The 121896-nt window shown below is 44.3% G+C and overlaps 3 protein-coding genes across 3 annotated transcripts; 1 reads left to right on the top strand and 2 right to left on the bottom strand.

The window, feature by feature from the left end:
• Window positions 1–14875: 14875 nt before the first annotated feature.
• Window positions 14876–67649, bottom strand: VTA1 (vesicle trafficking 1). Its single transcript, XM_056852757.1, has 8 exons — window positions 67525–67649; window positions 60064–60158; window positions 47740–47867; window positions 41263–41338; window positions 34998–35106; window positions 21710–21880; window positions 19267–19347; window positions 14876–15115 (listed from the first exon to the last, which is right to left on the bottom strand). Exons 1-8 carry the CDS (start codon window positions 67631–67633, stop codon window positions 14970–14972), a joined length of 915 nt encoding a protein of 304 aa, XP_056708735.1. The 5' UTR covers window positions 67634–67649; the 3' UTR covers window positions 14876–14969.
• Window positions 67650–79961: 12312 nt separating this feature from the next.
• On the bottom strand, window positions 79962–83537 carry GJE1 (gap junction protein epsilon 1). The gene is made up of 3 exons (XM_056853713.1): window positions 83435–83537; window positions 82489–82671; window positions 79962–80389 (listed from the first exon to the last, which is right to left on the bottom strand). The coding sequence occupies exons 1-3, from the start codon at window positions 83471–83473 to the stop codon at window positions 79994–79996; spliced, it is 618 nt and encodes a 205-aa protein (XP_056709691.1). The 5' UTR covers window positions 83474–83537; the 3' UTR covers window positions 79962–79993.
• A 10059-nt stretch (window positions 83538–93596) lies between these two features.
• NMBR (neuromedin B receptor) lies at window positions 93597–110926 on the top strand. Its single transcript, XM_056852565.1, has 3 exons — window positions 93597–94951; window positions 108738–109086; window positions 110525–110926. The coding sequence occupies exons 1-3, from the start codon at window positions 93597–93599 to the stop codon at window positions 110924–110926; spliced, it is 2106 nt and encodes a 701-aa protein (XP_056708543.1).
• Window positions 110927–121896: the final 10970 nt, after the last annotated feature.

The following is a 121896-nucleotide window of genomic DNA, read 5'->3' as shown; positions in this document are numbered from 1 at the left end:
CCTGACGTTTCGCCAGCAGCTGTGGCCGGCATCTTCAGAGGAGTAACACTGAAGGACAGTGTCTCTCAGTGTCAAGTGTGTAGGAAGAGTAATATATAGTCAGAAAGGGGTTGAGTTTGAGCTGAATCATTGTCCTGCAAAAAGTATCAAAGGTAATGTGCTAATCATCAAGATAATATGCTAATGAGGGTGTGGTATGTTAATATGGAACCATTGTATCCTGAAGTGAAAAATCATATTTGGGGGTTATTTAAGCAATGGGCATCCAAATACAGTTATGGGAATTGGTTGATGAATAATTCTGTGTCAGTGTCTTTTTGGATGCATTTCCCCTAAAATTAATGTTAATTCTGTAGCAGTCATCATAAAAGTAATATTGCCATACCCTTACCATAACATACACTAGCAGCGCATTACTGAGCTCTAAGGGCAAAAGCCCTTAGGCCAGGAAGGCGCTGCACCGGCGTTAGGCCCCCTGTGCCGGCGTCTGGGCTACTTACGCAGGCATTAGTGGCTTGAATGCTGCAGGAACACCCGGACACTGGTCACCGGGGGCTGCAGTGGCAGCACCACCCCAGGATGCTGATGGGGCCTTCCACAAGCATCTCACCGGTGTAAAGGTCCACACTGACCCCCTAGGAGGTATCCTAGGCATTCCTGGGGTGGGCCAAGGGGAGGAGCTGCCGTTAGACAGCTTCCTATCCCCTTTCACCCCGGGAATGCCAGCACTGAGAAGAGCGAGACTGCGCCTGCTTTTTAGCAGGCACAGCCTCACTTTTCTCAATGGGGCGAAAAGCCCCATTTAAACTTTAAAAAGCCTCTAAAAGGCTTTTTTTCCCCCAGCGCCAGGGAAACAGATTAGGAGGCGCCACTGCTGCGCCTCCTCCCCGCCATTCCCCAATGCCAAAACCTCAGGAATGCACTGTAGATCTTCTGATCAGTTGCAGAAAGCTTGATAAACAGAACTGTGATGTGCCAGCCTACATTCTGAAGAGTTCTTAGTATCATGTGGGAACGCAGTCAATGTTTACCTTGATTTCAGTAAAGCTTTTGACAGGGTCCCACATGATATTCTGATAGGTAAGCTGGAACACTGCAGACTAGACTCTAGGATAGCTAAAATGAGGAGGACACATACTGGATGGGGGATACTTCTGTCAGGGAGGGCTATAAACCTAATAGAATGAATGAATAAATAAATAAACTACACTTCTGGGTAACACTGTGTGTGAACAAGATCTACGGGTACAGGTGGTCTGTAAATAGTAAGTGTGATGCAGTGGCAAAAAAAGGCTAATGTGGTCTTGGGGTGTATCAACAGGGGCATCACAACCACATTGCGGGCTGCCATAGTCCCGCTGTACACTACACTGGTCAGTCTGCACCTAGAGTACTGTGTAAAGTTCTGGAGGCCTCACTTCTAAAAGGATGTGGACAGAATGGAGCGGGTGCAGAGGAGAGCAATGAGGATAATCAGGGGGCTGGAGACCAAGCCCTACGAGGAAAGGCTGAGGGACCTGGGGATGTTTAGTCTGGAAAAGAGGAGGTCGAGGGGGAACATGATTACTCTGTTTAAGTATTTGAAAGGCTGTCACTTAGAGGAGGACAGGGAGCTGTTCCTGTTGGCAGCAGAAGATAGGACTCGCAATAATGGGTATACATTATGGGCAGAAAAGTACCGGCTGGACATTAGTAAATATCTTTTACGTTAAGAGTAGTTCAGCAGTGGAATCAGTTACCTAGGGAGGTGGTGAGCTCCCCCTCTCTGGCAGTCTTCAAACAGAGGCTGGACAAGCACTTGTCAGGGATGCTTTAGGCTTAAATGGGGTTGGACTAGATGGTCTATATGGCCCCTTCCAGCTCTATGATTCTGTAATTCTATGAACACTTAAAACTATTGGAGTTTTGAAAATGGCACCTTCCTCATAAAATGAAGGGTGAGTGTGTGGATTGGAGGGCAGGCACTGACCGCGAAACAGAAGGAGAGGATGTTAATAACTCAAACCCTAGGCGTTTCAAAAATCTAAGTAACCTTTTGTGCAGTACTCTGGCTTTTTGGATTAGGTTCTTAAAGTGGCTCGTGCTATTTATGGGTATAATTAAACACATTATTATTAACAGACTCTGAGTAGAATGTGGTATAAGTCAACTCCACTTGCAGATTTAAAAGCTATTAATATTCTGGAGCACTCTTGGAAGCAAGGAAGTGAAGAGACACTGTCCTTCAGTGTTACTCCTCTGAAGATGCTGGCCACAGCTGCTGGCGAAACGTCAGGAAAGAAAATACCAAGACCACAGTTACACAGCCCGGATAACCTACGAGAACCAAGGAAGTGAAGATTTGCTACTTGGTCCAATGTAATAGAATTATTATATTGCATAGGCTTTCTTCTTTTTGCCATTCATCGGTTCAGTGAAAACATGAACATTTAAGAACACAATAAATATCTTGTTGGAGAAGTCCAAAGGTCCATCTGGTCCAGAATTCTAGTCCGCAGCCAAATGTATTGGAGAAGTTCACAAAAAGGGCAAGATAAAGATAAAAAAATAGTAATATAGTACCTCTGAATATTGAGGTTGTTTTTTTTAGCAATCATCAATCAATCAATATATATGGGAAGGAGAGAGGGAAGCAAGGAAAGGGGAAAGAGTATGGGGACTTTCAGGGAAGGAAAAGACTAAAGAGGGGGAAATGAGATGTTCCATGTAAATCCTTGCAGGTCCCCCGCTTGTTTCCTCCAATAGAAAACTTGTCAGAATTATGCTTCAAAATGAGGCCACCCTCATAAAAGTTTGTGTACTGCAGGAACTCTACTGGTGTACAGGAAAAATAGGACTTTTTAAATTAAACTCCTATATTAGTCTGCTGTAGCAAAACCAAGAGCTGTGAGATCTTAAAGACACGGCTTATTGAAACATAGTCTCATGACTATGTTCATGAATGGGCTCTAGCCCCGAAAAAGTGTGTTTTTCAATCCATCTGCCAGTATTTTAAGTTACCATAAGATTTCTGTTTGCTTATCCTTGTAGGGCGATAATAGCTACAGATATCAAATTTCATTGTTTCAGTTATCGCTGCGCCCCCTCCATATTTTAAATACAGAATTGTTAATGCTGGCAACAGCTAAGGATGACACACCACAGCTGGTAGCAAATCTGCATGTATGCTTCAAAATGTTATGCTTGCTTCATTGTATAGAATCCAAGACGTTTTAGGTGCACATCAGGCAACAATCACCAGCTGGGTTGCCTAAGGGCTGCCTGTCACTTCGCAGTTGGTCATCTGAAACAATACCGTACATGAGTACAAAAGTAATTCCTTAGAACTCTAAACTCCTACGAACAGTGACAAAAAGAAGGGGAAGCGTTTAGTAGGGTTAACGCCTCCCCCTTCCTTAATTTTAGAATACATGTGATTATTCCACAACAGCATTTTAGGAGAGAATGCATTTAGAAATGGCACGTTCCCAGAAACTCCCGATAGTCTCTGTCACAGTCTCAGCAGTAGGCAAACTAAAACACCTTCAGTAGACCCATGTGACTCCTTCCCTCCAAAATTCTCTCATACTTCCACCAAGAAGTCTATTTTTCTCTTGGCTGCCTCAATCCAACAAGCCTTTATAACGTTATACATTTCTTATAGGAACCAGCCAATGGACAACTACCAGAGAGTAAGATGGCTTTTGACATGCTCTATGAGACAAAGTTGGGTTGCAAGCTCTGGGTTGAAAAGTCCTTGGGTATTTGGGGGTGGGGCCTGGAGACAGTAGCAGGTAAGGACATCAGTAGGGCAGCCATTTTCTCCAGGGGAACTGATCTCCACAGACTTAAGATCAGTTGTAATTCTGGGATGTCTCCAGGTCACATCTGGGGGTTTGCAACCCTCGCATTAGAGACTTACGAAAAGAAATCTGGCAGTTTTTGAGACAAAACAATTATTTCAAACCTCAGCCTGGTTCCTTTCTCAAGTTAGCTCCTTTCCTGCCTTGTGGTAGCTAAGTTCTCTAGCAAAGATTCCTGTCAAGTTCTCTGCTGTAGTGCTCTGACACTCATATTTCAGCTTTCTCCTGGCATCCTGTTTACATAGCATACATCTGGTGAGCGTGTGTGTGTGTAAAGTGCCATAAAGTCGCACCTGACTTATGGCAACCCCTTAGGGTTGTTCAGAGGTGGTTTGCCATTGCCTGCCTGCCTCTGTCTGGGCTGAGAGAGTTCTGAGAGAACTGTGACTGGCCCAAGGACACCCAGCAGGGTTCGTGTGGAGGAGCGGGAAATTGAACCTGGTCCTCCAGATTAGAGTCCCGCAGCTCTTAACCACTACACCATGCTGGTACTCCAACGCAAATAGCTAAGTTCTCAATAAGCATCTTTCTAAAGTTTCATTTCTCTAGATCCCTTTCTTTTGGTTTTTATTTCCTAGGCTGTCCCTACAAATACTCTGCTTGAAACTGATCAAACCCAACTTTCAAGGAAACTATTGTTAAATATTAAACATGACAACAATCAAATATAAAAATGGTTAAATGGCTCCACTCTTTTTCAGTCCTGTTTCATTACGGTCTTCATAAGATCTTCGGGCTGAAAAAAACCAAGAGTGCTTCAAGTTATCAGGAATTACAGCCAGATATGGAAACAAAACAACACCCAAAAATCTTTACCCTATTTATTGTGTGTAAAGCAAGTAACTCGCATACAACTGAGAAATGAAATTTGCTCAAAATATATGCTGTTCCAATCAGTAACAAGATGGGCATTTCTGATCAGCAAAAAACAGTGTCCTTTAAATATTCTCCCAGCTGTATGGTAGCTGCCTGTTGATAAGCAGGTCCCATACAGCTGGAATCAAATTTAAATGACACAACTGCACTGTGCCAACTCCATAGGCCTCGTCCCCCCCAGGGCCAGGTCTTTTACAGCATTGTCCCAGCTGTGCAGGAGGCGGTCATGAAGCAGCTGCTACCACATGGTTGAGACAAAGACTAAAAAGCACCAGTTCACCATGATATATGTAACAGTTCTTTTGCTGATTAAGCACGAAATTTAAAACCTCAGGTTGTGATATTTTCAAGTTAACCAGGAATCACACCAGTGGAGGCAGAAGTAATAAAAGAATTATATTTATTAGAACACAACAAATAACCAGCGCAACATGTCCACAGTTGCCAGACTCCAGCTTTTCTAGTCCACCCCAAGTGCTAGTCTCTCCTTCCTAGACATGCTCCAGGAGCTGGTCTTAAAGTAATAACATTAATAATCTAGACATGGTGTAGAATCTAATGGACTGAAAAAGCACCAGACCTTGCGATGCCAGGCAATGCTTAAATTTTTAGTGCTAGAGTTCAGATAGGTTAAAAATAAGTATCGGATTGGGCTTGGCTAGTAGGAGATTAGAATCTCCAATAAATCAATTCCAGCAAAGTTAGATGTATCTGTAAGTGGTACTGCCCTGAGTCTGCATTCAACCAACTTCCCTGTTCTGCAGAATAGTTGTACAGAATTTGTGAGTATAGAAAGTTTCCATGTTCAACTAATGCAAGAGAAAATTGGGAAACCACAGTATTTTCCATTTTTGGAATATACAAGGATATCAAAATGAAAAGTTTTATATAGAACAGTATATTTATTTTGGTTAAACTGAGCCAAATCTGTACCAACTCTTCGAATGGAGGGAACAGAGGAATTTTTTTGCAAGTTATACAGTTCAAACAAACTAAACAGAAGGACAGTATCAACTAGTTCTCTTTACCACAGCAGCAGTATTTATAAAAACAAAATGATACTCTGAAAGAAAACAGTTGCATCCGAAGCAGGTAGAAGCCTACTGAAGTCTACTCAACAGGGTTTACTCTCAGGAAAGTGTTCTTAAAATTGCACTATTAGTGTCTTAATGAGGCATTAGGCAAGGCTTGGGCACAAATCCCCTGCTGCATAATTAGAAGACCCTTCCACTTAAAGTCACTAATTTATCCATTTGTAGCCTCCATTCTTCCCATAGCAGATACTCTGGAAGTTCCTTTAATGCTTTGGAGACTTTCAGGGGCATGGGATAATAGGCTCAAACCTATTATTGGATCAAGCCAGAGATGGAGCAGAGGTCATTGAGAGGACTTTTTCTGCCCCCACAGCAGCTCACTGTCGGTGTAATTTTATTCTCAATGTTCCTCATGAAGAACATAGAGGCCACAGCTGGGGAGTGCTGTGGACAAGAAAAATCAGCAAAAAACCATCTCCCTCTATCACTGGTGGCATCCTGCCATCACTAGAAGCAAACTATAGGATCAATGCCTATGTTTTGTAGAGAGTTAGAAATAATTTAAATGTAACCTAATTTTATGGATTAATTTAAATGATTTTTTAAAAGTACAGGCTGTATTTTGGAGACGTAGTAGGTAGAATTCATTCCCGTGATACCTGTCAGGCTGTTATCTCAGTTTCTATGTTGCCTCTGTTCCTTTGCTGAACCGTCCAGACCTCAAGGACAGCTCCACATACCAAAGCCTGGGAAAGTGTGCTCTGTTTAGGCTTTGGTGATGCTTTGTAATCTCCCGCTGTTTTCAAGCCTTATATTGCCAACTAGCTAGCAAGACACTCATAGCTGTCATTTTATCTTCTGTGCACTGTATTGCCTATTTGACCAGTAAAAGCCATCTGCTTGGATTCTAAATGTCTCTGTGGTGATTTCTGGTTCTTTGGGTCAAGAGCTCACATTATGACAGCTATCACCTTCATCACCCTTTTCATCAGTCAGGCTGGAGCCCAGGAGGGTTCGCCTGCCACTCGGATGGGAGCTAAGACAAAGCTCTCCGAGTGAGTTTACCGTGCCTGGAGCCCCGTGTGGCTCGCCTGCCGCTCGGATGGGAGCTACGACAGAGCTCTCCGAGTGAGCCCGGTCCCGGTGGATCTGTTCCCGGAGCAGGAGCTCTGGAAGGGTCTCCTCCTTGATACCTTCCTTTGGGGAAGCCCTAGACTACGTTCATCGGGCAGAAGTGGAACGTAGCCGCCTGACTGGACTTGTAAGGGCGTAGCGTGGAGGCCAGCGCCCGCCACGACCTCCTAGTGTCAGATTGTCTAGTGGAGGATGCTCAACTGGCCCGGTTATGCGGAGCCGGGTTAAAAGTACTGGCAAAACGGATGGTTGCGCTCCTCCACGGAATGACCTCGACCACCGCTTCAATGGCCGGGATTGCTAAGCTGTCAACCCCCGTCTTTGGCGTCAACGCAGCGACCTTAGCGGTTCAGGTCCTGCCGCAACTGGATCTTCCGGATCAAGCCGGCTCTATGTCGGCATGGGAGCAGGAAGCTCTGCCACTAGTGACCACGACCCTGACCACCAAACTTGAAACGGATCAAGTTTTAGCGGATCGTAAGGGAACCAAAGAGGACTTGCACTATGAGGAAACTCTCTGGACTGCAAACGTCCGAATCAGCCAGCCCCGTCGCTTAGGTGATGCGGGCAAGGATATGTTTTTGCTCCGACAGCACAATCGGGAACACATAGACCGGGTGGCCCACTTGCAGGGTCAAATGCACGTTTTGCTTCACGACAACGACTGCTTGCAGCAGATACAAGCCGACCCGGATGGCTCGGCCCCAGCTCCACAACCAGGGTCTCCGGATCAGGCTCAACCGCAGCAACCTGCGGCACCTCTGGGCGGAACGCCCATGTTGCCAGTAACTCTAGCAGTGCCTGTGGCACCAGGGGACCCCAGAGCTCCCGTCCTGCCACCCCCAGGAAGTCCAGGGGTCCCGTTGCTTGGATCTACACCAGCACCCGTACTACCTCCAGTTCCATGGAGACCACCCAAACTGAAGATCTCTTTTGCCGACTCGGCAGAGATACTACCTTGTCAGCGACCCAAGGTGAGGGGAGACCAAAAGCCTCCCCCCGAAGTCTCCGTTCCCTGCCCGCAGAGATCAGCACGGCCCCCTCCAGATCGCGAATCCCGATTCCAAAGGGGAGCTTGCCTCGTTTGCGGCGCGATGAACCACTTTGTTTCAGCATGTCCTCAACGCCTGGAACTCCCTCGACCGAATGCATTGCCCCGAGCTCGGGGACGACCTCAACGCAGAGGCACCGCGGCCACCCGCAGTACAGCACCGGGACGGCTCACACCCTCTGCACTTCCTACTTCTGCAGACCCCTCTGGGTCCTGGATTACAAGTGCCCCATTGGGGGACAATTCTCCATCTTCGGACAGGGATCCTCCCTGGGATACCCTAGCATTAACCCTGGACTCGCTTCCTGACCTCTCGCAAAACCGGGGAAGGTCTCAACGCGGAGGCGCCGCGGCCGTCCGCAGTATAACGCCAGGTCGGGGACGACCTCAACGCAGAGGCACCGCGGCCACCCGCAGTACAGCACCGGGTTGGCCCACACCCTCTGCACTTTCTACTTCCGCAGACCCCTCCGGGTCTGGATTACAAGTGCCCCAGTGGGGGACAATTCTTCGTCTTCGGACAGGGCTCTTTCGTGGGATACCCCAGCGTTAACCCTGGACTCGCTTCCTGACTTTTCACAAAACCGGGGAAGGTCTCAACGCGGAGGCGCTGCGACCGCCCGCAGTACGCCAGGTCGGTTCACACCCTCTGCACTTCTGTTCAGAGACTCTCCCGATCTTCCTGTTTCTACAGACCCCTCCGGGTCTCGGATTATAAGTGCCCCAGTGGGGGACAATTCTCCATCTTCGGACAGGGATCATCTCCAGGATACCCCAGTGCTAAACCTGGACTCGCCTCTTGACCTGTCTAATAACCGGTCACAGTCTGCGGTAAATGGAACGTCCCCGCAGACCCCCGCAGTTTCTCCTGTAAAACCTACGAAACCGACGAAGGTGAAAGAAGTAGAAAGTATGGTGTATGTGGACGCAGTGTTACAACACTATAAAGGGGGTCCCCAACTGCCTGTCAAGGCACTTATTGACTCCGGTTGCGCTCGCACTCTCATCAATGAAGCCACATTTGCAGCACTCAAAGTCAAGTCCGAGGCTTTACCAGCCCCCGTCCATTTTGCCCAAATGGATGGGAGCCATTTCAAAGGGGGCCCAGTTGATCATCGCACTACAGGGGTGGCGATGGGAATTGGCTCCCACTGGGAGCAAATAGACTTTACCATAGCCCCTATCCGATTTGAAGTGGTCCTGGGAATTAACTGGATTAAAGGTCATAGTCCCAGTATAGACTGGGACACGAACACGATCTCCTTTGCCAACCCCAAATGCGACCAGCACCGACAGCAAGTTGCGGTGCTGTCTCCACCCGCTTCGGCATTAATCTCCGAAGTCCCATCACCGCCATCCCTCCCTGATGTATACCAGGACTTTGCTGATGTCTTCAACATTAAAGAATGTGATGCCTTACCCCCCCACCGGGCCACTGACTGTGCAATTGAAGTGGTAAAGGACTGCACACTAACCAAGAGTAAAATTTACCCTATGAGCGCTTCCGAGCGCACTGTACTACGAGACTTTTTGGACAAAAACCTTGCCAGAGGGTTCATTCGCCCATCGAATGCCCCAAACTCAGCCCTTGCATTTTTCGTCCGAAAAAAGGAGGGCGACCTTCGCCTATGCATTGACTTCAGAAAACTCAATGCAGTTACTCAAGCCAACGCCTATCCTATACCACTAATATCAGATATTTTGGGGCAGTTGCAGGAGGGTCGTATATTCTCCAAGTTGGACTTAGTAGAAGCCTACTACCGGGTCCGCATCCGCGAAGGAGACGAGCCCCTCACTGCCTTCTCTAGCTGTTTTGGAATGTTTGAATTCCTCGTGATGCCTTTCGGGTTGAAAGGGGCCCCGGGGGTCTTCATGCAACTCATCAACGAAATCCTCCACGATTTGCTGTATCGCGGGGTGGTGGTTTATTTGGATGACATTCTTATTTATTCAAAAACCATGGATGAGCATGTAGTTCTGGTCCGAGAAGTTCTGCAGCGCCTGCGCAATCACCAACTCTTTGCAAAGTTGGCTAAATGCGAATTTCATCAGAGCAAAATAACGTTCTTAGGATACATAATCTCCCACCATGGCCTTAGCATGGACCCTACCAAGGTCCAATCCGTTCTCGATTGGACCCCTCCTACCAACCGCAAACAAGTGCAACAGTTTCTAGGTTTTGCTAATTTCTATCGCGGGTTCATCCCTAACTTCGCCCAAGTGGCGCTACCCATTACCGACCTGCTGAAAACCAAGGGTAAAGAAAACTCGGCTACTTTACCCTCCGCTAAAATACTGTGGACTGATAAATGCCAAACCGCTTTTGTAGCCCTCAAACGCCTCTTCACTTCGGAACCCGTGCTACGGCACCCAGACCCAAATCGAATGTTCATTGTGCAAGTCGATGCCTCCGACGTGGCTATGGGAGGGGCTCTTCTTCAAAAAGGACCGGATGGTCTCCTTCACCCTTGTGCTTACTTCTCGAAGAAGTTTGCGCACTCCCAATTGAACTGGCCCATTTGGGAGAAAGAGGCATCGGCCGTTCACCATGCACTTACTCTATGGCGACAATTCCTGGAGGGGTCTAAAGTCCCCTTTGAAGTTTGGACCGATCACAAAAATCTAGCTGCCCTCACGGGGTCCCACAAATTGTCCGCAAAACAGCAGCGTTGGGCAGAATTCTTTGCTCAGTTTCGTTTCGTCCTGAAGCATGTCCCTGGGAAACAAAACGTTCTCGCAGATGCTCTCTCCCGGTTACCTCAATACCCGGCGAAACTCGATCGGCCAACAAACTCTTTATTTACACCCGCACAAAGAGAAGCCCTGCCTGTACTAGCTGTACAAACTCGATCCCAGACGCTGCCGCAACGGAAGCACGCAATAACCGGAGCGCAAGCTCCTCCAGCCCTACCGGCTGCCCAGCCGCCTCCGCAACCGAAACTCATGATGGCCGGCGCTCCCGCTTCTCCAGCTCCACCGGCCACCCTGCCGCCTGCAGTCTGCACACCACCGCAAGTAAGCGCTTCCCCCTCGTCAACCCCCATGACTGCTCCTGATGCCACCATGACCAGGGGGGGGGCCCCCATCTCCGAATCCTTCTTAAAGTCCCTTCGGGAACAATGCCTTATGGAACGCTCAGATCAAACCCTGCCTCCTGGTGTAATCGAACAAGGAGGCTCTTGGTACAAAGACTCGAAATTGTATGTGCTCAAAGCGCTCCGAAAAGACGTTTTACACTTGGCTCATGGAGTAAAGACAGCTGGACACTTTGGGTTCCTGAAAACCCTTCACCTGTTGCGCAGACAATTTTGGTGGGGGGGAATGCGTTCTGACATTGACTCTTTTATTCGCAGCTGTCCTGTTTGCGCCACAGTGAAACGTTCTCAAGGCAACCCCCAGGCCTACTGCAACCACTTGAAATACCCAACAGACCCTGGGAAGTGATTGCTATGGATTTTATGACGGATCTCCCTCTCAGCGGGGGAAAAACTGTATTATGGGTTATCACTGACTTATTTTCTAAGCAAATACATTTGGTTCCATGTGCGGGGATCCCCTCCGCTCAGAAGTTGGCCCGCCTCTTCGTGTCACATGTCTTTAGACTACATTCGTTTCCGCGCAAAATAATCTGCGACCGCGGAAGTAGTTTCGTTGCTAAGTTTTGGAAAGCTTTTCTCAAATTGGTGGGGGTGGAACAGGGGTTGTCTAGTGCATACCATCCCCAAACGGATGGTCAAACCGAACGTGTCAATGCTGTACTTGAATGTTATTTGCGCTGTTATGTCAACTACCACCAAGATGACTGGGTAGAACTGTTGCCTTTTGCAGAATATGCTTACAATAATGCTGTACATCAGTCCACAGGCTTCAGCCCGTTTTATGCGGTGTATGGACAGGACTTCGGTCCTATCACCCCGATAGAAGGTTTGGAGGGGGAGGGGGATGCTGACATTGCCTCTTGGGCACACACCCTCCGTACCACATGGCCCTGGCTGGTTAGCAACCTTGACCGAGCCAAGCGCAAATACAAGGCGCAGGCCGACAAGCATCGTTCCCCCGGGGGGGACCCGCAAGTGGGTAACCTGGTATACCTTTCCACCAAGAACCTGCGTTCCACCCGTCCGTGCCATAAGCTCAATGCTAAGTACATTGGCCCATTTCCCATCATTCGCATCATAAATCCTGTCATGGTGGAACTGTCTCTCCCCAAAACCCTGAGGCGTGTGCACCCGTTTTCCATATCAGCCTTCTAAAGCCCCATGTTGCTTCCCCGCAATGGCACCCGGAGCCGCCTCCTAAACAGCCCATAATGGTGGGGGGGGGGGAAGAACATTTCGAAGTCTCTAAAATCCTGGATTCCCGCATACACCATGGAGTCTTGCAATACTTGGTCCGCTGGAAACACTTCCCCCCTGCCTATGACGAATGGGTTCGCGCACGGGATGTCTCCGCCCCCAAACTCGTCAACGCCTTTCACATTGCCTACCCAGACAGACCAGCCCCCTTGCAGAATGGGAGGGGGCCTTAAGGGGAGCAGGATGTCAGGCTGTTATCTCAGTTTCTATGTTGCCTCTGTTCCTTTGCTGAACCGTCCAGACCTCAAGGACAGCTCCACATACCAAAGCCTGGGAAAGTGTGCTCTGTTTAGGCTTTGGTGATGCTTTGTAATCTCCCGCTGTTTTCAAGCCTTATATTGCCAACTAGCTAGCAAGACACTCATAGCTGTCATTTTATCTTCTGTGCACTGTATTGCCTATTTGACCAGTAAAAGCCATCTGCTTGGATTCGAAATGTCTCTGTGGTGATTTCTGGTTCTTTGGGTCAAGAGCTCACAATACCATCCTTTTGTCATGCTGATAAAAAAGCTAAGCGGTTGTCAAAACGTTACCAGATCTCCAAGTTGGAGCTCCCTTCCTTTATCTTGAATTTCAACAAACCTTTGCACATTTGGGATTTGGGACTTGCTCTAGCAGTGATTTGAGAAAAGTTTGGTTGGCTCATACCTTTTACAATTTGTTTTGCAGCACTAAACTAACCCCCACCAAGAGTAGCTGTACACTAAGACGTAAGGGTCACCTTTGCTATGAGTTCACTAGTTATCTTTAGGCAACCACCCTCTCTCAAGTAAGCTACTCATCCAATCTACAGTCTGGGGATACCGATACTAACCTATTTCAACATTGTTGTAATGGTTATATTTACATATTGTATTAGGGTGGTTTTTTTTTTTAATTAAAAGTAATCTTTCACACTTAATAAGCCAGGAAATCTTTGGGCTCATGTGCGCCCTTCCTCCTCTGCCAAGACTGAGGGCTTTCTGGTTTAGAACTCACTTCAAATTGCTTGAAGACCCAAACCAGTTCTTTAACAGATTGCAGTGTTGCTTGTCTATAAACTAAGATTAAATGGCTGTCTAGAATCCTGGTTTGTAGATAATAAACAAACCAGTTTATTAAAGCACCTGATAGTACAACAATCTGTGGTCAATTTTAAAGTAGGAAATCATTTGTCTTGGTATGGCATACACAAGAAGTGGAGGGAGTATTTGTTCCAAGAGTGATGTTTGTTCATGGTGACTCAATGTAGCCAATAAGAAGTGCTTGCAATATTCAAGCACTATATAAAAATTAAATATATTGTCAGAACAAACATTTTGGAACTGCTGCTAAAAGCTGTAATAGCAGCATGTTTGAACAGAAGAATGTAGGATGTATTTGGAAGAGCATCTATCATTTTCTTCACCTGAAGAAAAACCTAAGTGATCTATTCAAAGGACAATTGCCCTGAAGCTGTGAAACTGTATTATTCTCAGAACCATCTAAATCAAGCACCAACCCTACAGGGGAAATGGGGGGGGGGAGGAGGGAATACAAACTTGTTTTATACTTTCAATCTGGCTCAAATAAAATGCTCAGGGATATTATGAACACTGCTCCCCACGTGCTGTTCTTTATAGTTAGCACAAGCCTTGGACAACAGATCAGGTTTTTTTCTTTACAGTATGAGAAGTTCCCCTCCTTTTATAAATAAACGAAAGCTATCACAATTTCACCAGGCATAAGATAGGGATGAATACAGCATACTTGGCAGATAACTTTTTTTTAAGTTCAACTGTTGCTTTGCAAAAAAACTTTAGTGCATTCACTTTTGATACTAAAAGATTTTTATTTACTGTTAAAGAGCATAAATGCATTTTAGCATATTTCTAATTCAACAGCACTTATAGAGGGTCCAACATGTTAATACAGTATACAACTCAGGGACTATATAGAAATTTTTCTGTGGGTGAACAGTAGATGTAAATAAAGACCTCTCAACTTCCTTCAAGTCCCATTATAGTCACGTTCTCTTCCAATATTTGCACCAATTACAAATTCTCTCAAATTCTGTTATCTGGATCTAGATTTCAGGTGCATAATCTTCCTTACTCCAAAATGAAATCAACCACATAGAAAGGTAGATCACAAAATTCTGATGAGTGCTTTGATCAGGAACGCAGTGGTTTGCTTAGAGAATCTTTAAAGCTTTCATGGTGGATATAACAGTTCCTAAAAAAGAAAACCCATCTGAAGCTTTTCTTCTGGCGTATAATTTTATTATGTGACTGTCCAATTAAAAGTGTACTTTGTTTTCAACAATTGTATGTAAGATTTACAAGAAGTTCTAGGCACAATCCAATGAAACTAGTCCTTTTTTTTCTTTCAAGTTTTGAGAATATTAAACACATTTTCATGAACAGGATAAAGGCTGGGGCATGTTGGAGCACTGGACTAGAAGTGCCTAGAACTGGCATCTAGAATTTAAGGTATTTTAGCCAGATAATTTTATTCCTCCACTCAAACATTTGAAGGGTGCGGGGCTGTAGCTCCACACTAGTCTATGGAAAGAATCTTAATACAGACACACAGATTTCTTTTTGTCGGCACAGAAATCAAACGTTTTTGTGCAACTGTGTTTCCCTGAAAGGTTGAGATAGGAGTAATGGACTGTTAGTTCTTTAGGTGCTAGTCATGAATCTGCTGGACAAAGGCATCATTCTTTGCCTGTAGTCAGTAACTTGAGAGCTTTCTGTAGATTCTGAACCGCAGTACTCACATCTTCATATTGCAAAGCACTGCCAGCATATTTGCAATATTTCTGAGCCCTGGCAAAATCTTCAGCAGTCAAACGAATTTCCCCTGTGAAAATAAAGATAGATGACTAAACTTTATGGTCACTACAAATTACATGAATTATATATTTATTCAACCATTTGAAATGGTTTGTTAATATCAATGATGAATACTAAAGTCGTCTGGTACCCTTTATGAGTAAGCCAATACTTTTGAGAGAGATTTGCCCTTTATCTGAAGCCTCTGAAGGAAAGCTTTTAAAAACTCTAGTCAGTTAAGGGTAATCATGTTACAATCTGCACAAAAACAAGAACAGTGTCTCATGCCTTAACCTTACATTTCCTTTTTTCCCTACCTTGAAATACAAGAAAGGCTATTCAAGCTCTTTCTGTATAATTTGTCTAAATACGGGAATGTCCCCTGTTATAAGATACCCTCATTCCCTGATGCAAGATATGGGCATTGCCATATTTTCTTTTCCCTGTAGGTGAAAGAGAGCCAAACACGTATTTGATACTATTAACATACCAGCATTGTAGTATAAACACTGAAATATTTTCACCTGTTTGTATTAATGTAGCGGTGTGCTCATTTGCCATAAAACTATGAAGAAAAAAACACTACAATCTTAAGCAGTTACACCCTTCTAAGCTTCAGACAGATTTTTGTCTAAGTAGTCCTTTGCTAGAAGTGTTCATTAAAATGTTTTGCTTTTGTACATACATTTTGTTGCTTTATGTATTTTAATGTATTTAGCTTCATACTTGCCTCAAGGAAGGTGGTATGATAAATAACTAGCGGTATGAAACAGGACCCTATTAGGGGGTGGCTTTACTTTTTATGGCTTCCTCTGTCCTGATACTGGCTGAGCTGATGCAATATACTCGCTATTAATAGCAAATATGTAGGCAACAGAATGTGAAACCAATCAGCTTCTATAGTTGTGTCCATATCAAAGAATCAGGTACTCTACGGATATGTGGTACATGCATGTGTGTGCATGGGGAGGGGGGTGGCAAGAATAGAGAAAGGTGTGCTCTTCTTCTTTTCTTGTAACACAAGAGGCCAAAAAGCACAAAAAGTAATGGTGGTTTATAGTTCACATACTGATTTGAACTAAACGGAGTAAGTTTAATTTTATTTGTAGCTTTCCTTACCTCAAAATGCTTGGGATAAATAAAAGCATGTAAAAACATAATATTTATCAGCATTGCATTCTTGCCATCATACAACACTGGCAGCTCCAACCAGTAAAAGACAACTGATATGAAAAGTCTCATGAAGTTTTTGTACGATATTTTAGGTAAATCTCCAGTAGAGAAACAATTCTGTGTATATTGGGACCTTTTACCAATGGCCCATTTCCACAACTTTCTTTGTGCAACAGATTCAAGTGGAGAAGAGTGCTCTGTCAATTTTAAGAGGTGATAATGGAACTCAGGGAGTATCTCAGGTGTACTTCGGCTGTAAATATAGTTAACTCAAATGTGATATGGTATTTTATACATCAGTTTTCCATTTGAAATTGCTCTTTTCTTAGAACTAGGAAAACTGCAAGACCAAGACTGTTGAATCTATAGTCTCATTTATTTTACTAGGAGTCAAGCATCTCTGTATGCATGGCATACAATGGACATTCCAATGTGACATTAACACATCTGTTTTGTGTAAAATTAAGAAATCAAATTGAAAGGGATAGTTTCACCTTTCTTAAAATAATGCAAAGTTTAAATCTGCATTATGGAGACTAACATTTGTATCTGATTATTGTATTAAATCTACATTTAACTTTTTAACTTTGGTCAATGGTGACCTCTGCTCTTTTTGGAAAAAAAAAGGGAAGAACAAATTACCTTAAAGGCCAACACAAGGACATTTTGTTTTTCATATCGTGATGCCAAAAGCAACTTGAAAAACGCTCTTTTAGAAAACAGCAAGGCATCAGTCCAGTATTCAACAGATTTGCTGGAACAAAGCCTAAATGAACCAATCTAATCTTATTTTTACAGTACCTACTCTATTGCATGTTCTGTTGACAAAAGGTCTTATTTATTATTATGAGGGCTGCTTCAGATACCATTATAGCAGCATTTCAGGAAAGGGCTCACAACATGTGCATGTGAAAGCGAGAGAAAACTTGGGCACTTATTTCAAGAAAAGCAACATTTATAAAAGTGTTAGTATATGTGGTAGTTGCTTTCAATCTGCATAATTTGAAAGAGGTAAATTCTGAAATACCAAAAATATTGACACATGGGAAAAGTTGGGCCTTATGTAGTCTGCAAGAAGCCAGACCTTTTGCACTTCCAAACATAATATTAGTATAGTAGTTATATTCATTACTGAAATCTAACAGTCTACAGTTAACTTCCACTAATGATGAATCTTTCAACTAGGCAGTGAGGAACTGAGATTGAAGCTGAAAATGCATATAGATCACAGATAAAGAAGGAAAATTGTTTACAATAAAAACTGGTAAATGAGAATGCTTGTGAAACACTGGCTGCATGCTAGCTCCTTTGTGATTACAGTCTTTAATTGAAACCCCACAATTTAATACCAAAACAATAATTTTATGGTTGCAAATACAAAGTCCATTGGTACCTTGAATATTAAAACAAATAAATAAATGCGGTGCTATGAGTTTTTAGGGTTCAGCTCTGATGCATGAGGTGTATTATGAAGCCTCCAGTGCTGGATGCACAGATGCCAACTGAGAAATCCTCAGGGAGATATTGATTTAGCAGAAAAGGCATGCATGAAAACCTGTTTCTGCATGCATGCTTTGCCAGTACTTGGATCATGATAAAAAGATCTTGTAAGAAAGCTGAACCTTTCACAATACCACAGAAACACCTATTTAGCAGCTGCTTTTCAAAACGACTTTAAAACATACAAATGGGAGAGGTCAGAAATAATTCAAATCCTCTTTTGAACCTTAAAACATTTAAGTGCCATGTCTTTGTTCAAATCTTCTAGCTTTAGGAGATACTTAACCAAGTTAATGTCTGCTGAGGAATTTCTGTGCATCTGACGCTGCAGCTCTGTGTTTTGCAGAATATTCCATGGTGCACACTTAATTCATGCCACACTCTGGTCAAGCTCATTGGGCCTTTCTGTTGACACATGTGTACTCAGAGCATGGTCTAGTATACAATACTCTCTTGTATCTGCACATTGCACAAATAAGAATGGTAGCAGATGGGACAGTTGTCTTCAGAGAAGCTTGTCCACCATTACAATCAATTTTACTAAGGACCACCATGGTTTCCTGGAACAGTCTGAACACTATCGACTTAGAATTTGTTGAATGTATACTCAAAGTGATGATACTGGCTTAGATCCTTATTCTTTCTTCTGTTTCCACTGCACGTCCACCATAGTTACATAATATATCCCGCTGGGGCTAGGTATTTTCCACTCACAGCAAACATTTGGATTCAAGCTACAACTTCACATTCTTTCTTGAATACTTAAACCACAACCTAATGGATCTAAGTGTTCTTAAGCTGAGTTTCAATGGACATGTGCAGCCAATCATGTGCTGGATCGTTGTCTTAGTGTACACTAGGTATGTGTCTTCTATGACATGATCATAAGGAACAGTCCAGGTTCACAGACAATAAAAATAGCTTATAATAAATATTTTTCAGTAATGTAAGCGAGGTATTTCTGGTGTAAACGGATATGTTAAACAATTCATATTCTCCTGGAAATGCTCTATGTATCAGGTCCCATTCAAACTGGTTTTTAACCATGGTTTGGCTGCCAAAATGCAGCTTCTTTTTGTACACATCTTAATCCATTTGGCTTCTGTGCCTTCTCTGTTTCCCCCCCCCCTATGGTTTTGATCGGATGTTTGTTTTGATGAGATATATCTGTTTGTTGACTGCCTAGTTTGTTCCCTTGTATGGCACTGTCTTTGCAAACATAAACTCTTTTTGCAGACCTCATTTCCTAGCAACAAATTAGTTGTGTGAAAGGGGCTGCTTTGCCTCTGAAGGCTAAAGTGGGATTTTTGCAGTGCATTCCTTTTAAGGACTGACTCCCCCTTTCCATCTTCCTTCATTTAAATGTTGTTTGAAACCTCAGTTCTCCCCTGCTTCAGAGAAAGTCCAAGCAGGGCGGAGAAAAATCAGGATACGGCACCAGTCAGAATGATGTCCCTACTAGGAGCTTCATGTGTTTCATTTGAGTGTCTCCAGAGGTTTACGCACCTGCAGGTTGAACATTATAAAGTGAAGGATCTACGATGGGGACATTTTGAGGAGTGGGTTGAATTGACGTGCTTGTCACACCTGTAAGTAATTAAAGAGATATATTTTGAGTGTATTTAGAGAAACATCATCATCTGCACATTAATGGCCTGGATCCACTGGAAAGAAGGGATTTCAGTCTACAGAGAATGATTTCACTGCCTCTTGCTCTCACTGCAGATGCTCCCAAAACACTGCTCCAGTGGCACAGGGCACTCCCAGGAACAGCGTGGGGCTGGGGAGTCAGAAGTGTGCTGTGGGAAGAGGGAATAAATGACTCCCCCTCACATGGACATTCTCCTGTGGATTCAAGCCATTGTCTTCCAGCCTAACAGTACAATCCTAAGTAAATCCCAGTGAGCAGATGTCAGTAGGATACTTAGTAGGGCTGTACTGTAACTTTCTCACAAGACTATAGAGAGGATAAATGAAAGAAGCATGTTGTATGGTGCAATGGACTACAGAAACAAACACTATCAAAGCTTTTTAAAATTCATACATCAACAGGAAATCACTACTTGGCTTATTCTATCGACATACTCTTGGGACTATCTGAACTGAAACTGGGGGACAAAGTCTAAGGTTTCAGAATAATTCTAGAGAACTTTAAGCCAGTAATTTATGAAGAATTCAGTATTTGCAAAGAAACTGTTTCATATGTGACTACAAGACTCCAAACAAAGTCAACAGTCCGCTGAAACTCTGTTACTTGAAACAGAAACACTTGTATAAAGACAGATCAGTACACAAAAATACCATAAGGACACTGCATAGCACAGTTGATGAAGAAAAATATAGAGTTAAAAAGAAAGAAAACACATGGGTGGCCATCTCCTGTTCTTCAAAAAAGTTAAGAATCCCACCTATGACCACTTCCCAATAATGAAGATGGCAGCAAAATTATTGGAATCCCTCTTTGTCAGAACCTGTAAATATTTTGTAGAATAACAGTAAGTGCCTAACTGTAATATACTTGTTAGGTTAACAACATAATCTTACCGTATGTTGATTCACAACTAATTCTGCTGTTCAGTTGGGCTTACTACCAAGTGTGCATATGACTGCAGTCTAGGTTAGTATGCTTATACAACACCATTGTATATTTTCTACCTCAAAATACGTTTAGTAGAAAATAGTTGGAAAGCATTTTTATTTTTGTAGAAAATCCATGTCTCTACCACCAAACCTTCCGTTTTGAATATTCAAAAGACAAGATTAGAACACACAAACTGGAACAGGCATGGCCAGTAGGATTTTTTTAAATAATCTGTTGTTCAAGGAATATTTTGTTTAAACCACTTCTTAAAGTCTGCTCAGTTTCAAAAAAGCACTTTTCCATGATGTCCTGCTTACTAGGTAGGAGGCAAGCCTCAGGCCACAAGTCTCTCAACAAGGGTTCTAGGGTTTCAGTCCAAAGTCAAAGACCAGGGTTCAGCAGCACAGTCCAAAATCATAGTTCAAACGCAGTTCAAGGTCTGGTAGCAAGGTTTCAAGAATTTAAACAAGGCATGTAACAGGCAGGTTCATCAGCAGGGTTGCAGACGAGTTGCTCTCACACTGGCTGCAGCCTTATCTGCAGCTTTATATAGGGGGGTCCCTATAGGTGTTGTTGGGTTCCATTTTAGGCTTCTCCTCACCAGCTGAGTCAGCTCCCCAACTCATGAGGAGTACCGGGGCCCAAATCCTGTGGTGACTTATCTGTTTCTCCAAGCACTTCTTTACCAGAGGGGAGGCCTCAGACTGCCAGGTACACACTCTTGTGCCTGCTCCACGTCTCAGCCCTAGCCTTTTGCCAGGAGACTGTGGCGGCCCTGGTCATGAATGGGTCCATATTGGAGGGCAGGACTTGAGGGCAGGTTGTCTTCTCCTCCGAGGACTCTTCTTCCCATGATGATTCAGGGTGGTTCATAATACATGAGGTATTAAGAGCCACTATTCAAAAGGTAAGGCAAAGTCCCTTTATGTAGTTCTTTGGCTTCTGGACATACTTTTAAAACGATGCATACACTATCTACAAGAACAGCGTCAAATGTTTAGCTTTGATGGTCCCTCCACCAATAATTTTTCTTATTCCTTTTAAAATTTGGAACTTTGGACAGGTAATTTTTCTAATAATGTTACAGATATATACCAACAGAATTCTTCGCTGAAGGATACTTACAGATGTTGTTATCTTGAAAGAGACCAATTACAAGAAGATACATGTACTGTATAATTTTAAGTTAATTTGCACTTTTAACTAGGACTATCCAACAGCAAAGTTATTGCACAACATCCATTTGTTTCAATGGTTCCAAGCAGAAAATGCCAACAGCTTTTTCTCCTCTGTAAATTATTATACATCTGATGCACCTAAGAAATGAGGCAGAGGAAGCTGACATTAAAAGGAGGGAAAACAGCATACCCGTGGTGTGAGGAACTTCTGCGGGAGTGTTAGCTGGAGCATGAGCTCCTGGTGGGATATGTATGCCAGTGTAATTGCTTGTGGGCTCATTGCTTGGCTCATAGGTAGATGATGATGCCTGAGATTCTTGGCCAGGCAGAGCAGGGGAGCCAACTTCTTCATTTTCATCATCTGTTTAAAGGGCAGAACAGAGGCAAATTTGATTAAAATGCAATGAGATTATTTGTATAATTAGCAACGTACCATCAGCAGCAACTGTAAACCAAAATCTTTCAGTCTAACCTGTTTCACAAAATCATTGTTCTCACATTGCAAAGCATTTTGGAAGGTTATTTATTCCACCACATATAACAGAACCTTTCCCCCCTTCCCATAACTAATGTAGAATTGTCAGGCTGGTATCTCGGTTTAGATGTTTCCTTTCGTTTCTCTGCTGAACCGTCCAGACTTCAAGGACCGCTACACATACCAAAGCCTGGAAACGCCACTCCTGGGAAATAGTGCTCTGTTTATGCTTTGTAATCTCCCGCCGTTTCTCTGCCTTATATTTCCAAATAACGGGCAAGACAAACCATAGCTGTCATCTTGCCTTCAATGCACTGTATTGCCTATTTGACCAGTAAAGCCATCTGCTTGGAATCTGATTGTCTCTGTGGTGATTTCTGGTTCGATGGGTCAAGAGCTTACATTATGACAGCTATCTCTACTCTTCTTCATCGATTCTTTAGTCAGGCTGGAGCCCCGGAGGGTTCGCCTGCCACTCGGATGGGAGCTAGGAGGGCGCTCTCCGAGTGAACCGTGACTACTGCTTCTTGGAACCCTGGAGTCCTCATCTGAGGATCCTACCCTTCTACGGGACATAGTAGCTGAACTCTTTAGGACTAATTCAGAGGTTTGCCGCTTGAGTGGACTGGTCCAGACACAGTGGCAATCTCTAGTGAGGGTTCTCTGGATGTTAACGTCGGAGGATACTAATGCTCGTTTAGACCTCCAGGATTTTGATCAGTTGCTGGATGATGCCCGGCTGGCAACTGAGGACTTACAAATACTAACCGATTTATTGGATAAGCTTATTGCCCGTGAGACTCTCTCATCCATGGCTCTAACGTGTCCTGTCACCTTGGGGGAAGGTACCATGGCGGGAGCCGCACCGGCAGGTTTTTCTTTGGTACCCAATGCAGCTGACTGTCAAGCTGAAGCCAAGAGGGTCGCTATCCAGACGGCCCTCCTCTTTGCGGATTGTACAAAGGATACCACGATAGCCACCTTGGCTCAACGTTTGACCTCGACGTTCGGGGCCGATGCACCCGCGGTCGCGGTCCGAGTGCAACCATTGCTAGGTGGGGATCCCGACCCCCTACTCACGCTCCTGGAAACGGAACTTTTACCGCACATTACCGCAGCTGCCGCTCTGAGACTTGAAAGCGCAAAAGCTCTTGCGGATAGGGAAGCTGCTGAAGCGGCTAAGGCGGAAGCCGAGGCTCAAGCCGCAAGGGATAAAGAACTGCAGTTGCCCCGTCGCGCACGACCCAACGCCCACGCCGCCTCACGGAACGACGCCAAGACTCCGAGGAGTCTGAGGAAGAGGACTTGTATGGGGACAGTTCTCAATGGGCCACAAGTTTTAGGACAAGCAAACCTCATCGTACAGGTGGCCCGGGTGAGGACGTTCGCCTGTTACGAGCTCAGAATCGAGAGCTATCTGGCCGCGTAGATCAACTCCAGGAGCTAATGGAACGCTTGCTTCAGGACAACAGGCAGTTACAGCAGGCCCTGACAACCCCGGCACAACCCGTTCCACAGGGGGCCGCAGTACCGGTTCAGGGAGTGCCAGCCCAGCCACCCACTAATGTGCCTGTTCAACCTCAGGTTCCCGGAGGTCCCGTTTTACCTGCACCCAGGGCACCCGGGCAACCGGGCCAACCCATGCCCGGTCCTTGGAAACAACTCAAGTTGAAAACTACTTACGATGGATCTCTCGAAACCCTGCCCTGTTTCTTGAATCAGGTGGACAGCTATATGCGAGAACAAGGACAGTTCTTCCCTACAGAGGACAGCCGGGTTCGCTATGTGGCTTCCCTTTTGACAGGTAAAGCAGCCGACTGGATGGTCCTCCAGTTCGACACCCGATCCCGCTCTATCCGTTCCCTCAACAATTTCATGACTGCCTTACGGAGGAGGTTTGAGGACCCCTTTCTGGGGGAACGAGCCAAGTGGAGCTTCTACAACTAAGACAGGGCTCTACTCCAGTTCGAGAGTTTGCCGATGAATTTCAAAGACTAGCAAGCAGAATTGTGGGCTGGCCCGAACGCACCCTAATTCACCATTTCAGGGAAGCCTTACACCCTGACATTCTGAACTGGTCGTATATGCGGGGTGATCCCGACACCCTCGAGGATTGGATTCTATTAGCCGAAGAGGTGGAAAGCCGCCGGCGCTTTATTTCCCTTGTCCGCCAAAGAAACAAGGAGAAAAGCGTCCAAAAACCCCAGCCCAAGGCACCGCCCCCCAATCCACGGAAACCCGCGCGTCCATTCCAGGATCGCGAAACCCGATTTCAAAGAGGTGCTTGCCTCACTTGTGGGGAACTGGGCCACTTTGCAGCAGTCTGCCCACATCGCCCTGAACCCTTTCGTCCCAGCATGACAGCCCGAGCTAGAAGACGACCTCAACGCAGAGGCACCGCGGCCACCCGCAGCGCAGCGCCGGGAAGACCCACACCCTCTGCACTTCACGTTGAGGACTCATCTATCCTTCCTACATCGAATGACCCCGCCGGGTCCCGGATTACAAATGCCCCATTGGGGGACAACTTTCCTTCTTCTGACGAAGAGAACCCATGGAATCCTCCAGCTTTAAACCTGGAATCCCCCCTTGATTTGTCAAAAAACGGCTCCGGTCTGTGGTGAGTGGAGCGTCTCCACAGACCTCTGCAGAATCTCCTGCTAAACCGAAAGCTCCCACTAAAGTAAAGGAAGTAGAAACCACCGTTTATGTGGACGCAGTTTTACAACACTATGAAGGTGGTCCCCAACTACCCGTTAAGGCACTCATTGACTCCGGTTGCGTTTGCACTCTCATCAATGAGGCCACATTTGCAGCACTCAAATCAAGTCCGAGGCTTTACCAGCCCCCGTCCAATTTGCCCAAATGGATGGGAGCCATTTCAAGGGGGGCCCAGTTGATCATCGCACTATAGGGGTGGCGATGGGTATTGGCTCCCACTGGGAGCAAATAGACTTTACCATAGCCCCTATCCGATTTGAAGTGGTCCTGGGAATTAACTGGATTAAAGGTCATAGTCCCAGTATAGACTGGGAGACGAACACTATCTCCTTTGCCAACCCCAAATGCGACCAGCACCGACAGCAAGTTGCGGTGCTGTCTCCACCCGCTCCGGCATTAATCTCCGATGTCCCATCACCGCCGTCCCTACCTGATGTATACCAGGACTTTGCGGATGTCTTTAACATTAAAGAATGTGATGCCTTACCCCCCCACCGGGCCACTGACTGTGCAATTGAGGTGGTGAAGGACTGCACATTAACCAAGAGTAAGATTTACCCTATGAGCTCTTCCGAGCGCACTGTACTACGAGACTTTTTGGACAAAAACCTTGCCAGAGGGTTCATTCACGTCGAATGCTCCCAACTCAGCCCCCGTGTTTTTCGTCCGAAAAAAGGAGGGCGACCTACGCCTCTGCATTGACTTCCGAAAACTCAATGCAGTTACTCAAGCCAACGCCTATCCTATACCGCTAATTTCAGATATTTTGGGACAACTACAAGAGGGACGTATATTCTCCAAATTGGACCTAGTAGAAGCCTACTACCGCGTCCGTATCCGCGAGGGGGACGAACCCCTCACTGCCTTCTCTAGCTGTTTTGGAATGTTTGAATTCCTTGTGATGCCCTTCGGGTTAAAAAGTGCCCCGGGGGTCTTCATGCAACTCATCAACGAAATCCTCCATGATTTACTGTACCGCGGGGTGGTAGTTTATTTGGATGACATTCTTATTTACTCAAAAACCATGGACGAGCACGTCACTTTGGTCCGAGAAGTTCTGCACCGCCTGCGCAATCACCAACTCTTTGCAAAGTTGGCTAAATGCGAATTTCACCAGAGCAAAATAACTTTCTTGGGATATATAATCTCCCACCATGGCCTTAGCATGGACCCGGCCAAGGTCCAATCCGTCCTCGATTGGACTCCTCCCTCCAACCGCAAGCAAGTACAACAGTTTCTGGGCTTTGCTAATTTCTACCGCGGATTTATCCCTAACTTCGCCCAAATAGCGCTGCCCATCACCGACCTTCTGAAAACCAAGAGTAAAGGAAGCTCTGCTACATTACCCTCCGCTAAGATACTGTGGACTGATCAATGCCAGACCGCCTTTGTAGCCCTCAAACGCCTTTTCACGTCGGAACCTGTGCTACGGCACCCAGACCCAAATCGAATGTTCATTGTACAAGTCGATGCCTCCGACGTAGCTATGGGAGGGGCCCTGCTCCAAAGAGGACCAGATGGTCTCCTTCACCCCTGCGCTTACTTCTCAAAGAAATTTGCACACTCCCAATTGAACTGGCCCATTTGGGAGAAAGAAGCCTCAGCCGTTCACCATGCACTTACTCTATGGCGACAATTCCTGGAAGGGTCTAAAGTCCCCTTCGAAGTTTGGACCGATCACAAGAATCTAGCCGCCCTCACAGGAACCCATAAATTATCCGCGAAACAACAGCGTTGGGCGGAATTCTTTGCTCAGTTTCGTTTTGTCCTGAAGCATGTCCCTGGAAAACAAAACGTTCTCGCAGATGCTCTCTCCCGGTTGCAATACCCGGCAAAACTCGATCGGCCAACAGACTCTTTATTTACGCCTGCGCAAAGAGAAGCCCTGCCCGTACTGGCTGTACAAACTCGATCCCAGACGCTGCCCCAGCGGAAGCACACGGTAGCCGGCGCGCAAGCTTCTCCAGCCCTACCGGCCGCCCAGCTGCCCCCACAACGGAAACACACGATAGCCGGCGCTCCAACTCCTCCAACCCAACCGGCCGCCCAGCCGCCTGCAGTCTGCACACCACCGCACGTAAGCGCTTCCCCCTCGTCAACCCCCATAACTGCTCCTACTGCCACCGTAAACAAGGGGGGGGGGTTCCCGTCTCCGAATCTTTAATTCCCTTTGGGAACAATGCCTTATGGAACGCTCTGATCAAACCCTGCCTCCTGGTGTAATCGAACAAGGAGGCTCTTGGTACAAAGACTCGAAATTATATGTGCCCAAAGCACTCCGAAAAGACGTCTTACACTTGGCTCATGGAGTAAAAACAGCTGGACACTTTGGGTTCCTAAAGACCCTTCACCTGTTGCGCAGACAATTTTGGTGGGGGGGGGAATGCGTTCTGACATTGACTCTTTTATTCGCAGCTGTCCTGTTTGCGCCACAGTCAAACGATCTCAAGGAAAGCCCCCAGGACTACTGCAACCACTTGAAATACCCAGCAAACCCTGGGAAGTGATTGCTATGGATTTTATGACGGATCTCCCTCTCAGCGGGGGAAAAACTGTGTTATGGGTTATCACTGACTTATTTTCTAAGCAAATACATTTGGTTCCATGTGCGGGGATCCCCTCCGCTCAGAAGTTGGCCCGCCTCTTCGTGTCACATGTCTTTAGACTACATTCGTTTCCGCGCAAGATAATCTGCGACCGCGGAAGTAGTTTCGTTGCTAAGTTTTGGAAAGCTTTTTTCAAATTGGTGGGGGTGGAGCAGGGGTTGTCTAGTGCATACCATCCCCAAACGGATGGTCAAACCAAACGTGTCAATGCTGTACTTGAATGCTATTTGCGCTGTTATGTCAATTACCACCAAGATGACTGGGTGGAACTGTTGCCTTTTGCAGAATATGCCTACAATAATGCTGTACATCAGTCCACAGGTTTCAGCCCGTTTTATGCGGTGTATGGACAGGACTTCGGTCCTATCACCCCAATAGAAGGATTAGAGGGGGAGGGGAATGCCGACATTGCCTCTTGGGCACACACCCTTCGTACAACATGGCCCTGGCTGGTTAGCAACCTAGACCGAGCCAAGCGCAAACACAAGGCGCAGGCCGACAAGCATCGTTCCCCCGGTAGGGACCTGCAAGTGGGTAACTTGGTATACCTTTCCACCAAGAACCTGCGCTCCACCCGTCCGTGCCATAAGCTCAATGCTAAATACATTGGCCCATTTCCCATCATCCGCCTCTTAAATCCTGTCACAGTGGAACTGTCTCTCCCCAAAACTCTGAGGCGTGTACACCCCGTTTTCCATATCAGCCTTCTAAAGCCCCATGTTGCTTCCCCACAATGGCACCCGGAGCCACCTCCTGAACAGCCCATAATGGTGGGGGGGGGGAGGAACATTTCGAAGTCTCCAAAATCCTCGATTCCCGCATACACCACGGGGCCTTGCAATACCTGATCCGCTGGAAACACTTCCCCCCTGCCTATGACGAATGGGTTCACGCACGGGATGTCTCCGCCCCCAAACTCGTCAACGCTTTTCACAATACCTACCCGGACAGACCAGCCCCCTTGCCGGATGGGAGGGGGCCTTAAGGGGAGCAGGATGTCAGGCTGTTATCTCGGTTTAGATGTTTCATTTCGTTTCTCTGCTGAACCGTCCAGACTTCAAGGACGGCTACACATACCAAAGCCTGGGAACGCCACTCCTGGGAAATAGTGCTCTGTTTATGCTTTGTAATCTCCCGCCGTTTCTCTGCCTTATATTTCCAAATAACGGGCAAGACAAACCATAGCTGTCATCTTGCCTTCAATGCACTGTATTGCCTATTTGACCAGTAAAGCCATCTGCTTGGAATCTGATTGTCTCTGTGGTGATTTCTGGTTCGATGGGTCAAGAGCTTACAAGAATAAAAATAAACATCATGGTACAGCAAACCAATATCCACCAGCTGCAGTGCATTAAAGCCTGTGCATTTTCCCTTCTAATACAGCAACATGTACTTCTATTAATGGAAAATATAACCCAAACGGAAGAGACGGTAGGCTGGCAAAGCAGCTCAAAGATTTGGGTTCCAGAGTGAAACCATGTTGTAAATGAGACCTGACCCCCAGCACCAGCATGAATTGCAGCTTACCCCTCTGTGCCAACTTACTACTATTCAGGGATTTCTTTGCTCCCCAACAGCTGCCCAGGCAATTCTTTATTGCTCTTTTAATTTACAGGTCACAGAATGAGCTGGCTATTACAGCAGTCATTTTTTGTCTAACTGGGCTTCACTTCTGTTCATGTACTATGTTATGTACTATCCAAAAATAGCCACATAATTCCTTTTTATTAGGACCAAGCAAAACAACACAGAACATTTTGCCGGCTTTCAGGTTCACCAGAACCAATGTGGCTACTTACAACCTCTCTTTATTTTCTATGTCCTGTCCTCCTACTTTTGGTACATATGCAACAGAACAGTATATGACAAACAACAGCATAATTCCAATGTAGCAGCAAACCAGTTGGCCGCTATGTGAGCAAACCGGAGGGATGGGGCCTCCCTGTGTCCCCTCTCCCTTGGTGTTCCACCAGCTAACCAGTTATCTCAACTTTCATAGCAAGTCAAAATTTGCCATCACATTTAAACTTTGCTAGATTTCTATCCCTTTCTATCTGATTGGACTTGAGGCTTCAAGCTACTTAAGGACTCAAGGATTAAAACCAACTTAAACATTACAAAACACAAGGGGGGCATGGAACTTGTGAGAGGGAATCCTATCTCCCCCCCACCCCGCCACTGCAGGGCCAGTGCAACGACTCACCTTCAAGCCTGCCATGGTGCAGACTGTCTCCCAGTGGCCGGGCCTAGAGCAGCTCTTGGCGTCTGCTGCTGTGCCACCAGTTCAAAAAGTAAGAGCGTTGTCTGCACATGAGCAGACAACCCTACTTTTTAATCAGGGGGAATTTAAACCCTCCATTTTTTGTTTTCAGATTTTTCTGCAAACCTGTGTACCCCAAATTTGCAGAAAAATCTGTTTAGCGTTGGTGTGGTCCCAATCTGCATATTTAGGTATCTGCAGGTGGGGGAGTGGGGTGTGTGTGTGTATGTATGTATGTATACACACACACACACACACACACACACAAGTTGTACTTTTTATTGCTCTATTTAAAGAAGAATTAAACAACATGGATCTCTCTCCTAATTGGTATCTGACACCCTAATTCACTCTGCCACTTTTGCCTACTCTCCACATTGTAACGATCCTCCTATAGTTTTTTGGGGGAGGGGGGCAGGGGACTTTCATAATAAAGTGACTTGCAGAGCCAATGCTGTTTTTACAGAGAGCCAGTGGTGTTAAGTGGTTTGTCTTCGGGTTTTGTCCTGCTCAGCTATGAAGCCCAGTAGCCTTGACCAATTTACTCTTCCTCTCTAACATACCTCACACAGTTATCACCAATCCTTTAAAAAAGGGTAGGATACAAACTGACTGGATGGCCCAGACTAGCCTAATCTCGTCAGATCTCAGAAGCTAAGTAGGGTCAGCCCTGGTTAGTATTTGGATGGGAGATCACGAAGGAATACCAGGGTTGCTGTGCAGAGGAAGGCACTGGCAAACCACCTCTGTTAGTCTCTTGCCTTGAAAACCCTATGGGTCACCATCAGTTGGCTGAAACCTGACAGCTCTTTCCACCACCACCACCAACTAACCAATGAACTAGGCAATAGAGGAAGATTCCAATGTACTGAGATTGTCACAATTTAAATAGGCTGCATAAATCCACCTTAGGAAATATATCGAGGCAGGTTACCTTCTCTTTCTTCATTACTGAAAGCTGCTACAGTATCAAGATATCTAACTCAACATACAATCAAACCTGTGGATACTTAAATCCGTAGACTGGAGCCATGAATGGACAAGACAGATCTTTCTACAAATCTGAAAACTGCCCAGGTTTGCAGAAAAATCTGAAATGTTATTGGGAGAGGGGAATGGTAGGTTAAAACTTTCAAATATTAGAAGCAGAGATTTAAGGTTTAATAAAACAAATGCCCTCTAAGTGGCCATTGCTAAGCAACCATAACGATATTGCCAGCCTTCAAGCCTTGAGTTCTGTCAGTAAAAGACAGGGGGAAAGGGCAGGGCCCTTGTCAGGGCTGTTTGAGGGAGGACTCATCAGGGACAGGCCAGAGAGCAACTACCCACGACCTGATACCATGAAATTTGAAAGATTCACCCAGGACTGGCTGCTTGTAATGTTCTACAACAGCCACCCCACGAAAGTCAGTGTTGAGTAGCGGTTAAATTTCAGATTAGGATCTAAGAGACACAGGTTTGAATCCCCACTTTGCCATGGAAGCTCAATGGGTAACCCTTGGCCAGTCACAACATTTTCAGCCTAACCTACATTTTAAGGTTGTTGTGAAAAAGGAGGAGAGGAGAATTGTGTAAGCTGTTTTGGGTTCCAATGGGGAGAAAGGCAGAGTATAACTGAAATAACCAATAAATATAGCTGAAGATGGAGGCAGATAAAAGCTCTGTTGGTGTGGGGAAGGAGAGAAGGAAGAAAGGAAATGTGAGAATATGGGAGCTGTGTGAGCAGGGCAATATAGGGAAAAGTGTGGTGCCCCTCCACAAGCCATTGCTAGTTCCCCACCACACAAGTGGGCACAGTTGCCAGCACTGTGCAACTAAGTCATAGTTTTCCCAGATAGAGGCTACAAGAGGGAGCGAAAAAGGGAAAGTTACAGACAGGGGGCCATTTAAAGGTACATTGGATGACTGATGCGTGGGAAGGTGAAAAGGAAGCAACATAAGGGGCAAAGCTATGGGGAGCTGCCAGGGAAGAAAAAGAGGAAGGGGAAACAATGAGATGCCCTCTGCAAGTCCTAAAAACTCCTTCACTTGTAAATCTAATTCTGGAAAGGAATATAATGAGTTTCCTTATTCCAAGCAATATCAGCTAAGATCCAAACAGCAGTTTAGACCTAACTCCTTTAAAACTGCATTCAGTTTCAAAACCCATTTGCCATGTGGCATTTGTTAGGTGGCTGCTAATTTGAGAGGGGGAAAAAAATCTAAAGACCCTTTGTGCACATTGAAAAAGCTGAGTAATTCTTTGATCCTGACCATGGTGCCTTCTCCACTTGATATGACCTTAAGGCAGCATTATTATGCAGAAATGGAGGGGAACAGTGAAAACATAGTAAATTACACAAGATGTCTTGATTTTCTTGTTGAGGGAAATAATGGCAGGAGCTAGAACTGCACTCTGTACTAAGGCCCTCTTGGGCAATATCACTGTTGATGTGAATCCTTCTGTTTGTAATTTTTAGCTGAATCATTAAATCTACCAACCTTGTCTATATGTCTATAATGAGTACCCTGTAACTCTCAAGACATTTTCTGCTACAAGAGCTGGTCTACTCTGTAATCTATTCTGAGAACTCCAAAAGGATTCATTAGATGGTTTTAATTAACTGAGACCATTAAAAAATGGGAGGAATACATGTTATCTGATACTTACATTTCCTAAGAAAGCATTTAAAAATGAATTCACTTTTATTTGCATGGCGTGGCACAGAGTGGTAAGCTGCAGTACTGCAGTCCAAGCTCTGCTCACGACCTGAGTTCAATCCCGACGGAAGTCGGTTTCAGGTAGCTGGCTCAAGGTTGACTCATCCTTCCATCCTTCTGAGGTCGGTAAAATGAGTACCTAGCTTGATAGGGGTAAAGGGAAGATGACTGGGGAAGGCACTGGCAAACCACCCTGCCTAGAAAACGTCGGGATGTGACTTCACCCCATGGGTCAGGAATGACCCGGTCCTTGCACAGGGGACCTTTACCTTTTTTAATGAAATTATGTGGCATTCATATGTACTATAAGATCTGTATTCACACTATATTAAAAGATCAAAGTTGACATGTCAAATTTCTAAGGGTTTTTTACATTACTGCAAAAAACTCCATCAAAAACTGAATTGTATACTTAAGTTTATGTTACTGTACAAATATTTCCAAGATTTATATTATGGTTTCAAGAATCACAGCAAGAACAACACTTTAAAAAATATGGAATTTTGTTCTGTTACATCAAGTTACTTTCATTCTGTTTCAATACTGTCTTTTTCCATTTGCTGGAGAAGGAAGAAAGTGAGCAAGCAGAAAGGAATGGGGGAAGTCCTCCAGTATACTTAAACAATACTGCTTTTCTTTCCCAAACGAACAAAGCTAGAATTATGAGAAGTTCTTTGGGTACTCTGGAAAAGAGATACATTTCCATATGACCTTTGGCACTGCAAGGCCCTAAAATTTGTAGGTTACGTGCTATAAATTATCCTCTATAGTTCAATGTACTATATAAAATGTAACTTTAAGATCATTTTAAAAAACTGATTTTACCAGTTTTCATCTTACAAACAAAACAAAGGTAGCATGTTAGAAAACAAATAAGTAAATAACATTCTAAATATTAATCACTTTTAAGGAGCTATAATTCTGAAACAGGCTCTAAGTTGGAAATTTTGGTATGCTAGACAGCAAACCTGATTACAGTAGTCAAATGATTTTAATAAAATAATTTAACGTTAATACAATTGAACATTAAGTGCCAAAACTCAACAGTTAACTCTCAAGACAGGAAAACCAGTGCTCCCAGCCAGGAAGATAACATAGTCATGGCAAACTTGAGGAAAAAAACAACCACCCAGAAATAAAATTGCTGTTATGATGAACAAGACAGAAAATAAAGAAATCTTTCTTCCTTCATTATTTAGTATAGGCAATGGAAAAAAATGAAGCAAATGATATTTCCATTGCTTGTACATCATATCAGGACCTTTAAATCCACTAGCCAAAACACAGCAAGACGCACGCTGGACAGAATCCTGCCTGAATTATTAATTACATCTCTAACAGTGCAATCCAATGTAGAGCTACTGCAATCTAAGCAGAACAGTTTCAATGGATTTAAATTGAGTACAGCGTTTAACACACACACACACTTCTGCATAGGACTGTATGGTAAATATGAGAGCAAGAGATTTCGGGTGATGGGCATTTATACGTGGTGGAATGCTTACAAAGGTAAATACTTTGCCCGTTACCCATGTCACACTTGGGTTGTCTAGGCCTGCCAAGAATCATCCCAGGAACCTGGAAAAAAAGATTCCCTCTGTCCTTCCACCTCATGCATTTAAAAGATGTACAGAGGGAGAGAAGAACCTCTCTAGGAATCCGTAGGTGCTCACTTTACCTTTCATTTAATTGGTGAGCACAGTATAATTTCAAGTAAAGGTCAAGATTCAAATACACGCTTATGGAAGGGCTTCTAGCTACTGCTGAGCATCAAAATGATAGGCCTGTGCCAAATAACAGCATGAAAAAATGAGGCAAGGGGACTGCTGGTTTTTTAGGACTCCCAAAGCAACCTAGGCCCAGGATATTTTGTTGTCCCAGCCCCTCCTCCCCAATATCCCTGGTTTCAGCCCTCAGATGTGCTGCAAGGGCAACATGAATCAATTATCATCCGTATAAAAGCACTATCAGCTACTCTTGAAGCAGTGGAAGTGATACGAGTTGTTGCTACTAGTACTCCTGTGTACTCAACATTTTTGTTCAAAGGTAGCTCACAGTATTGCTCTGTAATGGTTAAATCATCTTTTGTTTAAAATGATGCAAGGCCAGTTTTTCTTGGTTCATTTCTTGCTGCAAAGAGTCAATAAACTCACTACCAAGAAACATAAACATTGAACAGTGTGAATGTACAGTGGCCTCAAAAGTGAGGAAACAAACTAAAGCCATACTTCCTATCCCCGACATTGCTCTGAGACCTACGTGGAGATTTTAAAAGAAACTGGTGAACATTAATGAGTGTATTTAAGATGTTACCCCACATCTGTGAATGCACATCAATTTTTTTTTAAATCTCCATGTAGATCTTGTAAGCCCAGATCAAAAGTTATGTGTATTAGTTTCAAGTTGGGAGTGGTTCAATGTACTATATAAAGGAGCCAAACTATTTCAAAGAGTGAAGCCTGATCAAATTTGCCTAATCAATTCTTCCAACAAAAAGAGAAATGACAGACAAATGTTTCAACTGTGTACATTTTTAAAAGAACAAAACTGACAGAGAAATTAGGGATGGGGAAGAAAAAACACACAAGAATCTATATTAGCATTGAAAACTAGAAATATTAGCAACAGTGTTCTTTTTAAAGAAATGTGCAATCAATTTTTTATTCAGTTAATCCTATTTATAGGCAATATTTGAAACAACAAAATGGTTACTCACAGTACTCCTCTTCCATTCCAATAGGTCCAGATTGTGGCGTTTCCCCATTTTTTAGACAATTATGAATGTATGTCGCCTTCCACCTGGCATATTTTCTGTGTTGAACATTCTAGAAAATAAGCAATAAACTCACACGTGTTTAAACTGATTTATCAGTCTGAAGTGGAAAAAACCATCAGCCAATGCTTTTTACACATGAATTATCTTTTCCTCACAAGACTAGCATTAATATTTGTGGCACTCAGTAGTGCCACTTAGCCTGTGAAAAAGGTTTAAACATTTGTATGTGAACCACCTTGATATGTTTGGAAGTACATTATTATTACTTGAAGTTAACCATCTCAAACTTCTCAGTTCCGTTATTCTGTTACAATCTACATTTCCTGCTATGAAGAATTGCTAGCCTGACCTTTAAAAGCCAGAAAAAGACAAATGAAACCAATTTTAATTTAGATTTTAAAAACCTTCTTGAGTGTCAAATATTTCTGACCATCTTATTATTCAAATAAGTCCCTCCGTTATAGGGTGTAATACTGTTTAGAATTGCACTGCAATTTCTGTGCCTGTTATACCATTCAGTCCTGTACCTGGCTGCCATACAGTATGGGAGGAAGCTACATGAGGAAAACAAGTCCAAGCACCCTTTTCTGGCATTTTATCTGAAGGAAAAGAGGGGTTCCAGTTCATAAATTTCTCCCCCATCCAGTTAATGGGGTAGAAGGTACAAAGAGGAAATGTATGATGCCCAAAGCAACACTGCATAATGAGTTGCACATGTTAAAATGCTATTTCAAGTTATATTATTCTCAGTACATCATTAATGTGCTGGCCTACAATCTAAAAACAAATTCTGAAACAAGAAACATATGCAGTTTAACATAACAATGCCAACCAATACTAAAAATCTCTGTGTTGTAATTACTTTTCATACTTGAATTCTCTGCGGAGTAACTTAGAGAAGTTTACCTGGCTTTCTGTCATTATTTAGACTCAGAATCAAAAAAAGTCACAATCCGACAAAATGTCCCTCTGCTATGTCCCATTCCATTGCTTCCAAAGGGATTTCACTGCAACTAAGTCTTTTCGAATTGTCTTGAAATTCTATTTTTTTATCCAAGTAAAGAGTGGCACTTGACAGATCTAGGAACAGGCTACAGAACTTTATAGAAGTCTAAACCTGACAAGTAAAATCAATGGTTAGTATATTTTTAAGGACAAAACCACTATTTATATTTACCAAGAAAACATAACCCTCAAGACATGTTTTTAAAAAACCAGACTCCTCAAACTATATCTTGTGCTTCATAATGATATCTGTGTATGTGTGTGTGCACAGGACTAGATGGCCTGTATGGCTCCTTCCAACTCTACAATTCTTCTGGATGCTTCCAAAATCCTAATGCAGTAGCAGCTTAGCCTGTGAAAAAGGCAGACAGGCAGAGCAATCCTAAGGGGGGGGGGCAGAGCCACATAGGAGCCTGTGTGACCCCTACGTTGGCATCTGTGCCACTTGCAAAGTGGCATGGATGCTGGCATAGGGTGATTTACGCCAGGCCCAGGGAACAACACTGCAGTGCAGGCCTCAGACACCAGCACTGCCGCTTTCCCGAAAGCGATGGCCCACAATGACGTCGGGGGGGGGGGCATTCCCGGGGTGGAGCTGACATTAGTCATCTCCAAAACCCCTTTGGGCCCTGGAATATCTCTTCCGTTGCAACGGAGCTACACCAGCAAAATATCTGGCAAAGCCCATTAACCTCCATGGAGGAGTTTTATGGGTATTGTATTTTTGTACGATTTATTTCTGACTTTACCGGCTGGGAAGCCTCTCAGGAGGCAGTGTGGCTGCACTATTCCCAGCTGGCACCTAACTATCGTCTCCCCTTAGGATTGCGCTGTAATGCTGCAAACCCAGGAGCACCTAAGCAGAGTTATACCCATCTAAGTATTTTTTTAAATACAATATTTATTTGTTACAGTCACAGACCATCAAATAAAACAGGATTACAGAATTGCTTAATGCAGGGGTCGGCAAACTCATTAGTCAAAAGAGCCAAATATCAACAGTACAACGATTGAGATTTCTTTGGAGAGCCAAATTTCTTAAACTTAAACTATATAGGTAGGTACACTGTTTATTAACTTAATAAACTTTAATTAAAGTTTTAAGTCTTAATTAAACTATAGGTACACTGAATAAAACTTGATATCATACTTAATAGTGATCTTGTTTATTGATAAAAATTAAATTGTAAGTCCCTGCCATTTCCCCCTCCCCGTCCAGACTCCTCGTCTGGAGGCCTGGTCTACCGCCATAAAAGCCTATTGGTAGACCTGGCCTCCGGCTGAGTCCCATTGGGAGGCCAGGTCTACCCATTGGCTTTCTTGGCAGTAGACCTGGCCTCCGGAGGCCCATAGAAGCCAATTGGTAGACCAGGCCTCTGAAGGGGGACTTTTTCCCCTCCTCGGAGTCCAGGTCTACCGCCAAGAAAGCCAGTGGGTAGACATGGCCTCCCAATGGGACTCAGTGAGAGGCCAGGTCTACAAAGGAAGCCCGCCCTGCCCAACAGCTTATGGGGGGGGGGCAGGAACCGCCGAGCCGCCCGCCCAGCAATTGTGCGGCTAGAGGGGAGGCTTTAGCCTCCCAACGACTGAGGGCAAGGGAAAGGGGGACCCGGCCATTCTCCATGGCGGGAGGGAGGGACAGACAGCGCGCCAGCTCGCCCGCTCTCGCTCTCTCTCAGGCGCACCGGCTCCGCAGCCCGGCTGCCGGCGCGAGTGGGCGCAAGAGCAGGGGCTCCAAACCAAGTTCGGAGAGCCGCATTCAACAGGCTAAAGAGCCGCATGCGGCTCTGGAGCCGCAGTTTTGAGACCCCTGGCTTAATGAGTAGTAAAGCACATAGACAAAATGTGACAAAATTTACAATACTTAAAATGGCAAGAACAATAGAAAAATAGTCCAGTCATATATATATTTGTAAGATTAGTCTGAGAGGTTCCGGGCATTAAAAACCCTATGCTTCCTAGGCTATTGAATAGATTTAGCCCAGCTCTGCCTTATTTTAATTGCTAGCCAAGCAAATATAGCAACTTCATTAGTTACATTATCTATTGTATCCAATAATAAAAGCTTAAGACATTGTTTCCTCAAAACTCTAGGACAATCTACAAGTAATGGGATCAGTGATCTCGTTCGTATATGATCTTATAGTTTGCATTCGAATAACACATGTGCAGAGGTTTCAAGTAGCAATATAGACTCACCCTATTAAAAAGGCTAACAAATATAAATTTTTAACCTTATATAAACTTTTTTAAAAATCTATTTTATTGTGGAACCAACTGATATAAAATTTGCATATAATCAGGCATAATTAATTGATGACTTAGTAAAAGTATTTCATTTTAATAATATTGTTGATTTCACAAGAAAAAAGGGGTGGTTGCTAAAAGGCATAACATAAATGCTGGATAAGGGCTGGGTAATAATATATGTTGCTGAATTGGTAAACGTTGCAGAGAGTAAGAAGGTCGCATTATTATATAAAAAATTTTAAGTTTGTCTAAAAGGTGCCACTTTCCCAGAATTGAAACGCTAGCAGGTACGCTGTCAGAAGAACCTGTCTCAACGCTAGAAAAAATTTCAGAACTATCTGAAACTGACTTGGAATCCCTACTACTGCAGACGGGTAAGACTAAAGCTACTAAGAAAGGCAAGCAAAAGGCAACAAGTGAGAATCTTCAATTGGAGTTGGGCCCACAAATGGAAGAGCTGAAGGGCTTTTTGAGACAATTAATAGAGGACAGCTTTAAAAAACAAGATAACAATAAGAAACTGCAAGAGAATCTACAAGAGAGTTTGTTAAGGGCAGAAAATAAGATTGATGAAAACACAAAGGATATCAAAGCATTACAACAGAGACAGAAGATTTTTGAGGATAAACTGGATCAACAAAACGATACTTTGAAATACCACGACTAAAGGCATAAAGAAGCAGAAGAATGCTTTGACTTGCAAGAGATTATCAACTGAGAAAATAATCTGAAATTCAGAGGCCTTGATGAAAGTTTTGGAGTTGTAGACCTTGAAAGTGTGCTCCAGCAATTGCTGCAAAAAACATGAATTTTGTGATGAATTTTTACAAATAGAAAAAATCTTTAGTGTTAACTCAGCTTATGCTTGGAGAAATAAGACCCCTAGAGTCATTTTGGTTAAATTTGCTCACCAAAGGATGAGGGACAAAATCCTCCGTGCTCAGAGAGACAATCCTCTCAGCTATAAAGGGAAGGATATTTTAGTTTTTTTGATTTACCACCCCGTGTCATTCAAAAGAGAAGACAATTTGATGATTTCAGAACTGTTCTACACAAGAAAAACATCCGATTCCGTTGGATGGCACCTTATGCACTAAACATCTACCTACCATGTGGAAGAAGAATAGTCAGGAACAAAGAGGAGGCAGATCCATTGACTGAAGAAATATTATACCAACATCCCTATTACCCCAGCAGAGGCAAAGAAGATCAGACTGTAACAGAAGAGGAATTGCACAGGTCCTGACAGGAACCCCATGGAGAGTTCATATACAACCAGTGCTCCGACAGCTGCACTGGTTCCAGATTGAATACCGGATCAGGTTCAAGGTTTTGGTATTAACCTTTAAAGCCCTAAATGGTCTGGGATCATTGTATTTCCGGGACCACCTCTCCCTATATAGGTCTAAGAGGGCATTACTTTCTACTGGAAATAACCTCTTAGTGATCCCTGGCCCTAAAATTACCCAGCTGTCCTCGACCAGAGCCAGGGCTTTCTTGGCCCTGGCGGAACTATCTGTCTAGTGAGACCTGTGCCCTGTGGATTTGGTCCATTTCCGCAGGGGCGGAAAGTCAGAGATGTTCCGCCAGGCCTATAGTTGAGGACAGCGATGGTAATACATCTTAACCTGGTCTCCCTTCCCTTCCCCTTTTTTTTCTCTCCCCTTTTTCCTTTTCCTTCTCTCCTTTCCCACTCCTTCCCTTTTCCTTTTGTGTTCTTGTTCATTTGTCCCATCTCTTTGAAAAAAAATGAAATCGATGCTGGTTGTTGGTCCAATTGTCAGTCTCAGGTTCATGGCTGCCTTGTTGGATTATCTTCCCAAAAGTGCAATAGTTGATTAAGGTGCCATCTCTAGATAGTAATTGGTAAGGTAGTTTTATTATTTTAATTATATTTTAATTTTTTTATTGATACATATGTGATGTTAGCCATCCTGAGCCCTGTTTGCCAGGTGACTGTGGGGTGTAAATAATATAAAATAAATGTATTTTTAAATATACACATTATGCATATCCTATAATTAAGTATTCATTGAACTGCTTTTGAAAGCTGCAACTAGTTGTGGGCTAGTTTTTAAGTGGAGGAATAAACAAAGCTAGTAGATACATTTTTGTACTATCGTGCCTATCCCCAAACCCCTACTTCTCTCACTTTGGGGCAAGCTGTTTAGTCTGGATCGATGCAGACATGACAAAGAAAATCACACAACTCATCTCCCCTGCCTCCCTTTACATGCATTCTTCCAGCCCACCCCAGTTCCTCTCTATCCTAGTTTTTCATTACATACAACATGCTTGGGAATGAGAAGCAGTACCTCTGGAGAAGTTCATATGGCAGCAGATGTGCCTTGAGGTAAGCAAGATCCATACTACTTAGGGTTTTAAAGTTGAAGCCAGTATCTTCAATTTGGCCCAGAAAATGTATGAAAAATGACTGCTGTATTTTCAGTACCACTGTGGTGTTATTTTGCCAACACACACCATCAAAGTGTAGCTCAAGCATTCCATGAAGAAAATGCTGTGGCTCAGATTTTAAAAAAATCATATAACTAGCTCAGCCCAGCCAATGAACCTCTGAACCTTCTGTTCCTTAAATTGCAAATCTCAAATAAGATGGCAAACTGCACTAACTGAGAAAGCTCCTAAAATCAATTTGTGACTGGAGGATCTGCTGTATAAAATCAGCAGTCCCACTAGGCACACTCAAACCCTGCTCATGCCTAGGGAAGCTCTTTGGATCCCAAATTGTAACACAGAAAATTACATGATCCACCTAAATTTAGTCATGACTAAGTTCAACTGAAACTAGAGGAACAGGTTCATCACTGAAGACTAAAACCCCATTGCCTTCAGTGGGACTTAGTTATGATTAACTTTAATGGACTGGAAACAATCCTAGTTCTTTACATCCTGCAATCAATGATATACACTACTTAATTATGTAACTTACTTCATCTGTTAGTTCTCCAAATACAGTCAGGACATCTATCAGAAGACTTGCAGTATAAAAAGACTTAATCATATTTCTAGGAAAAGAGAAAATAAAAAAAATTATTACATTTATATGCCTCCTTTCTTACAGAGTTCCAAGTTAGTCTCCCACCCAGGCCATGACTAGACATAAACCTGATGAGCTCAACCAAAGCTGCCTTAAGGCTAAAAGGATACAATTTAATTGCAAACAATTTTGAAAAACTGAGTCTATTAAAATTCTATTTTGCTTAAGTTAGAAGAGAAAAACAGAGTTTCACTTACCTGTAACTGTTGTTCATCTGGTGGATCTTCTATGCAGGCACACATTGGGACTGCGCAGGCGCAGGCCAGCCACGGATAAGATTTGTCAGCTTCTAGCAAAATCTAGAGAGAGTGCTCCCCCTCCCCTTGGGGCATGCAATCTTCCCGCCCACCGGTCACATGACCCAAGGGGGAGGGAGCACTCTTCCCTCCAGTTCTCCAACCTGCTGCCACGGAACCAACCACTGGTCTAGCGGAAAGGTCCCATAGCGGGGAAGGAGGGAGGGATGTGTGCCTGCATAGAAAATCCACCAGATGAACAACAGTTACAGGTAAGTGAAACTCTGTTTTTCATCTGCGTGGCTTCTATGCAGTCCCACATTGGGAGAGTAGCGAGCTCGCTTACCAGGACGGTGGGTGTGGGACAGTCACCGAAATAAAGACTGCAGTACGGCATGTCCCACGACTGCATCTCTCGCTGAGTCCACATTCATAGCGTAGCGTTTCATAAATGTGGAGGGCGTGGACCAGGTGGCAGCCTTACAGATGTCCCAGAGATCTATCTTGGAAGAATAGGCAATGGAAGCCGCATACGCTCTGGTAGAGTGCGCTTTAATCATAGGAGGGCATTCTTGGTGAGCAAGATCATAGGCCAGTTTAATGGTTGACGTGATCCACCTCGAGAGGGTTTGAGGAGAAGCATGACGACCTTTACGGTGTCCCCCAAAGCAAACAAAAAGGTGTCGTCCTTACGAAAGTTCTGAGACCTCTTAATGTAAAAAAGGAGGGCTCTTCGGACATCGAGGGAGTGTAGCGCTCTATCAGCATCTGATGATGGGTGAGGGAAAAAAACAGGGAGGACAATGTCGTGTGTAAAGTGGAAGGCCAATACGACCGTAGGTAAAAAGGATATCTTTGGCTTCAGTACCACCCTATCCGAGTGGAACTTAGAATAAGGAGGGGAATGTGAGAGCGCCGATAAGTCGCTTACCCTCCTTGCCGAGGTGATTGCGACCAAAAAGGCCGCCTTAAATGAAAGTAGAGCCAGTTCACAGGTGGCTAACGGCTCAAACGGAGGTCTCATGAGCTGTGAGAGGACTAAGGAGAGACTCCACTGAGGAACGGGAGGAGTGACGGGAGGATACAAATTAGTGAGACCTCTCAAAAACATTTTGGAAAGGGGATGAGAAAAAACTGAAAAGGAGTCGATATCTGGATGAAAAGCCGAAATAGCGGCTAAATAAACTTTAATGGATGAATTAGATAAACCTTCATCTTTGAGGGTTAACAGATAATCAAACACAGTAGATAGTGGGCAAGTAATTGGCGAAACATCTTTGACCTTAGCGCAATTAGAAAAATGTCTCCATTTAGCATCATAGGACTGCCGTGTGGAGGACTTCAAGGAGTATAGTAAAACCTTAGCTACCCTGTCAGACCACTGCCCTGGGGCCGCACCCTCCAGGCAGCGAGTTGAAGGTCTGGGGGGGAGTGGGAGGGATCCTTCTGAAGAAGGATGTAGTTCCCTTGCGCAAGTGACATGAGCACTGCGAACCACGACCTCCTGGGCCAAAACAGAGTGACGATGATGGCATCTGTCTTGTCGTGGTTCAATTTGGCCAGGACCTTGTGAAGTAGAGGGAATGGGGGAAAGAGATAAAAGAGAGCCCCATTCCAAATTGCTTGAAAGGTATCCCCCAGTGAGCCCTGGCTGGCTCCCGCCCTCGAATAAAACCTGTGACAGATGGAGTTGAGGTGTGTGGCAAAGAGGTCTATTTGCGGGTAACCCCACTGTCGGAATATTTGGAGGAGACAATCGTTGCTTAAGGTGAGCTCGTGTGTTTGATTGGGAAGGTGACTCAGAGCGTCTGCTAACGTGTTGCTCTTGCCTGCAATGTGAATCGCTACGAGAGTAGCGTGGTGAGTTATGGCCCATTCCCAAATGTCGCTGGCCTCTTTGGAGAGCGAAACGGACCATGTGCCGCCCTGCTTGTTTATATAATACTGGGGGGTGGAGCGATCTGAATGTGATGTCCGTCCAGGTGCCCTGTGAATGAAGACAGAGCGAGACGGATGGCACGAAGTTCTAATAAATTCATGTGCAACCGGGATTCTAGGTGCGACCATGTACCCCGTGATGTAAGGTTACCACAATGAGCCCCCCATCCAGAAAGGGAAGCATCTGTGAACAGGTGCCTCTCAGGGTAAGGACAATGAAAGGGGACGCCTGAGAGGATGTTGACATCATGTGCCCACCATTGTAGGGAGGAAATGACGTATCTAGGGATAGATAGGCGTTTGTGCTGGGGATCTACATTGAGCCTACACGCCCGGAGGAACCAATTTTGGAGCGGGCGCATACGGAGGCATGAATACTCTACCACAGCCGTGGTAGAGGCTATGAGGCCTAACAACTGTCATATATGATAGGCTGTTTGAAAACGTTTCCTAGTGAACCTAGCCACCAGTTTTTGGATGGCGTGACCTCTTTGTACAGGGAGGAAGGCCCTGGCTTGCTTAGCATCCAAACGCGCTCCAATGAAGGTCTACACTTGTGCAGGGACAAGTTTGGACTTGGAAAAATTAACTAAAAGACCCAGGTTGTTAAGGACTGAAAGGACTAAATCGACTTGTGCGGCCAACTCCGACTGAGATGGACCCACGATTAACCAATCGTCGAGGTAGGGAAATATTACACAACCCTTCAGGGCAAGGTGAGCTACCACAACCGCAAGGCACTTTGTAAAGGTCCTGGGGGCGGTAGACAACCCGAATGGTAACACATTGTACTGGTAACATTTTCTGTTACATTCAAATCTCAGGTATTGGCGACACTCTGTGTGAATCACGATGTGGAAGTAAGCATCGCGGAGATCTAACACTACCCTACACTACACATATGCCTGTCCAGGAGGGGAAGCACTTCCGGGAGCAAGAGCATACAGAATTTTCTGATCCTAATAAAGGCATTAAGGTCCTGGAGATCCAGGATAGGGCGCTTCCCCCCTTTTTATCCACAAGAAAAAAGCGGGAGTAAAACCCGCGGTTCTGGTTGGAAGATGGAACCTCTGCAATAGCCCCCTTGGAGAGGAGACCGTCAACCTCTTGTACAAGTAGGTCAGGGGCCGGTGTTGGAGAGTGGCCCAAAAGTCTATATGGAGGTAACATATCAAACTCTATGAAGTAACCGACATTTATTATTTTCAGAACCCAGACATAGTTGGTAATCAAAAACCAAGTATGGTAGAAAGCAGACAGGCAATCAAGAAAACAAACGGACATGTCTAGTCATGCTTGTTTTGGCTTGTTAAAACGGGTCAGAGACCCTCTGGGGCCTTTGCGGACCCTAGGTTTGTTTTGGAACTTCCTTTCGTTTTGAGGGCGAGGAAAGGATGGGCAAAATGACGGTTGTGTAAAAGAACCCTGAAAACGGTATGGGCGGGAAGGCTGGTTGGTTTGCCGGCCAAAGTAACGCCGCTTAAAGTCGGGCGCCTGAGGGGTAATCCCTAGAGACTTTGCACTTGTTTTATTCTTTTTCAAGCGATCCAGGAAGGTATCTGTTTGGTCACTGAATAAGGACATCCCTTCAAACGGAAGGTCCTCGATACGTGATCTAGTATCATAGGGGAGCGCAGATTGACGTAGCCAAGCGTGTCTGTGAATAACTATGGCGGACACAATGGCTTTACTGGCCGAATCCGCCACGTGGCGTGCCGCCGTGAGCTGCTGTCTTGCTAAATACATGCCTTCTGACTGAATGGCTACTGCCGAAGGACGCTGGTCATCAGGAAGGATGGAAATTTGAGGGGATACGCGATCCCAAAGGGAGTATTGATATCTGGCCATGACAGCAAGGAAGTTGGAATGTGGAGGCCTACCGCACTAGAAGTGTAAATTTTTCTAGCAAAGGTATCCAGTATACGACCCTCTCTATCCTGCGGAGAGAATTGTGCTCCTGACCTATGTTTACCAGGCAAGGCCTCCACTATGACGGAATTAGGTGGGAGGTGCTGATAAAGGAACTCTCCACCTTCCCTGCGAATCTTATAGAGACTCTCTACTCTTTTGGTGGACGAGGGGACTGAGGCAGGCTTAGCCCAGTTGGTACGGACCACTTCAAGAATGCTTTTTAACACGGGGAGAGCCACAGGGCCTACATCAGGGCTATGGAGGATATCCATAATATCATCTATCGGACCGGAATCCTCCGGTTTAAAATCAATTTTAAGAGCCTTCGCCATGAGGATTAGTTGTTCCGCATAAAAGCGAACATCTCCCATAGAAGAAACCGGTTTAGAGTCCCCGACAGTGTCCTCGGGTGAGGGAACTGAAGCGCAGGATTCCTCATCCGAACCAGGAGAAAAGGAGGCGTCATACTCGGAATGATCAGTGTCCCTTGACATGGAAGGAGACCTGGATAGAGGAGGCTTGCGAAGCGGCGCTTGCCTTGGACGGACGGAATCTTTGGATCGGTCATCAGGATGGCGAGACGGCGTGTGTCGACGCCGACGAGAGCCTCCGGAAGGAGCAACAGTGATGACGACGGTCGACCGAAGAACCTGAGTAAACTGAGGGAGTCGGGTAACGGTGTCAAGAAACATCCCGGCGCCGATGGGAGGGAGACCGGATCCTAGAGGAGGAATGGTGCCTCCGAATGACAGAACTGCGTGAACGAAGTGAATGGCTATGTCCGGTGATTAACTGCTTGGATGATGAACGGCGAGTATGAACATCTGGACCATGTGAGCGAAGAGTACGGCTATGTCCGGAGATTGACTGTTTGGATGAAGGCCGGCGAGATTGGGAGCGGCGAGAAGTAGATCGGCACCGACGATGAATGGATCGGCTTCGGCGATAGGATCGGCTCTGAGGAGACGAACGGCTCCGATGCGAGGATCGGCTCCGACGACGGGATCGGCTCCAACAAGAACGGCTGCGGCGAGTAGATCGGCTCCGACGAGAGGACGACCGGCGTCTGCGGGAGACAGATCAACTCCGATGGGCGGAACAACGTTGAGAAGAGGATCGGCTCCGACGGGTAGGGTGGCAATGGCGCCGAGTCTTCCTGGGCCCTGCTCGGACACGGAACCGAGGGGGTAGCCAGGGAATGAGGAGGCGAATCCTCGATAGTAATGGGCTGCTGTGCAGCTACGTTGGAGGCGAGCAACGCCGACGGATGAGACGACTCGGCCTGAGATCGGTGTCGAGATGTCGAGCAACGCCGACGGATGAGACGACTCGGCCTGAGATCGGTGTCGAGATGTCGAGGGTGATTGGCATCGAAGAGACTTCGGCGAAGGCGATCAGCGCTGAGGTGATCTGGAGCGGGAAGCATGGTGCGAAGAGCCACGGCCATCTTGGGAATCCAGAGCAGTAAACTTTGCCGGACAAACAATGACCGACGAGGGCTTCTTAGAAGGGCCACCCCTCTTGGATTTTTTTTTTGTTGGGGACTTCGGACTGTGGCTTACCGGTCGAAGTACCAGGCTCAGCCGATTGACTCCGTGGACGCAGAGACTCTTCGTAGAGGTGAGAGAGCAGGCGAATAGACCAAACCCTCAGGGCCTTGTTGGTGAGTTTGGAGCAACTTTTGCAAGTTGCAGGAATGTGGCCTTCTCCCAAACAAAGGAGACATTCAAGGTGAGGATCAGTCTTCGCCATCTTGGTACCACAAGAGGTACATTTTTTGAAAAGTGGAGCTTTCTTGGACTCCATGGCTAGAGACGAAGCTAACACGTTCTCTCTCCGTGGTGGCAGAAAGAGAACTGGAGGGAAGAGTGCTCCCTCCCCCTTGGGTCATGTGACTGGTGGGCGGGAAGACTGCATGCCCCAAGGGGAGGGGGAGCACTCTCTCTAGATTTTGCTAGAAGCTGACAAATCTTATCCGTGGCTGGCCTGCGCCTGCGCAGTCCCAATGTGGGACTGCACAGAAGCCACGCAGATGAATAATAGTGTAGATTCACTCATCTCTGCACTGCAACCTTGCAGTTAGCCATTCACACAAGACCAGTGACAGAATCGTTGACCAAGTCACGTAAGTGCATAAGTACAGGCTAGTAAATGCAGAACAAGGATACTTTCCAACTATAATGAGCTACAGTATAAATTATGTTTATTTATAGGGCAATTCTATATAGACTTCAGTGGACTTAGAAGGTGTAAACTCTGCTTAGGACGGCACTGTCTCACTTACTTGTGAAATTGCCCAGCTCGATCTTCATTATCTGCATAGAGAAACATTTTCAATGCATAATTTTCCACATGAGCACAGCCAACTATTTCTTGAGTAATAGCTTCATTATCACCCAACTGCTTCTTCATCTGAGAAAAATTCAGAAATGAGTATGGTTATTTAACTAGTCCACAGAAATGAAATTACAAGGGCATATTCTAGACTCATAGTTTTTAAAGTGCAGCATGAAGTTCCCTACAGAATCAAAAGTGCCTTCCAGATGCAGTTCAGATATTTCTTGTTTCTTCACAGGGCAGATGCTGGCCTAGTCATATATTTCTTTTCAGTACAACTTAGCCAACTATGAATAGCACAGACATAGGTTACCAAATCACTAAGGCTGCCTTCCTGAAAGGGGTGTGTGTGAAGCTCCTTATGAGCTCCTGTGATCCCACGCCGGCATAGGTGACTCCTACGCTGGGGGGAGGGCAAACACACTGGCGTTGGGGAGCTGCAGAGCTATACAGGCCCCCACCGCCAGAGCAGCCACGCCGGTATGAATTTCCCAGAAGGGAAAGCCCGCGCCGATGTGTGTGTGGGGGCATTCTTAGGGGCAGAGTTGCCTTTAGGCAGCTTCCTAACCCCTTTCACCCCAAGAACGCTCCCTCTGACAGCGGTGTTGCTGCACCACCTTTTTCGGTGGCGCAGCCTCGCTGTTCAATGGGGCCATTTTATTTAATTCTATTAAATTCTACCCCTTTCAGGAATAGGCTGTAATAAGTAGGTTACTGAACTCCCTGCTTTGTTGGCAGTTCTAACTCACGCCGTGCATACTAAGGATCTCAGACTGGCCTCTTGCCTCTCATTTGAACAGACTTTCTCCACTTCATCATGTGAACCGTTTGCCTACTCATGCCATGGAAATCCCACCAAGAAAAGGTTCTCTCTGGTTCCTGATGGAACAATTTGAGCTGCCTACTCTTTGGAACACTTTCACCAAGAGTATTTAGCAATATAATATGACTTTGCCTGGTAGAACTAAAAACAGACACGTTTTTATTGATAATTTACTTTAATTGAAAAATAAATTGATGATGTTGGAGGGGAACAAAAATATTTTGCTAATTATTTAACAGGTCAGAGCAAAAGGAGGAATGAGGAATATGCAATCCAGAAGGAAACTGAACTGAGAGACTGTACAATAAAGTTCTATTCTCATCGGTTCTATTTATGACTACTCTTACAGTTTCTAACTACATAAACATTTCCAATTTTATTTATTCATAAATAAAAATAACATCTGAGCTAGAATCTTCAGTTTAAAACATGAACCAAAATAATGCAGGATTGCCAAACTGTCAGAAGATTCTGGGCTACAGAGCCAGAACTGTGGCTAAATAGTTCTGTAAGGCTTTCTCTCCCCCCTCTCATTAAACTCTGTATAAAGACTCAACACTATCCTATTCATAGCCTGTTTTAAAGCCAGAGAAAGTCAATAGGACTATATAGTTTCTTCCTGTAGAGCAGTTCACAGTATTTAATATAAATAAAGAGCTAATGAAATGAGAGTTCCTAGTTCAAACTAACTGCTCCAGTGACCTGAAGATTTACTGGAATGCTTAGCCAAGCAGTGCATTGCGATTCAAAGACCTCTTTTCAAAGATGTTACAGAGCACAAGAAGCCTCGGGTTTCCTAATATAATCAGCAAAGTGAATAACACTGTTACAGTTACAACAGGTGGATTTACGGCACCTGAATAGACCTACTGTTAACATTTAGGTAAACTTTATTTTATTCTTATAAAACAAAACCCAGTTTTTATATTGCCTATGTTGCCAAATGGTTGTAAACAAAACATGCTAATGGCAGTCTAATTTTGTAAGAAGTAGGGTACTATCAAAATTTAGGGTTCAGATATTACACTGAGCTAGCTGGTAGATATCTAATATTTAATTGCACACAGACAATGTAGAAATAATATATGATTGAAAATACACCCTGGGATTGCTTGTTTCTTTCCTACCTACTTCCACCCCACACCCTGAATCTCTACTCCTCTGTTTCCATCTAACCATAGTTTCTTGGGGATTCCAAATCAGGCAAACTATCGGTAATACAACTCACCAATTTACAGCTAGTCAAACTTTGAGAGAAAATTGGTACAAGATGTTTTCTCGTTGATACATCACACCAAAAGACATTCAGAAAATGAATAACACCACATTCCTGAGCCTCCAGGAAGGCACTGCGCCGGCATCCGGACCTCTGGCGCCCGTGCCACTTACGCTGGCATTAGTGGCCCCAACGCTGGTGTGGAAATCCAGACGCCAGTCTTCGGCCGTGCCACCCCAGGACACCGGTGGGACTTTCTGCTGACGTAGAGGCCCACGCCGGCATCCCGGGAGACATTCTGGCGTCCCGGGAGGCCTTTCCTGTGGTGTTCCGGAGGGCAGACCCTATGCCCTTTCGACCCTGTACGAAGGCTTCCAGGACGCCGTTGCTGCTCGCTGTTTTCAATGGGGCTTTTAGCCCCAGTGAAAACGATAAAAGCCTTTAAAAAGCTTTTTTCGTCCTGGCAGCGTGTGGGGACTGGGTTGGAGGTGGCGTGGCCGCGCTTCTTCCCCCACATTCCCCACACACCAGCAGCTCAGGAATGCGCTGTAAAGATTACAGAGGATTACGTTGGAAATGTAAGGAGAATGAAGGAACATTTTTTCATATGTGGTGGTCTTGCAAAAAAGTCAAGAAGTTTTGGAAAGAAGTTCACACAGAAGTACAAATAATTTTAAAAACCACACTTGTAATGAATCCAAAGGATTTGCTACTAGAAACTGTACCTACAAATGTTGGAAGGTCATCAGAAGAACTATTTAGGTACATGATAACATATGCAAGGATTACATTGGCTGCTAAAGGGAAATCTGAGGAATGTCTGGGAATAAGAGGAATGGAAGGACAAATTAGCACAATATGTGGTGATGCTGAAACTGACGAACTATGTGAACAGAAAGCCAAGCAAAGAATTTCAAGACAAATGGAGAATATTTTTGTATACTGGTCAAAATCTAGTGTGACGGTCTATATATATTGGGAAAACATGATTTTTATGTCAAACTATTGGGTTTTATAAGAATTTTTTTATTAAAAACATTGCATGTAGAAGTTGGATGTAAATTAGCATAATTAAGATATGATTAAATTGATTGGTTTAGTTATAATTGGGTGACTAAAACTACATTTTATATAATGTTTAATATTTAGAATTAATTAACATTAGAGTTAAACACAGAAAGAATATTATTTTTCAGAAATATAATGTTATCTAAAAATGTATAGGGAGTGATGTTAAGTTATGCAGGGGTAGCTCAAAGTAAATGAAAGCATGAAAGAAGCTATAATTTTTCAGGTTAAAAATAGATTTTGTAGTAAATTCAGTTATGTTACCAATATTTGACACCTGTGTTTTTTTGGTGTTTTCTGTTCTGTACTTTCCATGTTTTTTCTTGTTTCTATTAGCAAATAATAATAAAAACAAATTTAAAAAACACAACTCACCAATTACTTGAGGACCATGATTTGAAGGAACTTTGCAAAGAATGGTTTTGAAGACTTGCTGTAACCATAATTTGTCCAATTCAGATGTCTCAGGAAACTATGGTTACAGGGCAAACCCTGAAGTGTAGGAGGAAGCATGGAACCTTACAGCACTAAATGTAATGATCCACAAAATCTAAATTGTGATTTGAGGGATCATTAGAACTGAGCTATAACTTAACAAAACTAAGCTTAACAAAAGCAAAACATTAAAGCAAATATTACTTTTAGATTATTGTCTGATATTAGGTATGATAATTTGTTCCATTGTGCTAAGTAAAACTGAACAGCAATCACCATTAACATCCAACTATTGCCCTTTTCATTCATATATGTAACATACAAGTTATTGCTTAATTTATGACGCAGAGATAAGAACATAAGAAAGGCCCTGCTGGATCAGACCAAGGCCCATCAAGTCCAGCAGTTTGTTCACACAGTGGCCAACCAGGTGCCTCTAGGAAGCCCACAAACAAGACGACTGCAGCAGCACCATCTTGTCTGTGTTCCACCACACCCAAAATAATAGGCATGCTCCTCTGATACTAGAGAGAATAGGTATGCAGCATGACCAGTATCCATTCTAACTAACAGCCATGAATACCCCTCTCCTCCATGAATATGTCCACTCCCCTCTTAAAGCCCTCCAAGCTGGCAGCCATCACCACATCCTGGGGCAGGGAGTTCCACAATTTAACTATGAGTTGTATGAAAAAATACTTCCTTTTATCTGTTTTGAATCTCTCACCCTCCAGCTTTAGCAGATGACCCCGTTGTGGTGAGAATTTTTTGTATTGTACATTAGTTTGTATTAAACATTGGTTTAGGTTAAGAAAAACCAATTTTATTAATCTGTAGCTTATTAATCTATAACTTAGAAGCCATATGAAGACCTGACTTTTAGCTGACCTCAGCTCCAGTTAGGATCTTGACCCTAAAAGGGTCATAAGAAATTGCATTACTTAGAGTTAATCACCCACAACACATCGGATGCCCCATGTGATACCAAGGCCATTTAAGAAGACAACAAATTGTCTGCTCACGTAGGGGGAGATTGTTTTTGGTACATTGGCTGACGGACAGGACAATCAGTTATCAGACCTGGACACTGAAAGAATTATAATGGAACAAGAGATCTTCCAAACAACTTATAGCCAATGATTTGTGAAAACTCATATCCTGAAGAATTTGGCAGGAGGGGGCCATTTGAGACCCTTTCTCACACAGTTCACCCTATAAAAGGCTTTCAAAGAGCCCAGCCCATAGTCCTTCTAAGAGAGAGACCCATTTCTGTCTCTTCCTTGGAACGACCTCAGAGATCTCTGACTGTTTGTCTGTCTGTCAGTGTGTGTGCTGTCATATATATATTCAGTTAAGTATTGCTTTCTCTCTTTGCTTTATATTTCCTTGTAAGTATAATAAAGCTGCATGATTTACTTTATACATTTGGTGTGTGCTGTTTAAGAGTGGCTTGTGTGCAAGGTTAAATTCTCTGAACTCTGCTCCTGGTAAGTAGCAGGCAGAGAGATAGCTAATCATGAGGGACCGAGAGAAAGGGGGAGGGTAAGGAAAATTCTCCCCACACCCGTGTTCTAGTATTATGGGAGAGGGAGAAAAGTTAAGCTTCCAGTTAGGAAATGATATATACAGAATTGGTTCTTAAATGGTGGAAACAAGATCAGGGTGACAGGGAAAAGGCACATACCCTAGGAAGGTACTGTCAAGGAAATGGGTCCCCATAATTCCTTGCTGTTATAATTTCTTTGGTTCAGGCTTTTGGGGCTGCTCTAGATTGATATTAGACTCTGAGCGGTTGGAATACAAACATTCCAGCCTGCAATTTATTGCCGTGGGAACGGTTTCACTTTTGAAAGTTTCACTCCTGTGGGGGGGAGAGATAAGACGCAGCTGTGAGGCCTTTTACAACTTTCTTCCTCCCTAAATTGAAGGTTGTTAGTCACCAGGGCAACTAATCTGTCAGACAAGGCCTTATCTCTCGCTGACAAGTACCAGGTGAATTGAGTTCTGCAGGCTCAAGCTCACCTTTTGACATACCCTGATGCAAGAGTGGGGCAATGTTTGACATGTCAATTAATTACTGGTTTATGGATTTCCTCGCAGTCTCATTGGACAATGTGAGCTCACTCTTTTGGGACTGCGGGGATAAAAATGGCCAGTTGATAGCCATAAATCTATGAATGCTTGGGATATGCAGCAGCATGTCAGTGTCATCAAAAATCCATTTTGATTTGCCCTTTTAGGGGGACTTTTTGTCAGACTGACTATGGAACCAACTCTGGATGCTGTACCAAGATGCTATGACTTTTGTGGAACCGGTAAACCTTATTTGAAACTTGCCTAAAGCTTTGCCAAACTTTTGAACCTAAGAATTTTACTGTGTAGTTAGCTGTGTTAAACCTGTTGTTATTTTCTGCTTAAACCACTTCATTAGCCTTTTGCTTTTCTGTAACAAGCACAAATCTTTGGAATAAATATTTAACCTATATTTTGGTTGTGTTCTTTGACTTTGGAGGCTTCAAGTCTAAATCTGAGTGCCTTACTGTTTTGTGGGTCCACCTACCAACACCCAAACTTTTGTCTGTGTAAATTCTCCCCCTACAGAGCCTCCTACCTTGCAGGGTGAGTTTTACGCACTAACTTGGTATCAGCAGGAAGAGGCTGCCCTTGTCCTCTGCCTGGGGCTAACTTATTGAGTGGGGGCTGGTGGAAGCTTGCCCGCTGAGCTCTGGAGAACTTCCTGTGCTCAGTGTTTTGGTTAGAAGTAACTTTGGGACCACCTTTACAGAGGACCGCCCAGCAGAGGCAGGGCGGCTTTCCTCTACAGGTACTTCAAAACTGAAAGGAAACTTGCTCACTCACAGCCTTTCTGATCTTTCTGTGTGGATTCACTGCAGAGCCCTAGTCACAGAACTATGGGAGGGCTCTGCATATGCTGCAGTTCCACAGCACAGCATGTTGGAATAGTGTGGAATTCAGCTCTCATGAGCCTCTCTTTGTCTTATGATGCTTGAAAGTGTTTAGGCACTGCCTGCTGAAATCTCACAATCCAGAGACATGGCTAAATGAGATGCTTAGAAGCTTGTGGCAGGGTGTCCTTGCCTCTCTCGTTACTTGCAAAACCAGCACTGTGCAAAGAATGCAGCTTTTCACAGTGCAGAATTAGGACAGTATAGGTGTAGCATTTTAATTTATTTAGCAGAGGACATTAGCCACGGACATTAATATCCAAATTCCTAAGTGCTTTATATTACACACTCCATGATAAAAAAAAAACGTTTTCACCCATGTAATCCAAATTCTACCGCAAGAAAAGCTCAATTCTTCAACGAAGTCATATACAATGTTGAGACTAAGGCAGTTTCTTTCAGTTTTGAGGTATTTTCATGTCAATGGGTATGTGTGTGTTTTCATTCATATAAAAGGAAGACGAGCTGTGGCCAAGCCCAGCTCCTTGTGCTGCATGATGCACAGTTGAAAGCAGTAGAAAAGAGCAAGAGTTCAGTAGCATCTTAAAGACTAACAACATTTCTGACAGGGTATGTGTGACCTTTCGTGAGCCACAGCTCGCTTCTTCAGATACAGCTAGAATGTGATTCCATCTATCCTTAAGTAGAGACAAGTGAATTAGACACACAATAGCAATGTAAATGTCAACAGCAAGTAAATGGCATTAGCAGGTGTGATTGGATTAGGTGTGATATGCAGAGGGGTAGCAGGTGCAGAGAAATCAGCATTAGTAATGAGACAGGAATCCCAGATCTCTATTAAGTCCTGGAGAATGCATAGTCTTGAGCGTCATTATTAGTTGTAATTCAGCAGCCTATCTTTCTAATCTCTCTTTGAAATCCCTTTGTAAGAGAACTGCTACTCTTAAATCAGCTACAAGCTTTCCAATTGAATGTTGAATTATACCACTCACTGGCAACTTGAGATATTCATCTCTTGCCATTTGAAAAAATTCCCGATGGACAAAGCTTCGGCGAAATGGGAACTTATACCGGAACCCTATCTCGGGTTATAAAGTACTACTGAGGGAACCTTAACCCCAATAGAAAGAATCAGCCTGTATAAATATCAGGGGCTTTAAGAAATAGCCCGTATGGCTGTCAGCCTGAATATCGGCTCGTGGCTTTTTAGCCTTACAACCTACGAGCATCGGATCGGCTCGCAGCTTTTTTAGCCTTGCAACCTACGAGCATCGGGATACAGCATTGGGGTATAATTCTCTCCCGGTTATAATCTTCTTTGAATTTATGTTTCAGGATCTATGTGAGAGCAAAGTTGGCACCTTGGTTTGTACCAGAGTCCATGTTCCTGTTAAGTAGTTTGAAACACTAAGTAGTTGAAAATACTAAGTGATCACGAGCACACATTACATTTTTAGACATGCAGGTTAAAAAGTTCCATCCTCTGGTCACTGGGTGTGTGTGTGTGGGGGAGGTAGTTGTGAATTTCTTGCATTGTGCAGGGAGTTAGACTAGATTACCTGGTGGTCCCTTCCAACTCTATGATTCTATAATACAGCCAGAAAACTGAATGTGAAAACTGCCAGTTAAAAGCTGTATTCAACAAGGATAGGCTCAGTCCAAACAGGTGCTTATCATGACAGGGATCCAAGTGCTGTGGTGGAAGGCTGGCAGGCACTCCTCTCTTCCACTGTGCTTCAACACACAATGCAGGCATTCCACACAGACATTTATGCACTCAGTCCTAATTTAGGTAGTGTACTAATTTAGGTAGCGTTCTGCTTTTCTGAGAAGGAAGTTTCATATGAATCACATCACTGTGCAGACCAGCCACTTCATAAATCCCCTGTGCCACATGCTATTGTAGGAACATGGGAGAGGGATGCTCCATTATTCTACTACCACAGGACTTGAATCACTGCCTCACAAATTGAGTGAACTAGACCATAAACTAAGCTTCAGACTCAGTCAACAATAACTTCTTCGGTGCTGCTGGAAGAAAAATCTGAGAAAGGTGCCTTCTTTCCTCTTAAGAGGAAAGGCGCTACGGCTTTATGACATTCTACTTACTGCCAAGTACAGAATCACATTTATTTGTGGAAATTATATAGGACTGGTCTAAGACAATAATACAGCCAAAGACTGACAGCCATGACAATTTCGAACCAAAGAAAATACAAATTCTGCAATACCAAGTGGAAGTTGCATCCCTAAATTTTCCTCCCCTCCATCAATCCATTTCCCCCTTTTACTCTCCACCATCTGATCTCTTGACAAAAAAAAAGAAGGTAAAGGTCCTCTGTGCAAGCACCGGGTCATTCCTGACCCATGGGGTTACATCACATCCCGATGTTTACTAGGCAGACTTTATTTACGGGGTGGTTTGCCAGTGCCTTCCCAAGTCATCTTCCCTTTACCCCCAGCTAGCTGGGTACTCATTTTACTGACCTCGGAAGGATGGAAGGCTGAGTCAACCTTGAGCCGGCTACCTGAAACCAACTTCCATCGAGACCGAACTCAGGTCATGAGCAGAGCTTGGACTGAAGTACTGCAGCTTACCACTCTGCACCATGGGGCTCTTAACTTGTGAAAAAGTATATGAATCTGAGCATGGTAGTGCAGTCGAGACTCTATGGGTAAACATAAAAGGAATAAGAAATAATCGTGATATTCTCGTGGGGGTCTGCTATCGACTGCCAAACCAGGCAGAGGACTTGGATGGGACGCTCCTAGACCAGATCACAAAGTTCTCAAAGAGACGGGACATGGCGGTCATGGGAGATTTTAATTACCCAGATATCTGTTGGAAGTCCAACACTGCTAAAAATGCAAGATCCAATAAATTCCTGACTTGTCTTGCTGACAACTTCCTATTCCAGAAGGTGGACAGGGAAACAAGGGGGTCTGCTATCTTAGACTTGATTCTCACCAACAGGGAAGAACTGGTTGATGAGGTTAAAGTAACAGGCACCCTGGGTAGTAGTGACCTCGTACTCTTGGAATTTACAATCTTGGGGAGAGGAAAACCTGTACGTAGTCAGACATGCAGGTTGGACTTCAAAAGAGCAAATTTTAACAAACTTAAACTTATGCTAGGTAGAATCCCATGGTCAGAAATACTTAAGGAGAAGGGAGTTCAAGAAGGGTGGGCATTTCTTAAAAATAAAATACTGAAGGCACAATCCCAAACCATTCCTATGAGAAGGAAAAATGGGAGGAGCCTTAAGAGGCCAGGGTGACTCCATAAACAGCTTTTTAAAGAGTTGAGAAATAAAAAAGGCTCATTTAGGAAGTGGGGCCTTATAACCAAAGAGGAATGTAACAGGAGATGAAGAGAGGGCAGAACTCCTCAATTCCTACTTTTCCTCAGTTTTTTCTCGTGAGAGAAGTGGTGCTCAACATGGCATAAAGAGAACATGTGATGAGGGAAGGGATTTGCAGCCTAGAATTGGCATTGGGGTAGTGCACAAACACCTGGTTTCTTTAAATGAAACAAAATCCTCTGGGCCAGATGAACTGCACCCAAGGGTACTCAAAGAACTTGCAGATGTAATTTCTGAACCTCTGTCCATTATTTTTGAAAAGTCTTGGCAAACAGGTGAGGTGCCAGAAGATTGGAGGCGGGCAAATGTTGTCCCCATCTTCAAGAAGGGGAAAAAGGAGGATCCAGGTAACTACCGACCCATCAGCTTGACTTCTATACCAGGAAAAGTGTTCGAACAAATCAAACAGTCTGTCCTTGAGCATTTAGAAAGGATGGATCTGATCACTAAGAGCCAGCATGGGTTTCTCAAGAATAAGTCATGTCAGACTAATCTTATCTCTTTTGAGAAAGTTACTACCTTGCTGGATCAGGGGAATGCTGTAGACATAGTTTATCTAGATATCAGTAAGGCTTTTGATAAGGTTCCACATGGTATTCTAGTTGACAAATTGGGAAAATGTGGATTAGATCCTATTATTGTTAGATGGATCTGCAACTGGTTGACAGATCATACCCAAAGAGTGCTAGTTAATGGTTCCTCGTCCACTTGGAGAGAAGTGACTAGTGGAGTTCCTCACGGATCTGTGCTGGGCCCTGTGTTGTTCAACATCTTTATAAATGATTTGGATGAAGGAATAGAGGGGATGCTTATTAAATTTGCAGATGATACTAAATTGGGAGGGGTAGCAAATACAGTAGAAGACAGAGCCAAGATGCAAGATGATCTTGACAGGATGGAGAAATGGGCTAGAACTAAAAAAATGCACTTCAACAAAGACAAATGTAAAGTTCTGCATTTAGGTAGGAAAAATCAAATGCATAATTATAGGATGGGGGAGACTTGTTTGAGCAGTAGTGTGTGTGAAAAGGATCTTGGGGTCTTAGTAGACCAAACACTGAACATGAGTCAGCAGTGTGATGCTGTAACTAAAAAGGCAAACGCAGTGTTGGGCTGCATCAACAGAAGTATAGTGTCCAGATCACGCGAAGTGATGGTATCGCTTTACTCTGCTCTGGTTAGACCTCAACTAGAGTACTGTGTTCAGTTTTGGGCACCACAATTTAAGAAAGATGTAGACAAGCTGGAACGTGTCCAGAGAAGGGCAACAAAGATGGTGAGGGGTCTGGAGACCAAGTCCTATGAGGAAAGGTTGAAGGAGCTGGGTATGTTTAGCCTGAAGAGGAGAAGACTGAGAGGTGATATGATAACCATCTTCAAGTAGTTGAAGGGCTGTCATATAGAGGATGGTGCCGAGTTTTCTGTTGCCCCAGAAGGTCAGAAATTAAATCAAAAGAGTTCCCATCTAGACATTAGGAAGAATTTTCTAACAGTTAGAGTGGTTCCTCAGTGGAACAGACATCCTCGGGAGGTGGTAAGCGCTCCTTCCCTGGAGGTTTTTAAGCAGAGGCTAGATGGCCATCTGTCAGCAAGAGGGGATATGATAACCATGTTGAAGTACTTGAAAGCTGTCATATAGAGGAGGGTGCCGAGTTGTTTTCTGTTGCTCAAGAAGGTCGGACCAGAACCAATGGGTTGAAATTAAATCAAAAGAGTTTCCGTCTAGACATTAAGCAGAATTTTCTAACAGTTAGAGCGGTTCCTCAGTGGAACAGGCTTCCTCGGGAGGTGGTAAGCTCTCCTTCCCTGGAGGTTTTTAAGAAGAGGTTAGATGGCCATCTGTCAGCAATGCTGATTCTGTGACCTTAGGCAGATGATGAGAGGGAGGGCATCTTGGCCATCTTCTGGTCACTAGGGGTGTGGAGGGGGGAGGTAGTTGTGAATTTCCTGCATTGTGCAGGGGTTGGACTTGATGGCCCTGGTGGTCACTTCCAACTCTATGATTCTATTCTATTCCAGAGGTCCAAATACTTTGAACTTGGTGTTTTAAGAAAATCATTTCGCTGTAGTTTATTCTAGACAGCATGTATGAAAGGATAAATGATTATGCACAACGGAGAAGGTTGTTTTCCTCTTCCATTACCTATATGAGCAATACTATGATCTAACTAGAATGTGTATCTGAGGAAGTAGACTGTTGTCCCCAGAGGCTAGAATAGGAATGTATTGACTTTTAAAGTTCCATGAAACTCCAGCTCATTATAACTAAATCCACACTTTTCTCATTCAAAAACAAGATGTGTCTAGGTTTATACAAGCTCAAATAAAGCATCACTCTTAGGGCCATTGCACACATTGTCTTTCCTGAATGGAAAATGTGGAAGGAAAATATAAGCAAGTACCTGTATATTATTAACAATATAACAACGTATCTACTTACAGCTTCAAGTTGATCCATGAGCTTGCATAAAAATTTGCGACACTCTGGGGTTTTACTATCAATCTTCATACCCGACTGCATAGCATATAAACGGCCTGTAAAAGACAATATGAAGGTGTCTGATTCACATAAATCTCTTTATTCTCACTGCAGCCTCTTAAAAGCAGATATTAAAATTTAATACTACCCCAGCATTACAGTTCTAGAAATGAAGGCCTATGGAAAATAGGCCCCTGGATCCTAAGAACCAAGCCTTTAGTTTTGCTTTGAACATGTATGTCTCAAACAGAAGTTCTTCCCTTCACCATGACACAAATCATACTTCTTTAAAATTGATGGGACTTTCCAAAACAGTTGGCGATTCAGCATGTGTTTGCTGGTCAAAAGGAACAAAGTCGAAAATCCCACTGGGAATGCCTAAGGGCTTAAGCATGTCAGGAGAATGTCTTTTAAGTCCTGGCATGTTCTCAGTGAGGCTCTGCACACCAGCAGTTTGAGCTGCATTGATGTCACTGGTACCCTTTCATCCCTCTGCTGCAGAAGAAATGATGGGATGTATCCGGGGTGACTGCTTTGGGTGGCATCATTCTGAACAAAAATGGAGGAACAACAAATGAAGGAAGATCAGTCTCATTATACCCTAAGTTTCTGAACGTACGTGTACTTTAGAAAACATAGGCTGAAACTAGGGGCTTCTCAGCTTTAAAAACTGTTATAGGCTTCAGGAAGTCTACATTGCATTTATTATCTACTGCGCATATCAGCATTGGAAAAAGCCATTCCAGGCCAATGTTTCATAATAGGCATGTTTTCTGAAAATAATGTTTTTGTTAACCTAAAAACAAACTCTTAAAATCTGGCCACATTTCTTTGAAACAAAAAAAGAGTTGCTCCCAACTCCCACGTATATTAACTACATTTAAAAATCAGTCTGAAAGTAATGCAAAAATATGAAAGTGATACGAAACTGTAATAGCATAAAATTAAAAGATTTAAATAAAATTGAGGTCAGTGATATCCAGTATTTATCACACTGTTGGTCATCAGGCCATTCTCAGCTACGTTCAGTATTTTAAAAATAAAGGTTTTAAGGGTTTGTAAACCTAGTCACTCAGCTTTGTTTCATTTCACTATATACCAATATTGTCAAAGTCATGAATACTTGGCAAACACATGTTCGCAGAAAAGGTTTGCACCAAAAACACAAACAAAATATATCTCAATATGCACTTAAGGGCAAGATTAAACATTTAAACTAGTATGCCCTGCATCAGTGATTAGTGCTTAAACACTGACTTGTTGAAACCATCGCTTACACAAGTGTCCAACTTTTCTATTTCCTCCTGCTGAACTATGAATTTGCCAATGTTTGTGCATTTCATTTTACTGTTATCCACAAATCCTCGGTGACAGTTATTTGCCTCTTCCCAAAAGTATTCCTCAGCAAAATCTCCAAACTGGAAGCACCTTGGAACAAGTGATGTAACAGCTGAAAATTTTAAAGAATGTAACAAACTGTCCCTTTTTCTAGTGTTTTACCAGTGTTCCAATACTGCCTACATGTGGAAGACTGTTCAGTTGAAAATGAAACATTTTACATGTGATACTGAATCTGAGAAAGAAAAAATCAACCATCTGAGCAGATTTCACCAATATCTTCAATTTTAAACTATTTATTTCAGACCACAGTTCTTCTAGAAAGTATGCTGAACAAGTGGACTTGTTCTCTATGCCTCCAAAGAAATTAGAGTACACTCTGGAGCAGCGCCCCACATGTGCAATTAGCTATTCCTGGAGGGCAAAAGTAGAAACCTCCTTGCAACATCTGCTGCACATACATGGCCTTTTACTTTTGACTTCTGTTTTTGTGGAGGAAAAGTTGCATGCCTCAGAAATGGCCTGAACTGTTCATTGCACAAATCTCAAAATGGGATTTTTTTTACTTAAAATATTTATATCCTGCTTACTAACCCAAAAGGTTCTTAAGGTAACTATCATATTCTCAAGGATTAATTCCTCACACCATCGTTCTATGGTTGTAGATGCAAGTCTGCCAATTGTGGCACTGTCCTCAATTAATTCCTTATTGTTGGGGGAGAGGGCAGCATTGTAAACTGTGCCCAATTATTTATTCTGAGAATAGCGTAGAACACATTGTTCTCTTTAAAAAGAAGCTTGTTTTGCAGAGCAACTATATAGGAAAGACCCCACTTGTTGCGTTATTTCAGATTGCAACTATTGACATAATTTGTAGAGATGACAGAATCGAATTATATTTCAAAACCCAACACCTGTCTCCACATCACTTCTCTTTTTCTTATCATGCACAGAGAATACATTTAGGAGAAAGATTTACTGACAAGATGTAGATAGGCACTGGAATCACAGTTCATCATTTCTGAAGTGACAATGCTCGTGCCCGGAAGTTCTGAAGACTTGTTTCCCAACACTTATGTTTGCAACCTTGCCACTAGAAACCTGCCTGATCATTTGTAGTAGGTGAACATTATTTTTGGATTACTAAGAGCCACCGAACCCGTGGCCGTGAGAGAGCTGTGAGCGCTGAGGCATCAGCTTCAGTGTTTCACTGTGCTTTGCTAAGTAAACATAATGCTGCACTGTAGTTGTGCCTGCGCTTCTAACATCTGAGTTACTTCCAAAATGAAGGTGAACGATTGGCTTCTTCCATTTGTTGCACAAAGCCACATCATTATGCCTCTGCTTCTATGGAGCAGCAGCAGCACTGGTTGAGGCAACTTTCTCTCCTGCCCCTTCCCCTAGTGGAGTTCAGAAAGGTGACGCTGAGAGTTGGGATACTCACATGACTGGAAAGCCACACAACACAAGAAGCTCCACTGAGAAAGGGAAAGTGAGAGAAACTGCCCCCCCCCATGCCTCTTTCATCAGCAGACCATGGGTTACCGCACTCTGTATTCCCAGCGATGTATTAAGAGTTCGAAAATGTTATAAAAAAATCGCTTTAAAGGGTTTTTTGGATACTACGGCTTATAAATGGTTGGAAAACGTCTTCACAGCTAAAGGGGCCAAACAAAGTGAGAACAGTATTTTTTATAACGTTTTCAAACTCTTAATACATCGCTGGGAATACAAGTGCGGTAACCCCCCACCTTGTGCTGGTGGAAAAGGCAGGAAAGCCAATTTTGTTCATTTCCCTTTATTTGGTGCAGCTGTGTTGTGTGGATTTTTACCCACACAGGTGTCCCAAACCACACCACTCTCTTTTTGAGGCTATAGGTGGCTGCGGGCAGGAGGATCTACTTCCATCAGTGATTGTAGCATCCAACATATAACGTTTACTGGATTAGGCCTATCTACATGCTTGCTGACACTCTCAAAGAACCTCAAATCTTGTTAAGATTTTCCTTTTCAGAAGCCATGTATTTAATAATTGTATCTTTAATAATGAGCAAGGCTTAATCATTTTAGTTTTCCACTAATTTACCCAAGCCAGATCACAGGGTTCTAGTTTCCTGGATTCCCCTTGATCCCATTTTTAAAATTGAGGCTATCATCTAAGCTGGTAGGGAAGCCCATTTTAGTGCATTTCCCCCCTTAAAAGATCAGCAGACTTCTATCCAAGTTGAGTGCATGTGCATATGCCATTAAGACTCAGTGAGTTTCTATTTTATAATTAATCCATTAGCCCCAAAACTTTATCTTGTTATCTCTGTTTCAGTTTGTTTCTTCCCAAAACAGATGTTCAGTCTTTGTTAGCTGACCAATGTCTTCTGCAGTAAAGGCTGATGCAAAGAATAAATTCAGTTTCTTTGCACTGTCACTGATCTCATCTGATAATCCTTTCACATATTGCTAAAGTTTTCTGCTTTTATTTAAAGACTAAAAATGTTTTTTCTTGTTTTCATTTGCCTTATGGTTGACTTATTTTTGCTCTGCTGGAACTAGTGGTGCCTTTCAGTGTCCTTATTTGGTCAACACTGCCACTCAGAGCATTGTTGCCCTTTGTAGTTTCTTTGACAGGGTGGTAGGCCTGCCCTGATCTCTTGTTCACCTTGCAATGTCCCTGCTCTCCCCATCTTAGCCAATCATTCAAGCTGATAATGTCATGGAATGGTTGTGAAAGGCTTAGTTCTCCTGGCTTTGCCCCATTTCACTCTTACCCAAGCTACAGCTGGTACATCAGGCAAGGACCCTCCTTTCTCTCCTGGCTCATCAACTTGATGGGGCCTTCATTAATTAATTCCAGAAAATGCTCTTACTCTCTCTAGTGCAATTAGTGCTGTGAAAACTGGGGGGGGGGTTCCTCTTCAGATCTAGAATTCATAGAGTTAATTTCAGTGTGCAGATCATATGATCAAAGATGCTGAACAAAGTTCACAAAAATCATACAGCTCCTGGCACAAAGAGATGACATTAATATCAGGCTACATCATGATTTAAAAAAAGAAAGTATAACATTGCAACAAACCTGCAATCCAGCCTCCTTTCTAGCGTAGCCTAGCCTCTAAATATACATCATGAAAGATGATGAAGCTGAGCTTAAATACCTAGTGGAAGTAGGTTCTATAGCTCTGCAGCATCTTCTGAGCATAATTCACAGTGGGTAGCCATGTTAGTCTGTCTGCAGTAGTAGAAAAGGGCAAGAGTCCAGTAGCACCTTAAAGGCTAACAAAAGTATTTTCTGGTAGGGTGTGAGCTTTCGTGAGCCACAGCTCACTTCTTCAGATCATATGCTTCTTCTGAGCATAAAATATCCTTGTATAAATCTGGCAAAGAAACTGAAATACTCTTAGAAACTGTTGGGAAACAGAGAGCAGGGATGTTTTTAAAAATCTTTAAGCCATTGAAAAGTACACTGATGCTTATAGTATTTAGGGGGGCACTGGGATTTTTTTTGCCTCCCTATGAAACTTAAGCTTATTTTACTGTTTTAAGAACATGAGAGGCCATAACTTAGGGGAACTGGGGGGAAGCTGGCCACTGGCTTCCAGGCTGTTTGTCTCTCTCCTACTACAGGTATTTAAAGCCTGAGCATGGGTGGGGTTGTGAGCTGAAGGGCAGAGGCTAAGGGTTCTTGGACCTTGGCCTGATGGACTAACACAGTAGACCACAGAGGATATACTCTGTATGTTTTGTTACCTATTTATATTGTGTTTTACTGACACTTGTTTATACTGTATTTTTTGTAAACCACTTTGGGTCCTCACTGTGGAGAAAAGCAGGATAAAAATGCATTAAAATAACTAATTTCTATGCAGAAAGCTTCAAGTCCCTGCATCTTTAATTAAAGAAGCTCAGGTAGCAAGTGTTGGGAAAAGCCATTCCCTACATAAGAACTTGTACAGCCAAAAATGCTAGGCTAAATGGACCAATGGCCATCACCTTTGCATTAATCAAATTATCTGCTCCTAGCCACAGTATGCAGACCTCAGTGTTCATGCAGAAACAAAAGGAACTCACTTTTTAAAGGGAAAGCTTGGGGTGCCCTATATTCAGCAACATATTTAAGCACTTTTTCATATATTCTCCTAAGCCTGTGAATCTTCAAGATCTGCAAGAAACTGAACTGGCTGTAACAATAGCTTAAAAAAGGTATTTCTCTTCCGCGCCCCCCCCCCCCAAGTCATTCAATTTCAGATGTGTGTTGGAGAATCCACTCTTTTTTACCCTAGGCCTTCATATCTCTTAGCATGGAACAGCCCATATTGCAAAATTACAGCATGGGAGGGAGGAAAAAGACTAGGGAATTGAAATCAGAAGTTATGACAACACTGTAACAGGGGTAAGGATGACTGAACTTTACCCATATACAAAAAGTGAAAGATTAGTGGTATGAAGTAACACCTGACCTGGATTGCCCAAGCTAGCCTGATCTCATCAGACCTCAGAAGCTAAGCAGGGTCAACCCTGGCACGTATTTGGATAGGAAACATCCAAGGAATATCAGAGGTGTGACATGGAGCCAGGCAATGGCAAACCACCTCCTAACACCTGTTGCTTTGAAAACCTCAACAGGGGCCCTCGTAAGTCAGGTGTGACTTGATGGGGGGGGGATGTGGCAACATTCATAGCACTAAATTGATAGGCTCTGATTTATGTAGGAAAAAACCTGGTGGACAAAAAATAACCTACAGGTGGTTTCTTTCACATGGGGCATAGAATTCCCTACAGCAGGTAATTTAACATGCAACTCTCATGTGTCTTATAATTAGCAAAAAGGAGCAGTGTAGAAGGCAAATAGAATATCAATTTTAAACCAATGCCTAACTAGAAGAAGTGGGGCTTTATAGAGCACAGAGATTGTACAAGTGAAAAAGTGGGATAAAGAATAGCATCACAGAACTAGAGCAAAAGAACAGAGCAACAGGATTTAAACCCTGACACTGGGCATACAAGATGATGCTTTACTTTTTTATTGAACACACACCTTTCCAGACTGGGCTCAAAATCACTAATATATTACAATTTTGCTCACAAATGTACTGGAAATACAAAACTAATCCATACTTTCAATTTATTAAGGGTTCTGAGTGTGCTGAAAGCACTTCATGCATGCCCCCAACAGCCCTTAGAACAGCTTTATCTGGCAAATGAGGTCCAAGGATGTGTGTATGAGAGACGCTGACTTGCCTAAAACCACCTAACGACTTTGTGACTATGTCTAAATTTGAACCCAGAATTTCTTGGCTGACTCACCCAGCTAACTACGGGGGTTACCGCACTTGTATTCCAAGCGATGTATTAAGAGTCTGAAAATGTTATAAAAAATACTGTTTGTACTTTCTATGTATTCCCACCGATGTACTAAGAGTTTGAAACTGTTATAAAAAATATTGTTCGAACTTTGTTTGGCCCCTTTAGCTGTGAAGACGTCTTCCAACCATTTATAAGCCGTGGTATCCCCAAACCCTCTTAAAGCGATGTTTTTTTATAACATTTTCAAACTCTTACTACACCGCTGGGAATACAGAGTGCGGTAACCCCCTACATTACAACAGCTCTCCTATCTCTCATTTTTTCCTACCCTTACTCTAAGGAGGTCAAGGCAGCTTCTCTGTTGTTTTATTTCCACAACAATCGTGTGAGGTAGGTTAAGGAAAGACTGATCCAAAGCTCGTCGCGCAGGAACTGTGGCGCTTGCAGTCATCCATGCTGTAGGTGTATGTCACACTTGCATAAGTATACAATCCTTTCCATCTAGGCTTCCTTGCCCTTCCTCTTACACTGCTGAGCCTAACTTCTCCACGTACTGATCTGTCTCGCTGCGGCCCTTTACAGCGTCGTGACCCTTTTTTACACCCAGGCGACACGTCGCTGCACGTCTGCAAACACAACTGCTCCCCGTGATCCGACGCTGGAGGGATCTTGAGCATGCGCACCGACGCGGGTCGGACAGGGGGGTGGGGTGGGGGGTGGGGCTGATGGCCGTTGGCCGTTGGGCGTGGGCGTGGCCCTCCGGCCCCTCAGCGCCTCTCCACTTACAGTAATAGGCCACCACCGGCTCCCGCTTGTCCAGCTCCTGCGCGGTTCTCAGAAAGTGCTGAACAGCCTTGAACTGCGGGGGCAGCGGCGGAAGACCCGAGGCCGCCATGACGCCAGAGGCTCGACCCGAGGTGGCGGAAGACGAACCACCGCCACTGCTGTCTAGTTGTAGCCGCGACAGTTCCGCTTCCGGCGTAGCGTCAGGAGCAGGCCTGGCGTCGCTCAGCTTTCGCGCGCATGCGGGTTGGGATGCGGCTGCGTCAGGCGGAGGACGGGGTCGCAGCGCCACCTGGTGTGCGGAGGGTGGGAGCGCGGCGGGCTGCCTTCGCAGTTGGGCTTCAGCAGGCGTGCTTTCCTAAAGGAGCTTCGGATTCCCGAGTGTGCGCCTAGACTAGACTTTCTCCTCCATCTGCGGGGAGAAAAAAGGGCTCCGCTCTGAGCTGCGGCATAGTTGCAGCAGTCTCTGGCCATGGGTGCATGGTCGGTTTTGCTTGGGTTTGCCGCACTCTCGCTGCATATTCCCCCCCCCCCCCAATCCAAATTCTCAAAACTCGGCATGGGGGTTTGTTTTTGAGTTTTGAGAATTCAGAAGGGAAAAATGTGCAGCGAGAGAGTGGCAAACCCAAGGCAAAACCGACCCTGCATCCATGGCCAGAGTCTGCTGCAACGATGCTGCTGCTCAGCTGAGTCCTTTTTTCTTCTCCCCGCATATGGAGGACTCTTTATTGCAAACTCAGAGGGCGAAAACGCACGGTCGCTTTATCCTCCTTTAATCCCTGTTTTAGCCAGGATCGAACGCACATTAGGCGAAACGCATGGGTTCGATCCTGGATGAATCCTGGCTGAAACAGGGATTAAAGGAGGATAAAGCGACCATGCGTTTTCGCCCAAAGAATCCCACATACGAATTCGCCCCGATAAGCAGCCCCGTTTTCAGGATTTAATGACAGCCCTGTTCTGTATTTCGCTGTAGATGGGGCTGCCTTTCAGGAGTGGCCCCAAATTAGCCCAGAATGTCGAGGCAGTCTCTTGGGTTACAGTTTGATATGTAAGCTTCTCTGCGTTGAGACCACAATGACGTTATGGGCGAAAGCACTAAACTGTCTAGAACACTGGTTCCCAACCAGGGGTCCGTGGACCACCAGGGGTCCACAAGAACTAAATTAAGGTCCGCAAAACAAAGTTATAAACCCATAATAAATTAATATTCTCAATTAAAAGTTCTCTATTATATATATATATATATTCTAAGTTTAATGTTTAACTAACAGTTATGATTAAAGTTTATTTTCAAATTCTCGGAATTTTTATTTTGAACCTTGGGGTCCCTGCACCGAACAAAAAAGTCCTAGTGGTCCCTGGCCAAAAAAAGGTTGGGAACCACTGGTCTAGAACCAGAGTAGCTGGAGGGTCTGCCTTCTGTCTTTGAATCTCTCGATAGTCTCTCTCTGAAGCGCCAGTATATTCCATAGGAGTGAAACGAGTGGTTTGGTTACATGGGATAAGCCCTCGTCTGTAGTGAAAGCAAGGCTGTGGAACTCTCCACCAAGGGATTGCTCCGTGTTTCCTCACTGTTAGCTTTTCACACTTGATCTCTTTTGTCCTGCCAGTGCTACATTCAACTTACCTACGCAGTTTCGTACATTCCCAGCGGCTCACTTAAATTGACTACATAAGCAGTCTGTTACACGTGCGATGTTAGCAATGACTAGATAGAAGAGCTTAGCCGTGCCCATATAGTGGGTGAGGGCTCAGATTCATTGAGAGGCCGGGCACATGCAGCAGTGCAGGCGTTAAGTTATTCTATCTAGCCGGTCTATCCATGGGGGAGGGGCTGTGGCTCAGTTTGTAGAGCCTCTGCTTGGCATGCAGAAGGTCCCAGGTTCAATCCCCGGCATCTCCAGGTAAAGGGACTGGACAAGTAGGTGATGTGAAACACCTCCGCCTGAGACCCTGGAGTGCCGCTGCCGGTCTGAGTAGACAATACTGACTTTGATGGACCAAGGGCCTGATTCACTATAAGGCAGCTTCATGTGTTCACGTATCCCATTTAAATGATACTTCAGTATGCTTGTAAGGTGGTAATATTTTGGAGAGCGTTTGCAGATGAAATACTGTTAGTTTTATTTTGCTGGAAGTGTGTGTGTTTTGCTCTCTGTTGGTTCTTCTATGCCTTTCACATGTTTGATTATTCTTTTGCATTTTATTGTAGGAGGATTTAAATTTTGTTGCAAGCTTCCCTTTAGCTCCATTTTTGGAGGGAGTAGTGGAGCATTAAGTATTTTTCCACAAATAATAAACTGTTGTTGTACAACTAAAAGTTAAAACAGACTTGATGGGATCCATGGGTAAGGTACCCAGACCTGGATGGCCCAGGCTAGCCTGGCCTTGTCAGGTTTCAGAAAGTAACCCGCAACTAAGCAGGGTTGGCCCCGGTCAGTATTTAAAAAGGAGACTACTAAGGAATACAGAGAGGCAGGCAATGCCAAACCACCTCTGAACATCTCTTGCCTTGAAAACCCTATGGGGTCACCTAAGTTGCCTATGACTTGGTGGCACTTTCGTAGATCTAGCAAGAGCGCCCCTATTTATGGCTCCCCCCCACTCCAAATTTATCCTTGCACCGGCAGCCTATCTCTGTTACCTAGAGATACACAAATATAGGAGGGCTTTTACCTTGGCTAGGTGCGCAGCCTTACCCTCTGCTATGTTAGAGGGGAAATTCAAGAAGATACCCAGGGCAGAGAGACTATGCCCCTGCTTATCCGGGGATTTAGAAACCACTGAACATGTTCTCCTGAACTGTAACTATTACACTATACCCCATTCTAAGTTTATTGAGCCCCTCATAGTGAGAATGGGACCCGTCAGGGAAAGAGAAAAGTTAGAAAAGCTCCTACAAGGAGATAATCCCTCAATCACCTCTCAGGTAGCAAAATTTTGTACGGCTGCAATGACAATTGATTGCCACAGAGTAGTCTCTTAGTCCAAATGGCAGATGTAACTCGGATGTTATTTATTTTATTATTTTTAATTTTTTAAGTGACTTAAGACTCGGACTGTAAACCTTTGTTGGTAAGACCATTTTAGTCCATGTATCTTGTTTTATCTGGCCAAGGGCTGCAAATAAACTATCTGAGTCTGAATCTGAATCTGGTGGCACTTTCCTCCATGGCCATGGGTAAAATGTTTATGTTTTACTATTCCACACATGCCTGCCATGTATGAGGCTCAATTAAAAATAAAATGCTGATAGGCTGGAAGGACTTACTTGTGTGACTTTGCATGTGCCCAAGTGTGTCCTCGCCCTGACCTGGATTGCCCAGGCTATCCTGATCTGACCAGATCTCAGAAGCTAAGCAGGCTCAGCCCTGGTTAGTATTTGGATGGGAGACCACCAAGGAATACCAGGGTTGCTGTGCAGAGGAAGGCACTGGCAAACCACCTCTGTTAGTCTCTTGCCATGAAAACCCCAAAAGGGGTCGCCATAGGTCGGCTGCGACTTGAAGCCACTTTACACACACACACAAGTGTGTCCTCAGAAGCTAAGCAAAGTCAACCCTGGTTAATACTTGGATGGGAGTCCACCAAGGACATACCTGAGTTGTAATGTAGAGGAAAGCAATGGCAAACCACCTGTTACTTAATCTGTTGCCTTGAAAACACTACTGGGTTGTCATAAGTCAGCTGCGTTTTGACAGCACTTTACACACGTACAAGTGTGTCCTTTAAAGTGGACCCTAAGCTGCTACGTGTGCAATGTTAGCATATTCAGAGCCAAGGCTGGTGTTGTGCTGGCCTGCTAATGTTGCATTCAAAGTAATGGTATACATGTAGCGGCCCAGATGTCTCTGGTGTGCTAACATTGCTCATGTGGTAGCTGAGGGTTTGGTTTAAACAAGATGCTGGACAAGTACAACACAATAAATTTTCCGTGCCCTTCTGTTTAAAGTGGGCAAAAATGTACATAGTGCACAAGTCTTTCCATTCACATGTAGAGTTAGGATAGTGACAAGGCAATCATCAACAAAAGGTCTGTTGTGAATTCTACAGAGACCTATTCTGCAGGGCTTATTCATAGGAAAGTATGAAATAACACAATCATCCAGGCTGCCAGTCACTGTCAGGCTGGCACTGGCATGTGCATTTAAATGTAATGAAGCGTGTGTAATATGTGTTTTTAATGGCTTTATTCGGCCGAATTTTTCCTCGAACTCTGGATCTCATGCCGAATTGCATGGACCCGAAGCGGGGGAGTTGGGGCTTCGGCATTTCCCGATTAAAAACGGGCCGAATTTTGCCGAATCCAAATTTTACCAAAATTTTTTTCAACAGCCCTACTTTCAACAAGTGCTTGTTAGTATTACAGCAAAGGGGTCACCCCCGTCCTCCAGGCATTTGCGGGCTGAGCTGTCCATTGGTTTTCAGGTTCAGAAGTTCAGTGTTGCTGTGGACTGGTGGAAAGAGCCGATTGGCAGGCTGGCACCTCAGAGTCTGGAGGCTCGCTTTGTATCTGGGGTGCATAGCATGATGTCCATGCAAATTAACTTCTGAACTGAGGGAAAAGGCTTAAATGCAAGAAAAATAAGGCATGGAAAAAATTTCTTTTGTTGGCAAATGACATCCCGTGAACAGTCCTTTATTATAGTAATCAAAACTCTGATTCCAAGAGATGGTCACGGTGCGGGGAAACGAAGCCTCTACTAAGGGTGACCTTCAGTTTGACAGCAGGTTTTCAGGGGTGGTGGCAGTGATATCAGAGCCAGCTGACGTCTCGACCAAGGGGGCTGTTCTGAAGGAGACTGCTCATCCGCATGTGTGAGGAAGTCTCCTTCGGAAACCTGGTGGTCAGCAGCTGTAGAAACTGGTGTTTTTAGTTGGAGGGTACATCCCTCCGGATGGGGCTGGGTGAGCACCACCTTTTAAAATGACCCTTCCAGACTAGTTGGGTCTGACCAAGTTGGCTCCGATTACCTCAAAAGGGTCCCAACTATGGGGCCCTAACAAAACCAGTCAAAGATAGAAAAATGGGAGAAAGCACAGAGTCGTGCATCTGAACAAAGGCGAATTGCAGAACCTGAAAAAGCCAAATAATTATTCAGCTTTTTCGGGAATCACCTATTCAGCTTCAGGCAGATTCCCAGGTTTTGGTATTCAAGTTTATTTTTTGTTCAGGTATATCAATATTCACAGCCCTAGTTGTGACAGGTGAGGAAAGGGGGAAGTAAGAGCTTGGAAGCAGTGTTCTAACCAATTTATGTAGAGCTATCATTTTTTCTCTGGCAGTGGTCCTGCCAGAAACAGTTGCATGATGGACAATTTTCAACTAGGGCTGTCGATTTGGTTCATCCCGAACTGAAAAACAGCCGAATTTCCCCTGATTCGGCGGTTTTTAGTTTGGATGGAACCGAACTCAAAAAAGGCGGGAAAACGGGGAGCTGAATTCAGCGAGTTCGGGGTGTTCGGCGAATAAATTCAGCAAATTTGGGGTTCGGCGCAGCAGCATAACCGTCAGTTAGTAAGCAGCATTCTCCTGCGGCCAATCGGTGGCCAAGCTGGGTCTTCTTCCCCACCCTTAATGTGCATCTCTGACAATGGGGGTTTGCAATTAGCAAAGCTTGCCGCCCACACCCAAAGCTCCCAGCCCCGACAAACAGCTGAGCTGCAGGGAGCAAGGGCAGGGCAGGTGCGAAGAAGATGGAACAGAAGACATCCACAGTAAGACCCATTTTGGGGCTTTTCTCTATAATTTTTCTCCTGTGTGTGTGTGGGGGGAAAGCAGAGTCTGTGTGTGTGTGGGGAGGGAGCAGTTTCTGTGGGGGGGGGAAGCCAAAGGGGGCTTTCGCCTGTTCTGTGGGGGAGGGGTGCCCCCTGATGGAACAGAAGACATCCACAGTAAGACCCATTTTGGGGCTTTTCTCTATAATTTTTCTCCTGTGTGTGTGTGTGGGGGGGGAGCAGAGTCTGTGTGTGGGGGGGGGGGAGGGAGCATTTTCTGTGGGTGGGGGGGAAGCCAAAGGGGGCTTTTCACCTGTTCTGCAGGGGGGTGCCCCCTGATGGAACAGAAGACATCTACAGTAAGACCCATTTTGGGGCTTTTCTCTATAATTGTTCTCCTGTGTATGTGGGGGGGGGGGAAGAAGAGTCTGTGTGTGTGTGGGGAGGGAGCAGTTTCTGTGGGTGGGGGGGAAGCCAAAGGGGGCTTTCGCCTGTTCTGCGGGGGGGTGCCCCCTGAGTCTCTCTCTCCCTGGTTTGAGGGGGGGGGCTTCAGTCCCCACACCGTGACCATCTCTTGGAATCAGAGTTTTGATTACTATAATAAAGGACTGTTCACGGGATGTCATTTGCCAACAAAAGAAATTTTTTCCATGCCTTATTTTTCTTGCATTTAAGCCTTTCCCCTCAGTTCAGAAGTTAATTTGCATGGACATCATGCTATGCACCCCAGATACAAAGCGAGCCTCCAGACTCTGAGGTGCCAGCCTGCCAATCGGCTCTTTCCACCAGTCCACAGCAACACTGAACTTCTGAACCTGAAAACCAATGGACAGCTGAGCCCGCAAATGCCTGGAGGATGGGGGTGACCCCTTTGCTGTCCCATAAAATTGGACCCCCTGTCCCAAAGTTCACCAAACTTCAGTGACTGTCTAAGGAGAGTCCCTTGCAGCAATGCTGCAAGTTTGGTGACTCTGCCTCCAAAAATGCCCCTACAGGAGCTTCAAAAAATCCCCATAGACTATAATGGGCTCAGTAAATTTTTTTCAGTAAATTTACCAGTATGGGTATTTGGCTTATTTCGGGTTTACTGAAAAAAATTGAGTCCAATAAACCCAAACCAAAAATTTACCGATTTTTTTTTTTGCATGACCCTAGTCACAACTATTGCCTTTCATAGAGGCTACTGTGCCTCTATGAAACCACACATACTGATACTTATGAGATTCTGTCCATCATGCACAGAAATCAGGATGAGTTTAGATAGAATTGTATTTTATACTTCTTTCTGGGAAGCATTTCCATCCCCCTAAATTGCAGTATAAGAGTATATTTTGCATAATATAATCACACACACACCAGATTGTTATGCATAAAAAATTTATTGTACCTGAGATCATATATTAAATTAAAAATAAACAGCTCCTGAATATAAGTAGAAACATGGATGGATATTTGATAAAATATACACATTTATCAATGGAACAAAAGACAGAAAACAGTCTAGACCAGGGTTTCCAACTGACCAGGAAAAAAATTGACTGGAGAGCTGTTGTCTCTATAACAACAGTTTGATCTGCAAGACATAAGCATTTTCACTTGCTAAAAACTATGAACCACCCTGCTGTTACAAGCACAAAAAAGAGAGCTGCTAAAAAATACATGCCTAGTTTAGAGCAGGATAATGCCTAGTTTAGAGCAGGTTTTCTGTGTGTGCATAGATGTGGTATTTGAAAGACTCTCATAAAATGTGATGCATGCCCATGTGGAAATAGAAAATGTTCAAGTCTAGAATAAACCATTAGAACTTAGGATCATGAATGCATCTCTTGAACTGTACTCTTTATTCACCCACTGAACATAGTGGAGCTGCTTCTGTTAATGATTGACACAGAAACTATCCAGTATTGCTTATCCACATGTCAAGCAGAAGCCAGTGTGGTGCAGTTCAAGTTCCTAATCATCTATAAAGCTTTACAGCGTGACTTTGGACAAATCATTTTTCTTGATCTAACCGTGACATCACTGGGAAGAAAAAGTGCCACTCTGAGTCTTTTGAATCAACCATGCATTAAAAATATGTTAAATAATATAATTCCAACTGCATGTTATAAATGGGCAGGGATTTCTCTATAGGTTTTGAAAAATAACAGCATTCAGGCATCTATTTTACAGATGTGTCTCTTTGTGCAAATGAATTATGCATATAGCATCATAAAGTGGCAGCAGGGCCCATTCCATAACTGATGTACAAAGGCTACACTGCCAATTACATCTTGCTTCATTGTCTTCCTTGGCAACAGTTGCCCACATGGTTTGCTTATATGAATCAATAACCCCATGAATGTTTTAAATAGCATATCTGTTGGCTTGTGCAAAGATATGGTAGAAGAGGTTGACAGGAAGATTATGGGAAAAACTCAGAGCATATGTTTATGTCTCCTGGGTATATAGGGTCATGGCATTGTAAAGGACTGTAGTTAAAGACAGATCTGTACATGGAGAATTTAGAATCAACAGCGTAAGAAGAAGGGCAGCAAAGCCTGGAAGACAAGGATTGTATAGTTATATGAGTGTGATATACACTTACAGTATGGATGCAAAAATCCTAAGGAGGGGTACACATTAATTTCACATCAGACCTGTGAAATCTACGTTATGGTATGTGTTGACTGATCATTGTTAGTGACCAGCTGATGCACAGCTGGCCTGCAATATCTAGGTTGCAGACAGATCCAGGGGGTTACCACATTATGTATTCCCAGTGATGTATTAAGAGTTTGAAAATGGTATAAAAAACATCGCTTTAAAAGGGTTTTTGGATGCCACGGCTAAAAAATGGTTGGAAAACGTCTTCACAGCTAAAGGGGTCAAACAAAGTGAGAACAATATTTTTTATAACAGTTTCAAACTCTTAATACACAATGCAGTAACCCCCATAGTTTCAGGTGAATGATTGTTTTGTAGTTTAAGATTTCTCCCATGCTATACTATCATTTGTCATTAAGAAAAAATATTGGGTTATATTGTATAGTGTAATTATTTACTGGTCATTAAATGAGACTGGTAATTTATGGTTTATAATTTATATCAGTATAAGGTGCCTTGAAGCCTGAGCTTATGAACTGAATTATACTCAGAATTAAGCCCTACTGAGTTAAATGAGGCTTGCTCTTAAACTTATTGTATAGGATTGTGACCTAAATTAATTTAAGCACAAAGATGCCAAATGACATTGTTTGGACACTGGGGATCACATGGAAAGCACTATTGATCGTCCAGCCTATTTTTATATTCCAAATGACTTAACTGAATTTGGAAACTTTTCAGTATTTAAAAAGTCTTTCCCACCATGTGTTATGTGTAAAGTGCCATCAAGTCCCAGACAACGTATGGTGACCTGAAAGGGTTTTCAAGGCAAATTAGTAGCAGAGGTGGTTTGCCATTACCTTCCTCTTCTTTCCCACGGTAAGCAGCAATATATTGAAGTCAAACATAGGGCAACCAACTCTGCGTTGAAAATTCTCAGAGATTTGAGGATGGAGCCTGGGGAAGATAGGGTTTGGGGAGGGGAAAGACCTCAGCAGGGTTTAATGCCATAGAGTTTACCCTCCAAAGCAGTCATTTTCTTTAGGGGAGCTGGTCTCTCTAGGCTGGAGATCAGTTGTAATTCTGCGAAATATCTAGGCCCCTCTTGAAGGTTGGCAACCCTCATTCATCATTATGATGAAATATCATCCAATTTTTGTAAATTCAGGAGATGATAGCAAAATCTTACAACTACTCAGTAAATACTTCTTCTTTGATGTGCACCTCAATCCTGTGCATGTTTATTGAGAAGTCCCACTTTGTTCAGTAGACTTACATTCATATAAATGTACACAGGACTGAGGTACGGTAGTATAGCTAGGGTTGCCAACCGCCAGGTACTGGCGGGATATCTCCTGCTATTACAACTGATCTCCAGCTGATAGAGATCAGTTCACCTGGAGAAATTGTCTGCTTTGGCAATTAGACTCTGTGGCATTGAAGATACTCCCCTCCCCAAGCCTCACCCTCCTCAGGCTCCATGTCAAAAATCTCCCGCTGGTGGTGGAGAGGGACCTGGCAACCCTAAGTATAGCCCCTTTTTATTTATGTAGTCTTAGCAATAAGTTCTACTGTGTTCTTGAGAGCAAGTTCCCTTGTAAGGGCACATAGAATTGCAGCCATGAAGTCCATTTGCTGTGTACTTCTCAAAAATAAGCCCCTCTGAAACTTTCTCTGTAGCAACAGTGTCATCCCAAGCAGAGTTACTCTTCTAAATCCACTGATGTCAATGGGCTCAGAAGGCTGTGATTCTCAAGATTGTAGTTGAGCATATTTTGGGTGGGAAGTAAGCCCCACTGAATTCTGTGGAGCTTACTCTCAGGTACATGTACATAGGATCACATGTTTAGTATCCTTTCACCATGACAGCTCCAGTATTTTAGGACTGCATCCAAACAATTAACAAATGAAAATACTGATTTCATTGACAAGACATGCTAGAAAACAAGACTACAAAAGAATATATTCTGTATTAGGTGAAGGCAGATTTGCACAAACATGGGTTTTTTTTTGCACAGTAGGTGTATATACTGTATGTTATTCATTTGTTGCACACAGTATTTACATGCTCTTTAAGTTGAGCTTCTTTTGCAGATATTTAGCATTTTCTGAGCACTCAAAGGGCAACATTTTCAGCCTACACATACATTATACTAGTCGGTAAGTTGTGTATTCATTGCTATTGTGCTTGTCTGTGGGGGGTATGGTTGTGAGAATGTCAGTTGTAAGAGGCTATTTGTTATTAGTAATGAGTGGCAGGCCTGAGAATTCTGCTTTAAGTTCTTTAAATATAAACTTTTAAATTGTAACCCATACAGGAATAAGCTCAAGAGAGAACATGCTATGCAGGATATTCTCTGTATTCAAATAAGGCCTACATTCATCACAATGGCCAGGACACCTTCGCTACTGTGAAGGACAGACTCTGATTCAAGGAAATTACAGACTAATAATTCAACAAAAAGAGAAATGTGCAGTGGTTTGTCCAAGGTCAGATATAAAACTGGCAGAAGTATTTGACCTGACTGTTCCCCTTATTTATTAAACTATATATTTTTTTTTAGGTGGCATGATTATTTCTGCAGATTATACCTTGTTACTATTGAAAATACCATGTAGGATCTGTTTCTTCCTACCATAGATATAGATCATGCACATTAAATTAAATACCCCTGGTAAATTACTGCACAAGTAAAAATATAAAACAATGAGATAAGATCATTTATAATTTTCTTATTAAAAATAAACTGGATGGCAAAAGCAAATTTAGTACTTTTCTGCCTTAGCACCTTTGTTTTAAGGGACTTTACATGTTGTAAGAACAAAGGTTTGTCTTGGGCAGCCCATTCCTGAAGTGGGGTGGGGATGGGGTGGTAGTTAGGTCACGGCCAGGAATAACTCAGCCACGCTGCCTCCTGAAAGATTTCCCAGCTGGGGGGGGGGGGGGATTAAAACAACATTTAAAAAAAACCTTGAAATTCGCCCAGTGAATTTCAAGGGGTTTCATCAGCTATTTTGCAGGTGTAACTGGATGCCTGCAAAATGGCGCATTCCTGGGCTGGAAGAGGTTTGGAAGCTGCCTAAAGGCAGCTCCGCCCCCGGGACCCCCCCCCCATGGATGCTGGTATGAGCTCTTGCTGCAAAAAAACACTGCCAGGGAGGCAGCCACGGTGTATGGGGCTTGTGCTGCTGCGCTGCTCCCTGGTGCTGACATAAGTCACCCTGTGCTGGCGTCTGTGTCACTCTGGACTGGGTTCACGCCAGCTCTTATGTGGCTTCGCCCCACCCTCCTTCAGGATTGTACGGTAAGCCTTCTTTGTATTTTTAAAAGCTATATTATAATGTAAAATCTCAGCACTGATTGTTGGACTGACTATTTCATGGGGAAAATATCTGAGTTAAGAACATAAGAACATAAGAAAAGCCCTGCTGGATCAGACCAAGGCCCATCAAGTCCAGCAGCCTGTTCACACAGTGGCCAACCAGGTGCCTCTAGGAAGCCCACAAGCAAGGCGACTGCAGCAGCACCATCCTGCCTGTGTTCCACCACACCTACATTTATACTATTTGAGTATTAAAATTAATTTAATTTAATTTAATTCGGAGAAAACATTGGCTTTCCCCTTGATAGCAGTATCCACAGACTTTTAAGACATACATTTGTGATAGATTTTGCTTACCAATGTAACTTAAAATTATTTAAGAGATTGGGTTGTTTCTTGCCCTAGTACATTCTATCCAGTTATACAGTCTTCTTATTTTGTACTCTTATGGTATGATGCTAAACATTTTAATTCAGAATTATGTCCCACTGAGTTCAATCAGACCAAATCCAATAGCTTATCCCATGCACATGTACTTGGAAATCCCAATTAGTTCACCGAGTCTTGATCCCAAATAAGTATTCTTACAGTGACAACCTACATTCACACTAGAGGGTAAGCCCTATTGAACTCATGGGGCTCTGGGGTAAATATGCTTTTGATCAGGATGCCTGATATATGTTTTTATTAGTAGTGGCTTTAAAATAACAGATAAAAGGGAACTGCCTGTAGAAATCTGCAGATATTTAAGGAACTTATATCTGTTCCAAACTGAGAAATCCGTTGTATAAAATGCATGATGGTGATTGGTTGAATAGGAGCAATTCATTATAACAATAAAGTTACTGACTGTTCAAGAAACCCAACCTTCTACATAAGATCTCAAAAATCTCCGCAATACACAACATAATTGTAATCACCGTAAATGAGTACATAGCAATAAGGAAGATAGTCTTTTCAAAGTGTTCTGGTACCATGCATCTGGTAATATTAAACTTTTTATCAAGGGCTCCTGCATCACATCTGTAGAGTGGATTCACTTGGAAACCAAAGAGTTGACTCTGAAGCCAAAAAGCCACAACTTCAAGGATGATCCTTAACAGAACAGAGAGAATATAAAAAACGGTGTAGGCAGGCCTTTGGAGGATATCTTCCTGAGCGACGTTTTTACATGCAGCATAAAGATGGAAAATGGCTCCAGGTACCAGTACGGTCACTAGCTGTAGAGCCCAGAATACCTAAAGTGTAGCAGAAACTTGGCTGTCAGATCATTAATGACGGTACTGTACTTCCTGATAACAGACAACCATCTGAGCATCTTGTGATACTTGTTTCTGTTTATTTATCATAGATCATATTAAAATAGCATTTATCTGAAAAAAATCCAATGGATTCATTATAAACTATTTTTTCTTTTTATGACTATAATTAGTCACCATTGAAATTAGCAAAAATGTGGCTCATAAAGTCTAGAACTGCATCAGAATTCTGAATCAGACCATAGCAATAATCTTGATGTGTGTATAAAAAGCCCAGTCATGAAGGGAACAAACTGGAAACCCCATTTTTAACCTATTTACAGAGAGTACTTGAATCCCTGACCTGCAGATACCATATTTCCATTAACTATAATAAGCTTCTTTGCTTCATAGTGCACGCCTGTGCGGAACTAAATATCTCCAGGACATGCAGTATATGTAAGCAACTGATAAAAACTCTAGAAAGGAGCCAGTGTGATGTGGTTAGAGTGTCAGACTAAGATCTGGGAAGCCCAGTTTCAAGTTCCCCCTCTGGCACGGAAGCTTCCTGGGTCACACACTCTCCGCCTAACCTACCTCACGGGGTTGTTGTGAGGATAAACTGGAGGAGGGAAGACTGATGTAAGTAGCTTTGGAGCCCATTGGAAAAAAAGATGGGTATAAATAAAATAAACAAGGAGCACAATTAAAACAATATGCTAGGCTAATTATACTCTTCAAAATGTGCCAGAGGTGAGCTCCTTTGTACTTTTTCACATTTGCAGCCTGGAGAAGTATAGTTTATAATTTTTACACACCCAACAAAATGCATTTTCAACTCACATTCCCAAAGGGTGGGATTTCCCAAAGGGTGCAATTTCTATGCTCAAAATATGCTTTGATGTGATTGCCCTGTCAAGGTACATTCAGGAATAGAGGAAGATACTTTTCTACACTCACACCTATCTATCTACAGGAGCCACCAGCTTTCAAGACCTTATTCTTAGTTTATAGATTCAGCAGAATGAAATGGTGGCATTTGTTCTAGTTTATACTCTACAAAATCTCACTTGTATGCAGAAAGCTAGTAACTGTGTATATAGCAACCATGGGCCATCAATCTCATGATTCAGTGCAATACCAATAAAGCTGGGGGGAATTTATGGTTAATTGTTAGAAGCACAGTTGTGCAAAGAGGAGAAGCCAGAGTATTGTAAGCCTGGAAAGATTTTTTTCATCGAAATCTCTGACCTGATTTGAATCAAGAGTGATATTCCTTTAAGGGGTATCACTCCTTTGAAGTGAAATGCAGTGGCTCACATATTAGAATAAAAAAAGTGGACCCCTTAAAGAGAAGATGGTCGGCAGAAAGGCATTTGTAGAGAGCATGGCTCCAGTGTGCTTAATCTGCAGGGGAAAGCAAGCACTGGCTTCATAAAATAAGATTATTTTTAAAGATCAAGTCCAACAAGGGAATCACATCTAATCAACTGAAAAAAAAATGTAATCAGCAATTAGGTGTAGATGATTTATTGCAAAAGCTAGTAATTCCAATATATTCTGAGAAATATTTATTTATTCTTCACGGGGCATTTCAGTTAAATTTTGCTTAGTTTGTGGTTCCTTAGATTGTTATAATTTATCAGATTAAAGAACCAAGACTTTCATATCAACATAATAAGTAACCCTGCATCCTGTTTCCTGGCTTCTCTTTAGATGATGTTGAAAAACTGTTATACAGGATGAGGGGGTAGACTGAAATAACATTCTGGACTGTACCACTTTTGACTGGGCCAGGGGCTTCATATATAAATAGCTTTCTGTATACAGTAAATATGAACATTGGTTATGAGGCTATGTTAACTCTCCATGGTGTGTGAGTTTTCTAAATGTGGGGCATTGGAGGGAGGGGGTCTTTGCATGGGAAGTTTTCAAAAATGAAACCCCCATGTGAACTCTGAAGTGGTTTAGTTCAAAATTCTACCATCATTATTATATAGTACATCATTCTGGATAGTGTAAATCTCTAAATCTTTCAGAACATTTTGATAACTAAAATAGGCTGTTGAATTCCTTATACAGCAAAAGAAAAAGTTTACCTGTGGGGTTATGGGTCTGAATTGATTGTAACAGAACAGATTCACTTCCCTCTTGTCTGGTTCACAGCTGAAGTGTAAGGCTTCGTTTCCATAAACTGCAAAGCCCAAAACACCAAGGAAGAACATCCGCACAGAGCCAAAGAAGAGAGTGTGGAATTGACCAATCACAGTTGGAGGCCTAAGCTGTAAGAATCATGGGAAGATTCAGTTGGAAAGAATTAAAAAATGGGGGGAAAAACTCTTCAAGATGTGTTTTCCTTAGTTCTATAAAATAGCTTAGACCAGACAGTTCCTGTATCCTTTCTCCCAAGTGATCATATAGAAGCTTGTTGTGCAGTGAACAATGGCGACAATTTTTAAAGACTGCTTGTTGTAGGGGTATCTTGTCTCATATTACTTGCCTGAGACCCAATCTTGATGTCAGTGGGAAATTTCCAAATAGTGGTCAAGATTTAAAGGTTCCACAAGGCACTTCTATGGATATTTAGGGGTTCTGGTTGATTTTCTTTCCCAAGGGCAGCTGCATCTGATATTATCCTGAAAGGCCTTTTGGGACCAAGCCAGGGTGTGTTCAGGACAAAGCTATAAAATAGGATCCAGGAGCTACTGGAAAAAAATTGAAAGTTTTTCTCCCCAATAATTTATGCGCCGTATAAATATCCAGTAAAATATATACATAGTGATTCAAATAAACCTTCATTCCCACTCCAGACAATACAATGGTGATATAATTGTTAACACTCACCCCTTAAAATTTGCAGTGCAACCCTAGGTTAATGAGCTTAGAAGGGTGTAAGTCTGTTTAGGATTGCACTGTAAATGCAAGCACAAGCAGAAACGGAAAGACTCCATGCCTCTGGGACTGGCATCCTCAGCCCTGCCAGTCCTCTCCCACTAAGTAGCGCGTACTTCTTTCTCCAGCATTTCTCCTCTAGTTCATACTTACACATCCTTCATAGAAGTTCTTGATGTAATTTAAAGACATGTCTTGTAAGATGTTCTCCTGGTGCAATCGTGGAACAATTCCTTGCCCTCATTGCCAATTTGCTGTCATCGGACTCGTTCTGATGCTATTTCTCTCTCTCTCTCCTGACCTTTGCTAGGGCAAAACTCTTGTCACTGCACAATTTTGCTTTTTATCTCTGGGGCCCCAATTAACCTGACACTTTCAGGGAGATGAGGGGGGAGAAAAGGTCCAAACAAAAGCTGTGTGCATGTGGCCTGCCTAATAATCCCCAATGGACATCGTCAGCAGAAAACCCCAACCCTATCATCTAGCAGCCAGCAACACAATAGGAGGGTGAACGTGCAACTGCCCACGGAGTCACCATTTCCTTGTTGTGCTTGAACAGCTACAGCCACATGATGCTTCTGGCTGCACTCGCAGGGGATGGCCTAGATGGCTGCTCCCCCCTGGACTGACAACAGCGGGGTGGGGAGCAGTAGGGTGAGCAAGAAGCCCCCATTGGGCACGGCAAGAAGAAGTGCTGGGCGCAAGGGACTTTTTTGTCCTATGTCACCTGCGTAGCCCCGGAACATCCTCCCCAAGGAAACTGTTCCTCAGAATAAAATGAGCCCAGAATCTTAACGGGTGCTTTAGAGACTAACAAAATGTACAGCAGCAGCATCCTTAGGAAAGGATGAGCTGGGGTGGGGGTGGGGGGTCCCCAGGGATTCTTTCTCACCCCACCCACTACCTGCAAGCCACACAGGGGACTGTGCAGATCCTTGCTGCTCCCTGTGGCACTCTAAGGACCAGCTGCCAGCCCTGCCACGAAGTCAATGCCAAACTAGCCTTGAGCTAGAACTTCTTCCAAAGGCCAAAGTCGACGAATCGGTGTTCGTTCCCAACCCTTCCTCCTCCTCCTCCTCACCGGCTCCTCGTGATCTGAACGTGCTGCTCCAGATCTTGTCCTCCATCCATAGCCGCCCTTTCTCAAGCTGCTGCCTCGTCGCCTTCCCCCTTTTCTTTCTTTCTTTCTTTCTTTCTTTCTTTCTTTCTTTCTTTCTTTCTTTCTTTCTTTCTTTCTTTCTTTCTTTCTTTCTTTCTTTCTTTCTTTCCGGAGACGTTTTCGCGTGGCTCGATCCGGTGTCCCTCCTCCCCTTCTCCCAGGGTGAAAACGCAGGAGCTTTGGATTTGCCGCTCTCGAAAGGCACACGGTCCCCCCTCCCAATTCTCCAAACTCCCCACTCAGCCCCCCTGCAGAGAATTCCGAGGGGGGAAAGGGGGCATCCCGAGAGCGGCAAAGCCCCCGCCAGCCCTCCCGGGCGTTTCCAGCCCACCCCTACCCCGGCCCACTCGCGCCTTGCAAACCCCGCAGGGGAACCCCCCGGCGGCGGGGGCTCTCCGCTGCTCCCTGCGGCAGCCCCCCGGGAAGAGGCCCCATACGCACCAGCCGCAGCCCGGGCGAAGCGTTGTTGGGGCGCCCCATTCAGCCGCCGGCCCGTCGCTCCCAGCCCGGACACCATCCCGGCAGGGGACCACTGCGCTCTCCGGCCGGCTGGCCAGCACCCCGCCCAGCACGCCCGCGCCGGCGAGGAGGGGAGGGGAGGGAGGGAGAGGCCTTGGCTCGGCCACCCCTCCCGGTCGGCCTCCCCTGCCCTCAGCCCCCACCAACCCACCGCTCTCTTCCCAGACCAGAGGCTGGAAATCACACCTTCCCTAGATTCACATTTCTGACCTGGAAAATGAACACCCTCATTCCAGATTGATTCCCCAAAGAGGAAGACCCAACAAGAGATGGATGGACTCGATCAAGGAAGCCACAGCCTTCAATTTGCAAGATCGGAGCAAGGCTGTCAAAGACAGGACACTATGGAGGACTTTCATTCATGGGGCCCCATGAGTCAGAAGCGACTGGACCGCACTTAACACCCACACCGACACCAACACACCCACACTTCCAGATATGTATTTGCCAGATGTTCTTCAGTGGGAACCAAATACAGCCGAGACATTTTTTGGAAGGACTCCACCTCGCACTTTCCAGGCCTGAGCACTAGCAATCCGGTTCTGGGAAGTCAGGCCCCCTGCGACCAGACTCTAGTGAGGCCCTGCCTTGCCCTCCCTCACTAACACAACCTTAGGGAGGCATAGAAAAGAAGACACAAAGTCCACTTTTTGTCACTTTTTAGTCCCACTGTCAGTGGGATGGTTAAAGCATAATATCGGTTACGGGGGTTGCCAAAAAGTCACAGCTGACTTATGACAACCCCATAGGATTTTCAAGGCAAGAGACGTTCAGAGGCAGTTTGCCATTGCCTGCCTCTGCAATGCATCTTGCCCCTGGTATTCCTTGGAGGTCTCCCATCCAAATACTAGCCAAGGTGGAGGCTGAGAGTGCGTGACTGGCCCAAGATCTGGGAGACCCAGGTTTGAATCCCCACCTGCCAAGGAAGCTTGCTGGGTGACTGTGGGCCATACTCTCAGCCAAACCTCCCTCACAGAGTTGTTGTGAGGATAAAATGTACAAAAGAAGACAAACATATGTAAGCCACTTTGTGTCCCCACTGGGAAGGAAAGCAGGGTATAAATGAAGCAAATAAAATGAAAATAAACCATTAAAGTATACATTATTCCAGTGGCAGGCCTCACAGCAGCACTATCCTTAGGAGATTGCCAAGCACACTGCAAAAATGAAAACATTAGATGCATTGATATCCCAAATGTAGGTCTGCTTTCAGAGTAACAATCAAATTTGATGACAATAATAAAATGATAATGTAACAATATAACAGCAGCCATAAAAGGACAATAAAATCAAAGCAAGAATTAAAACAGCAGTTCTGCAGAGAAAAACAAAAAACTGCACACACTGATTTGCAGCAAGGCAGAGAAAGGATGCATTTTATCTCCCTGTCTCTCCAATCTGTAGGCAGAACATATCTTAAGGAAAACTGGATTAGATTTTGATGAAGGTGGAGTGAAAACTGGGGCGGGGGGAGGAAGGAACATTAACAATTTGAGATATTTCACAGTGGGTAGCCGTGTTAGTCTGTCTGCAGTAGTAGAAAAGACTCTACTACTGGACTCTTGCTCTTTTCTACTACAATTTGAGATATGCTGAAGCTACTACATTACTGGCAGAAAACAGCAAAGACTTGAAACGACTACTGCTGAAAGTTAAAAGAGAAAGTGCCAGAGTGCCTACAACAGTAATGACAACTGGAGAATTACTCACCTTTAAGGTGGACAATGAGGAAATTGTTCAAGACTTTCTATTCCTTGGCTCCACCATTAACCAAAAGGGAGACTGCAGCCAAGAAATCCGAAGGAGATTGAGACTGGGAAGGGCAGCCATGAAGGAGCTAGAAAAGATGATGTCACTGCTGGCCACCAAGATCAAGTTGCTTCACACCATAGTATTCCCTATTTCTTTGTATGGGTATGAAAACTGGACAATGAAGACAGCTGACAGGAAGAAAGTAGATTCCTTTGAAACGTGGTGTTGGAAGACATTGTTACGGATACCGTGGACTGCCCCCCCTCAAACCAAATCAATGGGTTCTAGATCAAATCAAGCCTGAACTGACCCTAGAAACTAAAATGACTAAACTGAGGCTAACGTATTTTGGTCACGTCATGAGATGACAAGAGTCACTGGAAAAGACAATCATGCTAGGAAAAGTCAAAGGCAGTAGGAAAAGAGGAAGACCCAACATGAGGTGGATTGACTCTATAAAGGAAGCCACGGCCCTCAGTTTGCAAGACCTGAGCAAGGCTGTTGATGATAGGATGTTTTGGAGGACATTGATTCATAGGTTCACCATGAGTCAGAAGCAACTTGATGGCACTTAACACTAGGGCTGTTGAAAAAAAATTCGGTAAAATTCGGATTCGGCAACATTTGGCCCATTTTTATTCAGGAAATGCCGAAGTCCGAACTCCCCCGCTTCGAAGTCCGAACTCCCCCGCTTCGGGTCCATGCAATTCGGCATGAGATCCGGAGTTCGGGGAAAAATTTGGCCGAATAAAGCCATTAAAAACACAATAGCGCCTTTCCGTGGCTCCCGGGGGGCATTTTTGGGGGTAGAGGTCCCAAACTTTCAGCATAGCTTGAGGGGACCCTTCTTGCAAGAACCCCCAAGTTTTGTAAAGATTGGGTCGGGGGGGCTGAGATATGGGCCCCGAAAGGGGTTCCCCCTCCTTAATGTGCATCTCTGACAATGGGGGTTTGCAATTAGCAGAGCTTGCCCCCACTCCCAAAGCTCCCAGCCCCGACAAACAGCTGAGCTGCAGGGAGCAAGGGTGGGGCAGGTGCGAAGAAGTTTGCAAACCATGCAAAGCAACACATTTGTAGCCATGCAAACCATGCAAAGCAACACATTTGCAACCATACAAACCATGCAAAGCAACATGTTTGCAACCATGCAAACCATGCAAAGCAACACGTTTGCAACCATGCAAAGCAACACCTGACACCTGGGATTTTGCAAACCATGGAAAGGGACAGAGGCAGCTAGCTATGCATAAGGAGCAGGAGGGGGTGGAATTTCCCCTTTTGCATCGGACTCAGGACCAGGCAAATGCATTCTTTAAGTCACAATTTGAAAACCAGTTTTGAGCAAGCATCAAAATAGACCTAACCGATCTTATGAATGAGGGAAAACCTGAGGACACACAACTGAAGCCCCCCCTCAAACCAGGGAGAGAGAGACTCAGGGGGCACCCCCCCCCACAGAACAGGCGAAAGCCCCCTTTGGCTTCCCCCCACCCACAGAAACTGCTCCCTCCCCCCCCCACACACAGACTCTGCTTTCCCCCCCCACACACACACACAGGAGAAAAATTATAGAGAAAAGCCCCAAAATGGGTCTTACTGTGGATGTCTTCTGTTCCATCAGGGGGCACCCTCCCGCAGAACAGGCAAAAGCCCCCTTTGGCTTCCCCCCCCCCACAGAAACTGCTCCCTCCCCCCCCACACACAGACTCTGCTCCCCCCCCCACATACACAGGAGAAAAATTATAGAGAAAAGCCCCAAAATGGGTCTTACTGTGGATGTCTTCTGTTCCATCAGGGGGCACCCTCCCGCAGAACAGGCGAAACCCCCTTTGGCTCCCCCCCACAGAAACTGCTCCCTCCCCCCCACACACAGACTGTGCTCCCCCCCACACACACACAGGAGAAAAATTATAGAGAAAAGCCCCAAAATGGGTCTTACTGTGGATGTCTTCTGTTCCATCTTCTTCGCACCTGCCCCGCCCTTGCTCCCTGCAGCTCAGCTGTTTGTCAGGGCTGGGAGCTTTGGGCGTGGGCGGCAAGCTTTGCTAATTGCAAACCCCCATTGTCAGAGATGCACATTAAGGGTGGGGAAGAAGACCCAGCTTGGCCACCGATTGGCCGCAGGAGAATGCTGCTTACTAACTGACGGTTATGCTGCTGCGCCGAACCCCAAATTTGCTGAATTTATTCGCCGAACACTCCAAACTCGCTGAATTCGGCTCCCCGTTTTCCCGCCTTTTTTGAGTTTGGTTCCATTCGAACTAAAAACCGCCGAATCAGGGGAAATTCGGCTGTTTTTCGGTTCGGGATGAACCAAATTGACAGCCCTACTTAACACACACAGAGAACTATTTGTGCCTAAGGAAAGAGTGAAAAACTGGACAGGCAAACATTCCTCGATAGGAAGTTCTGCAGTTGGGGTGCCATCACCCATCATGCTTGAACAGAGGCGGATCTACTGTGAAACTAATGAAGCTTAAGCTTCAGGGCCCCTAATCCCAGAGGGGCCCCCTGAAGCAACTTTTTTTTTAATGAGTGAATTTCTCAACAAAATCATAAGCCAATGGGTTGAAGTACTTAATACTGACTTTAGAATATGCTCTAATACCCATTTCTCATGGCCTCAAAATGTCCCTGTAATTGGTCAAATTACAAAATTTTCTCAGGGGCTTGCAGCGCTCGAACCCCCAGCTGTAAGGGCTCTCTGAATCTATTCATAGACTACATTTTGGCAGCTGGATCCTCAAATCCTTAATTGGTGCACAGCTAGGGTTGCCAACCTCCAGGTAGCTGGAGATCTCCTGCTATTACAACTGATCTCCAGCCAATAGGGATCAGTTCACCTGGAGAAAATGGCCACTTTGGCAACTGGACTCCATGGCATTGAAGTCCCTCCTTTCCCCAAACCCCACCCTCCTCAGGCTCTGCCCCAAAAACCTCCCACCGGTGGTGAAGAGGGACCTGACAACCCTATGCACAGCGCTCATACCCCCAGCTGTAAGGGTTCCCTGAATCTATTGATAGCCTACATTTTGGCAGCTGGATCCTCAAATCCTTAATTGATGCACAGCTAGAGCCAATCGGAACCATAAAAAGACACCTGAATTCTCAGTTCAGGCTACACTTGTCTTGCTTGTACATTTTAACACCAAAAATCAGATTTTCACCTCTTTATCCTAACGAGCCTCCTCTGCTTACCTTCTACCTCTTTATTATTATTATTTATTTATTAGTTAAATTTATAGCCCGCCCTCATTCCCAGTCAAAGCCGGATTCAGGGCAGGTGTCATTACCCTAGGGAGGCCTATATTAAAGTAGTTATCAGGCCTAAATCTCCTATGTACCCTCTGGGCCTTGTGATTGGTGGAAGAAAATTTGGAGGGAAGGCTAGAGCCAGTCGGGGGTAAGGGAGTGGTGCTTTGGGAGAAGGAATAAAAGGCCTTGCCTGAAAAGAGAAGGGGGTTCACTCCTGGGGAGCAGGGCTGGGGAGAGTCTGCTGCAGATGGAGGGATCCTTCATCCAAGAAGGGTTGAGTTAGCTAAGGCCTAGTGCCAGGAGATGGCTAGAGACAGTAAAGATAGACACATTAGGGTTTTTATTTGTTTGATTGCCTCCCTTTACTGGTTTGTGGCTTGTGTTATCATTATTATTAGACCTCTTTAATAAACTGTTAGTTACTCTGCCTGGGTCCTCATGCCTCATACCTAGAGAGTATTACCCTGTTGGGAGAAGAAGCCAAGGGCAGGGAGGGTGCTCTGGGCCCTCCTGAATTAGGCCCACACCAGAGTGGTGGCAGCTGCTGAAGATCCCCATTCCTCTCCCTTACCTGACAGCAGGTAACAACAATCATAATAAAATCATATATTTCTAAAATTCATAAGTAATCAATAAAATTCATAAAACCATTCAATACAATTAATACAGTTAACAAGATGGTACCCATATAATTACAGGGCTGTTGGAGGCCCAGCCATGCAGCCAAATCCTCATATCAGAAGCCCCGAGGAGGAGAGGGAAGGGAGGCCAATAATGATGACAGCCTGTAGTTGCCCTCAATTGTAGGCCTGGTGGAATAACTCTGTTTTACAGGCCCTGTGGAACTTCTGAAGGACTTGCAGGCCCTGATGTCACTCAGAAGAGCATTCCATCAGGCTGGGGCCAGGGCCAAAAAATCCCAGGCCCTTGTTGAGGACAACCACACACTTTTAGAGAATGAACCAATACTTTTTCCACACATTGATGTTGGGTGGTGTGATTTTTTGTTTGTGTGTAGGGTTGCCAGGTCCCTGTTTGCCACCAGTGGGAGGTTTTTGGGACAGAGCCTGAGGAGGGCAGGGTTTGGGGAGGGGAGGGACTTCAATGCCATAGAATCCAGTTGCCAAAGAGGCCATTTTCTCCAGGTGAATTAATCTCTAATGGCTGGAAATCAGTTGTAATAGCAGGAGATTTATGTGTATATTCCTACTGGTTTCATTAACCAGCAACTAGTGCTTCAGTTCCCATATTTACTGAGATATTTCTGTTTTCTAGCATAAAATTTTTATATTTTGCTTATTCAGTTGAGTGTTTTGAAAGTGGCAGACCTGGCTTATTTCTTATTTACTGTATTTCTAGTGGTAGAATTCTTTGTAGACAGTTCAACATTCACATGGGTCATGTCAATTACCTTTACAATGGTTTATCTGAGTCATTCTTCCTCATGGCATCTTCGGTCCTCCCCAGTGCCATCTACTGAGTTTTTATATAACTGTTGTTCCACTTCTACAACATTTTCTCCATTCAATATTTACTTTGCAGAATGTGATTGGTTTGGGGCATTTTTTGGGACAGTACTGTTTGAATAAAATATATATTCGATAAGGAATAAAGTAAAATGAACTAAACAACTTTAAGGCTGTAATTGTATCCCTTTTTATGTATTAGTCAATGCTTTGGCCTTTGGGTATATTTTATATTTCATTGACCAATCATTACAGTTTCCCCCTGTATCTATATGTGTGTGTTTGTATGTATGTATGTATATTATTACCATATTATTATTTTAATACTGTTATTATATTATTATTATTACTGTATATACAGTTATTGTTTACTGCAATAGTAAATTTGCAAGGGCAGCAAGGCCCTTTGGACCTTGTTGTATGTTACCCTATTTTTCTTGGTTGCGATGGGGCCCCCATAACAGTTCAAGCTTCAGGGCCCCAAAAATGTAGGTCCGCCACTGTCCTTGAACATATAGCCATGTAGTATACCTCAGATAATTGTTTTTATTTTATACAAGCAGGGGACCTACAAGGATTTGCGCATGGTGGTGGGGATGTCCAATTTTCCTGAAAGCCCCCCATAGCTTCTCCCAACCTGTCTTTATCTGCTTTCCTCTCTTCAACTCTTCCTCTTCTCTTTCCCCTGGCAGCCTCTTTCGGAGAAAACTCTGGTCCAGTTGTGCAGTGCTGGCTGCCAGCTTAGTAGTGGAGAACCTGCAAGGATTTATGGGGGAACACCTAATTTCCCCCTGTAACCCACTCCCAACACTATTCCTGTTTAGTGCTGGACTAAAGACCCAGTTCAGACTCTGGAAGACTGGGGAAAAGCATTGCTCTTCAGGCTTCATTTGCTTTCAACTAATAATGGCTCAATTTCAGAGGGTACTGTTGAAGTGGATGGTCACAGATAAGGATGGTAAAGTGTTCCAATGAAGAATAGGAAGTAAGACGACATTTCCATGGGGAGAGGGGCTTGCTTGCTCCTGAGGATCCTACCTGCTGCTACCCTGCTGCCTGTACATCTAAACTCACTGAGTTTCACAGAGGCAAATCTGTGTACCACCTCGAGTTGGGGAGAACTGAACAGGAAAGGCAATTAAAAGGGGGGGGGACATGTTTTTCCATCTTCACTGACCAAAACAAAAAAGGAGGGTTTCAATGAGCGTCCACTGGGGAAGCCCTGGCCGTCTCTTACAGCAAAATCAAATCGCAAAGGATCTTGTGACACCTGAGTGGTTTTAGGTCAGGTCATGTCTTCGCGGTGACACAAAACCACTTGTTTTGCAAATAGGATGCTGGCCTCCAGTCTGTGTTCTTACTCGACAAGGCGCCCCAAACTTGGGACAACCCTCTCTCTTTCCTTTTCGGTGTTCTATTCTGACAGCAATTCTTCCAAAGAGCTTTTAAAACCATCAAACCGTTCGCCGGTTTAGACGGAGATGAGATCTGCTAAGCAACTGCGCTGTTGCCGTTTCTCCCAAGGGATAAATGAATGGGAGGGACAAACAGACAAATAAATGATGCATGTCTGTTTTATGAAAGACGCGCTTATTACACCCACCCCCGCCCCCCGACCCAAACACACACTTCCCATCTACCGATGGAACATATATGAGGAAGCCTCAATAACAAGTGTAATTGTCCACTTAGGGTAGATAAAGTTGGGTCGCAATGTTAGTGTGTTTGTAGCAGTAAAAAAGAGCCAGAGTCCAGTAGCACCTTAAAGACTAACAAAATTTCTGGCAGGTTAGGAGCTTTCCTGAGCCAGGGCTCACTTCTTCAGATTTCTGAAGTAAGGTGCTACTGGACTCGGGCTCTTTTCCAATGCAGGGTGTTGGAAGTCTACAGATCTCTGGGAAAGACATAGCAGCATTAAGCACAGAGAAGACCGAGGAGTTTGGCACCCAAACCTCCAGACTCTCACACCCGCAAGTCTTTCCCGAATCCCCATTCACTACCAGATGATAAAAGGAGTCTCGAAGTAGCTACTGAAAGAATAATTTCGCCCAGCCAGCTAGTTCGTCGGACGATGCCGCTCGTGGAAGGCACAGCGGAGCAAAGAGTTTTCTCCCCCCAGTTATCAGTTTGATAGCGGTTTTTGAGCGTTGTTTCGCTCTGGTTTATGCGGCCAAACGGCCAGCCTTTCGTCTGGGCAACGGAGCTCCCGCACACGTGCCTGCGGAAGTCCGGTGAATCCTATGGGGCTCAGCCCCCCGAAACCGAGAAGGGTGGGCGTGTTTGCCAACAGTTGTCAACCTCTCCTGCCTTGGACCTGGAGGCCCTCTTCTTGATGTCAGCGGGGGCTCACGTCCATCCAAGTCCCTTGAGTCGACCAACCCGCCCGGGGCGAACGAGCCCCCCCTTCTTTCCCGAAGGGGAGGCCGGCCTTCCGCGCCGCCTGGGGCCGATGGGGCAGCCCAACCCGGGCCGCGAAGCCGGCGCCGGAGGAATGGGCCGAGGGACCCCGCAGGACCCTCCGGCGCTGGCGGGAGCCGCGGCCCAGCCTCAAGGGGGGACGCGCCGTCGGCTGCGGTTGGGCTGGCCGCGTCGGACGGCGGCTCCGGCACGCGGTCAGCACTCCAGCACGGACAGCTCCCTCCGGCCGCCCCGCCGCCGCTCCTGCGGTCCGAGGCGCCCGCCCTCCGACGTGAAGCTCGCAGCCGGGGGGGGGGGGGGACGGGGGGGGGCCTCTGGTCTGGAGCACGGGGGGCGGAGGCGGATCTGGCGCCCCGGGTTGGTTTCCCCGCTCCCGCACCCAGCAGGGGGACCTCGGGCTAGCCGCAGCTCTCTCAGCCCCACCTGCCCCGCAGGGCGGCTGCTGCGGGGAAGGGAAGAAGCTTGGAAGCCGCGTCGCTTCTTCCTTACGCGGTCGAGAAAGTGGGCCTCGCCAAAGGGCCTCTTCTCCTGGCCGCCCCCTCGCCCCCTGCCGCGCTCCTGGGAGCCTCTCCGGACTCCTCCTCGCGGAGGCGGACCTCGCCGCGGGTATAAAGGCGGGCAGGCGGCCCAGCTCCGGCGGCGGGCTCCCTGCTGCCCAAGCCAGGCGGCCGGCCTCCCGCCCCGTCCCGTCCCGTCGGGCAGAGCCGAGCCGAGGCGTCGGCGGGGGTCCATGGCGCCGAGCGGGGCGGGGGGCAACGGGACGGCGGGGGCGCGGGGCGCGGGGCCGGGCGCGCTGCTGGCGGTGCGCTGCGCGGTGCCGGCGCTGTACGGGCTGCTGCTGGTGGCCGGCTTGCTGGGCAACGGCACCCTGCTGCGGGTCTTCCTGGGGCGCGGCGGCCGGCGCAGCGCCCCGCACCTCTTCCTCTCCAGCCTGGCGGCCGGCGACCTGCTGCTGCTGCTCACCTGCGTGCCGGTGGACGCCGCCCGCTTCTTCCTGCGCGGCTGGCTCTTCGGCGCCCTGGGCTGCAAGCTCCTGCCCGCCATCCAGCTCACCTCGGTGGGCGTCTCGGTCTTCACCCTCACCGCCCTCAGCGCCGACAGGTGAGCCGGAGGGGGGCGGAGGGGCACACCCCCGGGGGCTCCCCCGCACCAGCTGCCCTACTCAGAGGCATCGTGGTGCGGAGAGTCACGGCAGCAAAGGGAGCTGAGAAACGACCCCCTCCCCTCCCCTCCCCATGCACTGGGGTCTCAGGGGCAAGATGCTGCCCAGGGGGCAGATACTAACAACACCGTCTAATTGATCTAAATCCGTTCTTTCCCTGGCGAAAGTAGAGTTGAGTGCTGACAGTCGAACAACAACAACCAAGGCTAACGTGTGGTGGGAAATCTGGACCAATCGCCCTTTGGGAATGCTAGGTGTCCAGAAAATCCACCTTGCTGGCAACGAAAGGGGAACAGATGTGCATCCCAATGCACATCTGCCTTTCACTCCGGGACACAGATGGCAACAACTGTGACCCATGCAGAATTCCAATCACTCCTCAGGCATCCTCAGTTACATCTGTCCGATTCCTCACTATATCTGCACAGCAGAGAGCCAAGATCCAGCATAAACCATGCAGGCTTCATGGCAAGAATTGTGCTGTGATGACTTCAAACAGGGTATACACTTTTGGGGCCTCTCTGCAGTGTTGGAAGCTCAGCCTTCTAGGTTAGCAAACAATGACAGAAGTTGCCAGGTACATTAGCTACTTACGTTTTTGAGTGCATACACTTAGAAAGGTACAGACTGAGAGCCAAGAGAGCTGCTTATAAGGGGCTGTTTTTTATTGAAGCTGCCTTATGCTGAATCAGACCCCCTTTGGTCCATTAAAGTCAGTATTGTCTACTCAGACCCGCAGCTGCTCTCCAGGGTCTCAGGCAGAGGTCTTTCACCTAATCACCTAGTCCCTTTAACTGGAGATGCCGGGGATTGAACCTGGGACCTCCTGCATGCCAAGCAGATGCTCTATACCACTGAGCCACAGCCTCTCCCCTGTCATATTTTGTCCTTGGGTTTCAATATCCCAGTACAAAAGGATGTTGCATCAAATATGAAGGTAGGACATCAGGATGTGACAACCTTTCCATTAAAAATCTCAGGAGCAGTGATAGTCTCACAATTCACAGGCATTTTCATATGCAAACATATGATTTGTACTCATGTTCCTTTCATAACTGATGTGACACACACGGTATGCTGTACTCCGGTTTCTTCACTAGACCTCTGGCAAAGCGGTTTTTGTTGTAAGAATGTCCAACAAGGTGTTGTTGGGAGACCAGTTTCATAAAGGAAGAGGCATATTCTTCTCTTATTAGGTCTACCTTCCTCAGCTCACAAAAACACAATGCTTTCCAATGCTAAGACAATGGAAGAAGGAGAACAAATGTCAAACCAAACAAGTCGGGTGCAGTGGGGCGGCAATTCAGCCAAAACCATGTCTCTATGGAATCATTTTGGTTTGAAAAATGCATTCAGCTGCAAAGGCATTTTTGCTGGTTAAGGTTATGAACTTTAAATAGCATACTAAGTATAAATAGTATATATATATATTTACATGTAAACAAATATAAAATAGCCTACAAAATATATAAAATATAGTAATGTCTCCTTAAAAGATATACAACATAGACAATTGCTGGTATCGATTGTTAAACAAAATTGCGGATAAACTACTTGGGGGATAATTAGGTGTGCAATTGAAGTAAAAGTTAACCAAACCACAGAGGTATTTTTTACTTCCTTCTGTTTAGAACATGATTTGATTTTCTCTTGCCAATGTGATGAGAAACACATCAGCTCCTTGCAGCGACTCAAGTGAAACTAATTGCTTTAAAAAATTACCTCTGGAAAAAGCTGAACACCTGTTGAAACATTTTCTCCAGCTGTGCTAGTCATATGTATGTATTATTAGTTTTTTAAAAAAGTTTATTTCTAACCCCATTCTCCAGTAAATTGAGAAATGCAGTTTACAAAAACAAAAACAATGAAATCCAACATCATCCAAAATGAAAAGAATGATCATCGCAGCTGAAAAAGCCTTGTCACCAGCTCCTCTCTTCTTTGCTCAAAAGGTGGGCAGCACACAGAGTAAGGCCAGAGAAGCAGATCTTATCAGGTGGTCAGGTCAGTAGGAAAGAGGGCCTTAGGCATTGGGAGCTTAAAGGGTCAAGCCAGCATCTGAATTATCCTTCAGTGCTGCAGAAGTCCCAAGTGCCCTGGTAATGGACAAGAATAGCATTGAGATTTCCCACCCCCTTGCCATATCATATTCCCAAATACACCCAATGTATGATCAGTTAAATCACAGAGATTAAGATGTTCAGAGATAGCTGTGATTCCTGAAAGAGGGGTGGTGCTCAGAACAAGGGGCACTATCCTTAGTCCAGTCTGTGAAATTCTTAAGAGCAACTGAGACCCATGCTGGTATAACTTGGATATATCATGGTGTGTTTGGCGAACTGGCAGCATAGCACTCCACTCCAATATGATCCCAGTGCTGCACCAGCCATAGGGCCAGAAATAGGCAGTGCCAAAGGCATTGTCAAATGAAGAGCCGGGCTTAGTTCTATCCCAGTTCTTGCCCTAGGTGCTGGTGAAATCTTATATACTCATGAACATGTTTGCCTAACAACAAATTCTCCATTGGTTCATCACATTTACACTGCCACAGTGCAGTTTAGGATGCCAACTAAGTTCACAACCAATCACTAATTCTCTCAAGCACTATATACATCTCAGGCAGGAAACCCTTATTTCACTTTCACCCCCCTCCCTGATAACTGATGGCGTGTGTGAAACTATGGGCATTAACGCATGGGCAGAATGTTCCTGGTTCGCTCCTCTGTTATCCCACAATATTTTAATCCCACAATATTTAAGTCTGGATAATCAAACGCATGACGCCAGCCTATCCCACATTAAGTCTGAAACAAGTAGCTGCTGGAGGCTCCCTGTGCGTTTGAACCAACCATATAATGTGGGATAGTTCGCAGTGCGGGATAGCAGGGGAGTGACATCGCCCAAGGATTGGCTGAGGGATTATCCAATCAAAGGGCGATTCTCCCCCTTTTTTTCTTGGAACACCAGCGTTCCGGTATACCATCGTCTCAACCTGTTAAGCATTGATCTTCTCAGGCATAAAATGGCTTTTTGGAGTGGGGCAGTGGAATGCATACTAGAGTGAGGGAGGTGCGTTGGTGCTACTGAAAAAAAGATGTGGGTATTTTTTTGCTGAGATGTTAGAAAACCGGCAATCTGGTGAAGCTAGCATACCTCAGAAGTTTACAGGCATTGCAAACGAACTCACTAGTAGAAGCTGGTGTGGATGACAGGATGGATTGTGCTAGTCCCATGGGCTGTCATTCCAGTCCCAGAGCTCTGGGTTTAGAGATCTTACTGGAAAATCCATTCCACATTTTCTTTGCAACTCTGTTTGTGCTGTAATGTATTTCAATGGAGCTCATGCAAGGCAATTGGCAATCCAGGCTCCTTCAATAGGCTATGCATCCTCTCCCATTGTTTCTAATCGGCTAGCCTGTCATTCATTTTAGTGCATCTCGACTTCACCTCTTTGCTTCGTGGCCAGCCCAGAGGAGAGGGGAAGGAAAGCCTTGTACATTTTTCAGCGTGCCACTTCAGAGGCTCGCAACAGCACAGCGGATGGGAATGCGTTGATCAGATTGACGGACCACGTTTTGCTTCCACCCAAAGCTGGAAAGTTGTGCCTTTTCCTTCCGAGTGTAAATAAAGCTGTGTTGTGAGGGCGAGGCAACAAAACTGGCTGGGCTTATTCAAAACAGGACAAAATGGGCATTTTAATTAAAAAGACGGGACGGCCAGGAAATGTGACAAAAAACGGGTCAGCCTATACAAAAGGAAGGTAGGACAGGACTGTGCTTCAGCTGCCATTTGCCTTGGGGTGGGGGCTCAGTCCCCCCTCGCAAGTTCGGGGGGGCGTGTCCTTGAACGAAAGGAGGTTAGTAGCGGGCTAGTCATGTGATTACACGCACGCCGGCGTTCCAGTAATGTAGCGAAATTTTAAAAAGTAGCGGTTTAGCACTGAAAAGATCGCTAGAAAACAGGGATTGCTGAACCCGGTTTTTTTTGCCTTAATTCGCGACTAAGGTGGGTCCGATGCGCAGCACTTGGACGGTCGTGCGTGTGGACCACAGAGATTCGCTACTATTAAGGCACAAAAGCGAGACAAATTGGCCGTGCGTTAAGCCCCATAGACATATTCGATAGCTCTGGATTAGCTGACCCAGACCCCAAAATTTTGCTTTGCGCCATCCTATATAGCCATCCTACCACTGTGTTTGTGAAGTTTATGAACAGCTCTTCATCCCAGCAACCCTTATTTTTCACATCCCCTCTCCATTATGTAGCTTACATAGGGGCTTTCAGCCAGGGACTTCATGCATGCTAAGCCTGGAATGTTCTACAGCACTATCTTAGGCTGCAATCCTAAGAACATTTTCCTTGGAGCAAGCTACACTGAATAAAATGGGACATACTTTTGAGTAGACTTGCTTAGGTTTGTTCCCTGTTTATTCCCTGTGCCTTTATGTACAGTCTTTCCTGCCTTGGTATATGGGGCTGCTTTTGACACTGGGGCCAATTGAGATTCCAAATGCCCCATGATTTGTTGCTTCCAATGGTGGCCAATTGGGCATGGGATTAGAGGAATTGTCTGCACTGTGCATCAGGTGAATTCTCTCCTGCTTCCATCTGTGGCTCAGTGGTAGAGCATTTGCTTTGCATGCAGAAGGTCCTGTGTTCAGCTCCTGTCATCTCCAGTTAAAGCAGTGGTTCCCAACCTTTTTTTGACCAGGGACCGCTAGGACTTTTTTGTTTGGTGCAGGGACCCCAAGGTTCAAAATAAAAATTCCGAGAATTTGAAAATAAACTTTAATCATAACTGTTAGTTAAACATTAAACTTAGAATAATATTTGAATATATATATTTTATAATAGAGAACTTTTAATTGAAAATATTAATTTATTATGGGTTTATAACTTTGTTTCGCGGACCTTAATTTAGTTCTCACGGACCCCTGGGGGTCCGCGGACCCCCGGTTGGGAACCAGTGAGTTAAAGGGATTAGGCAAGTAGGTGATGTGAAATCTAGCCTGAGACCCTGGAGAGCTGCTGCCAGTCTGAGTAGCCAATACTGACTTTGATGGACTAAGGGCCTGATTCAGTGTAAGGCAGCTTCATGTATTCATGTGTTCCATTTTGCTGCTGACTAGCTTGTTGATGCACAAAATGTGAGTGTTGCCTTATTCCTGGCTTCCCTTTTGGTAGGATTTACCCACAGTTTTTCACAGTTATGTTTTTCATAGTTATGTTTACTCCCAGTGAGCTACAAGAGAGATGACAGGGATGCCTTTTGTGAGTATTCTGTTGTGTGGTTTTCATTGCTGTGTCTTCATGTCTGTGTCCAGCTTGCCTTCCAAAAAGCTGCCCCTTGGGGCATTCTCCCTCCTGGGTGAAGTCTTGCTTGAGAGACACTGTGCAGTTTTTCTCTGCCAAGTGAGCTGTTAAAGAGTCTGGGTGATGAGGTTGGGATGGCCAAGCTTCCTTCCTCCTGTGCCTGCCTTTGCAAGAGAGGATTTTTTTAATTTTTTTATTAACTTTAATAAGATACAACAATAGAGGAAATACTAAGAAGAAAAGAAATTAAGTTACAGTTGAAATCCAAAATTAAACAGTGAAATCCAAAATCCAACATGTCAAAAATTCTTCACTGAAACTTTCAAACTATACAAAAAAAATTGTCATGTATACTCAATTTATTTTGACTTCCCAAGCTTATTCTGGTTGATATTCTTCTGTCTCGATTTTGTCCTGCATTTTGTAAATTACTCTATATTAAAACAATTGTAAATGTAAAAAACTGTCATAATAAACCGATATCTAAATAATATTTGTCTTAAGACTCATAAATTTATGTAGTCCAGTCATATCATACCATATTTTAATTTGATATAGTCTTGAAATGGCATCCATGTTGACTCATGTTTGTACATATCTTGGTCCTCATAAAGAGCAGTCAATCTAGCGGACTCTTTGTAATCCAAAAGTTTAAAGATCTAATGTTCCTTCTTTGGAACCTTGCTGTTCTTCCATTTCTGAGCAAAAGTTATTCTTGCTGCTGTTGTAGCATACATGAGAAAGACCATATTGTCAGCATATATTGCTTTATCAATAATATTCAGAAGACATAAAGGAATACTTTTTTAAATATTAATTTTTAATATCTTACTTAATTCTCCACTAATCATTGACCAAAACCTTTTGGCTTTTTTTACACTCCCACCACATGTATATATAATTTGCTTCTTTTTTTCTGCATTTCCAGCAGCGCGATGGAATTCTATTATTAAACCTATGTAGTCTTCTTGGCGAATAATGCCACCTATAAAACATTTTATAGAAATTTTCTTTTAAGCTAATACAGGGAGTGAATTTTTGTGTTTGATTCCAGCTTTTTTCCCATTGAGACATATTTATATTTTGCCCTGTATCTTGGGCCCATTTCACCATGGTATCTTTTACTACTTCCTGCTCTGTCGCTAACATAAGAAGAAATTTATAAAATTTCGATAGAAATTTGTCTTCTTTTTCAATTATTTCCTTTTCTAACCATGATTTTTGAGGGTTAATGCCTCTTTTAAAATCTGATTTGAATAATTCCTGAAATTGTCTGCATAAGTACCAATCTTTGCTGCAACAAATTATATCTTCTTTAATTTTTAGGATAATTTCTTCATTATGTACATAAAGTATGTCTCTTTATTTTAGATTATATGAGATGGGATATATATTTAATCTATTTATCCTATCCTATCTATAGGATCAGTCCACAGTGGTATTTTATTTTTGAAATTTAATTTATATTTATCCCAAATTTTAAATAAGCTTTTTCTAATGAAATGTTTTTTAAAAAAATTGTCAGCCAGAATTTTGTCGTCGAAAAGATATGCATGTGAACCAAAACCTTTCCCTTTCCCCTCTAAATTAAGTAGCTTTTTATTTTTTAGAGTAATCCATTCTCTTGCCCATGTCAAACAAGCTGCTTCATAATAAAGATTTAAGTCAGGAAAATTTAAACCTCCTCTAGATTTATCATCGATTAAGTTCAAGTATTTTATTCTTGCTCTCTTATTTCCCCATACAAATCTTAATAACAACTAAGTCCATGTTTTAAAATAGACTCTATTTATCGGTATTGGAATAGTTTGAAATAAAAATAGAAATTTAGGGAGAACATTCATTTTTACAGCTGCAATTTTTCCCATAAAGGAAATCTTAAGGTTGTTCCAAGAACTTAAGTCATTTTTATTCTATTTATAAGTTTTATATAATTATTTTTGAATGTCTGTATTATGCTTTGTGAGCCAAATTCCAAGTTATCTAATTTTTTTAAACTATGTCTAAGTTTGATAATTGGGATAATTTTTGTTTTTCTTTGTTACTAAGATTAATTTCTATAATCTTAGATTTTTTGTTGTTTATTTGGAGACCTGAAATATGACCAAAATCCTGTAAAGCTTGTTCAATATGTTCATAACCATCTACTGGATTCTCAGTAAATAGTAATAAATCGTCTGTATAGGCTCTGTATTTATAGTATACCCCCTACCTTCACTCCTGTTATCTTATTGCTATATAATTTGAATATTCAAACATTCTAAGGCTAGAATAAACAAAAGGGGAGACAAGGGACATCCCGGTCTTGTACCTCTCCTTATCATTAAGCTCGTAGATTTTTCACCATTAATTATCAAGTTAGTCATCTGATTTTTATATATAGCTCTAAATACATTCAAAAATTTACTTCCCAATTCAAACTTCAAAATCACTTGTTCAATATATTTCCAATTTACATTGTCAAATGCTTTTTTTAAATCGAAGAAAAAATACTTTTTTACTTATGTCTTTATTTCCAATCTCTAAAAGATTCATAAGATAACGGATGTTCTCATTCAGATTTCTTTTAGGAAGGAATCCTGTTTGTTCATCACTTATTATTTCATGTAGAATGTTTTTTAATCTGTTTGCCATAATTGACATAAAATTTTTGTAGTCAGTTTAGTAGAGCTATAGGTCTAAATTCACTTATATCAATTGGAGAGCTTTCCACTTTAGGAATTAATGTAGTATTTGAATATTGCCAAGAATTTGGGATACACCCTTCTTCTATTATTTGCAAGAGAGGATTTAAACCTCCATCTGTGAAATTGCCATGATTTCAGTGGTTTCAGGACTCTTACCGGGCATGCCATAGTCCTCCATATGGGTTGCTGTTGTGTTCCCCTGTTGTGTGTTCTGTGTGGGTGAGGGCAAGGTGACATCAAGCAAGCATGGCGGTGTCAATGTCTTTTGGCTGGTAGCTTCCATCTATGTTTGACACTGGAGTGTCACTTCCATGCTACTCTGTGACTGGTGGATGTTGCTGGTGTTAATGGGAATCCAGTGCTGTCCCAGCGCTTCCAGCTCCCTGGAGTTGGGCTTTTTGCATTTTCTTCTTCTTCTTCTTTTTACTGAGAGAATATCAAATACTGAACATGGATGGAAGCATCAGCAGTGTACCAGCATCTGAGGGTTAGGGTTGAGCTGCTCATTTGCTAGAAAATTGAGCCTTCATATTAGTGCTCCTCCTCCTCCTCGCCCTTCTCATCTCTCTCTGTCTGTCTCTTTTTCTCTCTGAATTAATATGAGCTGGTACAGTCCACGTGGTTTATTAGAAGGTGAGATTAGCCATGTGGAAAGATTAGTCAAAATATGAATGGAAAATTAGGCAGCGGCAGCTCCTAATCAGCAACAACACATTTATGGCCATTTCTATTTCTTCGGTGGGACTTTATGCCACCTCTGCATGTAGACCATGATCCTCATGTTCTTTTTGTGATAGCAAGCATTGCCACAGCTTTTACAGGTCATTTTGGAAAATCACATGGCCATGTTTTCTCATTGTTGGTCTTTACTTATTGCATCCATCACTGACTAGCCATGAGTTCGGCAAGGAAACAGAGAGGACAGTCCCATGGTATTAGGTCAAATGGCTGTGGAACCAGCCTTTTCACTTTCAGTGGCCCATTGCCTTTATGGATTTGTGCTTAACAGTCATGTCTCTAGGAGACTGGCTTTGGGTTGAGGCCAAATTAGCTTCCCATCAATATTAAATCCATAAAGAATATCTACTAACACAAGGGTGGGTCTCCAATTTTCATGGATTTCCCCTTAATCTTCCCATGCTGTATCCCACATTGTTCCCTAGAGGAAAAAGGGAGAGGACTGCAAAAGGCAGGGAAGTGGGGAAAATCCATTCTGTGAATTCTGTTTTGTTCTTTGATTTAACAGCTTTGATATTGGCATGGTTGCATCAGGAGGCAGTTTCTTGATACATTTCTCTGCACTTGTGAACATAGTCAATTGTATCAAATTTAGAGATTTTAAATGCATTTGGACAAATATTACCCTTGTCAAATCGCAACATTCTGAATATATTTTCCTGTCTGAAATGTATCAGCTCTAATGTACTATACCTTATTGGAGTGAACTCTGCAAACCTAGAAATGCTAAGAACAAATGAACATTTTCGGGCTGTTTTGTGTAAGTCTCATCAACCCACTCTATGGGGTGGCTTTTCGTGCACAGGCAATTTACCACTTGGATTAGGTGAATTATCACTCCACATCACTGTGTATATCTTCTCTAGATGCTACTGCTATAGTGGGGAGGGGGGGAATTGGATGCTTTTCCTGTCATCCAATCGATTTATGTCACATCAAAAGAACTCTGATTCCAGGGATCATCTGTTATTGGATTTTTCTGGTTCTTGGAGTTTTAACTACTTGTCAGGCAATCCTGTCATATATCCCTACAACAAAAACTAAGACATGTTGAAACTGAAATACAAAACAGCCCAATGTTTGTTGTGATTACTTTTAGGTACCTTCTAATTACTCAGTGTTTGAGCAAGACATATGTCCGTGATCTGAAAAACAGTTCCCATTCCATATCAAAATGATGCTTCTGGATGCACATATTCCCCAAATGTATTCCACCCACTAGACCTCATATTTCTCATGAACCCAAAGCATGTTAATTACCTGTAGTATGGGATCTCCTGCTCATCTGTATTAATCTGGCTCTTAGTCCTTATTTAAGCTTGATGCTGGTGAGGTGAAAGAACCTGCCCTATAACTTGATGTGTACACAGTATCTTGTTCAAATATTGCTGCTACCTGTGCAAAGCACAACTCGTGCTTGAGTTAGCATGCCAGGGATCCATAGCAGGTGTTGCGCAGGCATGCTAATTAAGCAACATATCTTATTTGGATCTGGAGATCGATGTGTGCATGAGTGCTGGTAGCAATTCAGTATAAACAACACACTAGGCTTATGACAGTTTCCTGGGTAAGGTTCTTTTGCTTTGTGAGCATTGTCTTTAAACCAGGCAACAGTCTCAGGTGATGCACCCAGGCACCTAAACCAATGTCTTCTATTTTGAATGTGCAGCCGCTGAAGGAGTGCCATGCTAGCACCTGTGGTGAGACTCTGGAGCCTGCTTTCCCTCTCTTCATACGACCCTGCAAAGAGCTGTCTGGATTTGCTAGAGGATTTTGATTTCCTAAATGGATTTCCTAATCTAGTCAACATGCTGATTGGTTAACATAGTTGTTAATAAAAGGAACAAAGCTCCATCTCCAAATCCCTGGGCGTCATGAATCATGGCTGTTTGTAGAAAGCTGCAAGGCATTTAAAGGCTGAAGACAGATAGTTTTCATTATACTTGCTAGGCTGGTGTGGAAAGCATTTGTGTGTGCAGAGCTTGTCTTAATGTTGTGAAGCCAAAATGGATGTCCTTGAGGACTAATTTAAGGATCAGCTGGGTTTAGACCTCTGTGCGGTAAATTTTCCTATAGAGTATCTGGCACCATTTCAAAATCTTGGTGCCTCAAATGCCAACAGTCCCAACACTGGGTGTGTTTTAAAGGAGTACAGTTTTTACATCTAAATCTCTTTCAAAAGGGGCTTAACTACTAAAACAGGAAGTCCAAGGTCTTGAAAATTATACTCATGGTGTGGGAGTCCTTTGTCTTAATGCCAAATGTGGAAAGGCTGGCAGAGGTACTAGGTGGTAAGGATGTAGCTAATTTTGTTATGGGGAGGGTAATTTATTTTTCTAAAATTCACTTTTTTAGATATAGGCATTGATTCCTCTTAGAATCATAGAATCATAGACTTGGAAGGGACCACCAGGGTCATCTAGTCCAACCCCTACACAATGCAGAAAAATCACAACTACCTCCCCCCCCCCCGGAGTGACCCCTGCTCCATGCCCAGAAGATGGCAAAAAACCTCCAGAATCCCTGGCCAAACTGGCCTGGAGGAAAATTGCTTCCTGAGCCCATAGTGGCGATCAGCACTGCCCTGGGCATGTAAGAAAGGGCCATGATGCAAACCCTGATGCAATCTGTCCTGCCCTTCCTCTCATGATCTAAGTTTGCAGCACCAGCATTGCTGTCAGATGGCCATCTAGCCTCTGCTTTAAAACTGCCAAAGAAGGAGAGCCCACCACCTCCTGAGGAAGCCTGTTCCACTGAGGAACTGCTTTGTCAGGAAGTTCTTCCTAATGTTTAGCCAAAAACTCTTTTGATTTAATTTCAACCTGTTGGTTCTGCTCCGACCTTCTGGGGCAACAGAAAACAACTCGGCACCATCCTCTATATGACAGCCCTTCAAATATTTGAAGATGGTTATCATATCACCTCTCAGTCGTCTCCTCTCCAGGCTAAACATACCGAACTCCTTCAACCTTTCCTCATAGGACTTGGTCTCAAAATTCCTCATCATCTTTGTCAAAAAGAAAGATAAACCCTTCTTTTTCAAAAGAAAGGGGGACTTCTTTTTCATTTCTTTTTTATTTCCCTTTATCGAGAAATCAATGCACACTGTTGTAATTTCAGCCCTTGCTGGTTTTTTAAAAAATGTTACACACCACAGGATGGTGCTCTAGAGGAAGATAGGAAGATTTAGGAAGACATTGCCTACCTCTGAGCATCTACAGTGTGAAATTCTGAAATTCTGCAGAACCTTCCTTCCTTTCCCTCTTGCCTTTGAATGATTCTTTGATCAAAATAGATTAGAAACAGACTCCAAATTCCCCCCTCCAAAAAAAAGAAAGAAATGGATTTCAGGGAGAATCTGGATGAAGAGGAATTAAGAGAATGTATCTTAACAATGGTAGATGTGGCACTCGACACATGCTCACAAGTACTACTACCTGTATTATTATTGTATATGCACAAGGGCTGAATCCTCACTTCTGGGGCTAAGTCCTGATAAACAGTGTCTTAAATGAAGTCCAGAGTTTGTTCCTTAATATTTCCTTTGCAGGTTATACTATACATAGAAATACACCCAGAGTATAAAACAAGAGTCTAGGCCATGTTTTAAATAAACCAATTCATAATTCAGGTTATGGGTCAGGAGATTTTTCAGGCAGACAATCCACACTACCCTATTCTCTTGCCCACACCCTCACAAATTTAATTTGGGTCTAGTGTAAGTTCATAGGGGATGTTGTTTGTTGGAAAATTGGTAACCTTCATTTCAAGTCTATCCTAAAAGTGGGAAGATGGAATTGCTGCCAGTGGTGTAATGTCACAGTAACATTTAGGCCATATTATGTCAAATTTATATTGGCTGAATAGTAGTGACAACTCAAACAGTATATATATATATTTCAAAAAATCGAAATGGAACTCAATCAAAAATTTCTCCAACTATCCAGTAGATTCCATGAAGTTAATAAGTACACTAGAATGAATGGATATTTTAAAGAAAATCCATGAATCCACTACTGTAAAATATAATATATAACATATAAAGAGGACATAATGTCACAGATATGTTATGAGATAATTTAAAAAGCCTATAAAAAGTATTGATTGAGAGCTTCTTCTCAGAATATGCCCCCATTGGGATTCTGGGTGTAGGGAGGCATTTGGACATGCTGCAGGTATGACTCAGCCATTTAAAAGGCTTGTGGAAGGAGACTGAGGAGGATGCACCAGCTCTGGTTCTCAGCAGGGAAAGGAGTTGATCTAAGGGACAGGAGGTGGAATGGGTGAGTGCTCCACTTCTGCTCCTCTCAGTTTGAGGCTAAGGAAGGTTGCTTTATCCAAGAAGACACTGATGTGCCATGGTCTTGGTATGGGACTTGACACAAGTGAAACCGTAAAATACTTTCAAAGCAGAAAGCCTAAATCCCCATATCAATAACTAAGTAAAACTAGGACAAACAGCAGACCTATATATCAAAGATAAAACCAAAGCCAAGAAATCCTTAACTGGTACCCAAGTCAAGGCATGCCAGAGCGCTAAAGGAGGCAAGGAGTTTTAATGGGTTGGCTGGGTGACATCACTGAAAAGGTCTACAGACCAGAGCCTCTGATCATAATCTGAACACGCAGGTAGGTTTATATGTCCATGGTGGTTTTAAGATATTCAGGTCCTAAACAATTCAGATTTAAAGCAGCACTTTACTGAAATGAATTGAAAGCAGGTGAAAGTGATTCAATATTGGTAAGATATACTAAAGCAAGAGATTCTACATTACTGTAATGCTGTGTCCCAGTTGAAGAATTGTTCACCCATTCAATAGCAAGGATTGAATCTGGATTTACAGAACAGAATCTCCTCCTCCTCCCTTCTCTTTTTCTTTGTGTGTGTGTATGTGATTCAGGTAGGCTCATCAGAAGCTATAGCCTTTCAATAAATGAAATAATGTATTCTTTGAAAAATAATGTTCATTTCCCCCTCCAATTTTAGGTACAAGGCAATTGTAAATCCAATGGATATTCAAGCACCCAATGCAGTTATGTGGACCTGTATAAAAGCTATAGCCATCTGGATAATCTCCATCCTGTTAGCAGTTCCTGAAGCTGTATTCTCTGAAGTGACCCATATCAACGATGCAGATAATGTCAGTTTCACAGAATGTGTACGATATCCTCCAAAGGATGACTTGCACCCAAGGATTCATTCGGTGATGATTCTCTTGGTATATCTCCTTATCCCTCTCACTATTATTAGTGTTTACTACTATCATATTGCCAGGAGTTTAATTAAGAGTGCACATAACCTACCTGGAGAACACAGTGAACATTCTAAAAAACAGGTAAGTATTATAAGAGTTTTCCTTTAAGAGAGTTTCAAAAATCTCATTTATCTAGATCAGATGTTACTTCAAAATACTAATATGCTATTGCCTCTATTATCTCTAAGTTATTCCTAATCACATTTTTTTTGCTGAAAGCTATATTATCAGAATTTTTCTCATCATTTCTAAGAACTGTTGCCTCACTTAAGCTAGGCTGCCAGACTCCATGCATTTTCTATAGGCACTTCCACCTTGTGGAATGGATTCCCTAAGGAAATAAGAGGGTGCTGTCCTCTTATAGGTTTTTTTAAGGAGGCATTTCATTTTAGTTACTAGGGCCTTCAGTGGGGTGTAGGTTGAAGATATTTTTCTCTTTGGATGGGAAGAGAATTACTCAGAATTTTATTGTACATAAGTTTTTAATTTGGAATGGTAAATTGCTTTAAGCCACAAAAGAAAGGTGGGGTGTAAATATTTTAAAAATGAGTTAAAAGTTCAGCTACCCCCTTTCTCCAAAAATGACTGCTCAACTTGGTCAAAGTGAACATATTGAATGTTTAGATCACATCAAGGGGAAAAAAGCATGCAAGATATGACCTTGGCTGGATCTTGCAGTTACAGCTGAATGCATTGCATATTTTCCTTTGGGCCTACCAGAATCCACTGCGCATCCTACTTCACCTTAGATGCTCCCACAGCACAAAGAAGCTTCAGCAGGTCCTTGTAGCCATCATCCTGCTTATGGGCATCCTAGAGTCAGCTGGTTCGCCAGTGTGTGAAAGAATGCAGGACTAGATGGATCTTGGTCTGATCCAGCATGGCTCTTTTTATGTCCTTATGTTCTATAAGGTTTAAGAGCTACTCAGACCAATGGGAAGCCATTCTACCATTGGCAAGAGATGCAGTACTCCAGTGGAGGGTTGTTTCTTCACTTTCTTTGAACTGGATTTTCTTCAGTCAATTGCTAATAATATTAGTTTCTGGATTTTCTGGTGCCACAGATGCACAAGTTGTTATTGGATTATGCCTTGGCATACATCCCCTAATAGTTGGCAGGTGGGGTGAGCTCTGACGGTGCCAATCATTTGATTGGGGGTGGCTGGGAAAATGAATCAAAGTTTCCCATAATTCTTTTCAGCCTGAGATAGATGCATTCAGAGATTATGATGATGACCTTCAGTGTTTAATGCAACCTATATACTGACATGCAGTATTATGTGATTAGCTTAGTGCTGCATGCAAGGATCTGCTCTCGAAACCAGTGGATAGTGTAAAAAGTGGCAGAGGTTTTATTGGAAATATAGTCTGGTTTCTAATGCTGTTAATTTTTCTGGACTGTATTTAAGTGAGTTGTGAAAACTAATGCAAAGCATATTTGTATATATTTGGATTAAGGCTTCACCATGGACTAGCTCCATTTACTGTGACTGACTGACTGCTCACTTTATCATTTCAGATGGAAACACGAAAGCGCCTGGCCAAAATTGTCCTCGTCTTTGTAGTACTGTTTGCTGTATGCTGGTTGCCCACCCATGTGCTGTACATGTATCGGTCCTTTAACTACAGTAAGATTGATCCATCACTTGGCCATATGGTCATTACTTTGGTAGCCCGGGTACTCAGCTTCAGCAATTCTTGTGTCAATCCGTTTGCACTCTATTTCCTCAGTGAAAGCTTCCGGAGGCATTTCAACAGCCAGCTTTGCTGTAGCATAATGCCTTATAAACAGAGGTCTACCACTTACCAAAATGGCTCTTCAGCCATTCGAATGACTTCTCTGGAAAGCCACGGCAGGAACACTGTCACCATGACCCCTCTGCCTAATGGGCATCACCCCAAACAAGAAATATCTCTGTGATTTAATCAGTGTAATGTTTGAGCTTGGAAGGGGATTCAACATTTATTTGCCATATGGGTACTTTATTCAACTTTCTTAAAAATGTACTGACATCCTTAACCCATGGATTTGCACCTTTTAGTGTACATTCACACTGGTTTTAAAGGAACTAGGATTTTTTCCCCAACAGTTATCGGTTATATAGTTAGTACTTTGAACAACTGATCTATATTTTGGATGGTACTGATGAACAAATAACAAAGATACATATAAAAAGGAGAATATATATAATGTGTTGCTATTTAAAAAGAAGAAATACTGATTTACTTAACTGACAACTTCATGTTGGCTCTTGGTTTTTTTAAAAGTTGTGAACCTCAGTCATGTCTTCTTACAAAGGACTATCCAGTAAACGAAGAACCACACATTCTGCTAATGCTCATGTGTATTCTGGATATGCCCTGACCTGGATGGCCCAGGCTAGCCTGATCTCGTCAGATCTCAGAAGCTAAGCAGGGTCAGCCCTGGTTAGTATTTGGATGGGAGACCACCAAGCAATACCAGGGTTGCTGTGCAGAGGAAGGCACTGGCAAACCACCTCTGTAGTCTCTTGCCATGAAAACCCCAAAAAGGGGTCGCCATAAGTTGGCTGCGACTTGAAGGCACTTTACACACACACATTCTGGATATACATTCACACAGCTATGCTTGCCCAGTCTCCAGTGAAATTAAGGATGTATCTGGAGATGTATATCCTCATCCAGGGACACTATTTGTGTGCAAGCAGGTATTGCTCGAGCTGGTGTATAAATGCAAACAACACAATAACATATCATGTAAATCCTGTATCAAGACAAATTATGAATGTACATCAGGATTGTTTGTCATATATTTGGAAAATTCTGTGGCTTGGGTCCTAAGGTGCCATTCCATCAGTGCAGCAACAACAGTTCCTTCTAGGGGATGGCTTTTCCATTTGTGGCGAGAGGTCAACAATTTTTGCCAATTCTGTCCTCTTGCTGCAGACTCACAATTTGCTCCCAACTCTGTTCCATTGGGTTTACTAGCCCTCAGGAGAAGGATTTCAGGAAACACAGAATGCTGCATTAAAAGGGGGAGGCAGGGAAGTTGCTTTATCCTAGCATGACTCAGCTCACAATGCTTAGGATCCAAGGCAATATCTTGGGAGCACAGTGTTAATTTGATGTATTGACATAAAGGTAAATTCCCCTTTCGGGTGTGTCTGAAATGTGTGGCTGTAGCCGATGAGTGAAGCAGGTGTTTGATTGTTTTGTCAAAAGCTTTGATCACCTGTCAGCCCACAATGACCTGAATATTAATAATCAGCTCATATTACACATGCTTCCTATTGTTGACTGTTGGACTTTACCACTTAATTTTTACTGCTTGCTAGCTTTGTAAGCTTGATGCCATTTAAATTACAGCTTTAAATTCTGCATTGCAGAATCAGTTAATATTTGTGTGGTTTTGATTAAAAATGGATGGATAGATTGCCATTGTAATCATTTACCTCATATCATGTTCCAGTAATTTTGCAATAGACATTAATGATAATTAAACTTTTAAACTTAAAAAATATCCTTTTAACCCATTAAAATTCCAATTTTCCTTTGCCCCATTTAAACCAAAATCCTCATTGTTACTCTTCCTCCTCCATTTGATGGAGGATCCCATGCTCAGAAAATTATAGTTTACCAGTTTACTTAATTTAACGGATTTACTTAATTGACAACTTGCACTATATTCTTAGGATGTTTTGGTTGCTGTACGAATATCTAAATGGGTGCTAGTTCTGTACTTCCTTTGACAGTAAATTCTGGCCCATACGTAGAATGGAATTAAGACCATGCCATTTACCCCGAATTAATAAAAATCACTTCTAAGTGAATAATTTATTGCACGGCATATTGCTTTCTTATGCCACTATTCTTGGGATCCATGAAAAGCAACAACAGAAAGAGTCAAAGATTACTGTATGTTAACATGGAATTGTAGAGAAGGTGAAGGCTGTATAAAAGACAGAAGGATGACTGAGGACATAAAATCATATACGAAGGGGAAATAAGCAGAAGCATGGCTCTGTGAGGAAATGCAGAGGAGCTAACCACTATCTATTCACTAGAAAAAAATTAATGGTGAAAATAAAACGAGACTGACAATCTTCAGAACCCTGATGCAGTTAGACTCCCCATTCTTTCTCATGCATCAAAACTAATAAAGCCATTAATTTTTCATGTTACTTGAAATTGCTTCTAAAGAGGAAAAGTACTTTTGGGTTAACCATGGTACCCCTCTATACTCTTGTACAGCCTTTCCTATTTTAAAAAGTCTTACCAGAATACCCTGATTTTCTCCATACACTCTCCTCCAATACTTTTTATATGATAAAAATGTATCACATACTCCCTACATGACGATTCCCTGCCTTAGATTGTCTGATATCACACAGACTTGCCAATATGATTGAATCCATTACACACCCACGTGACTCTCTTCAATTGGTTGCTTTAATATGAATTCAGTTATACTTATATAGAATTATTTGTAGATGTTTCCAGTCATCTTTTTCATCTTATTTTGTGGCATGAACAGTGGGAACCTGGTAGCATAGTGTGACAAGGACGGTTTGGTTCTTGGCAGAAAAGGAAGCCAGCCTGGTGATTGCAGCTGGTAAAGGCACCTAGCTGACAGGAAATTACTACACTCTGAGCAGACTGCTTTGCAGATGCCTTATCTCAAGTTTGATTTCAGCAAAATAATGTAACATGGTACTTGTGAGCCTGCTGTGTAGTGTGATAATTTGTAAATTGTTATTGCCATCGAGGTCTGTGGAATCTTCTTAAATGTTGTTTTGATAGAAAAGAATGCGCTGTACTTCATAAATATTTGAACGGTTCTGTTATTGCAGTTCAATAAACATCATCAATGTACTTGATTTATAAGTAAACTGTAGCTGTATAATAATCATTAAAGTGGCCTAAACAAAATGTAACAGGATTGACTCTCCCCCCACATTCTTTTCTTCACAACCCTCTTTAAAAGCTTCAATCCAGAGTAAATTAGTAGCAGTACCTAGGATACAGTTCTATGCACACTTATGTGGGAAGAAGAACACCTTATGGGACACCATGGAAATTGCATCTAAGCAAACATGCATAGGATTGGGCTACTGAGCCCATATCACTGGAATAAATGTGATCAGATTAATTTGTGGACCTGTGGACAACAGAACAAATAATTGCGTACAATGGGATATGGTATGGAGAGAGTGGACAAGGAGAAACTTTTCTCCCTCTCTTATAATTCTAGAACATGGGGTCATCTGCTGAAGCCAAAGGGTGAGAGATTCAAAACAGATAAAAGGAAGTGTTTCTTCATGCAACACATAGTTAATTTGTGGAACTCCCTGCCCCAGGATATGGTGATGGCAGCCAACCTGGAAGGCTTTAAGAGGGGAGTGGACATGTTCATAGGGCTATCCATGGCTACTAGTCAAAATGAATACTAGTCATGATGCACATCTATTCAGTAACAGAGGAGCAAGCCTATTACATTAGGTTCTGTGGAACACAGGCAGGATGCTGCTTCAGTCATCTTTGTGACATTCCTAGAGGCACCTGGTTGGCCATTGTGTGAGCAGACTGCTGGACTTGATGGGCCTTGGCCTGATCCAGCATGGCTTTTCTTATGTTCTTTGAGTGTCTTCTAAATATTTGTTTACATTTATTGATTTTTTCCTACACTGACTCCCAAGGGACAGCAGGTTTAAATATTGTTTATATTTCTACCTTTACAGGGTAAATCACTACCTTTGAGGTACAAACCACACATGATGCTGGGAATTCATGTTTGGATCATCTGATATATAGATCCAACTGCAAAAAGTAGCCACGTGGAGAACAGAACATGGATTGGGACCATAGCACTAAGGAAGGAAAGCTAACTCTTTCCCCACATGTCATCTTCCTGATCAGAAATCTCTCTATGCAGGCTGCTTTACTTCTGACAGGGGAAAAAATTAGGCACAATGATGGGTATCTTTAAAACAGCCCAAGGAGGGGGTACAGACAATGGAGTGAGAGGGGAGGGGAAGAGGAAATACATTGTGAATCCAAAAATGTAATAAACACAGGTCCAGGCATTGCAGAAGATAATTCTGCATACCACAATAAGATCCAGTCAAACGTGCAAATCTGATCAGGGTGGTTCTCCCAACCCAGCTGGTGATAACTTGACACAGCAAGCTGAAAGTGTGTGTGTGTGTGTCTGTGTGTAAAGTGTGATCAAGTCACAACTGACTTATAGCGACCCTAGCATGTTAGCCACATCAAGTGGAAAAGTCTAGCCAGTCTCGGGGAGTCTTTTTCTTTTCAATCTCATCCAGATATATGATACAGTTCTGTGGTGACCTGTATGCTCATTACTGCTATTTCGGCCAAGAAAACATGCAAGATGCCGCTGAACAGTGAGTGTGCTGGATACACAGAACTATCCTGTCACTGCAGGATTTGTCTCAAGCATTCCTAAAACAACAATGCCTACCTGAAACAGAGTAATGAGACCAGCAGGGTCCCTAGAATTTGCTCCTACAGACAGGCTAACAGAAAAAGTAACAGCATGCCACCTGTGATCACCTGTAGCACCCAAATAAAAACTTTCCAGTGAATCAGAATTATAGACTTGGAAGGGACCACCAGGGTGTAAGCCCTTGGCCCAATCTGAACCAAAAACCACATCAGAGACAGTCAGGTCCAAAGAAGCTGTTTTTTACTGGTCAAATAGGTTAACAGAGCATAAAGAAAAAGGTGCCAGCAATGGAGCTTGCTGGCTCGCACTTGGTAATATAAAAGCATGAAAAAAGCAAGAGATTACAAAATACAAACAGCGCTGTGGTTCCCACAGCTTCAAACGGATTTAGGTATGCATAACAGTCCTTGAGTCTGGTCAGTGGGAAAACAAAAGCAACTGAGATACGGGCCTGACACAGGGTCATCTAGTCCAACCCCCTGCACACCCCAGTGACCCCTACTCCATGCCCAGAAGATGGCCAAGATGCCCTCCCTCTCATCATCTGCTTAAGGTCATCTAATCTACGTTGCTGACAGATGGCCATCTAGCCTCTGCTTAAAAACCTCCAGGGAAGGAACGCTTACCACCTCCCGAGGATGTCTGTTCCACTGAGGAACCACTCTAACTGTTAGAAAATTCTTCCTAATGTCTAGATGGGAACACTTTTGATTTAATTTCTGACCTTCTGGGGCAACAGAAAACAACTCAGCACCATCCTCTATATGACAGCCCTTCAACTACTTGAAGATGGTTATCATATCACCTCTCAGTCTTCTCCTCTTCAGGCTAAACATACCCAGCTCCTTCAACCTTTCCTCATAGGACTTGGTCTCCAGACCCCTCACCATCTTTGTGGCCCTCCTCTGGACACGTTCCTGCTTGTCTACATCCTTCTTAAATTGTGGTGCCCAAAACTGAACACAATACTCTAGGTGAGGTCTAACCAGAGCAAAGTGATACCATCACTTCATGTGATCTGGACACTATACTTCTGTTTATGCAGCCCAAGATCTCATTTGCCTTTTTAGCTACTGCATCACACTGCTGACTCATGCTCAGTGTTTTAACTACTAAGACCCCAAGATCCTTTTCGCACACACTACTGCTGAGACAAGTCTCCCCCATCCTATAATTATGCATTTGATTTTTCCTACCTAAATGCCGAACTTTACATTTACCTCTGTTGAAATGCATTTTATTGGTTTTAGCCCAATTCTCCTGTATCCTTTATCCTGGCTCTGTCTTCTACCGTATTTGGTACCCCTCTTAATTTAGTATCATCTGCAAATTTAATAGGCATCCCCTCTGTTCCTTCATCCAAATCATTTATAAAGATGTTGAACAACACAGGGCCCAGGACAGATCCCTGAGACACTCCACTAGTCACTTCTTTCCAAGTGGATGAGGAACCATTAACAAACACTCTTTGAGTGTGATCTGTCAACCAATTACAGATCCACCTAACACAGTGGTCGGCAAACTCATTAGTCAACAGAGCCAAATATCAACAGTACAACTATTGAGATTTCTTTTGAGAGCCAAAATGCCTTTTAACAACCATTCATGCACGGGAGGTTTTGCCTTGGTTTTGCCGCTCTCTGGATGCACATTTTCCCCATCTGCATTCTCAAAACTCTGCAGGGGGGCTTATTGTTGAGTTTTGAGAATCTGGATGAAAATGTGCATCTGAGTGGCAAATCCAAGGCAAAACCTCCCATTCATAAATGGCCAATAACCCCCCATGCAGAGTTTTGAGAATCTGGATGGGGAAAATGTGCATGTAGAGAGTACAAAAAAGAGAGTACAAATGAATCAAACATGGCTTCGTCCCCTGGGCCCCGACCTCCTCCTCCTCCTCCTCATGAACACACGAACACACACGAAGCTGCCTTATACTGAATCAGACCCTTGGTCCATCAAAGTCAGTCTTGTCTACTCAAGACAGGCAGCGGCTCTCCAGGGTCTCAGGCAGAGGGTCTTTCACATCACCTACTTGACCCTTTAACTGGAGATGCCGGGGATTGAACCTGGGACCTTCTGTATGGCAAGCAGATGCTCTACCGCTGAGCCACGGTCCCTCCCCAGTCATAACTATTATAAAAACAGAGGCACTTAAGCGTTTGGAACGAACCCCTCGCCTTCCTAGCATGACAGCTTCTAGCAGACTAAGATCCTGCGCCTGCTTACTCAGGAGTAAGCCTAATGGAGGCTCACCGACAAACTGAGGAGTTGCTCCAAGGGTGGAAAGGAGGCGCGCCCCTGCACCACGAGGAGCCCACCGAAGGCTCCAGAGGAGCCCAGATAAAGCAAACTAGGACGGGGAGAGGGAGGCCACCTCAGTTTCTGCAGCCCCACCCAGGAAAACCTTCAGGGGGGCAACAGGTGGGCGGGCAAAGCCAGCTCTTCTTTGCCACCCTCCCTCCTTTCCCCCCGGGGGCTCAGCGGCTCCCCTTCCCCGCGCATGGCTCGACCGCACCGCTGCGGCACCCACCTCATCCTCCCCCGGCAAAAACGCTTCGGCTGCCCAGACCGGGGCAAACTTCTCCAGCACGTTGGCGTCCCCGGCATCTTTCCTCCTCCTCTCTTTCCCCTCGGAGCAGGAGCTCTGGATGTCAGACTCCTCCTCCTCCTCGCCGCTGCCGCTGACTGGGCTCCTTCCTTCCTTCCGTCTTCTGGCCGGCGTGCCGTCCGCCTATCCCTACTCAGCGCCTCGGCCTCCTCCGCCAGCCAAAGCTAGCGGGAAAAATCCTGCCCACTGATTGGCTGCCGCAGCCCACCTTGGCACCACCGGCCCTCGAGCGCCACGTGCAAAACCCAGCCATGTTGTGAGGGGAGGGAAAGGGGGGAGGAGGAGGGCGCTTTCCAGAGCCGCACTCAAGGGGCGAAAGAGCCGCATGCGGCTCATGAGCCGCGGTTTGCTGACCACTGACCTAACAGGATCTAAATCACATTTTCCCAATTTGTCAACAAGAATATTATGGGGAACCTTATCAAAAGCCTTACTGAAATCTGGATAAATGATGTCTACTGCATTCCCGATCCAGCAAGGTAGTAACTTTCTCAAAAAAACTAGATAAGACATGACTTGATAAGTCTGACATGACTTGTGTGAGGGTCTCTGTGTCTCTGCTTTCCATCACCTGCTTTGTTATCTGTGAACTCATAAAAGCAGTTCACACTTGCTGGTCTCAGGCGCCTGACCTGATTGCCCCAGGTTTCCCCCCCCCCCGCTGTTCTTCCTGTCAGTACTCCCTCAGGCCGGTGCGGCCTTGGAAGTGTGATAGCTCCAGCAGACTTCCTGGGACTCGTTTGATGTTTTGTATTATGCCAAGCTTGTAACTTCCCATAACAATAAGTGTGAACCCCAGTGCCCCAGTGCCCTGGAGTCAATATATTCTGTAACCCCGATAAGCGCCTCACTTGCAACTTTCTACCTGTGCCTGTCTCATCTCCTGATGTCTTCAATAAATCCTTTGTTTCTGTATCAACGTCTGAACATTTGATTTGGAGAAGTAAACTCAGAGAGAGGGGATCTCTCACATTAAGTTGCAAGTCCTTGCCTCTCGGACTGCAGCTGTACCTTTTGGGACAGAATGTCAGCCGACGAGGACACCACCCCTAACCCCGATGCACCAGAGAAACCTGAGGTGCCGGAGAAACCGGACCCCAAGGAAGAGGGCGCCAAGCCGAAGGCACCTAGGGCTCCTGTCCCCGACCAAGGCCGGGACGGACGTCCCCGGGACTTCCTCAACAATTGGCTGGACTCTCCCAAGGGTTGGTCTCTCTCCCGGACTGCGGCAAAGGGACGCCGGTTGGCCTTCCCCAGTCTAGGACTCGAGGGGGACCCTGCACGCAGGGAAGTCGTGATGGACGAAGAACGGAGGCAGTGGCAGGAGGACCGCCAAGCTATGCAGGACCAGATCGAGACCATGCAGCGCGTGATGGGTGAGATGGCCGCGGCCCTGGATGCGCTTAAAGTGCAACCACCCACCGGTAATCCCCCGGCAGGGGTACCGGCAGCTCCTCCCGCACCTCCTAGCCTCCCGACCCGTCGGGACCTGAAAGTCACGTATGACGGTTCAGGAGACCAATTGACCTTTTTCTTGGTCCAAGTGGACATTTTTATGCGGGAACAAGGCCGGACCTTTACCTCCGAGGAGTCCCGGGTGCAGTACGTGGCTTCTTTACTGCAAGGGGAGGCGGCCGCTTGGATGGTGTTGCAGTACGAGCTCCGCTCGCCCGTGCTGCGGAGCCTAGACAAGTTTATGGTGGCACTCCGAAACCGTTTCGAGGACCCGACTCTGGGTGAGCGGGCTAAGGCCTCCCTGATGCAACTGCGCCAAGGGTTTCTCTGGTGCATCGGGGTTAGGGGTGGTGTCCTCGTCGGCTGACATTCTGTCCCAAAAGGTACAGCTGCAGTCCGAGAGGCAAGGACTTGCAACTTAATGTGAGAGATCCCCTCTCTCTGAGTTTACTTCTCCAAATCAAATGTTCAGACGTTGATACAGAAACAAAGGATTTATTGAAGACATCAGGAGATGAGACAGGCACAGGTAGAAAGTTGCAAGTGAGGCGCTTATCGGGGTTACAGAATATATTGACTCCAGGGCACTGGGGCACTGGGGTTCACACTTATTGTTATGGTGCAGTATGCAAGCGAGTTCCAGTCCCTGGCCAGCCGTATCCTGGACTGGAGTGAGGCCACTCTGGTACAGTGCTTCAGGGAGGGACTCAACCCGGACCTCCAACATTGGGCCTTCATGCAAGGGAACCCCCCAGACGTGGAAGGCTGGGTCCGCCACGCTGAGGACATTGAGAACCGTAAGCAACTCCTAACATTGTCCAAGCAGCGCATCGGACGGGACCTGAGACCCCGGAGTGACCGTGGCCGGGACTTCCGACCGGGAGGGAGCGGGGCCCCCTCGGCCGCGGAACGCCGCAAACGCTTCGAGACCGGTGTCTGCCTGACCTGCGGGGGAAAAGGGCACTTCGCGTCGCAATGCCCCTCTCGCTCGGGCCGTCCCACCCCTCCTCGCCAGGTTCAGACCGAACCGGAGAAGACTCCCGCCGAAGACCAGTCCCGCCGCAGGAGCGGACCACCGGGCCGACGCGCCGGCGCACCTTCCGCTCTCCAGGCGCGCCCCCAGGATGGAGCTTCCAACTCCATGGGCCCAACGGGGTCCCGGATTATAAGTACCACTTTTGATTCCGACGAGTCTCCGCTCGCCACCACCCCGTCCCCCTCTTCCAGCGAGGAGGAGGAGTGGGAACAACCGGCAAAAAACGCCGTCGGTCTGCTGTAGAGGGGGCTCCGCAGCAGACCGTCCCTGTCGTTGTGCAAGGAGCTCCACCGATGGTAAGCGACCAAGAGGACAATGTGTATGTAAAGGTTCACCTATCCCTACCCAAAGGGGGTCCCCATTTAGAATTCCCCGCTTTGGTTGACTCGGGATGTGCCCACACCATGATTAGTGTGGAGGCAGCCAAGAAGCTGGGCATCCGGCGCAAGCGGCTTCCGGGACCCCTCCGCTTTTCCCAAATGGACGGCAGTGATTTTAAACGGGGCCCGGTGACCCACAGAACCGCGGCTGTGGTTATGTCTGTGGGGGAGCATTGGGAACGCTTGTATTTTACTATTGCCCCTATTGTAACCCCGGTGGTGTTAGGAATGAACTGGCTACGGGGGCACAACCCCTCCATCGACTGGGTTAAGCGGCTGCTCACGTTTCCCGAAAACCCCTGTAGGTTACATGATGAGGAACGGGTGCTCAGTACTCCGGCCGCCGCTCTGGTAGGGTCCCCCGCCCCAGCCTCGGTTTCTCCCCAATTGCCTACCGAATACTCGCAGTTTGCGGATGTGTTTGATGTTAGAGAATGTGACGAACTACCTCCCCACAGAGAGACGGACTGTGCTATCGAAATTGTGGGGGAAGGCAAATTATCTAAAGGGAAGGTCTATCCCATGAGCCCCAGTGAAAAGGCAGTATTACGAGACTATCTGGATGTCAACTTGGCTAGAGGTTTTATACGCCCCTCCAAGGCCCCTTATTCGGCCCCAGCCTTCTTTGTGAAGAAAAAGACGGGAGATCTGAGACTGTGTATTGACTTTCGCAGGCTGAACGCGGTCACCCAGTCTAACGCTTACCCTCTCCCTCTTATTCCCGACCTTCTAGCACAATTAAAGGAGGGCCGAATCTTCACCAAACTGGACTTGGTAGAAGCCTACCACCGCATTCGCATTAAAGAAGGAGACGAACCCAAAACGGCCTTTTCCAGCTGTTTTGGAATGTTTGAATACCTAGTCATGCCGTTCGGACTTTCGGGGGCTCCGAGTGTGTTTATGCAATTAATTAATGAGGTTTTGCATGATTTGCTGTTCCGGGGGGTAGTGGTATTTCTCG

Source organism: Euleptes europaea, chromosome 7 (genome assembly GCF_029931775.1).
Source record: "Euleptes europaea isolate rEulEur1 chromosome 7, rEulEur1.hap1, whole genome shotgun sequence".
Taxonomy (NCBI): Eukaryota; Metazoa; Chordata; class Lepidosauria; order Squamata; family Sphaerodactylidae; genus Euleptes; species Euleptes europaea.
Note: the sequence above shows the minus strand (reverse complement) of the source record. Positions and strands in the feature narration are given on the sequence as shown.

Coding starts and splice junctions, on each gene's coding strand:
- VTA1 (XM_056852757.1), bottom strand. CDS start 67,633: ATGGCGGCCTCGGGTCTTCCGCCGCTGCCCCCGCAGTTCAAGGCTGTT. Junction 19,348..21,709: donor AGAAGTTCCTCACACCACGG/GTATGCTGTTTT, acceptor AATTACTTACAG/GTGTGACAAGCACGTCAATT. Junction 15,116..19,266: donor TTATAATGTTCAACCTGCAG/GTGCGTAAACCT, acceptor TTATTTTCACAG/GGGAAATTCGTTTGACTGCT.
- NMBR (XM_056852565.1), top strand. CDS start 93,597: ATGCGGCCAAACGGCCAGCCTTTCGTCTGGGCAACGGAGCTCCCGCAC. Junction 94,952..108,737: donor ACCGCCCTCAGCGCCGACAG/GTGAGCCGGAGG, acceptor CTCCAATTTTAG/GTACAAGGCAATTGTAAATC. Junction 109,087..110,524: donor GTGAACATTCTAAAAAACAG/GTAAGTATTATA, acceptor TTATCATTTCAG/ATGGAAACACGAAAGCGCCT.
- GJE1 (XM_056853713.1), bottom strand. CDS start 83,473: ATGTCTTTAAATTACATCAAGAACTTCTATGAAGGATGT. Junction 82,672..83,434: donor AGAACTTCTATGAAGGATGT/GTAAGTATGAAC, acceptor TGATTCTTACAG/CTTAGGCCTCCAACTGTGAT. Junction 80,390..82,488: donor TCAGACCCATAACCCCACAG/GTAAACTTTTTC, acceptor GCTACACTTTAG/GTATTCTGGGCTCTACAGCT.